At 52.5% G+C, this 140,656-nt stretch overlaps 3 protein-coding genes and 1 long non-coding RNA gene across 10 annotated transcripts; 2 read left to right on the forward strand and 2 right to left on the reverse strand.

Moving 5' to 3' along the window:
• Positions 1 to 2,609: 2,609 nt before the first annotated feature.
• CEBPB (CCAAT enhancer binding protein beta) lies at positions 2,610 to 4,556 on the reverse strand. Its single transcript, XM_047068464.1, has one exon. The coding sequence runs from the start codon at positions 4,264 to 4,266 to the stop codon at positions 3,226 to 3,228; it is 1,041 nt and encodes a 346-aa protein (XP_046924420.1). The 5' UTR covers positions 4,267 to 4,556; the 3' UTR covers positions 2,610 to 3,225.
• A 27,338-nt stretch (positions 4,557 to 31,894) lies between these two features.
• On the forward strand, positions 31,895 to 52,750 carry PEDS1 (plasmanylethanolamine desaturase 1). 2 transcript variants are annotated; one of them, XM_047067479.1, is made up of 6 exons: positions 31,895 to 32,097; positions 39,818 to 39,937; positions 46,433 to 46,524; positions 47,673 to 47,817; positions 49,129 to 49,341; positions 51,281 to 52,750. In XM_047067479.1, exons 1-6 carry the CDS (start codon positions 31,974 to 31,976, stop codon positions 51,400 to 51,402), a joined length of 816 nt encoding a protein of 271 aa, XP_046923435.1. In that variant the 5' UTR covers positions 31,895 to 31,973; the 3' UTR covers positions 51,403 to 52,750. The 2 variants fall into 2 exon arrangements, with proteins under 2 accessions (XP_046923435.1, XP_046923436.1); XM_047067480.1 differs by lacking the exon at positions 39,818 to 39,937.
• A 6,016-nt stretch (positions 52,751 to 58,766) lies between these two features.
• LOC124502887 (uncharacterized) lies at positions 58,767 to 62,760 on the reverse strand. Its single transcript, XR_006960082.1, has 2 exons — positions 62,105 to 62,760; positions 58,767 to 59,296 (listed from the first exon to the last, which is right to left on the reverse strand). It is a non-coding gene; the product is annotated as an uncharacterized LOC124502887 (long non-coding RNA).
• UBE2V1 (ubiquitin conjugating enzyme E2 V1) lies at positions 61,588 to 92,849 on the forward strand. Of its 6 annotated transcripts, none has more exons than XM_047067482.1 (4): positions 61,588 to 61,689; positions 80,532 to 80,680; positions 89,923 to 90,048; positions 91,258 to 92,849. In XM_047067482.1, exons 1-4 carry the CDS (start codon positions 61,668 to 61,670, stop codon positions 91,402 to 91,404), a joined length of 444 nt encoding a protein of 147 aa, XP_046923438.1. In that variant the 5' UTR covers positions 61,588 to 61,667; the 3' UTR covers positions 91,405 to 92,849. The 6 variants fall into 6 exon arrangements, with proteins under 6 accessions (XP_046923438.1, XP_046923437.1, XP_046923439.1 ...); XM_047067481.1 differs by lacking the exon at positions 61,588 to 61,689 and adding an exon at positions 61,968 to 62,116; XM_047067483.1 differs by lacking the exons at positions 61,588 to 61,689; positions 80,532 to 80,680 and adding an exon at positions 61,978 to 62,116.
• The last annotated feature ends 47,807 nt before the right edge of the window (positions 92,850 to 140,656 follow it).

Here is a 140,656-nt window from a genome sequence, read left to right on the forward strand (position 1 = left end):
CAGACAGAGGGATCCTTGCTGGTCCATAGGAGCCCGGGCCTTGGAGTGGTGCTTTACACATCGTAATCCCTGAACTCACACCCGCTGTTAGTATACCTCAAGACTCCTCTCTGGCCTCCTGGGTGCCACCCCCCCCCACCAGTGCCCCTTCCCCCAACCTACTCTGTTTCCTGACTTACGGATGGCCTCCTCCCTCCTCCCTGCAAGCCTTTAACCTTCCTAGCCTAGATCCATGGGGTGAGTGTCCCCCCACCTAAGAAGTCTCCCGGTCTTTTGGGCACAGCTCTGTCCACAGTGCTCCCACACCAGGCCACCCAGGCCACCAGCAGAGCCCTCAACCCGTTAACTTTTCCCCAACCTTCTTCAGGGGCAGTCAGATGGGCTCGGGGTCAAACCCCCTTTCTTTCGCTTCCAAATTGTGAAACTGTGTGCAAGTCACTTAATTCCAGCATGTGGGGTACCTGAACTTGGGACTGGGCAAGGAGTCATCCAGGCAGGGCCCAGGATTGGGGGCAGGCACTGGGATTACAAAACAGGCTCTTGACCCCAGGCTTTTCTGCAGAGACTTGAGGGTCAAAACCTAACTTTGGAACTGGCTTCGCCCCGTTCCACCTTAAGCACTAACCCCACTTCTGTGGGCCTCAGTTTACTTTTATAAAATGGGCATAACAGCTTCCATGGAGTGCTCATGTAGATTAAATCCGGATGGGAGTATGTAAAGGTCTGTGCTCAGTGCTGGCTCCAAGACGGCGCTCAGGAAAGGGGAGCTTGGGGGGGGGGTCACTGTGTGGCTAGGCTGCTCCCCTCTCACCTCCTCTGGGTGAGCAGCGGCCACCAGCCAACTCTCAGTGACAAAGAGGAGAGCAGGGATTGGGAAAATTCCTTCTTAAATCGTGACCTCCTCACCCACAGAAGGACTGAGCCACCTCCTTCCCTGGAGTCCAGCCCCCAGCCTTCACCCTTTACCAATGTGCTGTTGCTGGTACCTGACTGACTTCGAGGCTCCAGGGTCCCAACCAGCCATCTACCCACCCGGGACACCCAGGACAGGGAGACCTGCTAGGGGGTGGGGGGTGGGGGGAACTGATGGAGGCCCGGGACCAAAGTGAGATTATCTGTGCCCAGTGCCCCATACGGCCCTACTGCCAAAAACAAAAGAGGCCGGGTTGGGGTAGCCTGCCTTGACCCTCAGCTCCATGATGGTGGGAGCTGCCTGCCTCTATCCCCCATACCCAGGGTTCCCAGTGAGAAAGCACATCCAGGCCCCCAGAGGAAAAGGGAGGGGAAAAAGCATTTCCTCTTCTAAAACCGCCATACCAGCAGCTGCTCCCAGGCTGCCCCAGGCCCTTGGCAAACTAATCTATGAAGCTCCATTCTACCCCACCACTGAATTCCTAGCAGACGGGGTCCCCAAACCACTTTCTTACCCATAGGGATGAGACAAGAGGCTGCCCCACGGCTCTAAAAACAGGCTTTGTAGCAGTACCCACCTGTGCAAAGGTTGTTGGGAGGTTTACATGACGTGGGTCAGGTCCAGGATTTACTGGACACCCGACCCCTGGCAGGCATTCGCCACACTCTCGCTGTGCTGAAGACTGGCTGCCAAATGCCAGGAACCTCCCAGCAAAAAATAATAACGAGAGCAAACGCTTATATAACACCTCCTGCGTGCCAGGCACTGCGGGACGCTGAATGTGTATCCACACCGACCCCTCCGTGTCCAGCCTCGGCTCCCAGGAACGCTGTCCAGGGCTGGAAGGGCCGTGAGGGTGCAGTGCAGAGGGGTGGGAGGATGGCAGGGGGCAGGGAAGCAGAAGCCTTGCCAGGGGTCCCTTATGTCTCTGGAAATCAGGGACGGCGGTCCCAGGTTCAAACCGGGCGAGGCCACCGCGAGCAAGCAGGTGAAGCGGGGCCGTGGCGTCCACAGCTGGGCAGAGGACAAGCGGTAGACCCCCCACCCCGAGGAAGGGGAATGGAAACGTGGGAACCCTTCCCCCACCTTCCTCCACCTGGCCCAGCTTCTCCCCTCCGGCTGGCCAGGGACACACAAACACAAGCTCGCCCACACACCCAGGCTCCTCTTAAAATAAATATATACACACGCAAAGTATTTTTTAAACAGCCCGCCCATCTACACTTAGCGAAAGAATCTGCCCCAACTTGGGCTTAGCAGGACCAAGATCTGTACCCCCCTCCTCCTATGTAATCTGGCCTGCTGGCCTGATGCCCCAAACACTGTGCAGAGGTCACAGACCTGCAGGGCCTCTAAACCCAAGCCTGGCACTCAGGACCATAGCCGTCTCCCCAAGGAGGGTTCCCAGTCACTCCTCCCCAGCACCCAGGGGCGCTGAGTCACCCTGAAAGCCTGACCCAGCACTCCACCTCCCCCACCATCTCCAAGCACAGACCCTGAAGGTTGTAGCAGAGGAGGAAAAAAACAAACAGCTGTAACACCCCCACCCAACCACCATAGAAGCCAAAAATAACAGCAGCCCCCCAACACACAAGCCCCCACACCAGGAAAGCAAATATAATATCATATACACCAAAAATAAAGAAAAAATCAAAAGCCAACTACTGCCCCCAAAAGGCTTTTAACCATTCTCCAAAAAAAAAAAAAAAAGTTTATTAAAAGTGTTCTTAATGCTTGAAACGGAAAAGATTCCCAAATATACAGACTCCTCTTTTCTCATAGAAATAGATTATTTTTTATAATACAAAAAAAAAAAAAAAAAAAAGACCAAAAAACAACAACAACAACACAACATCAACAACCCCGTAGGAACATCTTTAAGCGATTACTCAGGGCCCGGCTGACAGTTACACGTGGGTTGCGTCAGTCCCGTGTACACACGCGTTCAGCCATGTTTAAACCGATTGCATCAACTTCGAAACCGGCCCGCCCGCCGGCGCCTGGAGAGGAGGCAGAGGGAGAGGCAGAGAGTTTATCATTCATCTGTACACATAGACATTTCTTCTTTAAATAACACCACGGGCGGGCGCCCCATCTGCATGTGCGGTTGGTTTGGACAAAAATATATATATATAATAAAATATTAAAATTACCGACGAGCTCCCCGCGCTGCCAAGTGCCCCAGTGCCAAAGTTTTGCCGGCGCCACCAGGGGCGGGGGCGGGAGCGCGGGCGCTTCCCGGAGTCTCGGCGGCCGCGGCGCGCCCAGCAGCGCGGAGGCCGGCCGGCAGGGGGCCGCGCGCGGGGGCCGCGCTAGCAGTGGCCGGAGGAGGCGAGCAGAGGCTCGGGCAGCTGCTTGAACAAGTTCCGCAGGGTGCTGAGCTCGCGCGACAGCTGTTCCACCTTCTTCTGAAGCCGCTCGTTCTCGGCCGTGAGCTCCAGGACCTTGTGCTGCGTCTCCAGGTTGCGCATCTTGGCCTTGTCGCGGCTCTTGCGCACCGCGATGTTGTTGCGCTCGCGCCGGATCTTGTACTCGTCGCTGTGCTTGTCCACGGTCTTCTTGGCCTTGCTCTTGACCTGCGAGGGCGCCGGCGCCGCCCCCGCATAGCAGGCGGCCGGGGGCGCCTTGGCGTCGGCGGGGCTCGGCGTGCCGGGCGGGCTGGACGAAGAGGACGTGGACAGGCTCCCACTGCTGCCGCTCGGCACCGCCTGGTAGCCGAGGTAGGCGCGCAGCGCGTACGGGAAGCCAGCCGCCATGCCTGAGGTACCGCCGCCCGGCGCTCCGGCCTCCTCCTTCCGCTTGCAGTCCGCGGGCTCGAAGCCCGGCTCCGCCTTGAGCTCGGCGGGCTGCGGTGGCGGCGGCGGGGGCGGCGGGTGCAGGGGCGCGAAGCAGCCGGGGTGCAGCGCGCCCTTGGCGGCCCCCAGGCGCCCCAGGCTCACGTAGCCGTACTCGGACGCCTTCTTGCAGTTCTTGCCCCCGTAGTCGTCGGAGAAGAGGTCGGAGAGGAAGTCGTGGTGCTGCCCGGAGGAGGCGGGCGCGGGGGCGGGCGCGGGCGGAGCCGCCTCGAAGGTGTCCGTGGCTGTGGCCGGCGCCGGGGCCTGCGGCGCGCCCAGCGGCTCCAGGTACGGACTGAAGTCGATGGCGCGCTCGTGGTCGCCGATGCTACCCAGCTCGCCGGCGGGGGGGCGCGGCCCGGGTCTGGCCGCGGGGGGCGCCGCGGGGGCCGCCTTGCCGCCGTACGCAGCAGCCAAGCAGTCCGCCTCGTAGTAGAAGTTGGCCACTTCCATGGATTTAAAGGCAGGCGGCGGCGGCAGGGGCAGACATGCTGGGTCCCAGGCCACCAGGCGTTGCATGAACGCGGGTGCCCGGGGAGGGGGCCTGGGGCTGCCCGCTCCGGCCGGCCCGCAGGTGGCGCGGCCTCCCGGCTCCGAACTGTCGCCGCTGTGTCGCTGCTGAAGCTGCTGCTGCTGCTGCCGCCGCCGCCGGGGTGGCCGCTACTAGTGCGGGGGCTGGCAGCTGGACCCTCGCGTGGGTCCTGTTCCCGGTCCCGTGCGCGGCTCTGACTCGCTAAAGTTTCTCCTGAGCCCGGTTATTTATAAGGCGGCCCATGGCAACGGCTGCGTCACGCTGGCAGCCGCCCCGGCCCCTCCCGCCGCCGCCGGGACGCGGTGTAGCTGCCCGAGACCCCCGGGAGGGCGCCGGCGGGGCACGACGGCCAGACCCAAGACCAGGAGTGCGCCCTCCGGGGTCCACCGGATCGGTGGGGGGCGGCCTTACGCCCCCTGCCCACCCCCACCCAGAGGCCCCGGGATTGGGAGCGAGAAGGGGAGGCGCGACCCCGCCCCCGGACCGCCCCCTCCGGGCTGGAGGCTGTACTGGAAAGGGTGGGGGGGTGGGGATCCGGGGAGGGGGCAACGCGCTCGCCTTCCCCCACCCAAAACACGGCCGCCGCCCGCCCCCTGCTGGAAGAGGCGGTGGCTTCAGGATCCGCGGCGCCCAGCCGGAACGCCTCAGAGGGGGCGCTCCCCAGGCCGGATCCTGGAGACCCCAACCCCCGGCTCTGGCTCCTGAAGAGGTGACCCATCTCCACCTCGGGTGCGGCCCCGCCCTAAACTTGCCCCCATCCATGGCTCTTGGAAGGAGGGGATTCCACGCTGGTGGAGACAACCCTCCTAAAGCCACCTCCAATACAAGGACCCTGGTCGGGGGAATGAGGGTCAGTTCTGCGGCGCACTCCACTGGGGCCTCTGCCGCGGTGGCCGCGCCCCTCCCCTAGCCCCGCCCACTAGACCTGCCGCCCCGTTAGAAGGCACCTGGGTCTTCTCTGGCCCCACCTGACCCTGACATGGGCCCAGGGAAGTGGAAGGGGGCAGGGGTGCTAGACTCTAACACACTTATGTGACCTTGGGCAAGTCACTTCACTTCAAGCTCCATCCATGAAGGTGTCGTTACAGTTATTATTATTAGTTGTATTGCTGTCTCCACCAGTCCCCCAAACACAAGGCTTACTTTTGAAGTCCACTCTGGGAGGCGCATTAGAAATAAGCCGCCCCCCTCCCAGGGTGCAAAGAAGGCAGAGGGGCCGGCATAGGACTCCCAAGGTCACATGGCCTCATGTCCCCCACTAGTCTCAGAAGCTTTTGTCAGGGTGCCCTAAGACCTATTTGCCAACCTGAGGCCAAAAAACATATTTCTGAGGCTAGGGGAGGTGGTTGGGGACGGAGGAGGTGTCAGGCCAAACCCCACGGGGAGCCACGGAGAGGGAAGGGACTTCCCCTATTGTCACCAAGTCCCTACTTTGTATTGAGGGTGGGCCTGGACCCGGGGTTCATTTTTCTCGCCCTGGCATGAGGACGATTTTGCTACTCCTGGTACACAGATGGGAAAACAGGCCATGGCCCATCCTGGATTTGAACAGTGGGCGGAGTGGGCTCAAGGGGCCCCTTGCCCTCTCCAGCCCCATTCCTAGGCCACTTGGGCGGCTCCTTGGGCTTACCCCTCTGCCACTCCTGGCCCAGGCCGCTCGGGCCACAGCTCCCAGCTTGCCTGGGGATAACCCCCGGCCCACTGACCCCAGCCCTGGCCCTGGCGGGGAAGGCAGGCGTTGCTCAACCTTCAGTGTTATCTGCTGAGCTGGGGTGACCTCCGCCCCAGAGAGCTGCAGAAATGACATCTCCAAGTGCCCTTGGGGGATGGGGGGCAGGGAAGAACAGGATGAAACACTGACCGGGCCTGCTGGCTTTCTGGGCCTTCCCAGCAGCCTCTGGGCCAGGGAGGGATCGAGGCCCCAGGGCCACTCAGTCAGGCCTTCCAAGCTGCAAAGTGGGACGCTCACACCACCTCCAAGAGGCCCTCCTGGCCCTGCCTGCTAGTGAATTGCCTTCCCAGCCTATCACCAGCTACCATTAATGACCCTCGGTGTCTAGTCCACCTCAGTCTCCCCTCTCCCCAGAAGACTGCCCACTCCATGAGGGCTGGCCCTTGAATACTGGAACTCCTGAGCCCAGCGTGATCAAAAGCTACCAGTGGTGAATGCATTTGCCATTCCCACTGGACCAAGAACACTGTTCTCCTAGCCCTGCCCAAGTCAATTCCTCAGGGCTCAGCCCAAAGGTTACCTCCAAGAAGTCCTCCCTAACCTCCCCATCAAAAGTCCCAAGCCCCCAGTCACTTCTTTTGCATCCCCCATATTCTCATTATAGTCAAAATGATCTCTTCTATGCAGCTGGGTTTCCGTCCCCACTGCCCCCTCCCCATGTCATCCCAACCAGGGTAGGGAATTGTGTTTCATTCACTGCTGGGCCCTCAGTGCCTAGAACAGTGCCTGACACACAGAAGATGCTCAATGAATGGAGGAAGCTGAGAAAGTGAGGTCACGCATTAGCTAGGCTATGTAACCTTAGGCAAGATGGCTTCCCTGTCTGAGCCTCAGCTCATCTCTGAGCCCACCTAGTTGCAGTGAGACCTGAGGGGAGGGGGGGGTCTGAAGCTAATTAGAGGATTTCCTATGTGTCTTTGAGCCAACTTTGCACTCTCTCTGTACCGCATTTATAGCTCTCTGCATGTAATAACTCATTTAATCCTGTTGATAATTTGTAGGAAGCAGATCCTTTTATTATCATCTTCAGTTTGCAAATGAGGAAACTGAGGCCAGGGTCACATCTAAGGGGTGGGAAGGACTAAAGTCTTTCCAGGCTCACCTTCCCCCTTGGGTTCGTCATAAATCGTGACAGGTCTGGTGACGTGAACGCCACTTTCCGAATGGGAAAACTGGGACCCAGAGAAGGGTGCCTTTGGCTTCCTGTGCTTCCCTGCCCCAGATTCCCCGCTCCCGTCTGACGGCGAAACGAGTGTCCATCCCAGAGCCACTTCAGGTGTGTGCACGGAGGCTGCATGCTCGGGTGACGTGAGTCCTTGTTTTTACAAGCCTCGTTGCTCAACAGGCCCTGCTGGCTGCTTCAGGGACTCTCAGCCTTCCCTCCAAGGAAGGGCTGATGGGCACAGAGCACACACAGTGGCACTGTGGCAGGGAGAGCCCAGGAGCCAGGTTCCGGCCAACGCCACCCACACTACCCTTTCTCCAGTTTACCGGCCCACCTAGATGTTTGCAGAAACCTGGGGTGAGGAAGGGTCTCAAACTGGCAGCAAAGAGCCAAAGGCAACCCACAGATGCGTTCAGTTTGACCCCCTGGCGTTCTGGCTTCGTTTGTTTGCTTCTTTTAATGTCTCTATTGCCAACATTTAAAAACCAGGAGACCTCACATCAAAATTCCAATTTCCAGCTTCTCTTTTAAAACCAGAATCTGTGGGCTGGGCCTGTGTGTGGCTGGAAGTGTTGGGCAGGAGCCAGGCGGGGGCCGTGGAGGAACAGGATCTTTCCTCCCCGGATACACACCCTCCTCTGCCCCCAAACTGCTTTCGAAATCCCTTCCCCCAGCCTGCAGCTTTTCCTCAGCCCCATTTTCAGGAGGAGAAAACCGAGGCAACTCGCCCAAAGGGAGTCCCAGGCTCGCCCCTTTGAGGGAGCATGGAGGCAGGTGTGTGCAGAGGGTAGAGAGAAAGAGGGACCATCAGAGATGGTCCCTGGAGCCAGTCTCTGGTGGATCTGGAGTGGGGGCCTGGGGGGGGGGCGGCGCTCAGGTTCCTGTTCTGTGCCCTCCTGGCCATGACACGGGTGTGTCCTCTCCGCCCCAGTCCCAGGCCTGCACGATGGGGTAATAATATCCCCCCTGTCCTGGGCGTGCTGGGCCAGCAGCTCCCCCTCCTACTAGCCCACCACGACACAGGCGAGTGCATCAGCCCTCCCCCGGCCCCCCAGAGGGCCTGACCCTGGTAAGCCACGGAAACTTCACACGCAGTGATCCCCACCCACACCACAGTGAACTGGTAAAACAGCCAAACCTAAAAGCCAGATTCCGGATTCCAGTGTCCGAGATTTTCTCCACTATGCCTCCTCTTGGAAGCTTCACTTTCCCCATCTCCCAAATGGGACCCAAATTAGATCCCTGAAGACTTCAAAGCCAAATATCCTGGGATCCAGAGTTTTTGGAGTCCTGGGAGGCGCTCAGGCCCGGCTCGTGAAACTTGCCTGTGCACATGCTGCCACCATGTGGCAGGCTCTGGGAATGCAGGAGTGGTTTATGTGAACCCTCTTGTTTTGGGATCTAGAAGTGGGCACTACGGATATGATAGGACACGGGAAGGCTAGTGAAAAGAATAAAAATGTCCCACGAACCAATGTCTACCGACAAAAGGTGCTCACTTTCACTTGATTTTCATCCAAACAATTTTTGGCACCGACTGTGGTTCAGGCCCTAGAAACATTCATGAACAAGACAGAGTGATTCCTGTTTTCATGGAGTTAACATTCCCCTTGGAAGATAACAAGATAAATGAGTAAAGCATGCAGTGTGCTAGATCCTGGCAAGCACCCTGGAGAAAAATACAACAGAGGAGGGGAATGAGGAGAGCTGGGGAGTTTGGATTTTAACTTTTTTTTTTAATTTTAGATTTTTAAAAAAAAATATTTATTTATTTTGAAGGGGGGGAGGGGCAGAGGGAGAGAGAGTCCCAAGCAGCCTCCATGCTGTCATGCAGAGCCCAACACAGTGCTTGATCTCACCAACCGCAAGATCATGGCCCAAACTGAAATCAAGAGTTGGACGCTCACCTGAGTGAGCCACGCCAGTGCCCCTGGATTTTCACCGTAGGTTAGAGTGGGCAGGGGAGGACACGCTGAGATGACACCCGATCAAAAACACGAATGCAGATAGCTGTGGAGACACTGGACCAGGCAAGGGGAACAGTAAGGCATATGTTACCGTAGGAGCATGCCTGGCCCATGGGGTTGCTGTGGGTAGAGCAGATGGACAATAGCAGGAAATTACCTCGGAAACAGTGGGGACCATTTCACGCAGGGCTTTATGGGGCACTGAATAGACGCTGGCTTTTACTCCGGGTCAGCGGGAGCCATGTAGAGTTCTGAGCAGAAGAGGGACAGGATCTGACTTTGGGTCTAACGGAATCCCTCTGGCTGCAAGCGGGGGGTGGACAGCGTTAGCAGTGAAGGCAGACGCGGGGAGCCCAGTGAGAAGCCGGCAGTTGATGGTAGACGCCACCAGGGTGGGGGCTGTGTACGTGGTGAGAAGGGTCAGATTCCGAATCTGTTCTGAGAGTAGAACATTCAGGGGACATCTGGGTGGATTGGTCGGTTGAGCATCGTATTTCAGCTCAGGTCATAATCTCACGGTTCATGAGTTCAAGCCCCACATCAGGCTCGCTGCTGTCAGAGCAGAGCCTGCTTTGGCTCCTCTGTCCCCGCCCCCCATCTCTCACTGCTCCTCCCCTACTCGCACTCTCTCTCTCAAAAATAAATAAACATTAAAAACAAATTTTTAAAAAGAAAGTAGCATCTTCAGGATTTGCTGATAGATCCAATTATAAAACAGCCACACTCCATATGGACCACTCCATGCCTTTTAAAGGGATAAAGTGTATGATGCCCACAGCACTGGCAACCAAAAGAAAGAAGGAGATAAATCAGACAATGTCCAAACTAGAAGCTTCCATGCAGCCCAGGACAAAATCACGAGAATGGCAAGTCAACCTAAGCAATGGGAGAAAATATTTGCAATATTTTGCAATATCAAGGAATGCATTCCAGCCGCAGCAGCCACCTGCAGCTCAACAACAGAAAAACAACCCAATTAAAAGTGGGGAACGGACTTGAAATAGACATACCTCCAAAGAAGAAACATGAATGGCTAACAAGAACATGAAAAGATGCTCAACATCCCTCACCATGAGGAAGATGCAAATCAACACCACAAGAGAACGCCTCGTGGCCAGTTGCACGGCTACTGTCAAGAAAAACAGGAAATAACAGGTGTTGGTGAAGGTGTGGAAAAATCGTACTGTTGGCGGGAATGTCAAATGGCACAGCCACTGTTGGAGAGTATGGTGGGTTCCCCAAAAAATTAAAAACAGAGCTACCGTATGATCCAGCACTCCCCTGTCTAGCACTATTAGGTACGTACCCAAAAGAAGTGAAAGCAAGGTTCTGATGATATATTTGCACACTCATGTTCATACCAGCATTATTCACAATCGCCAAAGGGTGGAAGCCATCCCAGTATCCATCGATGTGCAAATGGACAGACAAAACGTGGTCTATACGTACAACAATTATTTAGCCTGTGAAGGGAAGGAAAGTCTGGGGCGCCTGGGTGGCTCAGTCGGTTGAGCATTCCGACTTCGGCTCAGGTCACAATCTCACAGTTTGTGCGTCCGAGCCCCACGTCAGGCTCTGTGCTGACAGCTCAGAGCCTGGAGCCTGCTTCCGATTCCGGGTCTCCTCCTTTCTGTACCCCTCCCATGCTCATGCTCTGTCTCTCAATAATAAAAAAAAAAAAATGTAAAAAAAAAATTTAAAGGGAAGGAAAGTCTGATACGCTACAACGTGGGTGAACCTTGAGGACGTTATGCTAAGTGAAATAAACCAGTCACAAAAGGACAAATACTGGATGATTCCACTTAGAGAAGGTCCGTAGGGCAGTCAAAGTCATAGAGACGGGAGTGGTGACTGCCAGGGCCTGGGGAGAGAGGGGTGAGATGTTGTTTAATGGGGTCACAGTTTCAGTCTAAGATGATGAAAAGTACTGGGAGCACCTGGGGGCTCAGTTGGTTCAGCATCCGACTCCGTTTCGGCTCAGGTCATGATCTCACGGCTTGTGAGTTCAAAATGCAGAGCCTGCTTGGGATTCTGTCTCTTCCTCTCTCTCTGCCCCTCCCCCGCTCATGCTCTCTCTAAATAAATAAACAAACAAACCTAAAAAAAAGAAAAAGAAGAGTTTCTGGAGATGGATGGTATCGATGGCTGTCTCATGATATGAATATACTTAGTGGCCCTGAACTGTACCCTTAAAAATAATTAAGATGGGAGCACTGGGTGTTGTATGGAAACCAATTTGCCAATAAATTTCACATAAAAAACAATTAAGATGGGAAAAAATAAGACGGTAAATTTTATGTTATCTGAATTCTACCACAATTTTTTTTTTTTAAAGAAAAGGACAAGGTAGCCCTTCATATGTCAACATGGAAAGGTGCCCAGGGGCGCTCTGAGGTGGAAGGAGGATGTGCAGGGCAGGATCCCGGTAGGGTTGTGTTTGTCTTGAAAACATTTGCTAAAAAAAGCTAAAACTTTTTTTAATTACACATAGTGTAGATGGTGTGGGAAAACAAACCTTCTTACATATTTTTAGTGGCTGTGCAAAGTGGTAGAACCTCTCGTTGCAATTTGGTCCAGAAATGTCCTTGGGCCCAGAAATGCTGGGCGTTTACACCAGAGAGATACACCTGCACAGAGAAGGACAGACGTGGGAACAGCAAGCCCTTGGGAGACAGCGTCAATGGCCACCATTACCAGGAAATGCTATGCAGCTGCTAAAAAGGACGAGGGCGGGGGCGCCTGGGTGGCTCAGTCGGTCAAGCGTCCGACTTCGGCTCAGGTCATGATCTTGCGGTCCGTGAGTTCGAGCCCCACGTCGGGCTCTGTGCTGACAGCTCAGAGCCTGGAGTCTGCTTCGGACTCTGTGTCTCCCTCTCTCTCTGCCCCTCCCCCACTTGCACTCCGTGTGTGTGTGCCTCTCTCTCAAAAAATAAACATTAAAAAAATAAAAAATAAAAAAGGATGAGGGAGAGGCTCTAGACCAGCGCTCTCCCATAGAACTTTCTGGGATGACGGCAATGTTCTATATCTATACTGTGCTATATGGGAGCTACAAGCCACATATGGCCAGTGAGCACCTGAGGCTAATGTGATTGAGGATGGATGTTTTATTTTATTCAATTTTAATTAAGTTCAAATAGCCTCCTGCGGTTAGTGACTACTGCATTGAAAACACGCATCCAGAAACAAGATCCATCATTGAGAGGAGAAAAGCCAAGTGCAGGCCGGGCTGTGCAGTGTGTAAACCGCCCCATAAATGAGAGGCCATGTGGGGATTCACTCCGCCGTCTGTTTGAGGAGGTGGCCTCCCAGTGGAAGGGACATAAGAAACAGGCAACGGTGGCAGCCTGGGGTCCGGGCTGCTCTGAATATTGTTGTAGAATAACACACCCCAAAACTCAGTGGCTTACGGCAACCACCATTTGTGGGCTCACGGTCCCTTGGGTCAGAAATCCAGGCTGCTGTCTCTTGCTACAGTGCCGGCTGCTGGCTGGAGTGTCCCCACCCTCCCGTGGGTGACCCCTCGGCTAAGGGGGCCCCGGGGGGGCTGACGGTTGGCCGGAGCACGTGTCTGCCAGCTTTGTGCTTGGTCCTCGGTTCCCCGTGAGGTAGTCTCTCCCTCCCCACGTGATCTCCCCTGCACAGTAGCCGGCTTCCCCCAGAGCACAGAACTGGGAACTGTGAGGCCTCCTTAGGCTTCAGTCCATCATTCCTGGCACCTTCCAGGGGTAGGACTGCACAGAGGCACGCACAGCAGGAGGCGGGTTCCCTGGGAGCCTCAAAGGAAGTCTCCACAGGAAGAGGGGTGGGGGCTGAGGGGGGAGGTGGGGGGAAGACCTAACTTTAAATGTTTTTTTTTTTCTCATAACTTTAAAATGTTCACCATGGTGGGGGGCTGGGGGGAGATACCAGTGCAGCTCAGTAGGTTGAGCATCTGACTCTTGATTTCGGCTCAGGTCATAATCCCAGGGTTGTGGGATCAAGCCCCACGTTGGGCCCTGTGCGAGCGCGGAGCCTGCGTAGGATTCTCTCTCTCACTCTGCCCCTTTCCCCCACTCACGCACTCTCTCCCTCTCAAATAAAAGTTTTTTAATTTTTTTTTTTAATTTTTTTTTTCAACGTTTTTTATTTATTTTTGGGACAGAGCGAGACAGAGCATGAACGGGGGAGGGGCAGAGAGAGAGGGAGACACAGAATCGGAAGCAAGCTCCAGGCTCTGAGCCATCAGCCCAGAGCCCGACGCGGGGCTCGAACCCACGGACCGTGAGATCGTGACCTGGCTGAAGTCGGACACCCAACCGACTGCGCCACCCAGGCGCCCCAAAAGTTTTTTAATTTTTAAAAATTTAATGAAAAAAATGAAATGCTCATGGATAGCGTGTTGCCTTATTGAGTTTACAAAGCCATACAATTGCATGGGTCTGCCTCCATACCTTTGCCCACGCTGTTCCCTCTGCCTCGACACCCTTCCCTTCCACCTACAGATGAGATATGCCTGGAGAAACTTTCCCTGAATGCCCAAGTCAAATGACTCCCTGCTTCCTCTGCACTCCTCCCACCTGGTGCCTCTAGGATCTTATTCTGCCCCTACTGGCCTTAATCCCCCTCTTTTGGCAGCCTCTTGAGGTCAGCCCAATCTAGGTCATGTCTGAGCACACGTACACACACGCGCGCGCACACACACACACACTCTGAAATCATGCTGATGCTAAGTTGCTCTAAAGTGATTTGGGGACCCAACCCAGGAAAATACACACCTGGTCCACAATCTCCCCACCCCACGGGGCCTTTGCTAGCATCTGTGATTGCACTGTCCAGAATGGCCACCAGGTGGCAGTGGAGCCCAGCCTCCAACCTCCCCAGGCAGCTGTCGGAGCTGAAAAAGCACCTGTCGGTTGGGAAGGCCAGGACAGGGGGCCCCAAGCCCAGCTTTGAAGAGAAATTTCCCATCCTTATCTCCCACTCCCCTCCTCCTCAGCTTCAAAATTTGCTTCCCCCCAAGCAAAATGACTCTAATTAGAGGCGTACCAACCACCGATAGAGGCAGCAAGCTGGACGAATCTACATCTTGCACCCAGGAAAGATACCAGACATAAAAGAAAACACCCTGCACGGTTCCTTTTCTATGAAGCTCTAGAATAAGCAACATTAATCTATGGCGGAAAACATCAGAATGGCGGTTGCCTCAAACGGGGGAGCGGGCAGGCTTGAGTGGGGAAGTATGAGTGAGAGTCCTTCTTGGGGTGATGGTAAGCACTCTGTGTTAGTTTCCTGGAGCTGCCATAAGAACGAGGTGGGTTAAAACAACATACACGTGCAACATGCATGTTGGAGGCTGGAAACATTCTGGAGGTTGGAAATCTGACATCAAGGCCACACTGCTTCTGAAGGCTCTCGGGAAGAATCCTTCCTTGTCTCTTCTAGCTGATTGTGGTTACCAGTCCTGGCATTCCTGGGCTCTCCTGGACTCTCCAGGATCCCTCCGTCTCTGCCTCTGTCCTCGCGCGGCCTTCTTCCCCCTATGTGTGTCTGTATCCAAATCTCCTTCTCCTTTCTCTATAAAGACACCAGTCATTGGATTTGGGATCCACCCTAGTCCCAGATGATTTCATCTTAACTCCGTTACACCTGCAAGACCCTATTTCCAAATCGGGTTGCATCCACAAGTACCAAGAGTCAGGACCTGGGGCACCCGGGGGGCTCAGTCAGTTAAGCTTCCAACTCTGGATTTCAGCTCAGGTCATGATCTTGCAGTTCGTGACATCGGGCTCCGCTCTGGCAGTGTGGAGCCTGCTTGGGACTCTCTCTCTCTCTCTCTCTCTCTCTCTCTCAAAGTAAATAAATAAAATTAAAAAAAAAAAAAAAACAAGAGTCAGGACTTGAACATATCTTTTCGAGGGACTCGATTCAGCCCAGTTCATGTTCTTTATCTTGGAAAGAGTCTGGACAACACAGGCAGATGTACGTATCAAAAATAATCAAAACTCCACTAAGATTTGTGCATCTCACTGGATGTAAGTTTTACAGACAGAAACAGATATCGAGCTCCAACTAGTGATAGGCACCCTGCAGTGCTTAGGGGTGAGACACATTCGGTGTCTGCGACTCACTGCATTGAGTTGCCCTGGCTCTTTTAACTGCGAACAATTCCTCAGTCCCTCTCCTTCATGATCTTGACACTTTCAAAGAGGACAAACCAGTTATTTTGTGAGACTGTCCCTCGTGTGGCTCTCTCTGAAGTTTCCTCGCTGTCAGACTCAAGCTCTGCACTTGTCAGGACCCCCGCTGCTGGTGGCGTGTCTGTCCTCCTCGGTGCTTGCCATCATGGACACCTGAGAGCCACTTGCCCCCTTACTGGTCATGTCAATAGTGGTCACTTGGTCAAGTGGCTGTCTGCCAGTTTTCACCACTGGCAAGTTACCGTATTTTCTCTTTATAAGGAAAAGTATCTTGTGGGAAGATATTTTTATTTTTTATTTTTTTTATTTATTTTTTATTTTTTTTTAACGTTTATTTACTTGAGAGACAGAGCATGAACGGGGGAGGGTCAGAGAGAGATGGAGACACAGAATCGGAAGCAGGCTCCAGGCTCTGAGCTGTCAGCACAGAGCCCGACGCGGGGCTCGAACTCACGAACTGTGAGATCATGACGTGAGCCGAGACCCGACGCTTAACCGACTGAGCCACCCAGGCGCCCCGGGAAGATACTTTTAAACCATCTAAATATCGTTTTAATCTTCCAACGTTCACTAATTTTAACGTCACGTATGATGCTTGCCTCAGTCAATCTATTGCTACGTAATAAATGATCCCAAAACATAGCAGCTGAAGACAAAAATCATTCATTTTTTCACTGTTTTGGGGAGCTGAGAATTCAAGAGGAGTCTGACTGGAAGGTTCTGGCTCAGAGTCTCTCAGAAGCTTGCAGTCAAGATGTCAACTGGGTCTGGGGCTCTTGGGCGGCTCAGTCTGTTAAGCGTCCAACTTCAGCTCAGATCATGATCTCATGGTTTGTGAGTTCGAGCCTCTCATCAGGCTCTGTGCTGACAGCTCGGAGCCTGGAGCCTGCTTCAGATTCTGTGTCTCCCTCTCTCTGCCCCTCTTCCTGTTCATGACCTGTCTCTCTCTGTCTTTCAAAAATAAAATAAACATTAAAAAAAAAAGAAGATGTCAGCTGGGGCTGCAATTATCTGAAAGCTCAGCTGGGCTGGGGCATTGGTGGCCAGTGGGAATATAACATGTGAGTCAGACATGAGAACCACACACTTAACTTTTAGTTTTCCAGCAGCCATGGTTTTAAAAGTAGAAAAAGATATAGGTGACATTCATTTTTGTAATATATTTTATTTAACTCAATGTAACTAAAGTCACACTTCAACATGTTCTCAACTTGAAAAATTATTAACAACGTATTTGACATCTCTTTTTTTCATGATGTCTTTGAAATTCAGTGTATATTTCACACAGCATATTCCAGTTTGGATGCGGCCATAGCAAGTGCTTAACAGCCCCTGGTGGCTAGTGACTCGTGTGGGACAGTCAGTGTGGAGGCCCCTGCTTCCAAGGAGGCCCCTGCGTGAAAGCTGTTCATACAGTCCTGTTCATACAGGACTGTTAGCGGAGGCCTCAGTCCCCACCACATGGGACTGTTCATAAGGCTGCCTGAGTGTCCCCACGATATGGAAGCTGTCTTCACCTAGACAGAGTGATGGCGGAGAAAGGGCAAAGAGAAAGCACCCGCTTATTAATGACCTTGTTCTCCAACCCAGTATCACTTCTGCCATATTCTATCCATCAGAATCGAATCACTGAGGGGCGCCTGGGTGGCTCAGTTGGTTAAGCATCTGACTTCAGCTCAGGCCATAATCTCACAGTTCATAGGTTCAAGCCCCACATTGGGCTCTGTGCTGACAGCTCAGAGCCTGGAGCCTGCTTCGGATTCTGTGTCTCCCTCGGTCTCTGCCCCTCGCCCACTCATATTCTGTGTCTTTCTCAAAAATAAATAAACATTAAAAAAAAAAAGAATCATTGAATCCAGCCCCCACTCAAAGGGAAGTGAATTAGATTTCACCTCTTGAGGAGAAGAATGTCAAAGAATTGGTGGTCGTATCTTAAAATCACCATATTCCCATTTATTTGCTTATTCATTTATATCAAGATGGACCCATGGGTTTTATTTTATTTCAGGGGTTAAAAATCCATCACCACCATTACTTATGTCAGTGCTCAAAGTGACCCAGATTCGGCCACAGCCCAAGTCACTTTCTGCTGGCTCTTGTGTCTTGTCACCACGTCCCAGTCATTCTCTGGGCATTTACTTATTTCTGGCACAAGATGTTCAGGCTCACTTTCTACTTTTCTTACCCCCGCCCTGGTTCCTTTTGCTGGAGAATGAGATTTTGAAACCAAACTCTGGGCGCTTTTTTATTTTTGCCAATCTCTCAGGTGTAAAGTGATATTTCCTGGTTGTTTTCATTCTCATTTCCTATTACTAACTAGTTTGAGCCTGATTCATTTGCTGGTGTTTTTCCTCTTCTGTAAATTCCTGCTCACATCCATTGTCCCTTATCCTTTGGGGCCACTGTCTCTTCTGCTGTTGTGTATGTGCAAGCTTCCTGTGTATTCTAAGCACTGCAATTTTATTTTATTTTATTTATTGTATTGTATTATTTTACTTTATTTTACTTTACTATGTTATATTTTATTTATTTTATTTTATTTTATTTTATTTTATTTTATTTTATTTTATTTTATTTTATTTTATTTTTAGAGAGAGCACAAGCAAGGGAGTGGAGGGAGGAAGGAAGAGAGAGAATCTCAAGCAGGCTCCACATTGAGTGGAGCCCGATGCAGGGCTCGATCCCACAACCCTGGGATCATGACCTGAGCTGAAATCAAGAGTCAGATGCTCAACTTGCTGAACCACCCAGTCCTAAGCACTGCACTGAAATTTTTTTAAGTATTTTTTTTTAAGTTTATTCATTTACTTTAAGAGAGACAGAGACAGCGCGAGCAGAGGAGGGGCAGAGAGAGGGACAGAGACATAATCCCAAGCAGGCTCCGCACTGTCAGCGCAGAGCCCGATGCAGGGCTCAAACTCACGAACTGCGAGACCGTGACCTGAACCATAACCAAGAGTCGGACCATTAAGCAACTGCACCACCCAGGTGCCCCTAAGCACTGCAATTTTAAAATGTTTTTTTTTAACGTTTATTTATTTTTGAGACAGAGAGAGACAAAGCATGAACGGGGGAGGGTCAGAGAGAGGGAGACACAGAATCCGAAACAGGCTCCAGGCTCTGAGCTGTCAGCACAGAGCCCGACGCGGGGCTCGAACTCACGGACCGCGAGATCATGACCTGGGCCGAAGTTGGCCGCTTAACCGACTGAGCCACCCAGGCGCCCCTAAGCACTGCAATTTTAGACACTGCTGTGTGTTCACTCTCTGACCCCTGCCTGTTTACTCTGTCCATGGTACCCTTGGGCCAGAATTCCTCAATTTTGATGTAATCAGAGTAATTAAAAATATATATATATATATATTGCCTTTTATACACTTGTGGGGGTTTTGGTTGTGGTAAAACACATATAACATAAAAGTTACCATTTTAGTGGTTTTTAAGGGTACGATTCAGTGGCATTAACGACAATCACTGGGTTGGACAACCATCATCACCGTCTATCTCAGGAACTTTTTCATCCTCCCAGACGGAAACTCTGTCCTCCTCCCCAAGCCTCTGGAAACCTCTATCCTACTTTCCGTCTCTTTGAGTGTGGAACCACAATACTTGTCCTTTTGTGTCTGGCTTATTTCCCTTTGCTTAGTGTCTTCAAGGTTCATCCATGTTGGTGCCTGTGTCGGAAGTTCATTTCTTCTTAAGGCTGAATAATATTCCCTCCTTTGAATACAAACATTTGGCGCATCCATTCACCTGTGAGTGGATATTTGCATTGTTTTCCCCTTTGGGCTGTTGTGAATAACGCTACTATGAATGGAGATTCGAGCATCTGTTTGAGTTCATTTTTCAACTCGGGATTGGGGATCATATGGCAATTCTGTTTCGCTTTTTGAGAAGCCGCCAACCTGTTTTCCACACCAGCTGCCCTGTTTTGCATTCCCACCAGGCACTACAACAGGGTTCCGATTCCTGTACATCCTCACCAAGACGTAGTTTCGACGTTTTTTTTTTCTTTTTTACGAGAGCCATCCTAATGGGTGTGAAGTGTTATCCCATCGTGGCTTTGATTTGCATCTCCCTAATGATAATGAGCATCCTCTCGTGTGTACTCTGGCCATCTGAGTGTCTTTTTTGGTGAGATGTCTAATTAAGTTGTTTGGCCATTTCTGAATCAGATTCTTTATGCTTGTGCTTTTGAAATTAGCTTCATTTAAGAGGTCTTTTCTCACCTCTAGGCACAAAGTGATTTCTGACTACTCTTCTACTAATGAGAGGGCACTCTGGGGGTGAAATATATATCACATGCATCATTTCAATCATTTGTAAATGTACAATACAGGGGCATCGATTACATTCACAAGTCCTGTATCCATCACCACTATCAATACCCAAAACTTTTTCATCGTCCCCAACATAAACTCTGTCGCCATTAAACAATAACTCCCTGGGGCACCTGTGTCGCTCAGTCAGTCGAGCGTCTGACTTCAGTTCAGGCCATGATCTCATGGTTCGTGAGTTCGAGCCCCACATCAGGCTCCCTGCTGTCAGCACAGAGCCTACTTCAGATCCTCTGTCCCCCTCTCTCTGCTCCTCCCCCACTTAAGCTCTCCACAAAATAAATAAATGTTAAATAATAATAATAATAAATAAAACAAACAGTAGCTCCCCGTCCTCCCTCCCCCCTCCTGCTTCCGGCAGCTACCATCCAATTTTCTATCTGTATGAATCTATCTATTATTGTTCTTCTGAGTCTGGCTTGTTTCCCTTAGCATTACACTTTCAAGAACTCTCCATGCTGTAGCATGTGTTCAAATCTCATTCCTTTTTATGGCTAAATGACATTCCACTATGTGCTTATAACTGCTAATTTTATGATTTTCCCCTTCATGTTAAGACTTTTTTTTTTAATGTTTATTTTTATTTCTGAGAGAGAGACAGACAGAGCATGAACGGGGGAGGGTCAGAGAGAGGGAGACACAGAATCTGAAACAGGCTCCAGGCTCTGAGCTGTCAGCACAGAGCCCGACACGGGGCTCGAACTCACAGACCTCAAGATCATGACCTGAGCCGAAGTCGGCCACTTAACCGACTGAGCCACCCACGCGCCCCTAAGTTTATTTATTTTTTGAGAAAGACAGCACACGTTGGGGAAGGGCGGAGAGACGGAGGGACAGAGGATCCAAAGCGGGCTCCACACTGACAGCACAGAGCCCAATGCGGGGCTTGAACTCGCGAGCCGTGACATCAGGACCTGAGCCAAAGTCGGACGCTGAGCCACTCAGGTGCCCCACCTTCACATTAAGACTTTAATCCACGTTAAGAGTCTGCCTGTGTTTGCAACTGGGGGCCAGTTTCCCAACACCATCTTCTGAACCCTGTCTCCTTTCCTGGGCGGGCTGTGGGGTCACCTTTACCCACACACTTGGCTCTCAGGCAACCTCTGTCTGCTCCAGCCCACCGTGTTCCCTCGTTGGTCTGTTTCTCTGTGCGTCAGCACCCCACTGCTTTTATTATAATGGCGTGTGCCTTTTTCGACTGGCAGGGGAAGGCTCCTCCTTACTATTCTTTCTTAAGGTTGTGGCATCCACGCCACGTCTCATCAAATCCCCAGAACATCCCCGTGTCAACAGGTACAACCCTTTTTCCCACAAGCCAGTGAGGAACCAGGCTTCAGGGAGGCGAAGTGACCTGATGAGATTTACAGGGCCGACAAATGGCAGAGCTAGGACAAAACAAGGCGGGTCTGACTCTCCAGCTGCCCCCTGGTCCCCGCCGCCAGCTGCCTCTCCTATCTGTAGCCCACTGGGGTTTTATCCGCAAGAAGGAGGAAGGGGCTAAAAAAGAAACCACTGTGCATTTAAACAGAGAAACTTTCCAACAGGAAATTGCTTACGGAGGTGATGGAGGAGCCCAAAAGTCAAAAAAGAGACTGCGGAAAAGCTCAGAGATTCCTCGCAGAAGCCAGTGCCACCTCTAAGCTGGAGGGAGCAGGGGAGGAGGAAATGTTACGGCAGGACAGGGCCTTTGGCCCCTCAGAAAATTGGAAATGCATCCATATGATAGGACTATGAGCCACCATTAGTTGAGCATTTACTATGTGCCAGGGTTTTCCACTAGTATTTTACATGTACTCGATATACACAAAGTATGGCTCCTTCTGGCCTCCGCTCAAACCTCCTCAGAGATGCCCTATAATGCTGCCACCAACAAAGATCCATCTCCTGCTTTATTGTCCTTTATGGCATTATCAGTTTATCAGTAACTGAAATTATCCCATACGAGTGTTCGTCTATTATCTCCCCCGCCACCTGCCCCATCTCAAGACTGTAAGCCCCATGAGGGCAGGACTTGAGTCTTGGTGCATCTTAGCGCCCGGATGAGAGTCTCAATCAATCACCCAGATCATAGGTACTCTATGTTGCTTCGATAACTAATCTAAAGAATGCTCTCATGAAATCCTCACCAGACATCCATAAGGTGGGCACGAGGGTCCTCATTTTATAGAAGAAGAAACTGAGCCTCAGAGAAAGTCCCAAATTCGCCCAAGCTCACCTAGCTAGTAAGTAGCGAAGCTGAATTCGAAGCCAGGTCCGTTGCTCTCGACCTGAACACCTGCGCCCCCTTCTTGCCTTGGTGCCTTCCTTCCAAATCTCTCCTTGCTCTGTGGTTTCCCACACTACCCTCACCGCTACCCCCCAAACCTCTCTTGTCCTGGAAATTCCCAGGGCCTTGCTGAGCTGGGCTGCAGTAACACTTTGTGCCAGGAGGTGTCACCAGAGAAGTCTCGTGGCCACGGTCTGGGGTCCGCACCCCAGCGATGAACGTGCCATAGTTTAATCACTTTTAAGGATATTCCCAAGTTTTTCCTCCACAAACCAAGCGGCAGCTATATCCTAGCACCTGTGGTCACAGGCTAGGAGGGGAGGATTTCTCTGGGAATGGGTTTCTCGAAATGGAGTTGCAAAGATCAATGAACATCTTTAAACTGCATAGATTCCGTGAACGTGCGAAGCCTGGTTTTACAGCTGAAGAGTGTGGGGCCCAGAGAGGGCACACGGTTTACCCGAGGGCATACAGCAAGTTAGTACAAGAGCCAGGTCTGAAGCTGGTTCCTCCGGCCACAGATTCTGCCACCGCACTTGGATGGATGCTTCCACCTAGGCTCAAGTGCAGTCTTTGTGCACTTGTACATGCGTGCGGACCTGTATCTGACTGTTCCTTCTGTCGTCCAAGCCTCCATTCACTCACTTAACAAATACATTGGTGAGATACAGAATCAACACTGCCCACTCAAATAACAAGTGTCTCCCACACAAGCAAATAATTTATTTTCCTCTCTGATATTAATCTGAATGAAAGCAGTCCAGGGTTGGGTGATGCCTTTATGGTGTCAGGGACCCAGACTCTTTCCGTCTTACAGGTCTTCCATCTTAGACTGGCAGTTTCCATCTCATGGCCCAACGTGGCAGCTGTAGCGTTGCCATCACATCTACATTCCTGCCAGTGGGGAGTGGAGAAAAGGAAGTAGAAGCCAACATCTTTAAGGGCACAAACCAGAATGTTTTCTGCCATTTCCACTCTCATTCAATTGGCCAGACTGAGTCACATGTCCTACACTGCTGCAGAGGAGGCTGGAACAGCATTAGCTGGGCGGCTATGCTTTCTGCTAAAACTCGGGGTACTACAACCAATGAATACATTGGCCACTCCCTGCCACCCATACATTTTCTGAGCACCTACTATGTGTGAGAGAAGGTGCAGCAACCTAGAAAGAGTGCAGACCTGGGAATTTGATTCATCTTGGGTTGAACCCCAATTCTGCCTTTCCCAGCTGTGTGTCATGACCTCGCTGAGCCTTAGTTCGCTCGTTTAGAAAGTGGAGACAAGACAGTGCGTGTGCTCGTGCACTGCGAGAGCATGCGGAGTCAGCGTTGGGTCCAGGGTAGAGTTGGCATCAAAGAAATGGCACATGCTTCTACAAGAGTCAGACGCTGAGCCAGGTTCCTGGGCTGGGGGGGAGGGGGGTGGCGGGGAGAGGTGACTCAGCAGAGGCCCTGCCCTCGAGTCCTATGGGGAGACATTCCAATGCAGCCTCCTGTAAATAAAAGCTCAGAGACTGCTCAGCCCATAATCCCAACGCGTCCGTCACGCATGAGTCAGAAGCAGTTATGCCCTTAAGTCATAAAGTCGCAGCTGGACCCGAGATAACTGGCACCCTTCCAATCCCACCCCGGCCCCATTTTACAGAGGAGCAAACAGAGCTGACGGAAGAGCCGTGACCACAGCGTGACTACAGTTTGATTTTATCAGCCTCCCCCTGCTGGGATGTGTGGGTCAGTTCCAGTATGGAGCGATCGGAAAAAGACTTGGCTGGACCTCCTAAGCCCACAGGAGCGGGGTTTTCCAGACTGGCTGGGGAGAAACAGGATTGCCGGGGCGAAGCGTCGTCCCACCGGGTGCTCTGACCACAAGAAAGGGAGGTGTCTCTCTCCAATTTACTTACAGATCAGTTTCTCAACCTCAGCACTACGGACATTCGGGGCCAGAGAATTCTCTGTCCTGTGCGTGGCAAGAACATTAGCAGGGTCCCTGGCCTCTCTACTCATGAGACGGCAATAGCATATCACCACCCCCAGCTGTGACAACCACAAATGTCTCAAGATGTTGCCAAATGTCCCGTAGGGGTCAAAAGCGTCCCCAGTTGAAAACCACTGCTTGAGATAGACAGAGCCTGCAAGTAGGATGTTTAAGCACAGATTCTTTAAGCAGATTTATGGATGTTAGTGATTTTCTTCGCTGTGGGCAGGTGTATGTTTTTTCTCTTACGAAGGGGTACAATGGCCTTCGTAGTTATTAATGATTTCAGGCCATTATTGGTACAATTCGTGGCATTTGAATGTGGACAATAGAAATTATATTATAGGGGCGCCTGGGTGGCTCAGTCAGCTAAGCGTCCAACTTCGGCTCAGGTCACGATCTCATAGTTTGTGAGTTCAAGCCCCGCGTCAGGCTGTGTGCTGACAGCTCAGAGCCTGGAGCCTGTTTCGGATTCTGTGTCTCCCCCTCTCTCTCTTTCTGCCCCTCCCTGGCTCTCACTGTCTCTCTCAAAAATAAATAAACATTAAAAAAATTTTTTTGAGAAATTATATGACAATGTTGTGTGAACGTTAAATTTCCTGACTTTGAAACCTATTTCAAACCTGTGGCCATGTATGAGAATGTCCTTGTTCTTCAGAAATGCACTAGGGGTTGGGGCGCCTGGGTGGCGCAGTCGGTTAAGCGTCCTACTTCAGCCAGGTCATGATCTCGCGGTCCATGAGTTCGAGCCCCGCGTCGGGCTCTGGGCTGATGGCTCAGAGCCTGGAGCCTGTTTCCGATTCTGTGTCTCCCTCTCTCTCTGCCCCTCCCCCGTTCATGCTCTGTCTCTCTCTGTCCCAAAAATAAATAAACGTTGAAAAAAAATTAAAAAAAAAAAAAAAAAGAAATGCACTAGGGGTAAAAATCATCAGGTCTGTATCTGACTCTCAGATGGTTCAGAAAAATTACACACACAGAGAAAATGATAAATCAGGTGTAGCAAAATGTTGCAAATTGGGGGATCTGAGTGAAGGAGATATGGAAGCTCATTGAGCCATTCTTTTTATATATATATATTTATTTTTGAGAGAGAGAGAGAGAGGGAAGGAGCACGACCGGGAGAGGGGCAGAGAGAGAGGGAGACACAGAATCGGAAGCAGGCTCCAGGCTCCGAGCTGTCAGCACAGAGCCTGACATGGGGCTCGAACTCACAAACTGCGAGATCATGACCTGAGCTGGAGTCAGACTCTTCACTGACCCAGCCACCCAGGTGCCCCTTATTGCACTATTCTTGCAACTTCTCGGTAAAATTGAAATCATCTTAGAAATTATTTTGGAGGGATTTTGTAACAGTCACCTATGTCTTATTCTAGTTTTTAAAACACGGTTTTTTAATCTGTTACTAAGCACATTCCTACCTCAGGACCCTTGATCTTTCCAGGCCTGCTGCCCAGCATACACTCCCTCACCCTTTCTCCCTGGCGAAATCTTACTCGTCTTTGGGCAAGTGAAGTGTTCTGAGCCTCAATTTTCTTTTCTATAAAACTGGGCCAAAGAGCAAGTGTATCTAAAATACCCAGCACACAGGGACAGCCACCTGCAAACACCAGTCCCCCACACCTTTCTCCCCAGTCCCCCCCGATCTTGATCCCCCCACACTCTGCAAGTAAGAAAGAGGGTGTAAAATAGAAACAGAGGATGGCTTGGTCTCCTATAACTGCAAAGTCCAGAAGATGATCACGCGCAGTTCAGGTAAGGTTTGCTCTAGGCGGTTAATGCTAATAATAGCTAAAACTCAGTGAGTGCTTACAATGTGCCACTCTTCTAACCACAATATATTTAGCAGCTTATCTTCACAACAGCCCCATGAGGTAGCCATACTCTTATTATCCCTGTTTTCCACATTAGGAAACGACATCCCAAAAGAATAAAAACTTGCCGTGGTCACACAGCACACAAGTGGTGGGGCTCAGACTAGTCTGACTGACTAGAAAGGGAGATCCACTTTCAGGTAAGGCTTGATCCAGTCGCTTGAGGATCTCACCAAGGACCTGGTTTCCCTTGGTCTCTCCTCTTCGCCTTCTCCAGGGAACTCACCCCCGATTCTGATGAGACTTTTTTCCCTCGGGGGAAAAAAGCACCCGTGTCTCAATTCCATGCCAAGATCCTCAAATTCACTCTCATTGGGCCATCTGAAGTCACACACCTATTTCTGAACCAATCGCCATGCTCCAAGTCGCTGGACAATGTTGCTTGGCTTTTGTATTAAAGAGGTGGAGTCTGCTGAGAAAGCAGGCAAGAGAGATTCCTCCAAAAATTCAAGGTATTATTTCCCTGAAGGAGGGGGAATGGCTGTGGGCAACCAGAAACAGATGTCTGCATCCCCATGACTCACACATACAATAAAACACTGTAAAATGTAGAGGAGGAGGAGGAGGAGGAGGAGGAGGAGGAGGAGGAGGAGGAGGAAGGAGAATGCAGAATGCAGAATGGAGAATGGAGAAAGGAGGAAGGAGGAGGAGAGGAGGAGGCCTGGTTTGGGGACAGCTATGCTGTAGCCCAGGCATGCACCATCTGGCCAGCCTGGCCTGGCCGTGACCCTCCAGGGAAGGAGGCCTTCCTGTCCACACCCACACCCCGAAGTGGTGGCAGGGTCACAGGGCAGGCACACTCAGGATTTTGGAAGACAGCCTGCAGCACAACCAGGTCACTTCTGGGCTACTTCCTTCTGGGCAGGAGGCCCTGCTGGGAATAGGGAACATGTGAAGATGTTCCCACAGACTGACCTAGGGAACAAGCAGCCCCGGCTGGGCACACGTAGCCTCTAGGGATAGTGGGCAGGGATACCTGACGTCCTGAGAACACAGTGGCCCCTCTTGTCTCACAGCCAGGAAACGCTGAGGCCCTTGGTCCTTCCACCAGGCTATAACCGGGAGCTTCTAAAGTCCCTGTGGGCCCCAAGCCCACTTTTTCCTTTCTTTTTTTTTTTTTTAATGTTTATTCATTTTTTGAGAGACAGAGCGTGAGTGGGGGAGGGGTAGAGAGCGAGGGAGACATAGAATCCGAGGGATGCAAGCTCCAGGCTCCGAGCTGTCAGCACAAAGCTGACGTGGGGTTGGAACTCACGGACCGTGAGATCATGACCCGAGCCGAAGCCGGACGCCCGACCGACGGAGCCACCCAGGTGCCCTGAAGCCCACTTTTTCTTAACAGTCCACACATTCAATCATTAAAAACCCAGTAATGCTTCTTCCCGCCTCAGGGCTTTTGCACTGGCCGTTTGCTCTGTCTGGAACACTGTTCCCCTACAGTCTCACATGGCTCCTTCCATCCCCTCCCATAAGTCTGCTCACATATCACCTTCTCAGTGAGGCAGTCCCTGGCCACCTTCATCAACAACTCAACCTGCCCTCCAGCCTCCCAGCTTCAGATCCTCCTTATCCTGCTTTGTGTTGTGTTTGTTTGTTTGTTTTCCAAAGCAGCCATCACTTTCTGGCATGTCAGCAAGTTCATTACCTATTATTATCCATCACCCCCCACCACCACCTCCCCAGGTGTCGGCTCCAGGAGGCAGAGATTTTTGTCTTCTTTTATTCCTGCTGTTTCCCGTACCTAGAACAGGCCCTGCCTTGTAATATCTGCTCAATAAATATTTGCTGAATGAATAAATACATGAATAGCCAAAATTATAGTGAAGCTCATTTTTGCAGTCCATTTGTGTTGTTTGGAACCTATGTAAATGTGCATGAGGAACCTTAAACGTTCTCCTCAACATCAGGCGCTGTGCGTCACTGAGGAACGTCTCTTAGGAATGAGACTCCATTCCCCACGGGTCCACCAGCCTCCAGGACAGGGCTGGCTCGGAGCAGATGCTGAAAACGTTTAACCGGCAAATGTACCGTCAGGCAGATGACCAGGTGGGAGAAGGAAGTCAGTTGGCACGAGCCCCCATTACAGCCTCCCTGCCTCCAGCCCCCTCACCTCTGTGCACCCTTCTTACTCACTGCCCTTCCCTCTCGGTGCACCCCCACTCTAACCTGCCTCCTCTCGGCAGCTAGACGGATCCTCTCAAAGCACAAATTGGATCTTCAATTCTGGGGGGCTCCCTGCTGCCCTCGGAACAGCCTAGATTCCTCTGTAGGGCACCAAGCATGCCCAAGCCCCCATGGGACTTCCATTTTTCTACAACTTTCTTCTCATGTTCACTCCAGTCTCGCCGATTGTTTTTTCTTCAATTCAGTGAGTAAAACAACCTCTCGCCACCAGGGTGAGAGCACATGGCACGTGCTATTCCCTCTGTGTGGAGGACTCTCATGCCTCACTTGATTCCCTTTCCCCAGCGGGTTCTTACTTAACTTCAGATTTCAGCTGATTCCCCTCCTGCAGGAAGCCCTCCCTGATTTCTCCTCCTGAGGTAGATCACGACTACGTATGCATTCCCATAGTTCTCTCTCTGCCCCAGTCTTTCATTCATGCATTAATTCAACACTTATTTGGCCTAAATGGTGCATAATGATCTGGCTCTTTAATATCTCTCTGATCCCACCTTCCCCCTTTTTTCCTCTCACCCTCTGCTCCAGCTACATAAGGCTCCTTGCTATTGCTTGAGCACACCAAGCATGCTCCTGCCCCAGGGCCTCTGCACTTCTTTGGGTATCTTCATGCCAGTTCCTTCACTTCCTGCAGGTCTCTGCTTAACTGCTGCCTCCTCGGAAAGGCTCTGCCGACACCTTCCCCTCCCCATCTGCTGAAGCACTCCTCGTCATTCTCCGTCCATCCCTGTAGCCTGCGTCATTTCTCCACATCATTTGTCCCTACCGGAAATTAGATTATCTTTTTACCTGTTTATTGTCTGTCCCTCTTGCGACTCTGAGGGCAGGGGCCTCCCATGTCTTGTCTGCTGCTGAATTATCAGCATTTTACACAGTACCTGGCCCACAGCAATTCTTGGTAAAGATTTGGTGAGTGAATGAATGTGGCAATCCAGATCAGTATGACTCGGCACAAGCCATGGGGGGCTCCGTCCCCCGACACCGTGACACCTCGGGGGTGTCCATCTCGGGCAGCTTTGCAGCCTGAGTCTCAGAGCTAGGAGGAAGCGGAGAACATAGACCTAAAGGAAGAGAAGGGGCCAGCCACGTCCCTCTCCAGGGAGATCGTTCACTTGGAAGTAGGTACAGTGAGTGCAAAGGCCCTATGGCAGGATGACAGTAGGAGACATCAGGAGACAAGGCTGGAGAGTCAGCAGGGCCTTGAATGTCAGGTGAGGGTGTGGACCTCATCCCAACACTTTCATAGTCAAGTATAACACACAGGGGAAGTAATAAACATTTCTTCAGTGTCTCCTGCCTGTCAGTACCCTACCTCTCACTGTGTTCACTGTGAACCTTTCTAAAGCCTATGAAGCATTAGACTTCCATTTAATGAAGGAAAATGGACCTACATAGGCTCAGAAACACAGCTATGAGACTCCAAGTTTCTAAGGCTAGGCTCCTCCCATTGCCTTTGACCTTTGCCCCACCCACTCACCCCTGAGATTCCACCTCTTCCCTCCTTTCTGGCTTTGCTCTAATTGGTGACCAAAGGCACATGTCATTCTCCAGGCCAGAAAAACAACTTGACACCCATTCAACGTCTCCCCCGGAACACCCAACACCCATCGCATGTAATATATGCAAAACAGAACTCCCAGGTTCCCCACCCCCAGAGCTGATCTCCCCCAGCTCAGCCAGTGGCACCTCCGTCTCCCAAAGGCTCAGGCCAGGAACCTGAGCGTCATCCCTGACATCTCATCAACCAGCAAATGCTGGCCGCTCCACCTTCAAAATACATCCAGAATCAGCCACTTCTCCCAAGTCCATGATCACCCTGGTCTGACCATCCATCCATCCACTCCTACCTGGGCTATTTCAGCACCTGTCCCTGGTGTCCTGCCTCTGCACGGTCGCTGGGTCCATTCCTTGCGTGGAGCCAGGGAGACCCTGTTAAAAATATAAAGTCAAAGTCACCATGCAATTCTTTACCAGAGCTTCCCGACAGAACTATGACGGACATGTTCCACATCTGTACCGCCCAATACGTTTCCCACCTGCCACATGGGACTATTGAAATGGGCTCAGTCTAACTGAAGGGCTGAATTTTTTTTTTTAACGTTTATTTATTTTTGAGACAGAGAGAGACAGAGCATGAATGGGGGAGGGTCAGAGAGAGAGGGAGACACAGAATCCGAAACAGGCACCAGGCTCTGAGCTGTCAGCACAGAGCCCGACGCGGGGCTCGAACTCACGGACCGCACGGACCGTGCGATCATGACCTGAGCCGAAGTCGGACGCTTAACTGACTGAGCCACCCAGGCGCCCCTGAAGGGCTGAATTTTTAATTTTACTTACTTTAATAGTTGGCAAGGCTGTGGGAAAACAAGCATTCTTGAACACAGCTGTGAGAGTATAAATTAGGATGTGATTCTAATCCCAGTATCCACCTACCTAAGAATGGTTTGTCTCTATCTACCAAAATGACAAGGGCATGTAACAGTTATCACGGCAATCCCACTTCAAGAGTGTGTCTTTCCCATGCAAAAGTGACATTACATTTAAAAAATTTTACAACATCCAAAGACAGGAAACAACCGAAGTGCCTATTCAACAGACAACTAGTTACATGAATTATGTGGTCCAGCCACATAAGGGAATACGATGATGTTGTAAAAAAAAAAAAAAAGAAAAGAAAAAAAAAAGAAAGAAAGGAGGAAACAGGACACCTAGAGCAAAAACAAAGAAAAAATCCAGAAACTGGACTTCATCAAAAGCAAAAACAGTTTTGTGCACCAAAGGACACTATCCAAAAAGTGAAAACACAGCCAACAAAATGAGAAAATAGATTTGCAAATCATGTATCTGGTAAGAGGCTAGCGTCCAGAATGCATGAAGAACTCTTACAACTCAACCACAAAAAGACAAATCATCCCATTTTGAAACAGGCAAAGGTTTGAATAAATGCACTGGGCTGAGCCTTAATTCACTCGGCAAGTGTGAACTGAGCCTCTACCACGTGCCCTACGCTGATCCCGACATGGGGATTCAGCTGTGAACAAAGCAAGTCCGGGCCCTCAGGAACTGGTTTTCTGGTGAATGACACATGTTATGGCCCATGACAAGCGCTGTGAAGACAAAACATGATGATGTCACAGTGACTGGAGGAGGGGGCAACTTTGAGTAGGGAGGGCAAGAGGGGCGCCCCCGAGGAGGCAACATCATTGGTAATTAAGAGTAAATGAAAGGCTGTGGACTCGCTCCTGGGCCTGCGCCTAACAGATATTAAGCGCTCACCAAATCTTATAGTGACGCTTAGGGTCATTCTCCTCAGTTTACTGTCTTCTCCCTCGGGAGAACAAGAGGTCCTGGGGATGGGGCTCGACGTTTCTCCTCCCCGGGACGCTCAACAGCAGCTGGCACACAGTAGGTGTACGCAGGGTCCTCCTGACCTCCGCACGAGGTAGGGCTCGAGAAGCTAGCCCAGTGGGAATGGGCCTCAGCCCAGGAGTACGGTTCAAAGTGTCCACCAAGTGCTGGCTTTCTAGCCCCGGGCCGGCGCCCTCCACTCGCGCTCCCTGCACGCAGGAGGCGCTTGACAGTGCGTGCTGAAGAAACGCCCTTTTCTGGGTCCGGTGGCGCACGGCCTCGACCCATTGCACAGGCCGGCAAACCGAGCGAGAGATGGGCGGTGCCACGGGCGGCATTTCCGTGGGGGCAGGAACCGAGGCCCCCGCCGGGGGCGAACCGCGACGAGCTGGGACGCGCCGCCGCCCCACGCTTCCGTGCCCAGCTGCGCCCAGCTGCGCTCCTGCCCCCGGAGCGTCGCGGTTGGCTGCGGCTCGGAGGCCGCTGATTGGCCATCGCGGCCCCGGCGCGGTCCCCGATTGGCTGTGACGCGCGGCCGGGCGAGGCCCCCGCCGGCGCCGCCGCCGCGCCCGGCGCTGGGCGGTCATTGGGCGGCGTGATCTCGCCGCGGTTCCGCGGCCCTGCCGCCGCCGCCGCCGCTAGCTGAGCGCACCGGGCGGGCCGGGCGAGTGGCCATGGCGGGCGCCGAGGACGGGCCCGGTCAGCAGCCGGAGCTCGATGAGGACGAGGCGGCGTATTGCCGGCGCTGGGGCGCGCAGCACGCCGGGGCCCGCGAACTGGCCGCGCTCTACTCTCCAGGTAGGACCTCCGGGCCCCCCTCCGGGCCTGCAGTCACTAGCCCGGGCTACGGACAGCGATCCCGGGTTCCCTAGATGGGAACCCCAGCCTCAGGCCCCGATGCAGAACTCCAGCCTCTGCTTCTAAACTTGCAAATAGCGCCCCCAAGTCCGGGGACCCCACCCCAGCGCCCCTTCCAAGATCAAGCCACAGCCCCAGCCACGGGGCTTTCTAGATGAACGTACAGTGCCTATATCAAGGAACTGCCACATCAGCTCCCCGGGCCGCATACAGAGCTCCCATCGCACCCCTCGATCCGGATCCTAGCCTCAGAGCACCCGAGGCTGCAAAGAGCGCCCCAAGACTTAGTAAGGACCCCCATCCCAGGACCCTGTCCAAGCCAGACACAGCCCTTCAGCTGCATGCACTGCCCCCGGCCTCCTAAAAGTCACATCCCATTCCACGTTCCCTAGATCCGGAATGCACACGCTAGAGCCCTAGTTGTGCCCCAGCCAGGGCCCCGGGATGCAAACAGTGACCTCACCCCCCCCCCAAAATCTGGGCACATCAGCTTCTCTGCTCTAGAACCTCAGCGCATGGGGTCCAGGCTTCCTACCATCCCCGACGCCGCCCTTCCCCCAAGCTCTGTTCTAGTTATAGCTTCAGTGGCCACAGACCACCCCGCTCCCCCCCCCCCCACCTCCCGCAGAGAGGGGCCTCAGCCCTCGCTGTATTCCAGAATCCCAGGTGGTGAGGGCATGACAAATCTTCCAGTTTCAGCCCCTCCCCTGCGCAAGCCCCAAGTCCAGCCCTTGCTCCTTTTCCATTGCATATATTAGCCCCCTCCCTTTAGGACTTGGGGCTGGAGCCCTCCCTTTCCCCAAACCAGACCACAGTTTCCAGACCCTTGCCCCCCCATTCAGCCCTCAGACCAAGGTCCCTGGCTCCTTCCTACTGTGCCTGCCACTTAAATGCTCCAGTGAGCACCAGCTCCCCCACCCTTCTCGGACTTCCAGAAGAGCCCCGGGAATCTCATTGCCTGGGCACTCTGTCCCCAGGGGTTAAGGAAGTGCCATCAACTCCAGAGTCAGGTGACTAGGAGCCGCAGGAGGCCCCTCCGCCTGAATGTCGCCATCACACCAAGCTTTGTTTGTCAAACATTCTGACATCTTTCCTTTCGCCAGGGGACAGCCACCACGCACAGCCCTTGCCTGGCGTGGGCATGGGTCGACTACCACCTTTGGCTTTCTACTCTGACTGGCCTGGGTTTGCAGACCATCTCTGCCATCACTGGCTGTGTGACCTTGGGCCGTTGGCTTTCTTGTTGAGTCCTAGGTCACAGAGGCCTCTCTAGACTTGCAGTTCCATGCTCTGGGAGTGATTTTTTGGAACCTGACTTGGGCACCTGGTCCATGATGCCGCGGTTTCTTTAGCCTGTTCCTAGAGCGCCTAGCCTATGGACTTGAAACCGCCTGCACATCCTGGGACAGACTGGACGTGGCATCCTGGCTGCTTCTTTAGCTGTGTGACCTGGACCAAGCCACTTTCTCTCTCTGAGCCTCAGTTTCCTCACCTCTAAAAAATGGATACAAAGTAAAATTTATCTGTCACTTGGTGTTTGGGGAAGACAAAATGAGATCACCCACCTGTTGTTTGGTTTTTTTTTTAAGTTTATTTATTTATTTTGAGAGAGAGAGAGAACAGGTTGGGGAGAGGGAGAGAGAGAGAAGCCCAGGCAGGCTCTGCACTGTCAGCACAGAGCCCGACGCAGGGCTCAAACTCAGGAACTGTGAGATCATGACCGAGCTGAAGTCAGACGCTCAACCGACTGAGCCACCCAGGCTCCCTGAGATCAAACTTTGAGCAGCACCTGGCTTGCAGTGGGCACTCCCTATTGCTAACCCAGTAGTCTGGCCTTTCCTGTGAGTTTCGGAGTCAGCTGTCTCTCCTCTCTGGCCCTCAGACTCACCACGTGAGAATCGAGGGTAAGGATTTAAAGGCCTCCTCCTTTGGTGTCCAGCTCTCCCCACCTGAGTAAACCCTACCCACTTTCAACCAAATCATACCCCGGCATCCTGAGCTTCCCCAAGGGACTGCCGTTTGGGTCTGATTTCCCCAAATGCCCTTCCCCCTCCGAAGAACAGCCCCGGAGGGATCTGAGATTGCAGGCAGCCTCCGGGTGCCCCAAACCTTCAGTCAAGGCCTTACCTCCTCCTGACCTGGAGCGGGGAGGAAGCCAGGCAGTGAAGAGCAGAGGAGTGAGAGACTGATCAGACTGGTTTCTCCAAATTTCATAGGCCTCCACCTCCCTGTCCCTTTCCTGCGGGGCTTGGGGGAAGTACCTTGACCTCTCTGGACCTGACTTACAAAATGAGGGACCAGCCTCAACACATAGGGAGCATCTTTGTCCCAGTCCCTGTTCTAGGCCCCAGGGGCAAAGCAATGAACAAGACCGGGAAAAAAAAGGTGGCATTTTACTAAACCCAGTAAATAAGGAAAATAGCCCACTTGCCCAGTGGTGGCAAACATTATGGAGCAAATATAGAGCAGAAACGGGGGAAGTGAAATATTGGGGGCAATAACATTTCAGAGAGGGGGCAGTTAAGACTTCACTGAGTGAGTAATATTTGAACAGAGACCTGAAGATATTTGAGGAAGGATGGTCCAGATCAGGGACCCAGCAAGTGCAAAGGCCCTGAGGTGGGAGCACGCCTGGAGTGTTTGTGGGACTGCATGGTAGGAGTCCCATGGGCTGGAGCAAAATGAGCAAGGGGAGTGTAGGAGAAGCTTCTGGGTTCCAGGACTGAATTCTTGAGATTCCTGGGGACAGAAGTGGATTGGTACTGTGACAGTCGGCAGCCATGAGAAGGCAGTTGACATAGCTGACATTCTTGAGCACTGGCTGTGCTGGACATTTTCTTCACATGCTCATTTCACACTTACTACAACTGTCTGGGGCACACCCTCAGTACTAACCCCATTTTTCAGGGGAGGAAACCGAGGACCCCATCACCTCCTCACCGCCCACCCCCTAAAGGTGTTCTTCCTAATGCTTGTCCTGCTTGGGATTAGGCTTGCATTTGCCCCTAGCAGAGGGCCAGGTCAGCAAGCCCGGGGACGGCTTATGTTTGATTTGCCTGAAGTGCTGTCACTTCAGGGATACCGTGTCCCACTTGAAGACATTTCCGGAGGCTTAGCAAGAGTAGGGACTTGCCCGGAGCCCCATAGCCCGTTAGCAGCAGAACCAGAACACTGGTGGAAGAAGGGGGGTGTTCTAGGTTCCGTGTTCTTAATCTTCACTGTGGGAGTGAGCCAGCCCCGGGGTGGGTGTGCAGGAGGGGGACCAATGTTCCAGGTCAGTGGAACAGCATGCGTGCGGGGCCGCTGGCAGAGAGAGTGGGCCTAGTGTCCGCGGGGAGCTGTGAGTAGTCTAATCGAGGCGGCATTGGGTGGTGGGAGCAGCAGGGCCCAAGGAGGGAGGCAGCCTCAGCCGTACCCCGTGGGCCCCGAGGGTCTGGCCAGGGAGCTGAGGCCCGGGCCTGCGGATCCCAGGAGCCCCCTGCGCTCTGGGTTTGGGTTTTACGGCAGCAGCCTGCCCTGTGCTGGGATTTGTGAAGGACCTGGTGGGCTCGCAGGCCTCGTGGGCAAGCCCGCAGGTAAGGCAGGTGTCCAGCTTCCCGGCAGGTGCCAGCTGAAACCTGCCTATGTGTGTGCCACTTCTCAGGTGCCCCGGGCTCCAGAGGTTGATCCTGAGGGGTCACTGGAGCCAGCTGTTCAAGCCACCCTGGCTAAGTACAGGTGCCTGTGGCCCTGGGGGACACAAGGGTCTCTTAGCTTAGGGTCAGAGGAAAGATTCAGTCCCCCCACGTGGGCCTGACTGAAGCCAGAGACCTGGGGCCCTTTCCCTGGCCAGGCCTGGTCCCTGCCACCCTGGGCTGAGCTTTGTCTCTGTTTTCCTCTGTCTTGTTCTTTTTCTATTTCTTTGTCTCTCCCCTCTGGCCATGTTCTTTCTCTTTTTTTCTCTTTGTCTTCCCATAATCTCTCCGTGACTCTGTTTCTCTCTGTTTCTCATTTCTCTGTGTCTCTGATCCGTCTTCGGTCTCGTCTCTGTCTCTCTGTCCCTCTTCCTCTGCCTCTCTCTGGTCCCTCCCTGCCTTCTATCTCCTGTGCCCCCACCTCCCTGAGGCCAAGGGGCATCAGAAGTGCAGATTATTCAGGGCTTCTCTGACTGAAACTAGAAGAGTCGGGCCCGATGCCAAGCCCGTAGCTGCCGTGGCCTGCCCCCAGGAAAGCAAAGATGGCCGAGGCCTGGCGCCTGGCCTTCCCTGCTCCTCCCAAGCCCTACAGCCACCACACATAGGCCCAATCTCCTCCCCAGGCCAACAAGCACTCACTGCCATAACTCAGCCCAGATCATGGACCCTGGCCAGGCCAGAGGCTGGCTCAGGAAAACAAGGCCCAGCTCTCTGCCAGAGGTGGCCCAAGCTCTTATGTCCTGAGCAGAGCCCTTCTCTCCCTGGGCCTCAGTCTGCCCATCTGTAAAGTGACACCACTTAGACCACCTGACCCTATAGGCCCTGCCAGGCTGACGGTCCATGCTGTGACTTTGGAAAAGTCGTTTCATCACTCAGGCCTAGTTTCTCCCTGTGAAAGACAGGGCAAGTGGTCCCCAGCCCACAGTGTGTGGGAAGGGCTGGCTGAGCTCATCCTGACATTGTACCTGGCACGTAGTAGGTGCTCAATGAAGACTGCTTTTATGATAGATGTACTTCTTATGAATCAAAGTTGAAGCACTTGGTCTGCGAAGATCCCAGAAGCCAAAGATAGATGGGGTCTAGAAGGGAAAATATTCAGACTTCAGGGACGTTCTTGAAGGCATGGGAAGAGAGCTGGGCTGTCTTTAGAACATCCAAGCTAACATGTCCCGTTGACAAGCTCAGGATCCAAACCCAGCTCCTCATTTTCACCCACTGAGCCTCAGTTTCCTCGTCTGGGAACTGAAATCACATAGTTCCTTCCTGGAAGGACTGAGACTTGAACGAGAGAGAGACTGTCTCAGGCTCAATGCAGGTGACTGCAGGAAGCCACCCAATGTGAGGCCACAGGGAGGGAAGGAGACTGGGCTGAACCAGGAACCCCTGCCCCATCTGACGGGAGCAGCCGCTGCTGCTCAGGCCTGTGGTGCCCAGAGCCTTGTGTTCTCAAGGGAAGCAGGAAATTAGGAGTTTTATATGATTTATTTTTTTAATGTAGCTAGTTTTTTTTTTTTTTTTTCTTAACTGAGAGCTGGGTATGCTGGAGGGAGCTTCTCCCTGCAACATCCCTGATGTGGGCCACACCCGACCACCCCAGCTGTGCTAGGCCTCAGTGCGTATCAGCCACCGTTACTGTTATTTGATCACGTTGCTGTCCCTGCAGGCTGGGGGTCAGGCAGGTGGGTCGGCATTGAAGAATCATCTTCTCCTTACCCCTTCCACATGCCCCTCCGGACTTCTGCTTCTGAGTCCCAGGCCCTGGCCGCAAACAGGAACCAGAAAGGGGAAGGGCCAGCTGGGCCAGATGACAGTGACCCCAGGTAGGGGCTGCTGGGGCAACAGGGTCATGGGGCCCACGGGGAACAGTCCCTGACGAAGAAGTGGAATGCGAAGGGTTCTGGGCCCACTTCTGCTGCTGTGTGACTACCACTGGGGTCCTGCCCTCTCTGGACTTGAGTGTCCTCATCTGTACAAGTGGGGGCCAAGAGGATGCAACCCTGGGCGTGTTCCTTCTCCCCTCCGACCCTCGGTCTTTTCACGGGGCAAGGGGAGGGCAGCTGTTCTGATTTTGGCCCAGGGCACAGTGTGCTGTGTGTGGTACATCCTGGGTAAGGCCCTTCTCTCTCTCTGAGGGAGAATGGAATGCCTAACAGGAGCAATGGAATAGCTGATATTTCCTTCTAAGGTGCTTTGGTGACGAGCACCCAGAGACAAAGTCTGGCAGTTGTCCCCTAAGATGACGTATAGGAATTTGTTTATTTCACGGGCATTTATTGAGTGCCAACTGTGTGCCAGGGCCCTGGTGAGCAAGCCAGACATGGCCCTGGCCCTCCTGAATTCACATGCGGGTAGGGGAAGAGGGACGTCATTCGGGCAGTGACAGCCCCTCAGGATGGGCCCCGTGTTGGAGGAGTCCGAGAGTCAGAGGAAGCATCATGGATAGCCTCCTGGAGGTGGAGGTTCCGGGTTGAGATCTGCAGGAGCATTGCCAGAGTCGCTCCAGGTGAGGAGAGCAGACACAGGAGGATGCCTCTCTATCTGCCATGGCCCCCTTCAGTTGTTGACCACTCACAGGGGCCTGCCTGGCCATAGGATCCGAGTCTGTAACTGACTAGCTTTGCGGCCTCTGCTACTTCTCGGGGCCACTCTGACCCTCAGATCTCTCATCTGCAAAACGGCATCACCTCAGCAGGTACCTGGCATATAGCAACTGCTCGGTAGATGTTAAACACTAATGATAAGAAAATTATTGTCGTTAAGGAGCTTCCATGCCCTTGGGACCAGCTGCCTGGGAAAATAATATCCCCAGGGGACCTGCAACACATTCTGTGTCACCCACGCGATGTTTTCGTTTCCTTTTATTCATTTATTTTTTACTTTAATTTACAATTACAAAAAAAGATTTTTGGTGGAGGAGCACATTCACGAATATTAAATTCCGAGAGGAATAAGTGGAAGCCAGTCTTGACTAGACAGTTTCTTTCTTTTCTTTTCACACATAAATGGCTGCTTTTTTGCGCTTACCAGTAGGCCCTGGACATCTTCCCTGTCCACAGACAGCCGCCCAGACTTATTTTCTGGCTGCAGAGATGCCGTAGACCAAGTTCATTTGGCTGATCCCTCCGGTGTTGGACTGTTCAGACACCTCAGACGGAGCTGCAGTGAGTGAATCAGCTTGTCTGAGCTCACATGCCTTTTAAAAACACGCGGCAGGAAGTTTAAAAAGAGTTCGCACACCGCTTCTGATTCCTGGCTTCCCTTGGGTGTTAGAAAGTTCAGGCGTCCTGGGCCCACACTCCCACCTGGCAGTGGTCAGGCCGTTACCCCCCATGCCCACACTTGACAAAGGATCCATGGGCAGCCAGTATCCCACGGCCCCCACCCAGCCCACCTTACTGCCCCGCGTCACCTGCCTGGTGGCTGGAGGGCTTGGGAGCACCTCCTCTTTCCTGTGTTGTGCTCCCAGACCCCCTGCTCCTGGCAGGAGCCCTGCACGTGGTAACCAAGGCCCATTTCTCCTAAATTCCTGACTCATTGGAGCCTTGCTGGATGAAGGTTGCACAGGATCTGATCCTCTGGGATTAAAGACTCCACTTCCCAATGATTACCTATAAAAGGGGATAGGTGATGCCATGATGTCAGTTTGAAAAAGCTCATTAAAGCTCCCTCTGGGGCCTCCGGGGAGAGCCCACCAGGGCCCGGAGATGAGTTCTGGTCCTGTCTGCCAAAGAATCGGCCCTTCAAGGCAGGCTTCACGGGCCTGTACCTTGGGCAGACTCTCCCCCTACTCTGGCCTTCAGTGACATCGTCTGTGAAATGGGTGGGCGTTCTTCGTGGCAGTCCCTAAGTTCAGCCTGTGGTTAGCACTGTAGACTCCCTGAGCTCTGAAGAGCTCCTACGGGGTTCAGCTCTGCCTGGCTTTGGTCCTCGATCCCTCAGCCTCCCCCACCCGCCCCACACTCACCTCTGGCTTCCTCTCCCTGCAGGCAAGCGCTTCCAGGAGTGGTGCTGCGTGGTCTTGTGCTTCAGCCTCATTGCCCACAACTTGGTCCACCTTCTGCTGCTGGCCCGCTGGGAGCACACGCCCCTCGTCATGCTGGGTGTCAGTGAGTACCGATTGCCCCGCCGCCGGCCCCAGTTTCCCCAGGAGTCAGGGACCCACTCTGATGGCAGCTCGCATACATGTGTAATCGTGTGTGGCTGTGTGTGCTTGGGTGTGCACGTGCACTGTTGGACACACTCGTACCTCAGGGCCTTTGCACATGCTGTTCCTCTGCCTGGAACTCTCTTCCTTCAGACACCTACCTGGTTCACTTCCTCATCCAGGTCTCACAGGTCACCTCCTCGGGGAGGCTCTCCCTGATTATCCCTCAAAAGTAACAGCCCTGCCATACACCGTCACCTCAGCATACTGTGTTGTCCAGTACATTTGTTTGTTTAGTATCTGTCTCCCTTCACTCAAATCTCGCTCCCTGAAAGTAGCGATTCTTGTGTGCTCACTGTTGGGTCCCCAGCCCCAAGTGCGAGGCCTGGCACATGGTAGGTACTTGATAAATATTTATGGCATCAGGAGATGAATGAATGGGCAGGCTGTAACTTATAGCACATGCTGAGTGTTTCCCATTGGTCAGTCCTCCCCCATCCACAGCCTGGGAGGTGGATGCTACACTTGTTGTCATTTTCCAGATGAGCAAACTGAGGCTCAGAGAAGGGCCCGTCCAGCATCACACCTCAAGCCAGAAGCACAATAGAGCTCTCCATTCACCGTCTCCACTCCCAGGTCCTGAGGTGACTCCCTTCCTTCCTGCCTGCGCACCGGCCTCCCCTCTGCCCTTGAACTCAGGCGCTCATCCCCTCCCCTGCTCCGGGCTCCCAGGCTGAGGGGGGCGGCTGTGCCCTTGGTCTGTCCGCCCAGCCCTCCCTGCGTGTTCAGCTCCCACAATCTCATTAAAAGCACTCTGGCCGCCTAAGCCAATAGTGCTCAGGCTGGCTAATTGGGCCATCTGGGTCTGCGTTGGGGTGGGCACGTGGCGGGGGCGGGCCAGCTGGGGGAGAGGGAGTTAACCCCTCCGGTGCTGGGGAGCCTGGGCCCCGCCTCAGGAGCCACACCCGCCCCCCCTTACCCAGGGGTGAGAGGGACCGTGCACCTGCAGCCTCTCTGCCTCAGAGCCCTACATTCAGGGGCAGGAATGTGGCCAGCGTGAGCCCTGATGCCCCCTCTGGGGGTGGCTGCATGCAGGCGCTGGGTTCAAGTCCCAGCTCTACGGCCTTGTGGCTGTGTTGCCTCGGGGCTAGGGTTGTTGCATCTCTGAGCCTTGTTTCCACACCTGTAAGTCGAGGCTGCCTGTGGCACCTGCCTCCTCGGGCTGCTGTGAGGGCCTCACACAGGTGTGTAGCTGCTGAGAGGCCAGCGACTGAGCAGAGGTGGGAAGGAGACCCCACCCGACATAACCACTCGCGAGGGCTCAGACCACCGTGGTCTCTTTAGCAATGGATTCTTTCCCAAGTGTCCACTATGCACCAAGCTGCACGTGGAGTACTTTCAACTCTTGGTGTCGAGCCAGTGCGGAGGTTGGGACCGCCGTCCCCTGAGAGGCCGGGCACTTGCCGGCTGGCCCAGCAGAGTCCGGCATCACACATCCAGACGTGCCCAGCTCTAGAGCCACAGACTCCCCCAGCAGGGCCCGTAGGGCCTCCGGTTAGCACTGGGAGGAGAGTGTGTCTGAGCCCACGTCTGTGTTGTGTGAGGCAGAAGGATGGGTGTCCCAGGCCGTCGCCACCTTCCTTCCCTGGTTGGGATCAGAGCCTCCAGGCCCTGGCTCGGGAGCGCTCTGGCCGTCCGGTCACCGAATGTGACACCAGCTCCCCCATCCCACGCCTTGGCCTCTGAGCTGATGAGAATAGACCATCTCCTGATAGTGGTGTTTGCACAGTCCCTAATTGATTTAAGTAGCCACCCTGATTTGTGTGTTAACATGCAGGAGGCGAGGCACCGTGCCAGTCTGCGGAGCCTGCCTCTAGCCCAGCACTATCTCTCCAGAAGCCTGGTGCCCCTGGCAGGCCCTGGAAACCAGGGAAGGCGGAAACATGAAAAGGTGCCCAGTTGATAAACACAGACAGATGATGCAATGCTGGGAAGCAAAACCGAGATAAGAGAATAGCCAGGGAAGAGTTGAGAGGTCAGGGAAGGCCTTTCTGGAAAAATGATATCCGCACGCAGACCTGAAGGAGGTGAGGGAGGAGGCCAGGCAGATATCTTGGGGAGGGGCGGCAGGGAACAGCAGGTGCAAAGTCCCAGAGGCTGGGGTGCGCCCAGGGAACAGGCGGGAGGCCAGCGTGGCTGGGGAAAATTGATCAAAGGAAAGGTAGTTGCTGGCTCCTGAGAGAGGCAGGGTGCAGATTGCGCGGTGCCTTGGTCTGGACTTGGGGTTTAATTCTACAGGCCGTGCGGAGCCGCTGGGGAGTGTCCCGTAGGCAGCTGACATCAGCTGGGGCTGCAGGCGGGATGGATGGGGGCGGGGATGCTGGCCCACACCCGGTGAGGGCAGCGGCGGTGGTGCAGGATCCTCAAGTTCTCAGTGAGCTGTGCGAGGCGAGCGGCCAGAGCATCCTGTCACGCTGGCCGTGAGTGGTGACCCACGGGCTTTGATGGAAGGGATGGGCTTCCATCGGCAGAGGCCCGAAGAGGCGGCTTGAGACGAGATGCTCGAGCCGCCTGCCTGAGAGCCAGGGCAAGGTGCCGAGCAGGAAGTTGGAAATCCGAGTCTGGAGTCCAGGAAGGCGGCTACAGGTAGAAATCTGGGAGACCTCGCAGTAGAAGAGGTGTGTGAAGCCCAGAGGCCGGCAGAGAGCCCCCAGGGCTTCCATGCCGGGGGGAGGAGGAAGAGCCAGCCGGGGCGGCCAGAGGGGCTGCAGAGGCCAGGAGGGGAGAGTGTCTCCAGAAGACTTGAGGCTCAACTGAGAGCAGCCGCTGAGCAGTGCCAGCAGGACGGGGCAGCGAGGGGACCGCCGGATCTGGCCACATGGAGGTCGTTAGTGACCTTGACAGGGACAGCGTTGTCGTGAATGAAAGAGCGAACAAACGAACGGCCCTGGGAGCCTTGAGCTGTTAGCGGCACCCGGGGAAAACGGAGGAAAAGTGTGGGCGCCCACGAGTTGGCCCTTGAGGAGCTGAGTAAGAGTTTTCCGGCAGACGGAGCGGGGAGGGTGTTCCGGGCAAGGGAGCTCGGGGAGTGCAAAGACTGGTGATGAGGTCGGAGGGCCCACGGCCTCAGGTCAGGTGAGGAGTCTGTGCTGGACGATGGTAGAGGCGGGATTTCAGCAGTCCACCCTCGCGGTCCACCCTCGCGGTCTCCACACCAGGCCTTGAGGTGGGCAGCAGCTAAGAAGCCACAGCTGGGTAACCTGCGGCGAGGCGAAGGCCCCAAGGGACCCAAGGACTATCCCAAGGTCACCCGGTGAGTCAGGGTGGCCTGGGGTGACTCATCGCCTGTCCTGTACCCTGTGGTACCATGGGGTGCTAACCAGGCCAGAGCTGCCCTCACGATGAGCCAGCTCTAGCCACTGCCCCCTGCGCCAGGACAGAGAAGCTCTGTGTGCTTGCCTCTCCTGTCTCCACTAAAGCTCCCTGAGGCAGCAGGCCTGGAGGCCCAGAGTCACTGCTCTAGAAACCCCCACTCGCAGAGGCCTGGGGGTCACAGAGCCCAAGGAGCAAGTTGTTTCTTCTCGCCAAGAAATCGTTCCTGACATCTGTCCAAAGCACACATCCCTCCCTGCTCTGCAGCCTGAAAAGGCCAGGTCATTTGACAGATGATAAGACTGAGGCCTGGAGAGGGTGGTAACACCTAAACTACTAACTATAGCTACATTTGGGAGCGCCTACCATGTCCCAGGGACTCACTTGACACGTGTTAGCCCAGGTTATTAATCGATTGTACTTAAGTAAAGTTAAGTGCTATCATTAATGTTCCCATTTCCCAGACCTGGATGTGAACACAGCATCATTGTGAATGGCCCTTACGGTAGTCCCTGGCCGCCGGTCAGCAGCCCGGACTGCCCTTACCCTCTGAGTCTCATTCCTCTTCTGGCCTCTCCTCTGGAGAGTCGGGATGTGTTGGGGCCCAAAACTATGGACGTGAAATAAGATGATGCAGTTTTTCAGAAATAGACTTTATTTACTAGAACAAAAAAGAGTATAGAGAGTTACCGTAGGCTCCATGCACCCAGTTCCCCCTGTTGTTAACATCTTGTATTTTACATTAGTGTCATACATTTGTTACAATCAACATACCAATATGGATACATTATTACAAATTAAAGACCATGGTTTATTCAGATTTCCTTAGTTTCTACCTAATGTCCTTCTCCTGTGCCAGGGTCCTTTCGAGGATAACACTCACGTTAGTTATCGGGTTCCTTTAGGCTCCCTGTGGCTATGACAGTGTCTCAGACTTTCCTTGTTTTGGGGGACCTTGACAGTTTTGAGGAGCCCTGATATTTCTTTTAAAAAAAATTTTTTTAAGGTTTATTTTTGAGAGAGAGAGACAGAAAGACAGAGTGCGAGCAGGGGAGGGGCAGAGAGAGAGGGAGACAGAATCCGAAGCAGGCTCCAGGCTCCGAGCTGTCAGCACAGAGCCCGATGTGGGGCTCGAACTCACGAACCGTGAGATCATGACCTGAGCCGAAGTCGGACGCTCAGCTGACGGAGCCCCCCAGGTGCCCCGAGCCCTGATGTTTCACAGGATGCCTCGCTACAGGAATTTGTCTCATGCTTTTCTTAGACCACGTTGTATGTTTCTGGGAGGAGGAGCTGAGAGGCAAAGCACCATTTCCATCACATAGCCAGGGCATGTACTTGACCTTGACCACCTGGCCCGCGGAGTGTCAGGTTTCCCCACTCTGAAGTTACTCTCCTCCCGCTTCCCCACCGTATCCTCCCTGGAAGAAAGTCCCTGGGCACAGCCCGTATTTAAGGTATGAAGAGTTGTATGTTCCAATAATGCATGTCTAACACCTTTGACATAGTGCCTGGTGTAAAGGATGCACCCCATAAATGTTAACCACTGTCACAAACATTGTTTTTCTAATATTGTTTTTATTATTATCATTCTTTTCATCTGTAAGGATTAAATGCTTAGGATGATTAAGGAGATAAGATGTGTAACCGGCTTAGAACTGGCCTTGGTACAGTTTAGGGATTAAAAGAGATAAAACATTTAAGGGCCTGGCACAGGGCCTGGTACCTATAAGTGCTCAGTAAATGTTGAGTAAAAATAAATAAATAAATAGCTGGCATTTTTATGAAGAAATGATGGCATATGTCCACCTCCAGGTGTGGGTATGAATGTCCACAGCAGCTTGACTCCTAACAGCTTTATACTGATTAACTCAGGGAATATTTACTGAACCCCTAATAAGTGCCAGGGACTGGGAAGGAGACGGGAAATAGGAAACGCTGGAAGATGGGGGTGGTTATAATGTCAAACACTCAACGGATGTTTGAACAAAGACCGGGAGGGAGTGAAGGAGGGAATTGTGCTATACCCTGGGAAAGAATGTTCCAGGCGGAGGGAACAGTAAATGCAGAGAGAGACCCAGAGGCGTGTGAGGGTATGCAAGGGAAAGGGCGTCAGTAAGCCAGTAGGGTTGAGATGCAGCGAGCAGGGAGAGTGATGGGGCCAGCACTGGGATGTTACCTCGCCCAAGCAGTCAGCCACTCTGCCTCAGTTTCCCCGTGTGCAGGAGTGGTTGTGCATCCAGCTGTGTTAGATTGGGACCTCAAGGCAGGTTAAGAGCCCAGCTCTGCCACTTGCCCTCTTTGTGACCTTGGTCCAGTTAAACTTCTGTTCTCCAGGACTCTGTTTCCAGAGCGCTTGCCTGGCACTGAAGGTGCTCAATAAATGGCAGCCACTGTTTTTTGTAATCGTCATTCCCATCTATCTAAAGGAAACTGGGGCACAGAGAGGTTGAGTATCATGCCCAACGTCACACAGCTAGTGAGAGACAGCTGGGATTTCCTGATCTAACAGCTCTTAACCCCTATGTTATACCGAACCTTCAAGCAAGTGGATGGTGTTGGGGTCTTTGCAGGAACCGAGTCCAGTTCTGAACACATTGAGAACAAGGAAAAGGCTGCCAGAGGCCAAATTACCACATTTATTGTGATACAAGCTAGGTTGGGGGGGAAGGCATGGCTACTGCCTGCACCTGAGGGGATTCTGACGACAGACCCCAAAAGCACATTTCCATCTATTCACTGGCAGCACTGGAGCAGAGTGGGCCTCCCTCTGTGGAGTGATTGGGGCTCAGAGAGAAGGGCCCAGTCAGCTCCTGATAGGGAAAAGTCGAGCTGATCTGTGCCTGCCCCCTTGATTCCCTCCAGACTCCCCAAACAAATGAGTCCCCACATATCCCTGGGCAGAGCAAGTAAAGGGACAGGAGTGCTCTACCTGAGACTCCATTCACAGGGAGGAAAACATCCCAAGTAGAGAAGAGATACCACCCCCCGTAACGAGTGAGTGAGCAAGCAAGCAAGTGAATGAATGCGGGACTCCCTGATTTGGGGCAAATGGTCCCCTACCTCACCCACCTCTTGTCCACAGTTGCAGGCGCTCTCATTGCTGACTTCTTGTCTGGCTTGGTGCACTGGGGAGCTGACACTTGGGGCTCCGTGGAGCTGCCCATCGTGGGGAAGGTGAGTACCTTGACCCAGCCCGTCTCCTGCAGAAGCAGGTTGGGCTGTCTGATGCGGGGTGAGCCCCCTTCCTCTCCGAGCTTCCCGTTTCCCTGTTTGAAAGGCAGAAACCATCATTCCAGCCTGACCCCCTGCATCTCCTCGAGGACCAGAACAGACTAGAAATCCTGGGATTTCTGGAATTTTCTGGAAGCAAAAGCATCAAGCATGGGATAGAGAGCTTTGAACCCCTTGAATTTGGGGACCACGGCTCATTCTCCTTTGCCAGCCCTGTTGCACCTCACCATTGGTTCTAGTTGAACTTTTACCTTGTGCCACACTGTTTGGGTTGTCCGATACAAACAGCCTTAACCAAACAAAGCTACTGGTTCGCGTACCCGAAAATTTCAAGAGGAGAGCCAAGTGAAAGCGTGGCTGGGTCCAGTAGGATAGACAGACCATGCTCTCATGACTCCGTCTCTCTCTGTGTCTGTCCCTGCTTTCCTCTCTGTTGGCTTCCCTGTCACATAGGCTTTCCCTTCATCCTTCCAGCTCGGCCCCCTCAGTGGAAAGAGAACTCTCCTTTCCCACGGTTGCAGCCAAAGTCCCATAGCACGCTCCCATTGGCCCAGCTCAGGTCACGTGCCCATCCCTGTCACTGTGGCGGGCTAGCCGGGATGCTCTGATTGGCCAGGCCAGGGTCACGTGCTCACCTTTAGGTTCTGCCCCATCGGAACAGTATGTACCAACAGAAGAGGAAGAGGGGGAGGCTGTTACCAGAAAGAAGGGCTTGGACACTGGGAAGAAATAGACGGGTCTGCCTGCCACTGTGAGGGGTGTCCTCAACTGTATTAGAGTGGGGAAGAAGGGTGGAGGTGGTCTCCAACTCCCCTCACACCCCTGCTGGGGAGACTGAGGCCCAGAGTGGGGCGGTACCATGCCGCGGTCCCCACCTAGTCATTTTGACTGCCTTCTGTTAGAGCAGCTTAGAGCAGGACCCTGAAGGTTGGGGGGGCTCTGTAGCAGTATGATGGGGGGAGCATTCTGGCATCCTGAAGGCAAGGAGGTAAACCCGAGTCCAGCATGCGCAGCAAGTGGTGGAGAGAGGCCGGCCACCACAGGCTGACTGGTCGGACGTACCCCCTCTCCCACCCTCACCTCCACCCCAGGCTTTTATCCGACCCTTCCGCGAGCATCACATCGACCCCACAGCCATCACGCGACACGACTTCATCGAGACCAATGGGGACAACTGCCTGGTGACACTGCTGCCTCTGCTGAACATGGCCTACAAGTTCCGCACCCAGAGCCCAGGTGAGTGTGCCTGCCAGCTGCCAGGGGGCTGTGGGGACACAGTCCCCTCACTACCTTAAAAAACTTTTAGTTATCATCCTGTAAAATTGGCACATTTGACATAAAAATCTGTGCTTCCAGCTTCTCTTGAACAATCCAGTCCGGCCATCCTGGGCCCTTGTTCCCCTCTGGCTTCACTGGGAGGGAGCTGAGCTGCGGCCGCCCCCTTTACACAGTCCCCACTCCTCCCTGCTGTCCTATACCTGGACCAGCTTGCTCACCTGCATTACCTGCCTGGCCCTCAGGGCTTCTGGCTTGGCTGTCCTGGCTGAGTAGGGCCAACACGGGCAGTGAACTCAGGAAGTTCTGAGTTCTGATCTTTGCCCTATTTTAAGGAGGGAACCTGTCCCAAAGCAAGTCATTTCACCTGTCAGAGCCTCAGTTACATCATCTGCCAGGTGGGCAGAAGGCGGGGGAAGGGAGGTTGAATACTCCCGCCAGGCCGCGTCTTGTCCTAACAACTTGATACGTCGCTGGTCCTTGGAGCAGCCCCTTGGTGGGTAGAGGTGTGGGTGTCTGTGGTGTGGTGCCATGGTGCCCGCTCAGATCCTCCCCACGTGTGTACCCATCCCCCAGTTGCCACGAGCGGCGGCTGCTAACGGCTCCCAGCTGTCCCTTTTGGGAACCACCAGGGCGGGTCCTACGTCTCCCCTTGGGATAAACCTAAAGCCAAACGTAAAGGGACAGGAAAAGCCGACAGACCAGCCCTCTCACTTCTGGGTGGAACCAACTCTGTGGAGCCATTAACCCTCCAGAGCTGCCCCCAGGATCAGGCTGAGACAAGACTCCCCCAAACCCATCATTGTTTAGCTCACCCCCTGCTTTCCCCACTCCCTCAGATGATTTTCCGAACAGAAGATACTCTCCCCCCCCCCCCCCCCCCCGGTGAACCCTTGTCTCAGGCTCTGCCTTTGGGAACCTGGACAAAGACTTATTGCCATGTTAGTGATGATGAAGTTGAGACTCAAAGAGGCAGAATCGCTGGCCCAAGCTCATGTAGCCAAGAAATGTCAGAGCGCGGACCTGAACCCAGCTCTGCCTGACTCCGGAGCCCACACCCGTAACTATTTCTTGTGCTTCCTGCACGATCTGCCCACTGAGCAGAAGAGAAGCCTGAGGCCCAGAGGGGAGTCTGAACTTGCCTGAGACCATGGGGGAGGGTGGAAGGAGGCCAGGGAGCTGCCCAGGGGCGAGGAGCCAGGGCCAGGCTGGTGGTGGCCCTGCCCCCGTGACAGCCTCGACACCCTGTCCCCCCCCCCCCCCCCCCCGCAGAAGCGCTGGAGCAGCTGTACCCCTGGGAGTGCTTCGTCTTCTGCCTGACCATCTTCGGCACGTTCACCAACCAGATCCACAAGTGGTCGCACACGTACTTCGGGCTGCCACGCTGGGTCACCCTCCTGCAGGACTGGCACGTGATCCTGCCACGCAAACACCATCGCATCCACCACGTCTCACCCCACGAGACCTACTTCTGCATCACCACAGGTGCGGCTCCAGGGTGGCGTGGAAGACGCTGCCCTGCCCCCACCCCAGCTCTGCCTCTATCCTCAGGGTTAGGAGGGCAGAGGTCACAGGAGGAGGTCATATCATCCTTGCCCTGCAGGAACATGCTCTTACCTTCATGTGCCAAGCGTAGGTGCTGAGGACGCAGCAGCACGAGAGAGACCGCCTCCCCCACTCCCACCTCCTAGAGTCGTGATTTCAACCATCCATCCATCCAGCAGATATTTGTTGAGCACCTACTATGTGCCAAGCGCCGTCCTCGGCTGAGGCTCCAACACTGAAACAAACAGGCAAAAATCCCTGCCTCTATGGTATTCACATTCTAGTAGGGGACATTCCATTTAACCATGCTAACTGCTGGTAGGTGAGGAGAAGGAAATGGGGGACTTTACCCTTTAAATAAGGTGGTCAGTGCACCGAGGAGACAGTTGAGCTGAGGGAGAAAATAATGCAGATCTGGAGGAAGAACAGAGGGTGTAAAGTCCCCGAAGGAGGAACACACAGGCCTGCTTGGTTTGAGGAACAGCGAGGAGGTCAGTGTGGCTGGAGCAAAGGGCACTGGGGGCAGGGGGCAGGGGAGATGACAAATGCCCAGTCGTGAGGCGTGCCCTGGCGAAAGCGAAGCAGGGTGAAGCGCAGAGAAGGAGTAGGGAGGCCGGAGTGTAGCTGTTCATGGTAGGCGGTCAGAAATCTGGAAGAAGAAAAAAAAAGCGTGGGAGGGCCCTGCAGCTAAATAATGACAGAACAGTTCAGGCAAAGGGAGTAGGAAGTACAAAGACCCTGAGGCGGGAACACGCCTGGTGAGACCAAGGAACAGGAAGGAAACCCACCTGCCACCAGTAGTTACAGGACCAGTACCAAAGAAGTGAGGTGAGTTGAGCAGGTTTTCTGGGGTCAGCTGGCATCTTTCAAGATTAAGGGTGTCTGAGGTGCTGTCAGCACCTTGATGGCAAGTCAGGCTACAGCTTACGATCAGCTTTCCACTCTTCCGTGTGAATCTTTAGGAAGCAAGCCTCCCTGGATGTGCTTTGTTCTCACGCGCAGCGTGGGGCTGCAGCCGCCACCGTACATAGGACTGTCACGGGGCCAGGGCGTGAAGGGCGCTATGGCAGATGTGAAGTGCTTGGCACATAATAAGTACTCGACAAGTCACGGCTACTAGTCTCTGCGGGGAGAGCGGTGCGTTGTCTTTCTGGAGACAGAACTGAGAACCACAGAAAATATTCTTCGTACGTCTTAAGGTCATGTTCTTTGAGAGCAGGTGGAGGGGGTGGAATTGAGGCTGCCGAGATCAGTTAGCTGCTCAGCCAAGCCTAGGATCGGGCCTGGTTTGGCCACTCGCTAACGGGGAGACTCCTCTCTGAGCCCGTCTTCTCATGTGGAAAATGGGAGTATCTACGATTTGGGTAGGAGGCTATCATACAGATGAAATAAGATGGGAAGTAATATTTACTGAACATCTTTGTGCCAGTCACCATCCCAGACACTCGGGATCAACAGAGGGAGAACAGAGTTCTGCTCTTTGGAGCAGATGCTGTGGTTGGGAGTTGGGGAGAAAAACCAACACAAAACAGGGAGGTGGCCACAGGTTATCATAAAGGATATAAAGAAACAGAAGAGGGTGATGTGGTCAAGGAAGGCTTCCTGGAAGAAGTGGCAGTGCAGCCCAGTGATAAGAAATGCTGCCACTGTGCCTGGCATATAGTAAGCACTCGGTAAGAAAGTAAACGAATGAGGGGACAAAGGCATGTCTGAGCAGCCCTAAGCCCACTGGTGGGAGGTCCCCATCCCCTTGGTCAGCCCTTGTCCCTCTACAGACTCACTCCCTGTTGCTCCTGCCCCAGGCAAAGCCAACTTTGCTCCGTCTCCTCAACTGCTGCTCTCCCACTCAACGCCCTGGTGCCCTGTTTCCCCCCTGCAGGCTGGCTCAACTACCCTCTGGAGAAGATAGGCTTCTGGAGACGCCTAGAAGACCTCATCCAGGGCCTGACCGGCGAGAAGCCTCGGGCCGATGACATGAAATGGGCCCAGAAGATCAAATAACTACTCTGAGCCTGCCACCTTGTTGCCAACCCTCCCTAGCCCCCTAAACCGAAGCCATCTGCCAAATTCCAGCCTCCTCGTGCTGGCCCCTCCAGATGGAGAGGACGCCTCCTGGGCTGGGCCCGGGCACCCCCAGCCCACCCCTCGTGACACAGAATACTTGAGCCACTGATTTTTCATTTCCTTTTTTTCATTTTCTCTCCTTGGCCCCTCCCCAGCCACCTGAGCTGCTGTCTCCAAGCCTGACTCTGCAGAAAAAGGAGCCCCGCCCTGCCAGCTATTCTGTGGGTAGAGGAGAAGCTCACCCACTCCCTGCGCTCCTACAGCACCCCCACCCCCACCCCACTGGGCAGCCCTTCAGCGTGGCTGGCGTTGGGGCCACTGAGTCGTCTTATCTGTCTCTCGTTTGTCCCCAGTGGTCTAGGAGCCCCCAGGCACACCTAAGTGTCCCCGGAGCATTTGCCCTGCCATGGCCCTGTGAACTGACCCCGAAGACCTGGGTGGGGGGACAGCCCCAGGCACCACCTTCAGCCTAGCCTGTCCACCCAAGAATGGCAAAGTGAGCAAGGGTCTGAGGGCAGCAGGCCAGAAGAGGCAGGAATCCCCTGCCCAAGTCTGGAACCCCTTCTCCCCTGCCCGTCCCCCACCTGCCCATGTGATTCCAGCCAGAGCTGATACTTCTAATCAGAGGATGTCTTCACAGAGTGCAGCCCCTGCAATGGGTCTTGGTCATTTGGAAGGGGACACGGTGTCCCCTCTGGCTAGGGGAATGTCAGAGAAGGAAGAATTGGGCTGTTTTGTTTTGGTTTTTTTTTTTTTTTTTTAAAGGTGCTTGCTTGTTTAATGTAAATAATAGAAAGCCTTAATATCTTTTCTGTAACACGGAGTAATATTTTAATGTCACGTTTTGGATGTACATAATATATTTATAACAAAGCAGCAAGAGTCTACTTAACCTCGGCTGCCTCGTATTTCCTGGTTGGCTGGTGGGGGGGTGGTTAAGGATCCTGGAGAGTAAGACCCCACCTCTACCCCATTCCCAGCTCCCTTCCCCCAACCTTGGGCTCAGAATGGGAGTTTTTTCACCGGACACAGTGAATTAATGTTGCCATGTGCTCCAAACACGTTTGGAGGGGACCCATGATTGGGTGAGGAATGGCCTTGCAGGAAGTCATGATGATCGAGTAATGAAGGCTGATCCCTATTAGTGAATTCCTTCAGCAAATGTTATTGGCCTGGTGTGTGCCAGGCTCTGACCTGGACACTGGGACACAGCACTGAACAAACAGACAAGAACTTACCCCTGTGGAGTTGACCTCCTGAGAGACAATAAACATAAATAAATGCATATGTACATTCAGATGGTGATTTGTAAAGAAAATCAAACAATACTGAATCACATTGGAAAAGCAGGGTGGGGCTGCTTCGGCAGCATTGGTCAGGGAGGGTCTGAGGAAGTGACATCTGACCTGAGACCTGTAGGAGATTGAGCCAACTAGGGGAAGCGGTGGCAGACTGGACAGAAAGTGCAAAGGCCCCGAGGCAGGAACAAGTTTGAGGTTTTTAGGAAACAGTGGGACTGGACTGGAGTGAACAAGGGGAAAGTGGAAGATACGGTTGGAAAAATCAGGACTTGTTATATGGAGCCTCACCAGCTGAGGAAGTTGGGAGACACTGGACGTTTTAGATAAATATCTTGTTCAGTTACTCATTGAACAAGTAATTACAAGGCACCTCCCATGTGCTAGGCACTGAGATTCAGTAGTGAACATTACAATCAATATGTAGCCTGAGCTTCATAGTTTCTGCAATATTAGCAAAAAAAAAGATGTTAGGGACACAGAAATCGTAAAATACTCTTCAGAGTGGTCACAGATAAAGCTTTTTTTTTAATGTTTATTTATGAGAGAGAGAGCATGTGTAGGAGAGGGGCAGAGAGACAGAGACACAGAATCTGAAGCAGGCTCCAGGCTGCGAGCCGTCAGCACAGAGCCCGACGCGGAGCTCGAAACCCCGCCATGAGATCATGACCTGAGCCGAAGTTGGACGCTTGGCCAGCTGAGCCACCCAGGCGCCCCAGATAAAGCTTTGCCCTGAAAGTATGCCCACCACCAGACTTGATTTGTGACTGTCCGAGGGGATCCCAAAAGGAAGGGGAATTAGAGTTCAATTCATTAATGACAAAATAGCTTAAGTAAAAACAGCTAAAATCATTTTTATTAACTCCTATAATAACTGAAAAGTTGAGTTAATAACTGACTTAAGGTTTGGCAGGACCCAAGGGTTCACATGATTCACCAGACCTTGGTCAATCTACTTCCGTTTTTCTCTTGAGTTGAGACTTGAGATTGGACCAGCTCTGCAATCTCAGTGGAAAAGTTTCCCCGCCCAGTGGCCGCAGCAGAAGCCCAGGCCAGGCTCCCACTGGGACAGATTGTGTCTTGTGGTGGTACGTGGTTCTGATTGGCCAGGTTTGAAACAGGTTCACCCGGAATTGCAGGGATGGGAACAACACTTCCCAAGCCACAGGATGAGAGGAGGGAGATGGTTCCCAAAAGAAAAGGTAAGGTGTTATCAAAGGAGGTCTACAGTGGATGGGGCAGCCAGCCAAACTCTGGAGGGGTCAGATAAGCAGCCTTGGGGCTGCAAGAGTTGGTTTCCTGTTCACAAGCCCCGGTGGGGAGACTGTCCAGGCCTAACAACCTGTGTTAATTACCCTGGCCCAGCAAAAATACAGCCTAAGTCCAGAGAGGTAAACTGGCTTGCCCAAGACGGCACAGCTGCTAAGGCAGAGCCAGCTGCTCCTGAATCCCAGGGACTGGGAAAACACCTTCAGAACCAGAAGGAGTGTCCGGTCTGATTGTGTTGGGTCATTGTGAGATATGGGTGTTGCAAACAAGTGCCTGTGAGGGCTGGGCAGGGGGAAATGCTCATATCTGCTGAACATTTAACCACATGCCGGACTGCAGAGAGCTCCATACATCGGATCTGAGAGGTGAAGACACTTAGCCCCATTTGCAGATAAGGAAACTGAGGCACTGGGGTCAGGTAACAGGCCCACGGTCACATAGCTAGTAGGTGGCAGGGCTGGAATCCGAGCCCTGATGTGACCCGGAGCCCCTGTGCTTTCACACCTGCCTGTAGCCCCAGTGGAGGGATGGAAGTGAGGAGGCAGGTGGCAAGTGAGAAACGCGTCGAGAAAATAGCAACAGAGCAGGATGAGAAAGAGCAGCTGACACAGAGGGCTGGGATGCCCTGGAGACATCAGGCCCAGAGAGCAGCTGCTGCTCACACCAGCCGATTAAAGAGGAGCCAGAAATCCAGATTTTTAAAGATGTTGGCTCCATTTTTAAAACATACAGTAGACAAGGGCGCCAGGGTGGCTCAGCTGGTTAAGCCCTCAACCTCAGCTCAGGTCACGATCTCATGGCTGGTGAGTTCAAGCCCCGCATCAGGCTCTGTACTGACATCTCAGAGCCCGGAGCCTGCTTCTGATTCTGTGTCTCCCTCTCCCTCTGCCCCTCGCCCACTTGCACTCTGTCTCTGTCTCTCTCTCAAAAATACATATTAAAAAATATATATACAGTAGGCAAAATAAAACAGGTGTACGGGCTGACTTCTGCCCTCAGCTTCCCAGCTGGTGCGGGATGGCCTGCCTTTAGGTGGATTTGTGCTGCTATCTGGTGGCAGAGTGGGGCAGGTAGCAACGCAGGGCAAACGTGTATTTCCAGCTTGGCTGGGAATGCCCTGCATCCCCCTCTATGCTGGCTGCTTCTTCCAGGGGATCTTCGAGGGGCACCTGTCCCCAACTTTACCCCGCCCCCTTTTGATAAACCTAAATAATTTCAAGCTACCCTTTAAACTATTCTTTAATAGGTAATGCATGCGTAAGGTAAAGACTAAGAATCAAACAGAAGGATCTAGAGCAGGGGTCCACTGATGGCCACCCGTGAGCCAAAGCTGGCCCACTTGTTATTCTATGGCCCCAGGAGCATTTTTTTAAGTGGCTGGGGGACAAAAAAGAATATTTCCTAACACATCAAGTTCAAATTTCAGTGTGGCCGTAAAGTTTTACTGGCACGCAGCCACACCCATTCATTTGCACATTGCCTAATACAGCGGCAAAGTTGAGAGCCAAATGGCCCTCAAAACCTAAAATATTTACTTATGTGGCCCCTTACCAAAAAAAAAAAAAAAAAATCTACCAACTCCTGGTCTAGAGTGAAGAGTAACGTGTTCCCACTCATGTTTTTCCAAGCCCTCAGTTTCCCTCCCCAGAAGCCATACTTCAACAAGTCCCTCGCAAATCCCTTGAACAGGCAGAGAGGCGTGCCCGGCCCCTGCTTTCACACGATCAGTAGAATATTATACACACAGTTCGGCAGCTTACCTTTTTTCACTTAGCGTATTTGGGAGACAATGTTAGATCAATACTTCCTTCCTCTTTTTGACAGCTGTGTAGCATTCCAACTTCATATTGGACTTTCATGTTTTAACTCGCCTTTTGTTGCACGTTGAGGTTGTTTCCAGTCTTGGGTAATACAAGACTGCTGTTATGTGCAGGGGAGAACCTGAGTCTTTGCTCATCGGGGCCAGCAGACCCCTGAGGGGTTAATTCCTAGGAACCGAATGGTTGGGCCCCGGGTGTCTGTGTTACATTTGGATAGTTCAGGCCAAATTGCTTTCCAATTGCCCATCTAAACTCACAACTTTTGAGAGTGCCAGTTTCCCCACACCCTTGCCAACACAGTGTGTTATCAAGTGTTTTGTTCTTTGCCAATCTGATAGGTGGTTTTAATTTGCATTTCTCTTACTCTCTTTCATTGAATCTAAGAGATCATTGATTGTAAGATGCACCCTGATTCCACAGATGTGGGAATGTAATAATGTGCATCTCAGAATCATTGAAATATAGTATGTTGAATGACCGCGGGTATCTTACCTCATTTCCTTACTCTGTACATGTCCTTTTCCTATTTTTCTTGGGAGGCAGGGCAGTAGTGGTTAAGAGCTTGGGGTTCAAATCCGAGCTCTGCCACTTACAAGCTTGTAACTTTGGCCAAGTTACTAAACCTCTCTGTGTCTGTTTCCTCATCTGTAAGAAGAGATAACAGTACCTACCTTATAAGGTAGTTGTGAAGCTTAGATGAATTAATATATGCAAAATACTATGTTCCTGGAACGTAGTAAATGCTGCATAAATGTTCGCTATGATTAACATCTTTTCTTTTGGACTGTTTATCTTTTTTTTTTTTTTTTCCACAATGAGTTGCAAGGGCTCTTTATAATGTAGGGAAACTCACCCTTTGGTCCTACCCACCCCACCGCCCCAGACTTCTGGTTCTTATTTATTTTTCCCTGACCACAAAAGTAACATGATACAAAATTCAGACATTACAGAAATGAACTGTATAGGAAGAAGCCAACGGAAACAACTCAGATGTCCATCGAGAGGAGTGAGTAGATAAATTGTAGCATCCCCCTATCCACCCACTCCCATCCCTTTTGGGTTTTACATACTTCAGCAACTTCATCAAATGTTAAATAAAACATTTTCATGTTATGCTTCAGACACACCCCAGAGGGACATCATTCCATGTATGTGCCATGAAATGCCATTAGCAAGTGTGTTTCCCACACCCACTCAATCTCAGACCCCCTCCCCAGGCATTCTACTCTCTGTCTTCTGGGTGCCCACGATCCTTCCTGTGAACAATTTGTCAGCTTTACATTCTGTAGTTTGTATTATAAAAGCTGTAGCAGGAGGTTGGGGAGTTTTTTCTTAACTATAAATTGGAAATAGGATCATAAAATTATATAATGTTATCTATAAGCTGGCTACTCCAAGTGCGGTCTGCGCATCCCCTAGGGGCTTGTTAGAAATGCAGCATTTCAGCACAACCCCCACCCCCAAACACACATACAGAATCAGAATCTGCATTTTAACAAGACTCCTAGTGATTTGTGTGCACATTAGAGTTTTAAAAAGTATTGCTCGGGGGGCACCTGGGTGGTGCAGTCAGTTAGGCATCCGACTTCAGCTCAGGTCGTGATCTCACAGTTTGTGAGTTTCTGTGCTGCCTGCTCAGAGCCTGGAGCCTGTTTGGGATCCTGTGTGTGTTCTCTCTCTCCGCTCCTCCCCTGCTTGTGCGTACTCTCTCTCTCAAAAATAAGTAGACATTTAAAAAATATATTGTTCTAGGGGCGCCTGGGTGGCTCAGTCGGTTAAGTGGCCAACTTCGGCTCAGGTCATGGTCTAATGGTCCGTGAGTTCGAGCCCCGCGTCGGGCTCTGTGCTGACGGCTCAGAGCCTGGAGCCTGCTTCAGATTCTGTGTCTCCCTCTCTCTGACCCTCCCCTGTTCATGGTCTGTCTCTCCCTGCCTCAAAAATAAATAAAATGTTAAAAAAAAATAAAAAATATATTGTTCTAAAAAATAATACTGTAGGCTTCAGCAAGTATGCTGCATTTTTTACATTTTGAAATGTAAAAATGCAGGAGGCATTTTTTCTTAACTATACCTGTGAGGCACTCATGCCTTTCACATCACACAGATTCCCAAACTGCCCAGATGTTTTCCCACCTTCTTGAGAATAGTGTTTGAACGCTGGGGAACAGGCCACATGTGTCTCTTCACTGGAGCACTGTGCAGCCTCCTGTACCTACCAGGTATGCTTTTGACTGTAAATAGCGAAAACCTACCTTTAAGAGCAGCTTCAGCAATAAAGACACTTATCTCACATCTTACGAAATCTTAAGAAACCTGTAGGTAGACAGCCCCGGGATTCCTTCAGCAGCCCAACCACATCATCCGAGGTCCTAGCTCTTGCCATCTTCCTGTGCTAGCACCTTCTTTCTCTGTACACCTGTAATGTACCATAGACTTTGTGGCCTCTTGATCGCCACAGCCCCAACCATCAAAAAACCTCCTTTTATAGGATGGAAGAAAAGGGACAAAAAGCTTTCTCCTCAGTTATTCTTAAGGGAGGGAAACTTTCCAAACACGTCCCCTCCTCAACTCATTGGCGGGAAAGAACTAGGTGACCTGCGCACCCTGGGACCAATCACTGGCAAAAGGAAATGGTTGTGCCAGTGATTAGCTTGGATTCACACCTGGAACCGGACCTTCAGCCTCCTAAACAAAACCAGCTATGTGGGCACGAAGGGACATGGTGACTGAACGCAGTCAACGGAGTCCAACACACCCCCTCTCTGGCTCCCCGCCTCCAACCTTGCTGCCGCCCCATTCAATCTCCTCAAGGCCGCCAGGCTGCAATTGGTAAAAAATGCAACCCCGCCCACGCTTTCCTCCAAATCTCCCAAGCTCCCCGGAGGAAACGGCAGGTGCCCCAGGGTTCAGAGAACTGAATTCCAAACCTGATTTTATTCCTTCCTTGTTGTGGGATCCTGGGAAAGCATTCCTACGCTTCTGAGCCTCAGTTTCCTTATCTGACAAATAGAGATGATAAAAGCTTCTCTGCAAGGGTCATTGAGGATTAATAAGAAAAATAATAGCTAATACTTATACGGCACTCGCTCTGTGTCAAGGCCTTCTCTAAATTCTTTAGTTCCATTAACCATTTTAATTTTCCCAACAATCCGATAAACAGGACTCTTGTCCTGTAAACAGCTACCAGCTCCAGCGCAAGGCGGAGATGAGGCGCAGGCACCCGCCGAATCCGGCTCGGGGGACTGGCTGTGACTTCCGAAAGAGGGGATGGAGCTTCTCGGAGGGAGCTTCAGCGCCGAGGACCACAACTCCCGGCAGGCTCCGCGACGCCGCTGAACTACAATACCCAGCATGCCCCGGACCGTCGGGTTTAACCTATTCCTCCTGCAAGGTGTTCCGCACCGGAATTTTTGCTCTACTGTGACTTTTGCTTGCAGAAATTCCCCTAGAGAACCAAGGAATCTATGCGAGTAAACGTTTAGGAGCATCGTGGATAAATGGCTTGTGTTTTCATCCTCACTCCTTCACCTGTCAGCTCTGAGTCTGTTTTCTCATCTCTAAAATGGGGATGTCCCTAGAATTTGCTGCATCCAGTTGCTGAAAGGTTTAAAAACTGGAAATGACGGCTTGGTAAATATCAGCTAGCGTCCCCTCCTCCCTCTGTGCTAAAGAGTTTTATCAAAGCATTTCATCTCTACAGCAACCCTATGAGGTTGATACTATCAACCCCCCCCCCCCTTTTCAGAAGGGGGAACTGATGCCAAAAGAGATTCAAGTCTCTTTCCTAAAGTCACAAAGCAAAGGGAGTGGTGAAGGAAGACAGAAACCCAGAAATTTTCACTCCGGAGGTGAGTCCACTTTAGGAGCCCAAATGCTTCCCACTTGCTACTGAGGCTTTCCAATGACCCAGAGTCCAAGGCAAATATTTTCTGTGCTCTTCAAGATAAACTTGAATCACGTGATAAACGGGACACTCTCAAGGTGATTACCTGTTGCCAGGCTGGGAAGGAGACGCACGTGGCACTTTGAGAATCAATTATAGCTGAATCCGACCAGGTTGGAGAAATCAAGGAAAGTTTCCCTGAGGGGGTGATGCTGGATCTGAGAACTGAAGAGCGGAAGAGCGAGCTCAGGCAAAAGCCCTAAGGGTAGAGGGCACGTGTTGCAGAGGGCTTGAAAAAGGCCAGTGTTGCTGGAGAGGTAGAGGCAAGTCTCAGAGGTACAGGCTGTGTTAGGAGGGGGGAAAGAGGCACCCAGGGTGCAAATTTTAGGGAAGTATTCACTTGCAGGACAGTGCAGGGGCAGAAGTGAGACCTAAGACTAAAAGTCTCCTTAAATGAGGCTTAAGTGAAAGCTCTAGACATCTCACAGGTGTCTTACTGGTCCCGCCCTAGGCCTTTGGTTAGGGTGGCCATCCATCGTGGTTTGCCCAGAAGAGTCCTGTTGTCCTGGCACGATTATACCGGGCCTTCTTTGAATCTGACGTTCCTCTTGGAGGAGCATTCTATGGTCACGTGACTTGTAGAGCCTATCTTATCACAAGGAAATGGGGAGCCACTGAAAGATTTAACTGAAGGGCGTTTTGAGCAAATTCTGCCTGCCACACAGAGACTGGACCATGGGGGCAAGAATAAAGGGTGCTGAGGTCACCCAAGTGGGAGACAAGGACAGCCTACCCTAAGTAAGAGAAATAAATGGAGCCGAGAAATGCTTAGGAGGCACTGCTGTCAGAACCAGGTGATGCAATGGATGTGCTGGATGAGAGCTTCCCATTTCCTTGTTGCCTGTTCTGAAAGTCCCCGTCCTTCCTCTGCCAGGGTTAGCTGTGTTACCTTGAGGCAGTCCCTTTACCTCGCAGCTTGTTTGTACATCCGTTTCAGGGCTTCTAAGACCATTTACAATAAAGGAGCAGTCCCTTCTTGGATTTAATATATATTTGCAAACATGTGTCTGTAGGACCTTTGCACATGCTGCTCCCTACCTCCTAATCATTCAGTTTCAGTTTCAATGTGACCACTTTAGGAGGCCCCTCTGCTGCCCCGTCCCTGCTTTACTCTCCGTCCTATCATAGTTATATATTCTTTCCTATTTCTTTGTTAACTGGCTATCTCCGATTAAAATGTAAGCCCACAAGAGCAGACTTCAGGGGTATGTATCCATTCCCACAACCTAGCACAGCGCCTAGCACATAGTTGTTCTTAGTAAATATTTCTTTGGATGAATAAATGGATTGATAAGTGAATGAATGAATGAGTGAATGCTTTCCCTGACAACTTAATGCCCCCCAACGTTCTCTGGCCAGGGAGCATGGATCCTGGAAGCAAGACATTTCTGGCCTGGGTTCAAATTCAGACTTAGTCACTTAACTGCTAAATAGTGATAAATCGCTTAACCCTCCTCAGCTTCATTTTTCACATTAATCCCGACCTGGTAGAGATATTGCGAGGCTCCAGCTAGATAGGAAAACGCTCGCAGCGAAATAGGTAACTTTTTTTAAGCTTTCTTTTCTTCTGTATCTTTCATAATCGAGTCCTCCCAAGTCCGATCACCCCCGCCCTTCTCACCAAGCACCTCAATAACTCCCTCGCACCCGAGCCTGGAGGGACATGCACATTGCTGGGCCCTCCCGCACACAAATCCTGTTTCCTCCCTCTCTGAAAAGGCAGGGAAAAAACCTTCCCGGCAACGGGTCGCGCGGTCGGCGTAGCGGGCGTCAGCGGTGTCGTCTGCGCAGGCGCGGACGCCTGCGCAGAAGGGCCCGGGGAAACGGGTGGGGGGTGAAGAAGGGGCCGGCCTTCGAGCGACAGCGACGCAAGATGGCAGCCACCACGGGCTCGGGTGAGCTGGGGCGCCGGACCCGGCCTGCCGAGGGGGCGCGGGCTTGGGCCAGGGACTGGGGACCCGCAAAGGCCCTAGCAGCGGGACCAGGGCCTCTGCGCTGCCTCTGTCCGCTGGGCTCCGCGGCGGCGACCCTGGCGGCCAGAGTGGGGAGGAGGAGCAGGCGGTGGCCGGAAGCACGGGCGGGGGCCTGAGGGGCCTGTGGGCGGCGCGGCGGGGCTCACAGGCTTCCCCGGGCGGCGTGAGGGCCCTGTTGGGAGGAAGGACCCGGCCCCAAGGCAATGCTGAGCGGCCGGAGCTATCGAGGGGCGAGCCCAGAGGCACTCCTGAGGAGACGAGGCTGGCGGCTCTGGGGGAGATCCACGGGTCCCCTAGAGGATAAGGAAGCGCCCCTAAATGGATGAGAGTCCCTTACCGGGTGATGGAGGTCCGAGTGAGGGGGTAGCCATCCTTGGGATGTCCGTTTGGCGGGGACTTCAGAGAACCCCTTAGGATGGATGGAAGGAGAAAACGATCTCAAGGGGGTGACCGAGGATCCTCCATTGGTTAAGGGGACGGCTCCAGCGTTAGTTTGGGGGATGGGGTTAGCCGAGGAAATCTCTATGTCGCTTGGAAAGGGGGCGTCTTGGCGTGGCTGGTTTTGGCGGAGCGGGGGGGATTAAGGGCATCAGGACTGGCGAAGTGAGAAGGGAAAACGATCTCTCAGATTCCAAAGGGGAATGACCCCATCGTTATCAGGCTTTTCTTTGAGGAGACATGTTAGGTTTTAGGAGCCAAGCTCTGAGTGGGGCAGCGGTGGGAACTTTCGACATTGGGTGAATTGGAAGCCCTGGGGGTACCTGTTCGGTGCGGGAGGTCCACCGAGGGAAGCCACATGCAATGGTTGAGAGTGGGGGAAAGTTCAGAGATGTTTCTCTCCGAAAAGAAAAATCTCCTCTCTCGGGTGAGGGAAGCATACCCTAGTAGTGCCTGTTTTACGGAGACTGTCACTCCGTTCCACTCCTTTGGATGTTGGGAAAAGATAAGTGGGTTCAGCTCAGCAGTTCCCTATTGAGTGGATGGGTATGGGGAGAGGGACAAGTGAAATGAGAAGTCTGGGTGACTGGGGCAGGAAAGCTGAGCAGATCCCCATCTCCAGGATGCAGCAGAGGGAATAGGGGGGCTGTACTTTGGAGGAGGGGGAGTGCTCCCAGTCTCGTGTAGGTAGAGGGAAGCAGCATTTATTTTGAGACTGGATTCGCTGTTCTACACTCTTTAGATGGGCCAGAGGATCAGATCACGAAGAGTCCGTTTCCGAGTTAACGTTCCGCAAATGGGCATCAGGGGATGGACTCAGATGGCCTTCTTGAGGAGGTAGGGTGAGGATTAGCTGGGGGAGGTCCCCCAGAGACGCTGATAAGGTAAGAGAGAATCCAGAAGTGCAGGATTTGGGGGAAGACTCAGTGTCCCCCTTATGGAGAGGCGGCTGTACCTGTCGGCCAAGGAGGTCCTCTCAAATGCGGGGACAACGGGTGACCTCTGATGAAGCAGGCAGGGCCGCCAGCCCGGCTACTGAAATCCTCTGGCTAGTTAAGGCCACAGCATCAGCACTGTCAGGGGAGGTGACCTAAAGGGAACGGGGCGATGGGAGTCCCGTCTTTCCGGGGCGATGCGCCTCCAGTGTCCCAGGGAGCCATCCTTGTCTGTTGCAGTGGCCGTGGAGGGGATTGGCTGTAGGGGTTCAGACCGAAGTGACCTGTCACAAGCTGCCTTTTAAACTTAAAGCAGCAGTGGGGTCCTTTTAAGCAGTGGGGTCCTCCGGGGGGAGGGAGGAGACCACACATCCTTTTCCTGGAGTTTGGTTTCAGCTGGAATAGTGCTGAGTCAACTCGTCTTGCACGATACTGCCACAGAAGAGAGAGGCTGAGTCAGGCCAGCCTGCTGTGGGAAACTTCGCACCAGAATAGCACCCCTGTCAGGTTGCTAGGAAGTGGGGGGCACAGCGTGCCCGTGGCAGCCAGCGTTATGGTTGCGTTGCAGCTCGGCCCTGTGTGCAGGCACTTGAGATTGGCCACCTACAGTCCGGCTTAGCAGCTACTTGATTCTAACTTCTTGAGGCCCTGCCAGTTGATGATTGCTTCATAAATGCTACTGCAGTCAGATCAAACCTCATCGGCTGCTGTCCTAATGTCAAGAGCACTTGGCATGGTTTGGGTGACAAGGAGCAGGCTTCCAGGTGCTCCAACACAGGCTTCCCGAAAGTCCTTTGTCTGTTTATTCAACAGATGTTTATCGAGGGCCTGTTGTGTCCCATTGTGAACGGTGGGTGAGAGAGACACAGCCCCTGGCCTTCAGGAGCTTCCACTCTAGTCGGGAAGAAAGCCGCCAAAGGAGTAAATAACGATTAAGGCAGTTTCAGAAAGCAGTTGGCGCTACGAAGGAAATTGTGCGATGTGATCAAGAGCAGGTGGGGAGGTGATCTGGGAAGATGACATTTGAACGGTTAGAAGGGATGGCAGGAGCCAGCCCGACAGTGTGTATCGTAGGCAGGGGAGGCGGGGACAGTGAGTGCAAAGGCCTCATGGCAGGACCAAGCTCAGTGTCCTGAAAGAACAGATTGAAGGCCTTCCTGTGCAAGAGAGGCTTGCTAAGGAGATGAGTTGAAGAGCTCTAGCTTTGGATTTTGTTAAGTGTGAAGGAAAGCCATCGAGTGAGCGAGTGGTATGCATTAGGCCTTCAGTAACTGTTTGTTGAATGAATGAATGAATGAATGAACGAACGAGTCTTAAAAGGAAGGGAACAACACAATCTGGCCTGTGCAGAGTGCCGAGGGTAGAAGCAGAAGGGCCTTAGTTGGGTTAAACCAAAACGAATGTTCAGGCTTCTGCTCTCTAACCCTGAGAAGTCACTCAGGTTGGTCAGGGGCCCCGAGGCCTTCCTTAGGTTTAGAACCAGCCACCTGATTAACCTGTGCCCTCGTTGCCAGGAAACAGCTGGGAAGCCTGTGAGTTCCTGTAAAGGGCTGCCCTTCATTTTCTTTTGGTCCAACACCTTGGCATCTCCCTTGGTTCTGTGCTGCGTGAGTTCTGCATAGACCCTAGAGGGTGGTACTGTGAAAAGCCCCCGAGACTCCTTCAGGATGCCCGTGCTGTGGCGGGTGACTGCCTCTGCCGTGGCCAGGATTGCGGGACCTCAGGCCCTTGGCTGCCAGGTCCTTCGTCTCACCCAGCATCCCACGGGCTTCCCTGACAGTTGCCCAGCAAACCTGAGTGCCCCAAGAGTAACCCCTGATGGGGTGTGATTTTAAGTTTGCATTCGCTGGAGTGGCCTCCTCTACACATTCAGCATATGTGCAGACTTGACCGTGTGGGCAGTGGGGGCTCAGGAGCCCTCCGTTCCATTCAGGGGTGTTCCCAGAGAGCTGGAGATGGGAGATGAGAGCCTGTAGTCCGGGAAGTTGGGCTTGGTCCTGTGTGTCTCGCTGTGTGAACGTCTTGTGCCGCTTGTGGCCGCCTGCCTCTTGTACAGCGTGGGCCCTGCGTTCGGGAGAACCGCTCACCTGCCTCGCGCTCCGCTGGTGGAGGGGAAGCGCTGTGTTGGGCCAGTACGACCTGTTGCTCTCTTCAGGGATTCCCAAGGTTAATTGTGACGATTGTGATGTTCCCCTTCGTGGGAACTTTCGAACCGTGCTTTTCACTCCAGCACACGCTCTCTCTCCTGCCCCTTCCCTCTCACCTGAACTGTAGCTACAGTACTTTGATGAAGGTGGAATACAAAAGGTGAAGTCGGGAATCCTCTGTTTAATTCCGAAAGGCCCCAGTTGAAGGACGGAGCAGTGTATTTGGTGGAGTAAACGTTTAACACTAAAATACTTCAGAGTTTTCCGGGTAATTTGACTTCCCTGTTATGTCATCTCATGCAATGCTCCACAGCCTAATGGGCTAACCAGGGAAAGTGCTGTCCCCACGTCATTGCTGAGGGAGATTGGTGGCTGAGCGGTGGCACTGAGACTAGAGCCCCGGGGTTTTGCTCCACCGCCCTCCCCAACCCTCTCCAGTGCCTTAGCAAAGAAACGGAAAGGCCTGGAGTTGGGCGTATGCCCTTCCTAGGTCTTGGGGTGTTTCGTTGATCTTGGTGAGAGAAAGGGCTTTAAAGAGAAGGATCTGCAGCTGTAGCAGGGTCCCTTGTTACAGGAACCCTGGCCACTGTTCGTCCCATTCTGGGTAATGTGCTGTCCTGTGAGCGTGAAATCCACTTTTAAGGAAGTTCTTTCTTGTGCCTTATACTCGGTACCTCATACTCACTGGGCTTGGGGCCCCTCGTGTCACGTACGAAGCAGGACTTGTCTTCCATCACGTGCAGGCCCTTCAGACTTCTTTTGAAAGATTACTTCTGGGGCTGACTGTGTGCTAGACGCGGGTTTCAATTCAGTCAAATTAAATGATCTCAGTCCTCCCGGCAGAAATTTGAGACCCGTGTCTGTCCTGAAGGTGAGAAAATAGGCCCAGAGAGGGGAAAGGACTTGCCCGGGGCGCAGAGCCAGTGATGTGTAGAGCGAGGGTGCAGGGCCTGGGGCAGTTCTGCTCCAGGGCGCTTGCTCTCGGCCGTATTCTCATTCTTCCAGCCCCCTTTGCCTTCTCTCCAGCCAGGCATCTCACATTCCTTCAGCCCCTCGCAGGTCTGTTGACATTTCCGACTCGGCCAAGTGTCTTTCACGGGTGGATAGTCGAGGCCCTCAGGTAGGATTCTTTCCTCACACTTCCACCCACCCATCACAAGTCCAGGAGGTATAACCCAACGAGAGATGCCCGATCCTCCTCTCCATCTCTACTCTTGCCATTCTTGCCCAACCAGAACCATCTGTCTCTCCCCTGGAAGACTGCAGAAGCCAGCTTCCGGTCTTGCCCTTTTCCAGTCCGTTCTCTAGAGGAGGCGCATGAACTCTTGCAGACCGAAAGCGGAAACCGCCACTCCCCTGCAGAAAGCCCTCAGAATCAAATCACCCTGCGCTTAGAATCAAGTCATTCTCTTTTCTGAGGCGCAGACGGCCCTCTGTGATCTGGGTCTTGCCCACCCCCTGACCTCATGTGGTATCACGCACACCTCTGCTCTTCCTCCGACCCCTTTGGGAATGCTCTGCCCCCACATCTTCACATGATTGGCTGCTTCTTGTTCTTCCGGTCTCCTCTCTCCAGAAAGGCCATCCCTAACGACCCCCATTCGGTGTAGTCTTTTGAGTCATTATCACATGTCTCCTCTGTCCTAAAGCACTCACCTTGGGGCACCTGGGTGGCTCAGTGGGTTAAACATCCAACTTCGACTCAGGTCATGATCTTGTGGTTCGTGATTTCAAGCCTCACGTCGGGCTCTGTGCCGACAGCTCAGGGCCTGGAGCCTGCTTCGGATTCTGTGTCTCCCTCTCTCTCTGCCCCTCCCCTGCTCGTGCTCCTATGTCCTCGGCACCCAGCACAGTCCCTTTCCCTAACATAGTAGGTGCTCGGTAAATATTTGTTGACTGTTGCAGTGAATTAATCAAAGGTCTCACCTTGATGTGGCCAATACGTAAATTTGACAGATTTTGGAGGAACAGTGTGTCTGATAAGACAGAAGCAAAAGTGACTGACTCTTCAGCTTTTCAAAAAGAAAAGCCCTTGTCCTGATTAGTTGGTATTTCTAAAGGGACTTTAGCATAGACTTAACTCTGTCCTCTCCTTCCCTAACTGTCCCGACACATTCCCACATCTTATTCTTTGTCTCCACCCCTGTCAGAAAATCTGGTCCTTGTCCCTGGCCACCCTAGTGTCAGAGAAACACAAGGTCTCGTAATTTGTCAGCAGCTGTCGGTTGTCCCATTGTGTGGACTGTAAAGATAGATCGCCACTGTTTCTTCCCCTGGATTGGCAGTTCTTAAACTAGTGTGCATCCGCATCACCAGGATTGCTTGTTCAGTTGCTGGGCTCCACCCTTAGAGTCCCAGATCCAGGAGTTCTGTAGTGTGTTGTAGTGTTCTGGGATGGGGCTGCGAATTTACATTTCTAGTGGGTTCCCAGATGATGTGTAGGCTGCAGGGCTGGGGACCATACTCGGAGGACCATTGCTGTAGAGGAGAGAAAACACCTCCTCTGGGCAGGCACTAACTAGGGAGCCAGACTGCACTGGCCAGTTGCTCAGGAATAAAAGTTACCCGCTGCCAACTTTCTGTCTACTTTTCAGGAACATTGAAGCTGGTGCATCACCTTCCAGGCCTCCTTATTTTCCAAGACAGAAGCAGCACCAGACTCCTAGCTCAGTTCACTATCTTCTTAAAATAGGCAACCAAACCAGTTTTAACTGGCAACTTTCAGGAGAAACCTGTGAGGCTTGGTCAGGCCAGGGTTTTCCAAGATTGCATGTTGTATAATAGCAGCTGCTTGGTGGCCGTGATTTTCCCAAAAGATGTTTTAAAGGGCTTCAAATCCATTTCGTACCACAAATATTTTAATAGGTGGCTGTGTTTCATATTACTGCATTAAATGTTTTATTATGACGTGGTATAAAACCCTATCAAATATTCATGCTTTTTCAACCTGGTTGTCATATTTTCTTTGTAATATCCTGCAGCTGCTGACTTTTCAGTTTATATTTAGCCGGGAGAATAACTGGCTGACTTTCGATACTGACACAGATCCAGGAAAAATCCTTCTGGAAAGAATTCTGAAGTAACAGGAACAAATATTTTCTTTTTAAAAATCTTGGATTACTGTGGTATTTTAGCACCTTGGTGAAGTTATCTTAACATTTTCATGTTAACTTTTTAATAGTTTATTAAGATTAGTTAAGAGTTCATTTTTACATCCTCTGTATTGCCCCTTGAAGCTGTTTCTCCAGCTGTCTTTTGGTGTCAGATTCACACAGATATTAGGAATCTTAAGATTTAGGTTGATTCAGTAGATTAAAAAGCCATAGCAATTAAACATATATTAGAGCATTCTTAAGTTTTTCTGATCTGTTATGCTTCAGTTCTTCGACGTGTGTGGATTTAATTTTTAAATATATTCACTGAAGAAGCACCTGGGTGGCTCGTTCAGTTAAGTGTCCATCTGTTGGTTTTGGCTCAGGTGATGATCTCATAGTTCATGAGTTCAAGCCCTGCATCGGGCTTTGAGCTGACAGCACAGAGCCTGCTTGGGATCCTCTGTCTTCGTCTTTCTGTGCCCCTTCCCTGCTTGTGCTCTCTCTCAAACATAAGTAAACATTTAAATATATTCAGTGAGGGGCGCCTGGGTGGCGCAGTCGGTTAAGCGTCCGACTTCAGCCAGGTCACGATCTCGCGGTCCGTGAGTTCGAGCCCCGCGTCAGGCTCTGGGCTGATGGCTCAGAGCCTGGAGCCTGCTTCCGATTCGGTGTCTCCCTCTCTCTCTGCCCCTCCCCCGTTCATGCTCTGTCTCTCTCTGTCCCCAAAATAAATAAACATTAAAAAAAAAATTAAAAAAAAAAAAAATATATTCAGTGAAATCCTATGTTAAAATTAGGGTATCACGATTTTAAGCTTATACTCTCCATTTGGGATGGGATGAAGTCCTAACTTATGACTGGTGCACTCACAAGGTCTATAGGATCCATCCATCCATCCATTTATTTATTTATTTATTTATTTATTTATTTAATATTTTATTTTTAAGTAATCTCTACCCAACATGGGGCTCAAACTCACAGCCCCAGGATCAAGAGTCACATGGTTTACCGACTGAGCCAGTCAGGCACCCCTGAATTCCACCAATATTTGGATTTATATCCCTGGATAGGCCCTGAAGTTCTAGCACTAGGGCATAGTCAGGCCATTTGGAGTTGAGTGTGCTTGCTTTGTAGAAAATACTGATGTAATAACTTCACACACAGTTTCTATGGTTTAGAATATCAGTAACATGCTTTCATATATGTTTTCTGAAACAAAGTTCATTTTGTAGTGAAGAATCCTTTGACCTGTGTGGTTTGGGTAAAAAACCAGTTTTCCTTCATTTTAAAAAAATGTAGGTTTCCCTGAAAGTATCTATTATACTTGATTTAAAAAAGCTAGTTATCAATTTTTAATGATCTCAAAAGACGTTAGGTATCTCCGTTACGTGGTAGCAGTGTTCAGTGTCTTGGCCACATAGACCATGTTAGAGTTTATGGTGGGAAAGGAAGAGTTGGGTTGCGTGGGGGCTCAGTTGGTTGAGCGTCCACCTCTTGATTTTGGCTCAGGTCATGAACTCCCAGTTTGTGGGATCGAGCCCCACATCAGACTTTGCGCTGACAGTGCAGAGCCTGCTTGGGATTCCCTCTCCCTCTCCCTCTCTCTCTCCCTCCCTCCCTCCCTCTCTCTCTCTCTCTCTGCCCCTCCCCTGCTGACACTCTTCTTTCTCATAATAAATAAATAAACAAACAAACAAAAAGGGGAAGGAAGGGTTGGTGCTGTTTCTCCAATCAGGAAATGTTTATTAAGTACCATTATATGACAGGTAACATAACAGATTCAGGGGAGGCAGGGTTGAATGAGTCAGAGCTCTAACTCAAGAAGCTCCAAGAGTGAGTCAGACAATAAAAAGGAAATAAAATAAAATGTAAAGAAAAAGAAAAGGCCCGGCACAGACATTGTGTGAGGGTAAAGGTATGTGAGAGAGGGGTGCTTGACAAGACCTCTGTAGACTGCCTGGTTTTCTAATTTAAGATTCCTATTTCTTCTCAAGATCATTCAGAATTCAATGTGTAACTTTCCTTGGGCTACTGAAAATCCATACTCAGCCCCTTTGATAATCTTTATGATGTCAAGAATTTCTTTTAATAGTGCTATGAGTGTTTCTGTGCTGTATTTTCAGAAATAAACAGAGTTTCAGAGTTAGGATTTTGTGACATCGAACATTATTCATTCTGAAATAAGATCCCTTGCTAGCACCCAGCCACCCATTCATTCATTCAACAAGCATTTGAGTGCATACTCTGGCAAGGCACTCCTTGAGGGGTTGGAGGTTTGGCGTGAACCAAAGAGATGAAGCTTTGCTCTCGTGAAGCTTATTTTTGTTCAGATGGGGAGAGACAGTAAACCACTAATGAAGTAGAAATGAATATATTTAAAATGTCAAGTGGTAACAAGTGCTGTGAAGAAAAAAAAAGCAAGATGGGGCACCTGGGTAGCTCAGTCTGTTAAATGTCCCACTTTGGCGCAGGTCATCATCTCACAGCTCGTGAGTTCGAGCCCCACGTCAGGCTCTGTGCTGACAGCTCGGAGCCTGGAGCCTGCTCCGGATTCTGTGTCTCCCTCTCTCTCTGCCCCTCCCCCACTCACGCTCTGTCTCTGTCTCTCAAAAAATAAATAAACGTTAAAAATGATTTTTTTAAATAAAAGGCAAAATAAGGCAATGGAAGTGGCTGAGTGATGGAAGTGAACTTACTTTAAAAAGCTAACTGTGGGGGCGCCTGGGTGGCGCAGTCGGTTAGGCGTCCGACTTCAGCCAGGTCACGATCTCGCGGTCCGTGAGTTCGAGCCCCGCGTCGGGCTCTGGGCTGATGGCTCAGAGCCTGGAGCCTGTTTCCGATTCTGTGTCTCCCTCTCTCTCTGCCCCTCCCCCGTTCATGCTCTGTCTCTCTCTGTCCCAAAAATAAATAAACGTTGAAAAAAAAATTTTTTTTAAAAAATAAAAAGCTAACTGTGGAGACTAGACTGCAGGTACAGGCCAGGTAGGCTGAGCAACCAGTTAGGAAGCGGAGAGGGCATGGACTGCAGGGATCGTAGTGGAGATGGTGAAAATGGGCCACGTTTGGAATGCATCTGGAAATGGGTTGGGTATAGGGTGTAAGGGAAAGAGTTCTCATCTCGACTTCCAAGATTTTTGGCCAGAGCAATCTGGTAAATGTTTGTGCCACATACTGGGATTGAGGAGTGGGTAGTTTTTGTGTTTTTCGAGGAGTACAAGGCAAGTTCTGTTTGGAAGTGTTTTTAGAGTCTTAGTAGCCATCTAAACGGAGATGTCAGGGAGGCTGTTAATTGGAAATGTAAATTGGAAAGTCTCCAGCCTCTTTGGTCTGGGTAAGACCGCGTGGGGATGGCTAAGTAGAGTAGACGGAAAGGCAGAGGGCTACGGGCTCTGCTCTGAGGTCAGGCAGGCAGTATTCGGAGGTCAGGGAGGTCCAGCCAAGCAGCCAGGGAGGTAGGACGAGAACCTGAGGCCCAGGGAAGCCCAGGAGTTGCCACTGGAGCTCCAGGAAGTGGGGGTGGGAGCTGAAAATTTGGCCAGAGGGTGCTCCTGGTGCCCCTGACCAGAGTGGTTTCGGTGGGTGACTGGTGGAAAGGGCTGATTGGAGTAGGTGCAAGTAAGGTGAAGAATGGCAGACAGGGAATCAGGGCAGCCTTTTTGAGTTTTTTTGCTAAGAAGGAACAAAGAAATGTGATGGTAACTAGAAGGGATATGGAGTCAAGTGAGGGGGTTTGTTTTGTATTTTATGATCTGTGATACAATGTGCCAGTGACGGTGACTCGATAAAAAAATTACTCCGCCAGATACTACACACACTGCTTTACAGGTTTTATCTCATTGATTGTTCCTTGCCACCCATAGAGGCAGAGAGTGACGGCATCCCCGTTTTGCTAAGGCTCAAGGTAACTGGTAAAGTCGCACAGCTAAGGTTACGAGGAAGCTGTGGACTTGATCTGGACTTGATCCCAGATCTGTGCTCTTAATCCTCTGTGGAAAGATCGTAGAATTTTCTCTAGAGTACACTCTGATTCTTTTTTGTGGGAAATAACTTAACCATTGCTCTGACGAGCATTTAGAAAATAGAATGGTGGGGCGCCTGGATGGCTCAGTGGGTTAAGCATTTGACTTCAACTCAGGTCCTGATTATCTCATGGTTCCTGAGTTCAGGCCCCACGTCAGGCTGTCTGCTGTCAGCACAGAGTCTGCTTCGGGTCCAGTGTCCCCCTCTCAGTGCCCCTCCCCAGCTTGTGTGTGCTTTCTCTCTCAAAAATAAATAAAACATTAAAAAAAAAAAAAAAAGAATGGTATGGGGTGCCTAACTGATTCAGTCATTAGAGCATGCGACTCTTGATCTTGGGGTTGTAAATTTGAGCCCCACGTTGGGTGTAGAGATTGCTTAAAAACAAAATCTTTTTAAAAATAATAACAAATAGAATGATAGACCAGGTATTCTCATGATTGTATGTTTGTGACATCTAAAAATAATTTATGTCATTAATACCATGCGAGGAAGCATGGATGACTTAGTGCTTTTTTTTTTTAAGTTTATTTATTTATTAGAGAGAGAGAGAGAGAGAGAGAGAGAGAGCACACAAGTGGAGGGGGAGGGACAGAAGGGTAGACAGAGGATCCAAAGTGGGCTCCGTACTGGTTGCAGAGAACCCAGTGTGGGGCTCGAACCCACAAACTGCAAGATCATGACCTGAGCCAAAGTCGACTCTTAACCAACTGAGCCACCCAAGGCACCCTGTATTTATTTTTTTTTAATAGACTTTTTTTTTTTCAACGTTTATTTATTTTTGGGACAGAGAGAGACAGAGCATGAACAGGGGAGGGTATTTATTTTTTATAAAATGGGGTTTGCATACCTTTTTATTCTCTCCCCCACCCCAATTTTGGATTTATCAACAAGCTCTTATGCAAAGCCTGTTTTTATGTCACGTTGTAAAAATGGGAACTGCTGCCATACTCATGCAAATTGATATGCACTGCCTTAAATCTCTTAGCATTCCTCTGTTTCCCACCCCCTGGGCCTATAAGAAGTTGATTAGATGTTCTGTCCCAGTATTTGCTCCAAGCAGATGCTTCTGGCTCTGCATCCTGAGGTGAATGGTGGCACAGCCCTCACCTGGCCTCTGATCCTTCACAGCCCACCCTGAACATTACCCGGGAGATTTGCTTTATCTCTAGTCCTACTCAGAGTCTTGTAGCTCCCACCGGTGCTCCTGAGGATAAAGTCCAGTCCCTCTCCGTCCCACCTCTTTAGCTTTCGTCAAATTCAGAGGGGCCTAGGACCCCTCAGAGGTAAAACAGAACAAAACAACAAAACCATTGTTCTGTGATAGGTTATATTTCTGTCATCCAAAGTTTTGATGCTGTTCTGTTTCATTGAACTTTGTGTATATCTTGTTTCCATAGTGAGACTTTATACTCCAGTTGGGAGACTTCTGTTTTTCTTTCATAGTTGCTATAAAGGTCTAGCGTGGGATTGGATAAGTGTTGGATGTTATTGCACAGAAAGAAAGTTGTGTACATATATGTTAACTGACATTCATATATAAGGAAATTCTGACAAGCAGGTAAAAAGCCTGGAAAAGAGAGAGAGAGAGAATCCCAAGCAGGCCCTGCACCCTCCACGGCGCACAAACCGTGAGATCAGGACCTGAACCCAAGAATCGGATGAGTAACTGACTGAACCACCCAGACTCCCCCTAGCAAACTTTTAATTACAGTCCTGAGACGTGTGGATATTTTGCCTGAAGTGTGGAGTGAGCTCAGTTTTACGCATGTTAAACATGGTGAACCCCAAATGGTGCCTTACCAAGTAGAGTAGTAAACCAGCTAACCGGGTGCTAATCAGCCCCTTCTGTTTAAATATCAGAAAAACTAAATGAACCACTCCATAGTTTTATAATTTCCGATTTCTGCTAGCTGTCATTATTCCCCAAACTCTGCTTTTAGTCAGCTCTTGAGTGAACATAAAAGTTTATGTCTTAGTAAAATAAATTCAAGGTAACAGTGCTGTTTTAGAGCTATAGTTTGTGGACTTGAACTCTTCAATATTTAGCTAAATAAAGGTCAACAGAGTACTGCACCCGCTGATGCCAGATTCGCCCAGTGTTTATCAATCTCACCCTTCTGACAAAAGAAAAGGTTTAAAATATTCTCTAAGCTAAGTCTAGGATGTTAAAGATCAGAGACTTTTTTTAAGTTACTTATTATTTATTTTTGAGAAAGAGAGAGTGGGAGCAGGGAAGGGGCAGAGAGCAGGCTCCATGCTGTCAGTTTAAGAGCCCAAGCATCGCAGAGCCTGACGTGGGGCTCGAACTCCTGAAACTGTGAGATCATGACCTAAGCCGAAATCGAGAGTCGGACGGATGCTCAACTGATGGAGCCACCCAGGCGCCCCAGGATCAAAGAGGTTCTTGAGAACAATTAGGTGACCCCCAAATGTTGTAAAATGGTGGTCCATAAGCTGAATCGGACCGACAGATACTTGGCCAGAGCAAAGGGGTGACTGCGCCCTTTAGACAGACATGTATTTTCCAGCTCACCTGAGTTCTTAATACTCCCGTTTTAAGCCAGCCATTAAAGAGAATTTGTAAAGCCATACCACTCTTCTCACTAATTTTCTTTTGTTCTGTGGAAAGTGTAGTTCTTTCATAAGATATGTTATTTATCTCAACACGTGATGGTTTGTTGTGCTTAGTTGTAAATGAATTTTTAAAAATTTTTCAGTTTTATTTTTTTATAAGTTTGTTTATTTTGAGAGAGAGAGAGTGTGTGTAACTGGGGGAGGGGCAGAGAGAGACAGTCCCCAGCAGGCTTGGCGCTCGCTGTCAGAGCAATCCCACCAACCTGAGCAGAAATCAGGAGTCGGATGCTTAACTGACCTGAGCCACCAGGCACCCCTCTCAGTTGTAATTTCTAATTTGGCAAATATCAGTAGCTATAACCCACGTAAACAAAGGCTCTTTGAAGTCTTCAGTGATTTTTTTTTTTTTTGAACGTTTATTTATTTTTGGGACAGAGAGAGATAGAGCATGAACGGGGGAGGGGCAGAGAGAGAGGGAGACACACAGAATCGGAAACAGGCTCCAGGCTCTGAGCCATCAGCCCAGAGCCTGACGCGGGGCTCGAACTCACGGACCGCGAGATCGTGACCTGGCTGAAGTCGGACGCTTAACCGACTGCGCCACCCAGGCGCCCCCAGTCTTCAGTGATTTTTAAGAGAGTATATAAAGGGGTCTTGAGACCAGAAAAGTTTGTGAACTACTGTTCAAATGGAATGAATGCTTATTGTAATTAATCAGCATGTAGGGCAGTTTTCCCATGTTTATATGTATGTTCCAGCTCCCACTTGGAATGTTTTGTGACTACCTAAAACATACTGGCCAATATAAAGTTTCGGTTTTTTAAACTGTTTCTGATGCCTGATTTATAACTTGAAGCAAGTTGAATGATCCTATAATATCAGTACTGCAGTAACCACAAATTGCACCGTCCTGTGTGGTACTCCATTACTGTTCCAAATGCTAACCTGATTCCTTATTTGTTTGGTTCAATTGTGTATGCGGGCTTTAACTGAATTGTCTGATCCAGTAGAAAATGGCTGTTGGAAGTATAGGATTAACCAATATGATAGTTTTCCCTATTTCACAAGTAGATATCAAACATGCGAAAAATATAACTCGAATTCACTATCTGTTTGAAACTAATGTAATGAGCTTGCAATGTTTAGGAGTCCCTAATCAGACCTAGTTGTTAATGAAGGGGTAACGTTTCCAGCCATAAAGTTTTGCTAACATTTACAAGAGAAATAGTCATACCAGAAATAGTTAATCCAGCCTGATTTATTTATTTATTTTTAACCTTTATTTATTTTTTTTGAGACAGAGAGAGACAGAGCATGAACGGAGGAGGGTCAGAGAGAGGGAGACACAGAATCTGAAACAGGCTCCAGGCTCTGAGCTGTCAGCACAGAGCCCGACGCGGGGCTTGCTTGAACTCATGGACCGCGAGATCACACCCTGAGCCGAAGTCGGCCGCTTAACCGACTGAGCCACCCAGGCGCCCCTAACCCAGCCTGATTTAAATAACCGGACACAAGAAGGCACATTTTTCATCTTGCCAAAAAGAGCAACTTAAAATAGAGGTCACACGTGTAGCTTCCCTTCATTAATAGCTATGGAAGCTGTTGTACTTTGTCATTGTTCATTTGGCCTGAACAGGTTTTAATATTAAAAAAAAACATGGACTATTTACTTAAAATTACTCACTTAGGAAATACTATTAAATGGGATTGCTAGTCTCAGAGGATCCTTGTTCCTCATTGCAGTCAGGGGTCATATAACTTAAGCCCTGAGAAGTTAAGGGAGCTTGACGGATATCTGGAGAAAGATGTTCCAAGCAGAGGGAATAACAGATGCTGAAGCCCAGATGTAGAACCTTGTCTAGAGTTCCTTAAATGTTTTGTTTTGTATCAAGATCATGGTAGAAGAAATGGGGATGGTGATTAAAGAATACAGTCATCATGATGAATAAAGTAAAATGATTTAAAAAAAGAAAATCTAGAAAAGGAGGGGAGTCGCCCATAATCCTTGCACCTAAAGATAACCACTGTTACCATCTTGGTCTCTAACCTTTCCAACTTTCTTAAGCTTCTTAAAACGTTACTGAGCATCTGTATTAGTTTACTAGGGTTGCCAGAACAAAGTACCACAGACTGGATGGCTTACACAACAGGATTTAGCCCAGGAGGCTAGAAGTCCAAGATCAAGGTGTCAACAGGTCTCATTCTTCTGAGACCTCTCCCCTTGGCTTGCAGATGGCTGCCCTCCCGCTGTGTCCTCACAAGGTCTCTTCTCCATGCACTCGAGCATGCCTGTTTTCCTTTGTGTGTCTAAATTTCCTCCTCTTACTAGGATACCAGTCAGATTGGATTAGGGCTCATCCTAATGGACTTGTTTTAGTGTGTGTGTGTGTGTGTGTGTGTGTGTGTGTGTGTGTGTATATATTTTAAGAATTTTTGGGTTTGTTTTTGGGGGGGTTTTGGTTGTTTTTAGGAACTCCATACGCAGCAAGGGGCTCGAACTCACAACCCCAAGATCAGGAGTTACATGCTCTACCTTCTGGGCCAGACAGGTGCCCCAGTGGACCCATTTTAACTTAATCACCTCTTTGAAGGCCCTATAACCAAATACTGTCACACTCTGAGGTACTAGCGATCAGGGCTTCGACATACAAATTTGCAGGGACACAGTTCAGCCTACTACGCCATCTTTGATATTTGCCAATCTCCCTGACATGATTGTGTGTTCTTTTGGTATATTCATCGTCATTAGTGCAGGCTTGTAAATTAAACAGTAATAGCTGTAGTTCTACACAATGATTCCCCCTCCCCCCTCCACTGCCCAGCCAAAATAGTTAGTGAGGATTATTAAAGATTTAGATTTAGGGGCGCCTGGGTGGCTCAGTCGGTTAAGCGGCCGACTTCGGCTCAGGGCGTGATCTCGCGGTCCATGAGTTCAAGCAAGCCCTGCGTCGGGCTCTGTGCTGACAGCTCAGAGTCTGGAGCCTGCTTCAGATTCTGTGTCTCCCTCTTTCTGACGCTCCCCCATTCATGCTCTGTCTCTCTGTGTCTCAAAAATAAATAAACGTTAAAAAAAAATAAAAAAATAAAAGATTTAGATTTAACTCTCTCTGGATGAAAGACATTGCATTGTCTGGCTTTTTGCTTATAATGTCACAAACATCCTTTAATTTTGTGTTTGCTAGGGAACACAATCCAGTATAGCTGAATAATCCACTTGACTATGTGGATGGAAAACGCCAGTATTTTCCAAATGAGCCATTCAGCTGTGCTTTCAGGTTTATTCTGTTTCCTCTCAAATACCATCTGTGTTACTTAATATTACCTTCAGCCAGCTGAGTCTTCTGCTTACATTTACGTTAGAAGGAAATTGTTTTCACCATCATTGTACCTGGGAAGTTAGTATAACATGACTTGCCTTAAAGTATTCCTAAAAATCAACACGTGACAGGGCGCCTGGGTGGCTCAGTCAGTTAAGTCTCCCAAGTCCTGATTTCAGCTCAGGTCATGAGATCAAGCCCCTCACAGGGCTCTGTGCTGACAGCCTGCTTTGGATTCTCTCCCTCCCTTGCTCTCTCTCTCTCTCTCTCTCTCTCTCTCAAAATAAACAAACATTTAAAAAAGCGAGGTGGCCTGACTGCAAAGTGAGTGCTCACGTCTGTACCACCCAAAATCCTCTACCGCCCCTGGCAACTGCCTCCCACTTGCTCAGACAGAAGCCTGGGAGCCACCATCATCGGCTGCTCTTTCGTGCTTCTCAGGCAATCTGGCAGCAAATCTTACCAGCTTAGACCCCCCGCCCCCCCACATCTGGAATTGTGCTGCTTCTCGCTACCTTCACTGGCTCAAGCCGGTATTTTCCTTTGCCAGGGTAATTGCAGTAGGGCCCGGCTCCCTTCACTGTCTTCTGCACACGGCAGTCAGAGGAAGCCTATTTGAAAAAGCAAGTCAGGTCCTGTGCCCCCTGTGTTCAGAGTTCCAGTGGCTTCTCAGGCCAGTACTAGTTGGAGCCCTTAACCGTCTACTGCTTTTCCAAGTCACTGACTCAGATTTAGCTGAGTTGGAATCTTCGGCATTGCAGGCAAGATCCCACCTAAGGGTCTTAGCACTTGGCTGTTCCCTCTACTTGGAAGACTCTCCTCGGCTGTGCAGAGGTACTGCTCCTTCCCCTCGGCTCTTTAGCCATGACACCTGGTCGCAGTGAGGCTTTCCTTGATCCCCCGTTGAAAATCCTAGCTCCTCCCCCATTACTCCTGCTCCACACCACCACAGGCTGTCACGCTACGTGATATGTATTTTTGTTTTGTCATTATGTGGTTCCCACTAGAATGTAAGCTCCGTGGGGGCAGGCGTTTTTGTTTTGTTTACTGCTTGTTCCCCCCATTGCCTAGAAAAGTGCCTGGCCTCTAGCAGATGCTCAAGTATTTATTCCAGTTGAACCAATAGTAGCGGGAGTCCCACCTTGGGAAACACTGAGATATACTGGGAACACCTCCCAGTCTGGAGTCCCTCCAGTGGGCTTTTCTCCAGAGTTATGTGGTAAGTGCTGCTCAGTTACCTCTGGGAGTCTGGCCGGTTGGGGGCTCAGCATTTAAGGCAAATTTAAGGCAAGCTTGGAACTTGCCTGAATTTGAAGCTTTTTCCAGAGGTAATAGTTCAGATGCCAGGGAGAGAGGTAGGAGGAGAGAGAAGCCGGCAGGATCGGTTGGGAAGGCATCCCTGGGAGAGTTGCTTAGTGCCCAGGCACAGGAAGAAAATCGGTGTCCCTGCCCTCCCCCAACCTCGTCCCCCACCTGGCCCCAGTGCTTCGGCTCTGTTCCGGAAAACACCCAGAAATGGCCGAAGCCTCAGCCTGAACTCAGGTATAGTGGCTTGAAACTTATGGGATGGGTTTGTGTGGTTTCTTCCCGGAGCTACTTACCAGGCTTTGGGATTTTTGGAAACGAATCAGAGAACTAGCCACCCTCTTTGGGCTTTTTCACAAGAGAGAAACCATGGCTTGAATAATTGAAAATTTTATCCTTGGCGCCTTCAGGTGACTCTTAGCTGATCAAGAGGACACCGTTTTGATTTCATGCGGCCACGGCGGCTGTTCCTCCTGAGGTAGTTTGAGAGTCTGTTCCAACAAATGAGCACACCCTTAGCCTCAGAAATGCATGATAAGAGCAAAATGAAAGGAATAGCCTCTTCCCTTCCAAGGCGCTTCGTATTCATGATACTGATACTGATGGTTTTCAACTGTCGTGGACCCAAATTGATCAACATTTAGACACGTAAACTCTCGATGAAGTTTATCAAAGCTACGGAGGTGGGGGGTGGGGTGTCTCTCCAGGCTGGGTTCAGTCGTCGCTTCACCTGTAACAAAACCACGTGCCCCTTCCTGTGGTTACCCTGGTCGGTACCGGAAGCCCTGGGAACAAGTTTAAGGGACGACAACTTTCGGCCTTTTTTGCATGTTAGCATCTGTATTTCCACGGAGTAATAACGAGCAGCTAGATCTAGGCTTACAGGTTCCCCTGGAGTTGCTAGTATCTTGAATTTCTTTCCATTTATTTTAGGAGTAAAAGTCCCTCGCAATTTTCGACTGTTGGAAGAACTGGAAGAAGGCCAGAAAGGAGTAGGAGATGGCACAGTTAGCTGGGGTCTAGAAGATGACGAAGACATGACACTTACAAGATGGACAGGGATGATAATTGGGCCTCCAAGAGTAAGCGTCGAGCTACGGCTATAAATGTCAATGTCTTAAATTCACTGTGCCTCCTTTTAAGAAATATTAGCCTTATCACGGAAAAAGCTCACCAATGGTATATTTTCTGAAATGTGGCTATTCTTTTTTGACCAGTTTCAGTTTATATATTTGAACCTCCTCTGATGCTGTTTAATCCCTCCACATGGTAAGCAAAAACCTGTTTAGACTCCTAGTGTGAATTTACATGACAATGTAGACAGTGAGGTTTGAGGTAATTGCACCCTCAGATGTAGTTTCGAACAAACTCTGGGGCTTATCAGATAACAAGGCTCCAGATACAGCCAGGGTTCTGAGAAGACCCGATCGAAACGAACTTTGGCCTTCACAGTTGTGGTTTTCATTCACTGTGTCCCAGGTCGGGACCCGTGCACCCATATCTTAATTCATCGGGCTGTTCAGCAAAGGCTTCTTGCCTGCCTGGCTGGCTCTGGTCTGTTCCAGGCACTTTGAGACCCAGAGGCCTTTGTGAAGAAGACAGTGACAACGGGGATGAGAAAACTGACCTCTCCTTTAGAGTTTCCTGATTTGTGAGAGTTCCCAGGCTTCATAGTGCCAGCTGACTTTGTTTTAGCATACATAGTGAAACCCCCAAGAAATGTCATCTAACTGTCATGAGAACCTGTTGTTAGGTTCTCCTGTAGTTAGGTTCAGCCTCTGGTTGCATTTGTTTTACAGGTGAGGAAATAGAGAAATGAAGTTCCGCCCAGAGTCACGTAGCTGCTAATGCCCATAGGGGTCCTGGCTCCAGACTCTGTGTTCCTAACCACTGTGCTACATTGTCTCCCCACTGCTTAGATTGTGAGTTTTCCTCTGTTCCCATTTGAGAATCACCTGGGGTGTTAAGCAGTCAGCTAACGTAGGAGCGAAGAAATAGATTCCTGCAATGTGACACTTGGTGCAGACAATAGGAGATTCTGCCTGAATGGAGCAAGACCTTTCCTTCTGCTTGGGCTTCAAGATGCTGGCGCCCTCCTTCTTCTCACTGCTGCCCAGGCCCTCCACCAGCTCTGTGGGGAGTAGGAAGACACGTGGGATGTGGTCCCGGCTGGAACAAGGAAGAGGGCCATGCTCACTAAGTGTTAGGACCATCTGATGTTCATCTTGGACGGTCATAAACACTGATGGTGAATGGCTAGCTTTGCCGTTCAGCGTTACTTGTTGAGTCATTTTTGACCCTGTACTTTTGGTTTTTGGGGTTTTGAAAATCTATCCTATCCAATTTACTATTTTTACTCATTTGTTTATCTTCTTTTTTTAATCTCTGAAAACCAGGATTTATGGATCTATAAAATACTGGGGGAAACCTGATCTAGAAAGCTAGTTTCTTCATGGAAATCATTTCTCGTTGTCTCTGAGAGTCCACTGCGTGGTTGACAGCTTCCTTCACTACATCTCTTCTCTTCCTGAGAATGGGTTAGGTTTCTCGAGGATGAGAATTATTCTTCCCTCCCCCTTACTCTCCAGAGCACCTGGAGATGACTCAGAATCAAGTAGTTGTTCAATAGATTTATTAATCAACCGACTGATTTTTAGGTTCTAACAAATTAAGAATGAACCAATGTACAACATTGAGAATCTACTAAATACTGCTGAGTTACACAGTGAAACAATGAATGAACAAAATGAACCACCAAATCCCATTGAAAATATTCTGTTCTACCTACAACACCTTGGATGACCCTGAGTTTCACTTTAGTGATTTCCGTAGGGAGCTAACTTGCAGTGAGTGGCTGCGGTACGCACAGTGCCTGCCTTCGACACATTCTTTTTTCTTTTTTCTTTTTTCTTTTTTTTAATAACAGCTTTACTGAGGTAAAAATTCCTATATCCTAGGATTTGAAAACTGTAGAATACACCTTTAAACTGTACAGTTCAGTGGTTTTTATCATATTCAGAATTGTGCACCTGTCAGTAATTTCAGAACATTTCGTGACTCCGGAGAGAAACCTCCCCCATCAGCAGTCACTCCCATTCTGTCTCCCGTCCCCATCCCTCCCCTTTGACAGCCTTTCATTTACTTTTTGTCTCTGTGAATTTGTCTCTTCTGAACATTTCATATAAATGGAATTATACAATATGTGGTCTTTTGTGACGAGCTTTTATTTAGCATGTTTTCAAGGTTCATACGTGTTACAGCACTTACCAGTAGCTCATTCCTTCCTATGGCTGAATGACGTTCCATTTTGTGGATAGACCACATTTTCTTCACTCATTAATTGATTGACAGACATTTGAATTTTTTCCATATTTTGCCAATTATGAGCAATGCTGCTGTGAATTTTTGTGTATAGGTTTTTGTGTGGACATATGTTTTCATTTCTCTTGGGCATATACCTAGGAGTGGAACTGCCTGGATCATATGGTAACTTTATGTTGAACATTTTAAATAACTGTCAGACTGTTTTCCAAAGCGGCTGCACTGTTTTATATTCCCACCCAACAGTACACGAGGGTGTTGGTTTCTCCACACCCTCACCAACGCTTGTTATTGACTTTTTTTTTTTTTCTTTTTTTTATCCCTGTCGTTATGCTTGCCCTGGATCCCCAAGGTTAAAAGCAAAGTTGTAAAGGGAACTGTCTGCTTCTGGGTGCTTCCTATGACCAGTCTATTTTATGACTAGCATCCCTTATACAAGGGAGAAACTGTGACTTTGCAATATCAACATAGTTATTAGTATCTAAATAGAGCACTTGAGTAACTTATCTCCCTGTTGTATTTTTGCTGCTGTATGACTCAACAAGAAAATCTTCCATCAAAAGTGGTCCAGCAAAAAAAAAAAAAAAAAAAAAAAGTGATCCAGCAACTCTAGGAATTTACTCTGCTCTTTTTAATGTGTTGCCCAAAGGCCTCTATGTACAAAATTATTGAATGCAGCATTTTCAGTAGTAGCAAAATATTGGAAACCACCTCGGTGTCTTTCAGCAGACCATAGTATGTACTGTTGAGCTGTTGAAAAACAGGAGCCAGATTTATGTGTGCTCAACTGGAACGCTTTCCATGATATTTAAGGGCGAAAAGGAAGGTACAAGGCAGTATAGAATATGCTGCCACTGAGGAGGTGGGGGAGAGTAGGAGGTCGTACATATACCGTGTTTACAGTACTTTTGGAAGAACGTAAAAGAAATTGGTGACAGTGGTTGCCTTCTTCAAAAGAGATCTAGCTGGCTGGGGCCAGCGTGGAAAGGAGGCTTATTTTTTTTGCCATTTTCCTTTTTGTACTTTGAGTTGCTTTAAAGTTTCTCGTCCAAGTGCCATTTGCAAAATTCTGACATAATGTCCAACTGTCTCCAACAGAGAACAGGTTACAGAGTGGCCAGGTTACAGAGCAGTTTCTCAGCCTGAGCGCCGGATCCTTCTTTGTTGCGGGGCTGTCTTGTGCATTGTAGGGTCAGCAGCACCCCAGGTCTCTGCTCACTAGCAGAGTAGCACCTCTCTCCTCCAGTTGTGACAACCATTAATGTCTCCAGATGTTGGGGTGGGGGGCTGGGCAGAAATTGCCTGGGTTGAGAAACACTGTTATGCCTCTGGAGTTCTCCAAGATAATGTTTTTGTGCGTGGTTAGAGCCTGGGTGTGTGTTCATACACGTGGTTAGAGCCTGGGTGTGTGTTTATACACGTACTTCTCTAAAAGTCCCTACACATGCTTAAGAACGAAACATAATTACACAAGTGTGTGAACTAAAAGGAGACTGATCCTTTCCCCCATTTCATTATACTCCCCACAGACTGTGTGTGTTCCTACTGGCTTTTGCTTTTGGGTACACAAACATAAATGCATATCCTTTTTAATAAAAATGAGACCTTGCTCTACACAATGTTTTGCAGCTTCGTGTTTTTCACATAACAGATGGTGGAAGTCTTTCCATATCAGTGCATGTTGATCTGTCTCTTTTTAAAAAGCTTTATGTGACATGTATGATACGTGAATATATCCTCGTAAAAATTCTCAAACAATACAGAATATGTAAAGGAAGAAGTTTACTTTGTTCCCCTTAACTCTTTGTGTCAGGAAAAGAAAACCATGCTAGGTATTTCAAGAAAGCTAATTTAATAAAGGAAGGTGATCAAATTGGTGTTGGACTGCAAAAGCAGAAAAGGCACAGTGTGGGAGCACAGAGCTAATGCAGCAGGAAACAGTAACTTAGCCCTGGGGCCAGGAAGACTTGGGAGGCACGGGCCCATCAGAACCAAGCACCTGGAGGAGTGGTCCCAGGAGGCAGTGAAAATGCTTGGGGACATTAAAAGACGCTAGAAGTCACAGCAGCTCTCAATGCCACAATGAGGGGCTCATGTAGGCTGACATGGCAGGAAGAGAAATCTAATGGACAGGAACAAGTGCCTCCTTTCTCCTTTGTATTTTACATTAGATGATTGCGTGGTTAACTTGACAGTTTAGTCTTTAGGTTGAAGAATATTCAGGTCGTGCCGGCATTAAGTCAGAGAAAGGAATAATTAATGTCACCTGAAGATGGGTCCAGTGGCTTGCTCAGAAGGATACCCTGGTGGCCGGTGGGAAGAGGGAGAGGCTTGGTACGAAGGAAGGTTGTGTCTCATCACTGTCTGGAGGGGTGTTTTGCAGGTGCCGGTTTAAGCTCTAAGCCCACCTTTCTCAGCTCTGCTTTGAATACTGGGGCCAGGACTCTGCAAACTACATTTTTCCTTTGTCAGCTGGTGCTCTATTGGGTTCCTCCAATCAGGGACACAGGAGAGCGCCTGAAAGGCAAGAAGAAGGGCCTGTTCTGTCAGAGCCACTCTGGTAATGGCCCTTCATCCCAGCATCAGCAATGGGTCTCAGCCTCCATCCAACTCGAGGGGGCGCTCCCAGAGCTGGCCCACAGTGCCTCCTCAGAGGTCTGGGTTCAGCTCTGGAGACCTGTAACCCTGAGCCTCTAGGTCTGAAAAACTGGCTTATTCCCTCTGTTCCCCCAGCCAAGGGACACCACTGCTTTCTACCGGTTCCCTCTGTGTTAGCTCGGATCCCTTTCTGCCTTTTCAGTCCAGTGACACCTGTTTAACCACTTCCCTATATTAAATTCTCTGTTAAAGTACCTAATGCGGTATCTCCCTTCCTGGGCTGTCCCTACCTGCCATATCCCCGCTCTCCAGATTAACTGGGAGCAGCATTCAGTACCTCCCCTCTCACACCTCTTCCTGTGCATTTTCCTTCCCATCTTCAGAGCCACTCCATTAAGGATTTCTCACCTTTTAAAGGGCCCACCGCTCGTTCTCACGTAGCATGTGCCCACCTTGTGCATCACACATAACTTGTGTATACCTGCGTCAGATTTCAACTGAGGAGCAGTTGTCTGGTTGACCTGAATCACCTTTTTATATACTGAGATTTCGTCATTTTGCTTGTTTTTGCAATCAGTACCTTTTCCTTTTCTCATGTATCATACAGTTTAAAGATAAATTTTATTTCATAATACTTCTAGGCTTAAAGAAAAGGTGCAAAGGTAGTATGGAACGTTCCCATGTGTTCCCCTTCCCCCCCCCCCCCACCTTTCCCTGTTGTTAGCATCTTATGTTGGGATAGTACGTTTGTTACGACCAGTGATCCAGATACGGATGGCTTACTGTTAACCAAAGTCCATATTTTATTCAGGTGTTCTTAATTTTTACCTTGTGTCTATTTTCTGTTCCAGAATCCTATCCAAGATACCACATTATATTTTGTCATCCTGTCCCACAAGGGTGGCTGTGGCTGTGACAATTTCAGGTTTTTCTTGTTTCTGTTGCCCTTGACAGTTTTGGAGAATACTGGTCAGGTGTTTTGTAGAATGTCTGTATTGGAATTTATCTGATGTTTTTCATCATGATTAGGCTGGGATTATCTCCTGTATATAGTTTAGGCCCAGGAGAAGTTTGTAATCTCTAGGCTCTGGGCTCGTAGTGTCTAATGCATGAAACAACCCGTGTGCACATTCACATAGCCACACTTGGAGGGAGGTGTCTGCCTGCTTTTATAGGATGTACCTATTCTGCACCTTGATCTGTACCAAGAGCCACGTCTTGGCAGTCTTTGTCTGGCCTCAGTCTTTGAAAAGACGACAAGGTACCCGATTTTATGAATATGCCGAATTTGTTGAGTCAGTCCCTTGCAGATGGACATTTTGATTGTTTACAGTTATTTTTGCTGTTGCAGACAGTGTTCCACATTTTTGTGCATAAGTATGAGTCTGCCTGTAGGAAATACCTAGAAATGGCTTTGCTGGTTTGAGCTTGCGTGTTTCTCATTCTGATAGGCACTACCAAATTGCCCCATGAAGCTCAAGCCATGTCAACAAGGTGGAAAGCGTTTCATGATCAAACGATGAATCTGGAACAGTGTTCCTCACAGAGGTACCATGTTCTAGCACCTCTTGGGGCACATTTCCTTTCTTCAGTGAAACCTTTAGCAGGTCCCTGGAGCACTAGTAAACAGAACAAAAGAAGAAAACCAGAACCCTGTTTTCTACAAAAGTCTTGCTTTGGGCTTTTTAATGACCCTTCCGGTGTCTCTGTGTTCACTTGACTTGAGGCATTTTTTTCGTGGGTTTCAGTGAAATTGCCAGTTGAATGTCAATGGTCAGAAATTTAGTATTTCTTTTTTGCTTTCTAGGAAGTTCGTCACAGAATGCCTATTTTTAAATTAGACTTCATAGTGTCAAGAGTTATGAGATTTAATGTATGGAATAATCAGAAACCTGTTACCAAGCTGTCCACCTTCTTAACCATTTTGATGCTGTTGTTAATAGAATGATTAGTAAAAGTTTATCAAGGCTAATAAGCCGTAAAACGTTCTCACAGGTGAATAAGTTGATGCATCAGAAACTCCAAAATGTAGATCCAATATTTTAAAAAGACTCACTTTGATAATTACCACAAGCCCATGCCCCCAGGGACTATTCTGTATAAGAGATTCTGTCTTTCAATTGTGTGACAAACCATTGAGCATGAATGCTGGACACATCCAGAGATGAACTTGGGCTCATACAGTTAACAGATGTTGCTGATGGAGACCATGCTAGATGCTAAGGATAGACCTTTTATCGTATTTTCCATAAGTCCCTTTGGCTTCCTTCTTGTGTTTACTGATTTTTTTTTTTTTTTAACTTGTAAAGAGCAATATTCAAGTCCAGGAACATTTGAGTACCAATTCAGTTGAGACCCCTGTCCTTCTTGTTCTGAGTTTATCGAAGACGGTCTGACATGAGACTTCAGATGGGGAGTCAGGAAGACTTCTGAGAGGAAGGTGCCCTTGAGCCAAAGAGCTAGGATGGACGCAGAGGCGCAACCAGTTTCGGGGCCCCAAGGTGGAGAGAAGTTGGGGCTAGACGGGGCGAAGAATAAAAAGAGAGGAAGGCAGGGGTGCACAGCAGGGTCTGACCCAGGAACATGGGCTTCCTTCTCGGGTCACTAGCAGCCACTGGAGGGGTTAGGCCAGCCGGGCCACTTCTTGCTTTTGGAAGGTCAGTCAGGCTGCTATGTGGAGAGCAGATTGTAGGGGGAGCAAGAGAGCAGAGACCAGGGGTGCTTGAGAGGAGGTGCGTGGTGGAGGGAAGCAGGTGGGTGTGGAATCTCTCTTGGAGGTGGAAGCTGAGACTTTCTTGTGATTGGAAGGTAAGGGGTAAGAGAAAAGGGAATTCTAGGTGGCTGCCAGGTTTTGCTTTATCTAATGGCTAGATGGTGGTGCCACGTACAAGGGAAGAAGAGGGGAAGAGCAGGTTGAGTGAGGGTAGGTGGAAATCCAGAATTGAGTTTAGGTTTGTCACAGTTTGGAGTCCCTGTTACATGGATGTGTAAGGTTCCTGTGGGGATATTATGAATGCCTTCTTTTTTTTTTTTTTTTTTTTAATGTTTATTTTTGAGACAGAGAGAGACAGAGCACAAGCAGGGGAGGGAGAGAGAGAGGAGACACAGAATCTGAAGCAGCTCCAGGCTCTGAGCTGTCAGCACAGAGCCCGACGTGGGGCTCAAACCCACCAACCGTTGAGACCATGCCCGGAGCTTAACTGACGGAGCCACCCAGGCACCCCACATGAATGCCTTCTGAATTTTAAAACATGTTCGAGTTTTTTGTCAGGGATTGATCACTGTTTAGACATAATGTTTTCAAGGATTTAAATCACGTCTTCTGTAATTTGTTTCCCCCAAGACAGCTAGATGTCGCTGTTTACACAGGAGCCGTTACTGGTGCAGCAGGCACTGGGGAGGGGAACACTGGTGCCTGCGAGGGGGACCTATTGGAGGGTGGATGGCCTCTGCCTTCAAGGGGGCCAATATTATGGAGAGGCATCACCTTTCACGGTGGTGTTCAGACAAGTAAATGATAACACTGGGACTTCATAAACGAACAGAAAGCTGGGACTAGCTTGTCCTGTGTGACATTTGACCAGGTGATGTTTGAACTGGGTCTCCGTGGATGTGTGGCAGCTCAGGTGGGGGCAGGGCGCTCTAGGCAGACGGAACAGCCTGCCAGCAGCAGTGCAGCGAGGAGTCCATCGGCCTGGGGGGTCGGACTTTGCCGTGTTTTTCTACAGAACCCCCGTTGGCATTTGAAGGACAGGTTTTTCCTCCGCGGGCCTGGTATCTTTAGCCTCCCGCCTCACCCACTAAATGCCTGTAATCTCTCAGGTCAGTGTCACGCCTGCAGGGAGAGGCGGCACCTAGCAGTTGAGCTCCCTCGTGTGGCACCCAACCCCAGACGGATGATGGAGCGGGGAAGCAGCTCTCGCATCTGCATCCACGCCCTCTGACTTTGCCTTAATGTTGAAGCGAAGAGCTGCCTCTTCTCTGCTCTGCACATAGTGGCATCTGATGCATTGGCTGATGTCCCTGGCGTGAGCAGACGTTTAGTGTTGCTTCCCGGAGTAAAGAATACTCCTTACGCACCATTCCCAGAGCATGGGACAGATCTGCAAGGTAGAGAAATTAATAGAAAAACCAGTCCATCTGATCGGACTTAATACTAACTCAAAATTTCAATGATACTGTTTTAAATTGTCTGTCTTTTTATTCCCCCCCCAGAGACCAGAGTTCATATACACTAGTGTGGAGACTAGTTACTACTAACTTGACAAGTAACAAGTAGCCTGTGTATAAAGAAAGCAGATGCACCAGTTCTGCAGTCAGGAATAAATGGGGTTTCAAAAGATCTGCCTTTTTGAATTCATGGTTTGTAATTGCCTGATGTCTCTGTACCTTTTTTTTTTTCCAGACAATTTATGAAAACCGAATATACAGCCTTAAAATAGAATGTGGACCTAAATACCCAGAAGCACCCCCCTTTGTAAGATTTGTAACAAAAATTAATATGAATGGAGTTAATAGTTCTAATGGAGTGGTAAGTTGTTTTTCCTGCCCATACTTGTTTGGGTTGAGAAATGCTTTGTGTTTACCATCAGGGACACTTTGGCCCTCATTCCGTGTATTCCTTGGTTCTTTGATGATGAAATGCGTTGCAGTATGAACATATGCGGACTTGGGGCGAAGGCCTGTTCCCCAGCTGTATTTAAATCATCACTCATACGACACTTACTCTGGGCCAGCACCGTGCAGGTCACTTGGAGATATCGGCTCATTCTATTCATGAGGTAGAGATGAGGAAACCAAGGCCCAGAGATGCAAAATCTTATCCAGGATCATACTTTTACTTCCTGAGCCTTATTTGTGGTACATAGCATTTTTTTCTGTTTAACGGCCTCGTTTTATACTTATTTTTACTACCATATACGGAAAGCCAGTGTCACTTGTCGTAAGAAGGCAGTAACAGCAACAGTACAGTAAATGCTGCAAAATCAAAGTGATGTTAATCCATTCTTCCTCCGTGTGTTTCTTGCCAAAGGCTTTGCACCTTTGAGACCTGCTCTCGTTCAAAGGGAAAATCAGCAAGGGTTGAAGGGTTTTACACCTTAACATCATGTGAACTAAGCCTTTGTTTTGAGGTACTCAGAAGACTTGAAAGCAGACTGGGAAGAGACGAGCCTTGTTGCTGTGTGTTCAGGGTTTAAGGTCATATCTGAGTTCCACCTGAAGTCCAGAACCCGGAACTCTACCCACACTTTTGAAAATTTCCTCTGGGAATTGCGAGCATAACTTGAGAGTGTGACTCTGGGGCAGTCCTTGTCACGAGAGCATGGACCTGGGCCACCACCTGCCTTGGCTGTCCTACTGCCCTGTGCGTCGTTATCGTCCACCAGGGTGTAGACTTGAGACAGGACAGGCTGTGAGCAGTGGCAGCAGCCAGACCAAGAGAAGAGGCCACCGTTCTAGAGCCAGTTGGGTTGAGTCTCGCCGAGTGTGTGAGCCATTTCTCTAAAGGTGGCTCTACTTATCCGTAAGACTTCCTTCTCCCAAACAGAGACACAAACAGAAAAACAGACTGACTGGAGGGAGGGGATCGTGCAGGGGCTCTGCGTGTCGGGTCTCATTGTGTGACTGGCATGTTCAGCTTGAAAAGTGCATTTCACTCGTGTCGGTAGCTTAGCTCCAGCATGTAGCGATTCATTTGTTTGAGAGCCTGACGGTAGTTTTTTCGTTTGCCTTTTTGTAGGTGGACCCAAGAGCCATATCAGTGCTAGCAAAATGGCAGAATTCATATAGCATCAAAGTCGTCCTGCAAGAGCTCCGGCGCCTAATGATGTCTAAAGAAAACATGAAACTCCCTCAGCCGCCCGAAGGACAGTGTTACAGCAATTAATCAAAAAGAAAAACCACAGGCCCTCCCCTACCCCCCTCCCATTCGATTTAAGCAGTCTTCATTTTCCACAGTAGTAAATTTTCTAGATACGTCTTGTAGACCTCAAAGTACTGGAAAGGAAGCTCCCATTCAAAGGCAATTTATCTTAAGATACTGTAAACGATACTAATTTTTTTGTTCATTTAAAATATATAAGTTGTGCTATAACAAATCATCCTGTCAAGTGTAACCACTGTCCACATAGTTGAACTTCTGGGATCAAGAAAGTATATTTAAATTGGTTCCCATCATAACTGGTGGGGCACATCTAACTCAACTGTGAAAAGACACATCACACAATCACCTTGCTGCTGATTACATGGCCTGGGGTCTCTGCCTTCTCCCCTTCTCCTCCCCTGCCTCCCTGCCTGCCTCCCTCCCTCCCTCCCTCCCTGCAACAGCCCTCCAGCTTGGGGTGGCTTGCTAGAGTAGGTGTGAAGGTTTCAGGTCACAGCCTGTGGGACTACTGCTGGGTGCGTGGGGGTGCTCCAGCTGCACCCCTGCTTTTTTTAAGTCTTAAATGATGCCCCCCCACCACCACACACCCCCCCCCCCCAAGCCATTGTCCCTTCTTCACTTTCCACCACCACCCTTGGCCGAAGCATAGATTGTAACCCCCTCTGCTCCCCTCTGAAATTGGCCTTTGGTGAGGAATTCAGGGCTCTCCCCATATCTTCTCCCCCACCTTAATCGAGGGGTGCTGCTTTTTCCTTCCTCCTCCTCAACTCCCTTTTTGTACCATCACCACCCAACACTTTCCACAATACTTCCTTGCTTTGGCCAGAAGCCATCAGGTAAGGTTGGAAAGAGTCTCTGACTTCCCTCGTTTAGTTTTGGAACCACATTTACTCACTCTCCACCAGCCTGGGAATGAATATTGGGTCCTCAGCCCTGCCACCCTCTGCTGTCATCGTCAGCTGATGCGGTTTTTTTAGCTCAGGTTTTGATAAAGTGAAAAGAACAGTCACCAGGGGTACTCACACCTGCCAGCTCTCAAAGTTCTTGGTGGTTAAACTTGGAGAAAGGCCACAGAAGACACTTGTAAGCACACACGATCCCTCTGAATGAATTTTCTTTTCCTGTAATTGCTTTTGCTTTTAAAAATTGAAGAAGTTTTACACAGGGTTCTCATGTGGTCATCTTGCAATCCGTTTGGGTCTAGTTTGGAATGTGGCAACTGGAACAAAAAGAACCTTGAATTCGGTGCATACTTTGGTTTTGGTGCTGCTGTTTCTCACGGTCCTCAGCAGGGATTGAGAAAGAACTCGGTGTGCACAGCAGATCCCCGAAATTGGCGGGCTTGACTTCCTGGCAAATTGCTGCGTTTTTCCACTTTTCTGTTCAGGACCACTAAATGCTGAGATGTGGATGCATACCGAAATAAAAGCGATTCATTGTGTTCTAAAGTTTTTTTTTTTTTTTTTTATTTAGTGTTTGTGTAAAACCACCTTTTGAAGCAGCAACTATCAAGTCTGAAAAGCAATCGATGTTTCCATTAATCTTTTTCTGGGGGAAACCTTAGTTCTAAGGATTTAACATCCTGTAAGTAAAGTTTAACATAACAGTATTCCATAAGCAGCCTTTTTATTGTCAGACCATTGCCTGATTTTAATATAATAAAAAAAAAAAAGTGTGCGTTAATATTTAAGAAGCTGTGCCCTTCTTCCTCTTGGCTTGTAATTTAGGAACGATTTAATGTCTTGGATGCTTTGGGATTCAAATTGATGTTCCCAAAGCGGGGGTCGGCAAACCTTCTTCCACCGAGGGCCTAAGTCAGTAAATCCTTGGGCGGCTTTGTGGGCCAAGAGGCAAAATGGAAGGAAGACCCTATGTAAGTGTTTTATTCGTATAGTGAGAGAAAACAGATTCCCACAAAATTTTTTTATTGATGAAATTCAATATCTAACAATTGAGTACAATCCTTTTTGTAATGTTACAAGTCTGATGAAAAAAATGGAATTCTTTTTTGGGGGGGATAACGTTTTGCTTCATGAGAATTCAGAGATAGTATTCCTGATTATCAGGGAAGTTGTGAAAATCCTCCTTCACCCAGGGGCTGTACAAAAACAGGCAGTGGGCCGGGTTTGGCCCGTGGTCCACAGTTTGCCAACCCCTGTCCTAGAGGATTGTAGTGAATAAGGGGGGGGGGGGGTGCTCTCCTTTAAGTAGCTTTGTTAAGTCCCTTGTAGTGCGTACTTACTGGCTGGATTTAGTCTATTGGGAAGGGGAAAATGGGACCTTCACATGGATTTCTGGTGCGTGAGACCAGAATTTTGTTTGACAGTGGAAACGTGTCTGCGGCTGTTTTTATCCAGGATTTGAACTTCCTGCTGCGGTCCCAATGCCAGCAGGCACGACTGGAGTGCCCTGTGGCAGGGGCCGGGCCGTTCTCTTGTGGCTGCTAGGGCCAGCTCAGATGTCAGAGCCTCATCCTCCAGAAAGCACAGCCCGAATTCCTGCCAGATGGTCCCTGGGAGTCCTGTGGAGTGAACCACTGCCTTTCAGCTCCCCTGAAGGGAGTTTGCCGGGACCCGTGTGGGTTCTTTGCCCTCCGTCCTCAGTTCCCCTGAGGGAGGAAAAGGACGGGAGGTTCTAAACTTACTTCACAGTGCTGCTGGGAAACCCCAAGGCAGATTCGGGGCCGAATCTAAAGGTGACGGCTCCCATGTGCTGTGTGACCTCCAGAAGGAGGAGCCATCGGAGATGCTGGAGCGTGCACCTTTTACCTTCTTAGCGGGCTAACAAAACTGACCTCAGAGCTTTGGAAGTTCGGCTCGAGTCTCGTGGTAACTGTTTGAGTCTGATCTGCAGTTATGTGCCACGGTCATGTGCTCTGCTCTTCCTTGTTGCCGGCGGGTTTACAGGTGGTCTGCAGGTCGGGCCTAGATTTAGGGCAGGGAAGACGCGCTTGTCTGGGGGCCTAGTGTGCCGCTTCACCGGGTGGCCTGCTCGGACCTGCCGGGTCTTTGCTCTCGAAAGAAAGAAGATGCATCTATTATTTTTCACTGGGTAGAACCGCGGGGTCCGGGGGTGCACGGAGGTCTGCACGGCGACCTGACAGAGTGGACGAGAAAGCACACCCTCTAATGCACCCAGAGCAAACCTGCGGTGGGTCTCCAGGACCCCGGGACCTTTGACCACGATCTTGGAGTGAGGGCAGGGCCCTTGTGTGTCTTTTCCTGTCGAGGAAGTTCTGGAGCCCTTCAGGTGGGGGCAGGTCAACGGCACGGACAGGCTCCGCGGTCTGCCGTTGTGTCCACCCCGGCTGTCGGGGCTCCCGGCTCCGCCTCTTGCCCTCCCGTACTCTTCCCCTGCGTCCCAGGAGCCCGTGGACGCTAAGCCACGTCCCCCTTCCTTGCTTGTGTCTGCTCCACACTCCTCATCAGAACCCCGGGCGCGATGGCTTGCCATTAGGGCTGTCCCCTTCCTTCCTCAGCCGAGGAGGAAATTCTAAGGAAGGGCAGCTTGTGAAAGCGTGTCTTTCCAGGGTGAGTCCCAATCCGCCGGGGCGGGGGCTGGACGGGCCACAGAGCTCTGAGCTGTGCGCGTGATAACTGAACATACCCCGAAGGCTTTCTTGTGGGGATCACAGGAGGCTACCTGCCCTTGCTTGTAGTCCGAGCCTCCACTGGCTGGCGGGAGGTGACCTTGGAAGAGGGGAGGCCTAGTGCCGGAGCTAGCCTCACTGCTGCTGCCGGACTTCCCACCGTGAACAAGAAGGCACGGGCCACACGTCGGAGTTTGGGGGTGGGTGAGTATGGAGGTGCTGCCCAGTGCTCGGGATGTGGGCTCAGCGAACGCCAGCTCTTTGATTTGTAAGAGAAGCTGTGAATGCAGATTTTTAGGTGGAATCCACTTCACTCCCCGCGTAGAACAGAGACCTTCACAGCTTGTGGGCCACAGCAGAGAGCTCTGTGGACAGACGGCTCTGTCACCAGCTGCACCTTGGCCCTCCCCTGGTTGTTATCACGGTGGCCTTTGGCCCCTGGGAGGCTTGTGGTCCTGGAAGCCCCGCCCACGGGCATACTGTGGGTCCTCAGAGCATGGGCAGCACCACCCGTAGCACAGGTGGAAGCTTCTAAGAAGCCGAGAGTTGCTGCAGAATTCACGAAAAACAGACCCGTGTTTCACGGAGTCCAATGCAGTCCCACTGTGAGACGTGCCATCGTTTTTATGTACCACGAAGACAAAAATGCTGTCGCTGTTAAATGTAAGACACTACTGATTACAAGGAACGTCCCAATTCCACAAATGTTAAGATGTGAAGGTGTCCATATGGTCACTTGCGGCAAGGACAGAGGCGGTGGCCTCACTGGTGGTGACGGACAGTCGCCACATCGCACCCCCCGCTGAAAACACTGATGTGCAAACCTACGACGGGCCAACCCGAACCAGAGACCCCATCTCTGCCTTTACTAAATACAGAACACACGGACCTAGGAAGCACTTCCAACAGCAGAAAGGGAGTAGAGCGGAAGGTGAAGTTCTCTCTGGCCACTGAGCCATCGTCTCCGGGCCAGCACCTGCATCGTGGGCCCTTCAGATCCGGTCGAAACCAGGCCTCCCTCCACTCCCCTACCTCCTTCCCACCATTTGTTTTTTAACACAACCGGGAACGTGGCCTCCACTTTGCTCTCCCCCTGCAGGTTTTTCTTCCTAAACGGGACCTGCCGAGGTCCCTGGGGAGGAGCCGTGTGCTTCTGAACAGCCGCTGAGCACCCAGTAGGCGGTGGACCCCCACCCCGCTCCCCCGGCCCTGAGGGGCACCCAGGCGGTCTCTGACGTTTTGCAGCCCTCACCAGCCTTAGGGTGCGTGTGGGTGTGCGTGCACACATCTGGAGAGTCAAGTCCCGGGAGTGGGCTTCTTCATCCAAGGACGTGGGCACTTAGGGTCATTTTCAAGTTGCCTGCCAAGGGGATAGCGTCTCACCCTCCCATCGGCAATGTAGGACGGGTCTCTTCCCCTCCCTGTCCCTCTGATCTTACCTCTCTGCCCGCCCATCTTTGAGCTGAGTTGGCTATTCCACAGTCTCGTGCGTTTTCTTAGGTGAGAGGCTGGGTCCTCTCAAGTTGAAAAGTCGTGTTTTTCCCTCCCAACCGTGACCTCTTTGTTAGTTTTCCCTACCAGTTTGTAAGAGTGCCTTACATAGAAGAGTTCTCGCTGTCTGAGACGGACATTTGACGCATACACGGACGGGTCTGGTGTTCTTGGCAGGGTTAGCTGATGGGAGGCCACCTCCACCAGCCATCGAGGGCCCTGCGGTACAAGTAGCTCAAATTGGAAACCTTCGCTTGTGGTCAGCCGGGGACGTTTTCAGTCCCTCCTCAAGGCCTGTCCGCCTCAGGGTCCTGTAAATGAATAGGGGTGAAGACAGGCCCACAGAGCGGCTTTCTGACACCACCCATGGTTTGCTGCGTGACACGGGTGTGTGTCCTGATGTGTCCTGATGTGTCCTGCCCCCGGCAGTGCTTGGAAGGGCACAGACTTCGTGCCGATGGGTGGGTGCACTAAGAAACTTCTTGCTTCCAGAAGCCGGTTCTCACATCCACCAGTACCTTCCCAGCCCAAGTCGCCATCACCTCCCTGGGTCCCCCCCTCCCGCCCCCCAGCCCCCACAGGCCATTCCCCACACAGAAACTCAGCCTAGAATGCTCGTCATGCTCTTCTCTGTGTGGCTGGCTCTCCATTGCCAGGATAGCGGCTCGTTTATATCCTCCCAAGAGAGGCTTTCCCACTCCCTGTCCTCCTTTGGGCACAGCACCCACTTGTGTTTTGTTCTGGGCAGTTACTGACATCTAACAATATCTTCAGTTATTCTTTTTTCCCTCCTTGGAGCGGACCTCGTGCAGGTGAGGGCCTCATCCTGTTTATCCCATGCTGTGCCCCCCATACCAAAAAGCAACACGCCAAAGCTGAAACCCGTTAAAAGAGCACATGAGTTACTCCCCAGGGCTGGCTGGGCCTGGGCCTTCCTCTCCCGGCCATGGACAGTGATAAGGGAAGGGCCTCGATGGTCCGTGAGGCCTTGGGCTGCCCCTCCATGAACTCACGGGGTGATGTTTGGACAGCCGGGTGGATGGGTGAGTTGGTGGAGGGACTGGCTGAGTTTGGTTCTGGGGGAAGCTTGTAAGTGGTTGTGTGGATGCAAGGACAAGCATAGGAGTGAGGAGAGGTGAGATCTTCACGTAATGTATCCCACGACCCCAGCGACGAACCCCCGGGGTCAGGTGGGCCAACCCCAGCTCATCCGTCTACCTGCTGTGTGGCCCTGGGCAGCCTCCTTAACCTCTCTCTGTCTACTTCACAGGGTTATTCTAAGGATTACTGGAGGTTTTACGTGTTGTGGGATTCTCACAGTCCTCAACACACAGCAAACCCTCAGGAAACGTTAGCTCCTGAACGCTGAGCAGAACAGGAAAGAAACTTCCCAGGTCTGCGGACATTTGGAACGAGTTCCGGCTCAGAGCTACGCACCCGGCATCGGCCAGCAGAGGGCGCCCGCGCGCTGCAGACCGAGGCGCGGGCTCTGGGGCCACACCTCCGGTCCCAGCCAGGCCCCCGCCTTGACAGATGTGGCCTCTGGGCAGGGAGGGACCACTTCAGAGCAGGGCTCTCAGGAGCCTGCGTGCATTTGGCGAAGGGGGACTTGCAGGAAACACGGGGGGGAGGGGGGTGCAACCTCCCCGCCCCGCCCCCATACCCGGAGAGCTCTACCCCAGCTACACCCTTGCTGCCTCTGGCTTCAGGGGTCGCAAACCCAAATGCTTCAAAGGCTTGATGGGGGCCACTGCGAACTGGAAAACTGACCTATTCAGCTCTGGAATATGGACTCAGGGTGGCCACATCTTTTGATTTTTCAAAAGAGAAGCCAGACATCAGTATTTAGTAAAGAACCTCAATTTTTATGGTGGCAATGGATTAAAGGCTTTTTTTTTTTTTTTACTTTTAACCACCAGTTGCCACCTCTGAGCCACCTTGTATCTTTGTTAAGTTTATTTTTGAGAGAGAGAGAAAGCTTGAGTGTGAGTGGGGATGGGGCAGAGAGAGAGGGAGAGAGACCGAATTCCAAGCAGGTTCCTCACTGTCAGCACAGAGCCTGATGCGGGGCTCGACCCCGAGAACCATGAGCTCATGACCTGAGCCGAAATCAAGAGTCTGACGCTTAACCGACTGAGCCCCCCAGGCGCCCCCGAGCTACCTTTTAATGCTGCCTTGAGATAAAACCACGTCCCTCCGTTTCCTCACCTGCCCACCAGCCGCCCTCCTTCTGGCTTCAGTTTGCTGGTCACCCCCGCTCTGGGTTCGGTTAGGAGCCACACCCCATCCCTGAGCTTTCCCAGTAGAGCTTTCATTCACTGGTTCATTCCTTCGTTTGTTCCTTCGACAAGCGACAAGCGACAAGCATTAACTGCATGCTTTCTACCTGCTGCCTGCTGTGCTGGGGACACAGCAGGGAACAAAACAACTCCTGCCTTCGTGGAGCTGCGGACTGAATAAGGGAGACAGACCACAGATAAGGTCATTTTCGAAACATTAAACACAAGTAAAGGAACAGGATGGGAGGGCAGCACTGAGCAGGGAGGGCCTCTCTGAGGAGGTGATTGTAAGTGTGTGGAGGAACTGCTGTGCCCAGAGCCTGGCAGGGTGGACAGTTCCAGGTAAAAGAAACAGCAAGAGCAAAGGCCCTGGGGTGGGAAGATGCAAACGTCCACGGTGCCTGGCCCAGCGCAGGCATTCTGTGAACAGATGAACAAGGAGACACAGGGATGTGCTGTGCCGGGTCCCGTGCTGGGCACAGGGGAGGGCGATGACTGATGAAGAATGAATGAATGAATGAATGAACGAACGAACAGACCCAGGGCTTGCTGGGGCCTGCTGCTCCTGCCCTGGATTCATTAGCTCTGTCCCAGGCCTTTCCCTCACATGCGCTGGCCTCATATGCAGCCCGGCTGGGAAGGATTTTCCATTTCTAAGGGCCCTTGCACAGCCCCAAGACATCCCCCACATCTGCCCTGAGCCCCCTTTTCTATGTTCTAGAAACAGGCTCAGAGTCCGCATGGGCTTGTCAAGGGGTATGGGGTGCCAGTAGTGGGCAGGAGGTTCCGAGAGCATCAGGCCGTTCCTCAGAGAAAGGCAGTGACCTGGGGCCACAGAAGCCCTCACCCCCACCCTTGTCCTGCGTTGAAGTCCAGCCTGGATGAAATGAGATCTTTCCTAAAAGGCAGCACGTTGGCGCATCCACTCATGAGTGAGGCCTAGAGAGAGGACAGGTCTGTCTGACACTGGTTCATTCAACAGATGTTGGGAGGGCTTCTGCGCCAGGCCTTGGGGTTGCAGGACAGGCAGGATAGGGCAGAGAAGCCCCTTGCCCTCACCCAGCTGTCGTTCCAGGCACGGGAGACGTGGGAAATAATGAGTCTATAAGACAATTTAACTACTGGATCGGGGCGGTAAAAACAGCACAGTGAGCTGATGTGAGACGAGAAAGGGTGTGGGGAGAAGATCTCTAAGGAGGTGACATCTGAGCTGAGTGCAGGTTAGGGAAGGAATTGGCAGAGGGAGCTGAGGGTGCCAATGTCCTGAGGCTGGCATGAGTTCGGTGGGATGACAGACCGGCAAGGAAGCCAGTGCGCCTGGAACAGAGTGTGAGAGGATGTGGGTGGTAGGAGTGGGGTTGAGGCAGACCCTGCGGGCCCTCGAGGACCTGTGAGAGCAAGAACGGGGTGGCCTCGCGAGGTGATGTGAGGATAAATGAGACAGTACAGAAAAGGGTCTGGAACACAATACCTCAATCATCCTCCCCAGGTCTGGGCCTCGGGACCATTCTAGGAAAGGCCATGAGGTCTTTCGGGCCCTATCTGTGGCTTATAGGGTCAGTAACCCCCTCTGTGCGCCCAGGTGCCCCCACCAAGGCCTGGGGGATGAGAGTGAACACCGCCTGTCGTGAGGTGGTCCCCGAGCTGCGCGCCAGTCTATAGCAGTGGCCTCCCCTCCCCAGGACCTGCCCCTTGGTGGCCACATCCCAGCCATTCACAACTTGGGGGCACCTCCCCCGGCCTGGTCCAAGTGCCAGCCATCCTGGGTCACCCTGACCTGACCGTTTGACCTCGCTGAGCCTCAGGCAGGGCCGCCACCTGCCCCAGCCAGGCCTGCCTCTCGCCTCCTCACCCCACCCCCACAGCGGTTCTGGCGCCCAAGCCATGGGTTCCTTGGAATGTGATTATTTTTCTTCCCAGATAATTCAGGCCAGAAGACTGGGCCGGCCACTTCCGGCCACACTGACCCCACTGCCTTCCTGATCTTTCTTTCCACTAACTTGACACTGTGGTCAGAGGCCTAAAGCCAGACCCAGAAGCCCCCTTGCCTCCCCTTCTTGCCTGGCCCCTGATCAGCACCCAGCTCTGGGAATCTGACTAAACACCAGGACCCTCAGCTGCCCCTTTCCCACAAACCCCAACTGAGAACATGCTGACCCAGCCATGGCATCCAGCAAGTATTATACTCTACGGTTTATAGAGCGATTCCAAATCATAGAGCTCCCCAGGGCTCCCCAGATAACCCACAGATGTGTCAGCATCCACACCTCCAGATTCATTCATTTAACAAGTATTTAATGAGCACCTACTGGGTGCCAGGCTCTGCCCCAGGCCCGGGGGATATAGCAGAGAACAAAACAGGCAGAAACACTTGTCTTCATAAAACTGACATTCTGGGGGGTGGGGGGTGACCACGGAGGGGGGTACAGGAAGAAAAAATAAGTAAAAACTCAATTATGTAGCATATTGGTTGGCAATAGATGCTATGGTGGAAAATAAAGCAGGGTAGGCAGATGGGGGTGATTGGCGTGGGGCAGGAAAGGCCTGCTATTTGACAAGGTGGCATTTGGACAAAGACCCGAATAAGACGAGGGAGTGAGTCATGTGGATCCTGGGGGTGGGGGGGCGGAGAGGAATGTTCTAGGTAGAGGAAACAGCCAGTGCAAAGGCCCTGAGGCAGGAGCATGTCTGATTTGTTGCAGGAACAGCCAGGAGGCCGGTGTGGCTGGAGCAGAGTGAACGAGGAAGATAAGGGAGAAGATGAGGCCCGACTGACAAGGGACACATCATGCAGGGCCTTGTAAAGATTTGCCTTTTTTCTCTGAGGGAGACAGAGACCGTGCAAAGGAGGAACAGGATGTGACTCGGGTTTTCTCAGTCCTAGCTGCATGCAGAGGACAGACCATGGGGGTGAGGGTGGAAGCAGGAGACGCGGAGGTGACAGAGACGGACCAGGGTGCGGAGGGAGGAGAGGACGGGGCTGCCGCAGGTGTTCCCAGGACACCGGGTAAGAAGTGACTGGACGGCGGACGCCATGCTTCACTGGTTCAAGACGGACATTGTTCCACACTGTGTGCACCTCTCCAGTCGATTTCCATGGCCTCTCGGATTCACGGAAACCAGACTGTTGGGGTAGTGGAGCACCTGGGGTGGGTGCGGGGGTCGGGGAGGGGAGGAGCAGAGACCCCCCCAGCTCTGGACCCAGTCCAGGGAGGCCGGTGTTGACTTCTCCTGCCCCGGGGGAGGCTCGGAGGAGCCAGTTTGGGGGGGGCCATTCAGCACTGGGTATATTCCACTGCGTGCGATGCCAGACGGAGGGGTCAAGGAGGCTGGCGGGTCCAGAGCCGAGGGAAGAGCTGGGACTGGGGACAGATGCCAGGGCTGAGGACAGACGGCTGCAGTGGCCCGTGTCTGAGCTTCCCAGAGGCAGCATGGATGAAAAGAAACAGGGAGGCCCGTACAGCCCTCTGCTACTCATGCTTTCGAATTAGGAAAAGGTCTCCTTCCTATAGGCACAGCCACCTGGGCCGGTGGTCTGGGAGTCGACAGCCTCTGCCTCTCCCTGTGGGTGCAGCCCTGCACTGGTCGCTGCACCCCAGGCCCCACTCAGCCCTCTGCTCCATGACCTTGGGGTCTTCCTGTGTTAACAGGATAAAACTGAGGCCCAGAAAGGCTGAGTGACTGGCCCGAGATCACACAGCTCTGAGCCACAGTGAGATTCACTCTAACCAGTGTGGCCTTGAACCAGTCATGCTGCCATAATTACCTGCCCCCCACCCCCCTCCCCATGACTGTCAGCTCCTTGACCAGCCTGGTGAGGTCAGTTTATTCAGCGCTGACTGAATAAATCCTGGTGCCTGAAATACATCACACCCCCCATATCACTTTTCTTCCCCACCATCCTGTGATGTCGGTGCCCCCATTCTACAGATGAGGAAACTGAGACTCAGAGAAGTTAAGTCACTAGTGTAGTGTGGCCCACCAGACCTGGGATCTGAACCCAAACTGTCTTCGTCCAGAGCTTTCCCTCTTTGCCCCCAGTGGGGCAGGGGAGCCAGGTAACCCAGGGACTAAGGATAACAATCAAACCTTAAGAGCCACCTTCTGCAAGCTGGGCACGTTACAAAACTGTCTTCCCCCAGCCCTAAGAGGCAGGGACTACTTATCAAGCCCATTTTATGGAAGGAGAAATGGAGCCCTAAAGGGAGTCCATTGGCCCCTAGAGCTCCTGCTGCCCCCTCTGACCCCAACTTTCCCAAAGGCCCGGAGGTGGTGAGAGGCCAGCCATGCTGGGTGACCTCGAGCAGTTTGCTGGCCCCTGAGCCTTGGTCCCCTCAGCCTGACCACAGATTGTGACTCAGAGCCCTGAGTCCCCCCCCACACACACACCCACCACCACCGAGAATTCAGCCCCAGGAGGGATACTCCAAACCCCCGCTCACCCCCAGCCCGGGGCCAGATCCCCTGGGCCGGTGCCCCGTGACACGGTCACCCGAGGCCAGCACTTCCTACGAAATCACAGATACGTGCCAGAAGAGGGACCCCCGCCTCGGGGCCCTGAACCACGCCCGGGGAGCCCGACCCCCGCCAACCAGCCAGGGCTGAACCTGCACGCGCCGTGCAAGCTCTGCTCCGCTAAATCACAGAACTGGGCACCGGGCACTTGGTTCAGTGAAGCACCTCCGAGTTCCTGGAAACAGCACAGCCCCATGCTGGTGGGGGCAGGGGGAGGGGCCCAGAGAGGGGCACCAGTGGCCCAAAGACGCCCAGCTGGCAAGTGGCTGATGGGTGCCCCTGGAGGGCCCGGGAGACGGGTACAGGGGGTCCTTGAATCTGGGGGGCACCTGAGACTGTGCACGTGTCGAGAAGCTGTACAACGTAGCGAGTGGGTAAACGTGGGCTCCGAAGCAGTTAGCCGGGGTCCTAACCCCAGGCCCCTGACATCCTTCTCTGTGAGTTTGGACAAGCCACCCGACCTCTGAGCCTTGAGTGTCCTGGTCTGTGAAATGGTCATGATGACGGACCCTTAGTGTGGGTTTCGCAGCGTGAGGAAGCCATCAGTCCCGGGCCTCCCTCGGCACTCGGCTCAGGGGCTTTCGCGCTGCAGAAGTTCAGGTGGCCACTGACAGGGATAGTGGGTACAGGGCCACTTCCTCAGGGCCCCAGGGCACCTCCACCCTCCCTCCCTAATTTCCTTCTTGGCTCAGCACATCTTGATTTCTTCTCCCCACTCTGGGGCCCTGGGATCGATCAGAGGGGGTCCAGACAAGGGGATGCCCGAAGGAGCAGCGAGGGCCTGACCCAGAGCTCCTGGAGTGACACACCCTAGATATGGAGCCACACCTGGGTTCCAGAGGTTTGGGCCTGGGATTTTGCAGCCCTGGTCCCTCCCTGAGCCTCAGTTTCCCCATCTCCGCAATAGCAAGAATGGTGCGTCCTTGTCGACCGTGAATTGGCCTGGAGAGTGAGATTAGGCTGGGGTCCTGTGGCAGAGAAAGGGGGGACCTCTGGATGTCCAGAGTGGCCAGGAGAGACCCACGCCCCCTGTCGCACACCACATGGGGTGTGGAGCCAGCGAGGCAGGCGCCCCACCCCCACCCCCACCCCAGGCATAGTCACCGTGGCTCCTAAGAGAACTCCCAGTGAAAGGCCAAACACCCCCAAAAACCCACCCCCCCACCATCCCTCCACCCCAGAATCCGGGCGGCTCTTTGCTGCACCTCACAGAGGCTCTAGGAGTGTGTGGGTTGAAAACCTAGCTTTTGAACTTTTGGTTTGCTCAGCACAGCAAGATGCCCACGGCCAAGGCCAGCGGGCAGGCCCAGCCCCCGACTCAAGTTCACGGGTGCCAGAGCACCCCACTATTCATACGCCATCCCACTCTCTCGCCTCAGCCCCCACCCCAAGAAGATGGATTTGTCAAAGCCAAGTGCACGTGTGATTGCCACCCAGCTGTATTTTTATGGGCAAATGTAGGACTCACCTAAAATGTTCTTTTTTTTTTTTTTAAACGTTTATTTATTTTTGAGACAGAGAGAGACAGAGCATGAACGGGGGAGGGGCAGAGAGAGAGGGAGACACAGAATCGGAAGCAGGCTCCAGGCTCTGAGCCATCAGCCCAGAGCCCGAAGCGGGGCTCAAAGTCACGGACCGCGAGATCGTGACCTGAGCTGAAGTCGGACGCTTAACCGACTGAGCCACCCAGGCGCCCCTACTTTTTTAAGTGTGTCTGTGCACGTGTATGTGTAGACAGGGAGGAAATCCAGAAGGAAACCCTCCAACATTTCACACCCTTACTCCAGCCCTTGTCAGCCAGGGGCTGCCCCCTCCCTGGGACACTTGGCCTTGCCTGGAGACATTTTCAGTTGTCACAAGTCAGGGGTGCTACTGGCAGCTGGTGGGTAGGGCCCTGGGGGGCAGCTAACGACCCTGCACCGGGCAGCCCCACCACGGAGGATGGTCCAACTCAGAATGTCGAAGGTACAAGGTGGAGAAGCCACGCCCTGGCCTGCGGGAACGTGGGCGGCTTTTCTGTCCCCCACTGGGGTCCTCAGAAGAGAAGTGATCAGGAGGACAGACGGACGATGCAGCCAGACCGCTGGGCTTTTACATCGCGGCCCGGGGCCCCCCCCCACAGCTGTGCACCCCCCGGACAAGAGTCCTTCCTCTCTGGTCACCAGCTGTGGCCTGGGGGTGTGCACGATGCCCCCCCTCCCCGTCGTGGGGGGAGGATTTGGTGGGATGATGTCTGTGGAGGTCTTGAAGCATAGTAGGCCCTGGCTAGATTCAGGAGAAGCTCACATCTGTGTCGTTAGGAAAAACGACAGTAACAATGTCGGTGCCCGAGAGCCAACCATGCCCAGGGACTGGGCTAGTGCATCACACAAAATCACTCAGGTTACCCTCAGCGCAACCCTTTGAGGAAGAGATTATTATTATCTCCTATTTGGCGGGTGAGGAAATTGAGGCACAGAAAGGTTGGGCAGGTCGCCTGACGTCACACAGCAAGTAAGTGGCAGAGGAGGGATTACAATTCTTGTTTCAGGGCCCAGCTGCTGGCTCCCTTTCCTGCCTCTAACACCAGAAAAAAGGGCGGTTGTCAGTTGAGTCTCCCCAACTGTCTCCTCTAAACCTGGGTACCATTAAGTCTTTGTTGGAATCCAGATCATTGCTAAAACGACAGATGTCCCCTGGTACCTAGCCACTATCCTCCTGCCAGGAGCCCCCGTTTACATGGTTCCCGGAGAGAGGCCAAGACCGCTGGGGATTTCACAGCCCCTCCTGCCCCAAGCCAACTTCAAAACCCTCGGTGTCTTCAGCTCTGCTTTGATTTCAGGCATTTTATGGGCAAGAAATCCAAGCCTTGGTCCTTCTAAAGATATTGGGCTCCTTGGGGGTGGAGGTGGCTTTGTGGGGCCACTGGACAGGCCACAGGCCAGTGACCGAGGCTTTGAAAGGATCTGAGGCCGGGAAGGTCTAACACCCTTTAGGATCCAGGGCTATGTCCCGGGAGAGCAGGACCCCAAGCCCACTCTCGTAGAAACACCTACCGGCCAGGTGCTCCGCCAGCCCAGGACCAGCTTCTTCTCATCCACTCTCCACCACGGCTTTCTCGAAGCCGGGCGACATTCTTCCCATTACAAATGGGGAAACTGAGACTCAGAGAGGAGCGACCCTCCCCCCATCGCTCAGCACAGAGCCCGGATTCAGGCTTTTCCCCCTTTATCCCGCTGCCTCCTGACCTTCAGAGTGACCGGCAGGAGAACTAAGGGAGGACAGGTGGAGAAAATCCCCCCGACGGCCTGGCCCTGGGCTCTAACTGAAGGTGAGGAGAGTCACTTGGGGGGACACTTCGAGGAGCATTCATATTTGAGGATAAGCACTCGCTGCAGTGTATCTGAAGGGCCTCAGGAGGGGCGAGGTCCCCAGAAGCTGGGCGTCCACGCTGGGTGTGGACACGGGCTTCTGGGGACGGGGGAGGGCGGGCGATGTCTACACAACCCGATTTCCTAGTCACCTCGGGAGCTCCTTACACCCACCCCCCCCCCCACACACACTGGACGGCCTCCAGCCTCCCCAGCCCCACAGCCCGAGCGGGCACCCCAGAATACAAGCCCAGTCACAGGGGACGAGGGCAGTCGCCTCGCCACACCCAAGTGGCCCTGGACGGCCACCAGAGCCGCTTTTGGTTTATTCCTTCACTCACCTGTTCACCCACACGAGCAAAACTTACGAGCGTCTGGCGGATGCTCGAACAAAGTGCCACGAATTTGGTGGCTGAAAACAAGCGTATTCGCCCACAGTTCTGGACAATTGGGAAACCAAGGTCAGCAGAGCCAGAACCCCTCCAAGGCTCCGGGACACAGAACCCGTGCCTGTCCGGGCACCGGTGGGCTCCCAGAGTTTCCTGGCTGATCGACACATCACTCCAGTCTCTGCCTTCGTCCCCACGTGACCTTCATCCGTGTGTCTGTGTGTCCTCTCCTGTCCTCACACGGACGCCGGTCATTGAGGTAGGGCCCACCTCTGATCCAGGAGGGTCTCATCTCAAGGTCTTTAAACTAATGACCTCTGCAAAGACCGATGTCCAGATAAAACCACATTCTGGACTCCTGGAAAGACAGGAGTTTTGGTGACTGCTGTGAGCTCTGGGCCCTGGGGACAGACAGGTGGATGAGACAGAGGGCTGTGACCTCGCAGAGTTCCAGCACAAGAGTGCGCCGGGGAGACAGAAAGAGACAATCACAGGGACGAGGGCTGCAGGAAGCTCCCCCCAGAAACGCTGGCTCGGGGACATGCTGCAAAGGCTGGGCCTGGGTACACGACATCAGCACCCCAGCCTCCGGCCGGCTGCCTCCCACAGGGCCCTTCCTGCCCGCACATCCTGGGGCCTCAGCTCAGAGCTCGTTTCCTCCAGGAAGCCTCTCCCCAGGTGCCCCCTCTGGGCTCCGAGGCCTCCTGAACTTCCTCCCAGCATCGGTAGGTGGTAGGGTTGTATTTTTTCTTACTTGGGAATGCTTTACTTCTTTCCAAAAGGATTGCTTTCTGTTAAAGAAAATTAATTAAAAGCGTCAACAGAAAAGTGCACTGTCTTCCTCCCTAAATCCACTGTGTGGAATTTCTCCCTCTTGGCAGGTAGGCAGGTACCTTCAGTTTAGTCACCGGTACCCAGTAGATGCTCCGTAAATTTTGTAGAGCTAGGGCCTCAGGACAGGGAGATGGTTGAGTCACCACCCCCGGCCCCCAGGAAGTCACTGAGGTACGATCTCTGTGCTGCCCAGTCCAAGGCAGGGCATACAGTTGGTGCTCCATAAATGTTGGGGATGACTCAGGAGTTGCCCTTGGAGTCCCCTCCCATCTTTGCTGCCGTCTCTGGTGAGAGAAGCCCTTGGTCAACTCAGGGTGGGACCTGGTGAGGTGGGCCCCGGGGGGCCAGAGGCACAGCTGCTGGGAGGGCCTCCGGGAGGCTGCCAGGTGTAGGAATTCCAGCCCGGTGGCCCTGGGGACCTGCTCTTCCCTCTGGGCCTCCGCTCCAGGGGCCAACTTTCAGCACCTGGATCTTCCGTCCCCAACCGCTGCCCAGACATCAGGACTTTGGAGCGTCCACTGCCGATCTATTAGCACTTATAGAGTACCTACTGTGTGCCGGGGGCTGCTTTGCATAAGACCAGCCGTCTCCCTCCCTCATGGAGCTGGTGTCCTGGATGGGGAGAGGGGCAGACGAGTCAGTAAGACTTCAGGGCCGAGTGTCAGGGAGAAAGAGGGCAGAAAGGTTGAGGGAGTGGCAGATATTAAATTATATTAAATATTAAACAGGTCAGGGAGGCCTCCCAGAGGAAGTGACACTTGACAGGGACAGTGATGGACGGCAGGAGGCTCTGAAGGAGGAGCCCATGTGCCGGAGCCCAGGGAGGGAGGGCGGGGAGGCAATGGGGCACGTCCTGCAGGGCGCTGTGGCCACTGTGAGACTTGGCTGTCTCCTGTGTGAGGTGGGAGCCGTGGAAGGTCTGAGCACCGGACAGACAGGACGTGACTCGGTTACATAGGGTTCTCAGCCTCGGTGCTATTGACCTTGGAGCTGGATCATTCTCTGGGCACTGCAGGATGTTTAGCAGGGGCCTCCACCCACCAGATGCCAGTAGCACACCCCTCTGCCAGTTGTGACAACCTAAAACGTCCCCAGAATTGCCACATGGCCCCGGCGCTGGGGCTTTGCAAAATGGCCCTGTTAACCTGTAAGGGACTGTGGGGGAGCTAGTCTGGAAGCAGGGAGACCAGTGAGGAGGGGACTGCGAGTCCAGCCAGAGAGGCTGGTGGTGGGCGGTGGGGAGGGTGAAGGCCTTGTTTTCTAACTTTGTGATCTGTATTTTCTCAAGTTTCTGCCACGGACACGTTTCTCTTTTGCAATCAGGAAGAAACGAAAGCAAGAAAGAAGTGTTTTGGCTTTTTGCGTTTTGTTTTTTTAGGAGAGACTCAGGTGAAGCATTTCTGCTCACCCTTAAGAACAGCTGACTGTGTCTGTGCCTCAGTTTCCTCGTGGGTGAGGCACGGCTGGTGGGACGCTACAGGACACAGGCCTCCCACAGGGCACGGCGGCGATGGCTCTCAGAAGAGTAAATGCAGTCACCTGCAGTTCTAAGAGCTGATCGTCCAGAAAATACTCCCGAGCCCCCAAACACAAGCACAGGGGGTGTCCCCGCAGCAGGGTCTGTGGGAGTGAAGACGGGCCACAACCCGATGGAATACTACACAGCCGTGAAAAAGCACAAGGCTGCAGGAAGCCTCGCGCACCTACTGTTAAGAGAAAACCGCCAGGCACCCAGCAGTGTATATATTTCAATGCTATTTGCAAAACAAAAACAAAAATAGGAAAGAGAATGTGTGCGGACCTGGGCGTGGGTTCTGGGGCACCCCCTGGAAGGTATGGGTAGGGCTGGGTTCTGGGGCACCCCCTGGAAGGTATGGGTAGGGCTGAGGGGTGGGAGCAGGAGGAAGTCTCCGTTTGCTCCCCTTTCCTCCACTTATTATTAGGTACTGAGACAAACCAGTTCCGGCCAACAAAGAAAATATGAAGAATGACACCCCCATCTCCAACCCAAGAGAGAAAACCCCGTGGAGAGAACGGAGCCCCCCCTCGTCACTCACCCCCCACCCCCACCCCCCAAGGAATCGCCATTCCCGAATCCGCGGCGTATCCTTCCCACACGTGGCTTCTCTCTGGTCACTCGCTGAGCACCCCGTGAGTCTTCCCGAGTTTTGCCCCTTTTTTTTATGCTGGGTGGGTCACCTTTGCCCCCCATCAGGGATGCGGAAGCTTACGCGAAAAAGAAGTCTTCTTGGCTCGTCGCCCCTCCGGGTGGCTCCTGGAGCTTCGGTTTCCCGGAAGGGGGGGGGCTGCACCCCTCGCCCCCCCGCCCCCCCCCCCCCCCGGGTCCGGGTGGCCGGGCGGCGGCGGAGCGGAGCGAGACCCGGGCGCAAAAGCCCGCGTGCGGCTCGCCTGGCTTCTGCAGGCCCGGGGCTCGGAGCCAGCAGGCTGGAGCCAGGCGGCCTCCCGGGCCCTCCTCGCAGCCGCTTTTGATAAAGCCCCTCTGTGCGTGGGGTGGGGGGGCCCGGCCGGCTGGAGCCAGCGCACATCTGGAGGCCAGCACAGGCCCGGGGCGGCCGGCGCGGCTGACAGCGGCGCCACCCTGAGCCACACGCCCGGCCCTGGGTAAACACGCCCGCGCCCACCCAGCGGCTCACCTTTCGCCCACAAGGCTGCCTTTCTTCTCGGACCCGGGCCGAGGCCGCCGCGAACATTCCTCCCGGTTCAGGGCAGAACGGGCTGCTGACCTCGCGGCTGGGCCGAGATCCGAATCCCGGCGCTGGGCGTCGCCGGGCTGGGGGAGGGGGGGCGCGGCGGGGGGCGGGGGGGGTGGCGAGGAGAAGCACCTACTACCTGCCAGGGGGCCCAACTCGCTCCGGGCACCCCCCCCCCCGCGCTGTCTTGGGAGTGGGGACATGGGGTTAAGAGTGTGTGCTCTGGGGCTCAACGTCCGGGGTTCGCAGCCCAACTCAGCTGTGTGACCTTGAGCGAGGCTCTCAACCTCTCTGAGCCTCTTTTCCTCATCTGTAAAATGGGAATGATAGCGCCCCCCCGCAGCTGATGTGAATATTAAAGTGACCGCAAGTTCATTGCTCCAAAGAGTGCCTGGCCTGTCTGTAAGTGCTGGATAGCCTGACGGCTCGGTCCCTCGTTCAACAAAGCCGCATCGGGGGCACAAGGGGAGGATCGGGAGAGACAGGGGCTCAGCTGTCGGGGCTCTTGCTCAGCTGAGCAGGGAGGGATGACCACCAGGAGAACACCCCCCCCACACACACACACCGGCTTGTCCTGCAGCCTCCTCCCCTGGGACGAGGCTACTGCCCAGCCCGGGCTCCAGGTGGGTGTGGGAGCAGGTGGTCAGGCCAGGGCTCCACACCCCTTTTCTGGGGGATCACAACCCAGAACCAACCCGGGGCAACAGCCGGCCTGGGTCCTCACCACCTGTCCACGATGTGGGCTCTCGGAGCAGCCACCAGGTCTCCGGACTTCGGGCCACGTGCCGTGTGACCGGGAGAAGCAGCCCCTGTGCGCGCCGGGCTCTACCCTCCCCTGGCAGTGAGGCCCCCGGCATGTCCTGCCGCCTCCGTGACTTCCGTGTCTTCATTTACAGGGGGAGAAGGTGGAGGCAACAGCACAGGTTCCAGTGGTGCCATGGTGTTGGAGAGACTCTGCAAGAGGCCATGGGAAGGGCACGGCGCTTGGCACAAGAGAGAGGCCTGAGTGGAAGTCACGGCAGCTTCCTGGAGGAGGCTGTGCTCTCAGGTGGGAGGAGAAGCAGGGACCAAAGGCGTATCGGGGAGAGAGGAAAGGAGACTGAGCACCTGCTACGTATACAGCCAGCACACCACCCGGCAGTTCGCGTGAGCCATATCGCCGACTCTTCCGGCCACCTGCCGAAGGCTGTACTACAGCCATACCCATTTTACAGATGAAGAAACTAAGGCCCAGAGAGCCAAAATAGTTCACTTGTTCAGGGAGTAAACTCCAGAGCCGGAACTCGAACGCAGGAGGCAATCATGCCTCCTTGTCTCCTTCTTCCCACCCTCTCTCCTTCCATCTCTCGTGCCCTCTCTTCCTTCCTTGGGTTTTTACTGTGTCCCCTTTGTGTGCTGGGTTCACGGAGACCGAGCAAACCCAGCGCCAACCCTCAGGAGCCCCTTCCTCTGTCTACCACCAACCTTGTACCGTCCTTGACCCTTCTGGGCCTCAGTTTCTCTCCTCTGGGCAATGGGTTCCATCTTTGCAGCCCCTTCTGGCCCTTGTGTCCCCGACTCAGATGAGCGGCAGCCAAGGCCGGCTGGTTGGGGCCTCTCTGCCCCAGCAAGACGGGGTGGGGGTCCTCCACCTGCTGCCACCCCCCCCAAGTCCCCCGTGAACCTGCTCGCCAGGCTGGAGCCAGCCACCATCTGGAGCAACGGGCTGTTTATGGAGCCAGGCGGCGGCGGCCCTGGCCCTGACCCGGCCAATCTGGAAGCGATTAGCAGCCTGGGCTGGGGAGCATTTGGAGTTCTCATCAGTCGGTCGGGACCCCCCCCCAGCCCCCACACCCCGCACCACCCGGAGCCGAAGCTGCTCTGGGGGTCTCCAAGGAGCCCCTTTTCTTGCAGGGCACTGCAGCTCGGACCTGCTCCAAGGCCTACAGCTCTGAAAACCAGCAGCGGAGGCGGCGAGACTGGGCCACACACAGGCCAGGATGTGGGGGCGGGCTGGGGAGGGTGGGGGTGGGGGATCCGGGGCCTTCCCGGAGGAAACCTCTTGCAGAATTGCTTTTTGGTGTTTGGTTTTGAATGTACATACGAGGACATAGGAGAAACACACACACACACACACACCTCTCAGAGAGCACAGAGGGTGGAAAAGGTGTGGAGTGAAAAGTCCGGGTCCCTATCCCCCCCTCCTCCGGGGCCTCCACTCCCTCCGACCGGAGAATTCAACGATGCCAGTATCTTGGTTCCCCCACGATGCTGCAAGCGTCTGTACACAGTCTCTACTCATTCCTCTTGACCATTTTTTTTTTACAGGCAGCAGCCCACTTTGCATTCTGTCCCACCCCTTCTTTTCCCTCCCTTGGATTAATCCATATTTCTAGCACGACCACCGCTAAGCGTCATAATGTTAATAATGCCACTAGAGGCTGCAAACGTTTCTGAAGTGCTTACTTACTATGTGGTGGACACAGTTTCTGGATGCTGTGCATGGATTAGTTAACCAGTCATAAGGTTGAAGTGATCCTACTGGGAGGCTGTATTATTCTCAGCATCTCTATGTTGTAGATGGGGAAACTGAGGCACAGAGCAACAAGGCACCTGCCTCGCTCCACAGCAGTGGCTGGCAGAGCTGGGATTTAGGCCCAGGCTGACAGGCTCCCAAGTCTGTGCTCCAAACCTCTGTACCATTTTGCCTCTCCCAAGCCTCCAGAATATTCTGTCTGGTGAATTTGAGGAGGCTTCGGGTGATGCATCACTGGGTTGTTTCCGTCTTGGGCTGGTGCCAGCCGTTCCGTGAACACTGTGGCAGGACGTCATGCTGCACGGGGTTGCGGGGGGGTCCTTTCCCTAAAGGGCCTGGCCAGTCACAGGGGGTAGCAGTCGGAGGGCCGAGGGCCGTTGCCCAACTGTCTTCGTGGTGGAGGTGCGCTGACGCCTGATCCGGTCCCCTGGGAGGACGGAGAAAGCCTCGGCAGCAGCCGCGTCCCGGGCCCGTTTCCAGGGAGACTCAGGTCCAGGCCAGCACATCCAGGGTTTCCAGCTCCTTGGTCTGTCCTAAGCCTGCCTGTCTGCTCTCCTCTGATGGGCAGACGGGACTCCAGTCTCCCTTCTGCTCTTCCCTCCTCCAGCCTCACCCCTCCGGTTTGGGCTCCGTGCTGCAGCCAGAGCAAACCTTGTAAAACCTAAATCAAGCCAGGCCTCTCCCAGCTCACCACCCACCTCTCAGGATAGGGTCCAACCCCCTCCATCCAGGCCAAGCCACAGACAGGTCCCCAAATTGCCGTGCCCACCTCACCCTTTGCACGGTCCATCCGTCGGAACACCCTCCACACCCTGCATCTGGCTTCTTCTCACCCTTCCGGTCTGAGCCCACAGCCTCCCCCAAACCCCCAGACTGGGTTAAGCAGTTGTCTCCCCCGGTTCCCCCGGAACTGGCCCCAGGGAATCTTTGCTTGGATCACACTGTTGTCTGATGACTGTGTCCCATGACAGAATGGCAGCTCCAGGAAGACAAAGTTTTTTGCCTGTCTTACACGTTTCGGTATCCCCAGATCCTAGAGCAGAGCCTGGAACACAGTAGGTGCACAAAAAGAAATTGTTGAGTGCATGCATGCGGAAGTGAATGTATGAATGAATAAATGAGTGAATGAGTCGGTGGAAAGCCTGGTTCTGCTGGCATAATGTGGGGGCAGTGGGGTCCTGCAGGAGCCCTGGGGCAGGAGGAAAAGAGGGTACAGCCGGGAGAGGAGGAAACAAAGAGTTTATAAAGCACCCACTGCGCACCAGGCACTTTCTCATTCCTGCCCATCCACAAACCTATCCTGGGGGGTCTCCAGACGCCGGGCTGGGAGCTAGGGTGACAGCAAAGAACAAGGCAGGCGGGAACCCCGGGCTTTCCCAGCTGGTGGGGGAGGCACAGCCAACAGGAAGGGGAGCGGAATGAACCCGAATTCGTGCCTCAGCACCGCACAACCCCACTCTGCAGCCGGGAGACAGCTTGTTTGAAAGCTGCATCCTTGGGGGGGGGGGGCCTGACTGGCTCAGGGGGTTGAGCGTCTGACTCTCGATTTCGGCTCACGTCGCGATCTCGCAGTTTGGTTCGTGAGTTCCAGCCCCGCAGTCTCTGAGCTGACAGCCCAGAGCCTGCTTGGGATTCTCTCTCCCTCTCTCTGCCCCGCCTCTGCTTGCACGCGCACGCACGCGCTCTCTCTCTCTTTCTAGTTCAAAAAAAAAAAAAAAAAAACAACAAAGGTTCCATTCTTGACACACCTGATGTCTCCTTGCCCCTGTTCTGGGTGTTCAAGCACAGTAACTGGCCTACTATGCACCGGGCCTCGTCCACGCAGTTTACACAGCTCTGAGGGAGGAATTTTATTGCTCCCAAGACACAGATGAGGCACCCGGGGCCCAGAGAGGCCAAGTGCCTTGCCCAGGGACACACAGAGTAAACCCAGGGAAGTAACATGAAATCACACAGAAGGTCATGGACCCCAGACTCAGGACACCAAATTCCTTCCTCTGGAAGGAGGGCAGGGCACGCATAGGGTCTTCCACAGTCTCCGCCTCGTTTTCTTCCTCTCTTGGAGTGGGAACGTGGACGCTCGGGCATGTTGAAAATGGTCCGTCACAGCAAGTAGCCAGGTAGCCGCGACGTACAGAGTGACTAACGGTGGACGCCAGGCAGGCTTTGACCCAGCTCTGCGTGACTCGGGCCTGAGGCCCGCCTGGGGGTGGAGGCCCCGCCCCGCCCGCCCCCCACGCCCCTCCCGGCTCTCAGTGACGCGGCTGTGGTGACATTTGGCAACCCTGGCTGCCCACAGTTACGACAGCCCCACATCTGCCCGCTGGGGGCAGGGACTCAGGGCCCGCGTCTGCCTCTGCCGGCTGCCGCCTCCTCCGGGCAGCCCGCGGAGTAGCCCAGACACCCTCCCTGCTGCCCCTCCGGCTTTCCCTTTGCCCATAGCGCTTTTTACCACCCGACATCACAACTGTTTGCAGTGACCAGAAAGCGCCTCGAGGGCAGGAATCGTGTCTGTGTTGGTCATGCTCTGTCCCCAGACTAGTGAGCAGGTGGCACTCAATGAGCATTTGCTGAATGAACAAATGAAAAGCAAGATACGTGAATCCTCCCTCCTTCTCTCCCTTCCTTCCTTCCTTCCTTCCTTCCTTCCTTCCTTCCTTCCTCCTTCCTCCTTCCCTCCCTCCCTGCTTCCCTCCCTCCCTCCTTTCCTCCCTCTCTCTCTCCCTCCCCTCCTTCCTTCCTTCATCCTTCCTTCCTCCTTCCTCCTTCCCTCCCTCCCTCCCTGCTTCCCTCCCTCCTTTCCTCCCTCTCTCTCTCCCTTCCTTCCTTCCTTCCTTCCCTCTGCAGATACTAATTAAGCACCTGCTATGGGCCAGGCCCTGCAGGGGACACAACAGTGCAGGGAACAGGCAGAGATCCCCGTCCTCAGGATGTGGATGTTCTAGAGGACGCAGCTTGTCAGTGACGCAGTCATCCTGCACATGAAGTGCGTGGAGAAGGAGGAGACACGTTCCTGGGGCCATGGGCACCTGCAGTGGGGAGGCAGGTGTCTCCCTGATGCGGGGCCCCTGCAGGGCTCGTTCACACATAGACAGTGCACCTACTCAGCGCCAGGTAAAGCCCGGAGAACAGTGGGAGTGAGTAGGGAACAGGTTACAGGAGAGGAAGCCCTCAGGCGCTGAGCAAGAGTGTCGGGGCCTGACCTTGCCCTCCCAGCCCGGAAGGGTCCGGAGGAAGTGACGCCTGAGCGGCGGCTGAGGAGGAATCTTCCCTCGGGGGCAGGAGCTGGTGCAGAGGCAGGAAGGCTGCCACACCCCTGGGAAGCTGGCAGCTCTGCCCAGCAATACCCCGCCCCCCCCCTCACTTTCTCCTTTGTGCAAATGAAGTGGTGCCCCCACCCCCCACTGGCCCCAGCAGGGATGCTAGAAGGTTCTCTGGGAGACTTTTAGGGGCAGAGCAAGGCACTTGGTTATTTTTTTTTTATGTTTATTTATTCTTGAGAGAGAGAGAGAGACACAGAATCGGAAGCAGGCTCCAGGCTCTGAGCCATCAGCACAGAGCCCGATGCGGGGCTTGAACCCACGAACTGTGAGATCATGACCTGAGCCGAAGTCGGTCCCTTGACCGACTGAGCCGCCCAGGCGCCCCTGCAAGGCACTTGATTTAAATCCTGCGAGTGGGTTGCTTTTTCCGTCCTCCCCGCTAGGCTGTGAGCCCAATGGGAGAGGGCCGAGCACAGCCTGCACATAGTAGGTGCTCAGGGCGTGTCTGTGGATTAAATGAGCCCGCAAGTCTCAGTTTCCTCATCCGTGTGATGGAGATAACGTTGGTGTGGCCGTGGGGTAGGAGCAAACCGCTCATCACACTTGGGGGTTGTCTCCTCTCCCTGCCTCCCGATGGTAAGTCAGGCCTCTGTGGACCCCTAGAGTCCTGGTGAAAGACCCTCTCTGGGGCTGGGGCAGAAGGACCGGAGAGGGTGGACTGCACAGTCCTCTAGCTCCAGACTTTGAGGCGGGACCCTGAGGTGCCTAGAAGGAAATGACAAGCAGCCTCATTTACAATGGAAGGAAACTGAGGTACGGGAACCACAATAATAAACTCTGATGCTTACGGAGTCCCCACTCCAAGCCAGGTGCTCTGTGCAAAGCCCTCTGCTCCAAGTTTTGTCACCCAGTGCTTTCAACAACCTCGTTGTAGGAAGTGAATACTATGACCGATATTTTACCCATGGGGAAATGAAGCCTTGGGGAGGTAAGTCAAGACCACACCACCAGATAACAGGGCACCTGGGGTGGGAATGCAGATCTGCTCCAGAACCCAGAGTCATAAACCTGGCACTTCCTGTGGGGAAGCGGGGGTGGGAGGGAAGGGATGAGGGGCTCCGGGAGAGACGAAAATAAGCCCTTATCTGGGGACACCGAGGGTCATGGAATAAATACTTGCAAGAATGTGGGGTCCTGGGGCGTCTGGCAGCTCGGTTGGTACAGCATGTGACTCTTGATCTCAGGGTTGTGAGTTCGAGCCCCACGTTAGGTATAGAGTGTACTTTAAAAAAAAATTTCTTTTTAAAGAAATAAAAAAGAATGAGTTGTTGGAGGACCCCCAGTCTCCAGCTCACCCCAGGACCAGAATGTACTCTGCCTCACCTCACTCATTCATTCATTCATTCATAGTCAGTCAACAGAAAACAGAAGAGAGGAAGAAATGAGACCAAACGTATCCATGTAAAAAATAAACATAAATGGGTTGAATGGGTCTATTAAAAAGCAAAGACTCTTGGGCACCTGGGTGGCTCAGTCATTAAGCATCTGACTTCCACTCAGGTCATGATCTCAGGGTTTGTGAGTTCAAGTTCCACATTGGGTGAGCACACACCCTGCTTCGGGTGAACACAAGCCCGGCTTCTCTCTCTCTCTCTCTCTCTCTCTCTTTCCTCCCATCCCTCCCCCCACTCTCTCCCCCTTCTGGGATTCTCTCCTCTCTACCTCTCACTCACTTGCACCCTCTCTGTCAAAAAAAAAAAAAAAAAAAAAAAAACCACAAAACAAAGACTCTCATATTATGCTAAGTGAAATAAGTCAGTCAGAGGAAGACAAATATCATAAGAATTCACTCATGTGGAATTTAAGAACCAAAACAGATGAACATAGGGGAAAGGAAGGAAAAATAAGGTAAAAACAGAGGGAGGCAAACCATAAGAGACTCTTCAATACAGAGAACAAACTGAGGGTTGCTGGAGGGGAGGTGGGTGGGGGGATGGGCTAAATGGGGGATGGGCATTAAGGAGGGCGCTTGTTGGGACGAGCACTGAGTGTTATATGTAAGTGAGGAATCACTGGGTTCTACTCCTGAATCCAATACATACACTGTATGCCAACGAACTTGAATTCAAATAAAAACAAACAAACAAACAAACAAACAAGGACTCTTACATTAGATCAGAAATCAAAATTCATTCATTTATTTATGGGACAAATATTTATTAAATGCCTAAACTATTCTAGGTCTTGTTTTAGATTCCAATGATAGAATCTAAAAATAAAATTTCTGTTAAAGAAGGGAAAACATGGGGAAAAGGAATCCGGGAAGAGAGACCTGTAGGTGCAAAGGCCCTGAGGCAGGAGTGAGCTCGGAGCAACAGAGAAGCAGAAGCGGCTGGTGAGGTTGGAGAACAGCACTCGTGAGCGAGCAAGGCTGGGGTGCGGCAGGAAAGGCCCCGGGGCCGGGTACCCGAGAGCGTAAGAAAGGGCAGAGGCTGCGGCCAGCGGGCCAGCACCGGGGAGGGTTGAGATGCACAACAGCCGGGTCCTGTTTACATAGAGCAGAGGGTCAGTGACCAGCAACACTAGCTGGACTCTTGACCCTTTCCAGCCAGGGGCCCTTCCTGCCCTGAATGGAGCCACGAGGGTCCAGCACAACCTCTGCTCGGGGAAGAAGACTTACCACCTATTGGGTGCCAGGCTCTGCCATTGGTGGTTTACGTGCTTAATTCGCTCCTAAGTCCGGCCATCAGGTCAGTTTTCTCCCCATCTTGCAGAAGAGAAAACTGAGCCTCAGAGAGGTAGAGTGACCTGCCTGAGGCCACACAGTGAGTGGCAGGGCCAGGGTGTGAACTCGGGGGGGTCTGACACTATCACATGCTGTCTTGACATTGCACAGCTGCTTCCCAGGAAATGGCAGCGGGGAGCCCTCCACTGGCTGTGTCCTTGTGTGGGTCCCCTGACCTTTACTGCCTCAGTTCCCCATCGGGGAAACTACGTCAGGTCCGTGTCAGGACTTTGATGACTCCCTCCCTCAGGGCAGCGGAGTTTCCAAAGTGCTGAACTGGCATCCCCCATTCTGCCTCACGATGACTCCACTTGACAGAAGAGGAAACTGAGGCTCAGAGGGGGAAGTGACTCTCCAAGGTCATGACCTCGTGCTTCCCTGAGGGTCTGGGACTTTGTCTGAGTCCACTCACTGGATGGTAAGAAGGGGCCGCCCAAGGCTGCAGAGACTTTGGGGTGGGGGGGGTGGGGGTGGGCGGGGACAAAGATACACAGTCAATGAGGGAGAGGAGGCCTGGAAGCCAGGACTCGAACCCCCAGCCTCTGCCCCCCACGGCATCCTTGGCCCCTCAGTCCCAGTTATCGCCTGAGAGCAGAGAGGGGCCACGGGAAGTCTCCCCACATCTTCTCACTCAGGTCATGCCCTAAGTCCTGCCCAAAGAAACAGGAAATGCCAGGCAGTCCCCCACCCCCACCAGGGCTGTGGGAAGGCTCTGCCTGGGATTCTGGTGCTTCGGCACTAGCCCAGCCTTGGTGGGGTTCTAGGCCCTATCAGGGCCGGCATGACCTTGGACAAGACCCTTCCCCTCTTGGGGCCTCAGTTTTCCCCTCTGTAGTCACAGGTTCTGAGTCAGAATTCTGCTGTCATCTGGCTGTGTGACCTCAGGCAGGTGGCTGTCCTCCTCTGAAGTCCAGCTCCGTCTTCTGGGGGACATGCTCCCCCAACAGAACCCTTATTGCCCAGGCAGGGGCGTGATGGGGAAGGCTGGCCCTCAGAAAGATTCCTGGGGCCCTCTGGGAAAGATGTCCCGGCTTCCGTGGACTCAGGACCGGTCCAGGCACCTCCCTGCACCTCACTTTCCCAGTCTGTAAAAGAGGCAGAGCTGGGACACTGGCTGAGTTGCAAGGATTGAATGACAGAAGGAATCGGGAGGCAGGCAGCAGCGGGAGAAGGGGGAGTGTGGAGTGGATTCAAGAGAGGTACCGATAAGGGCTTCTGGGGGCCTGGAGAAGGTGGCCTCCTCGTTGCTCTTTTTTCCTGGTGATAAAAGGCAGGCCAGGATAGGCCAGGTGGGACAAGGGGGCAGGACTGGGCCCCATCTCTTGGGGGCTTGCAGACCACTCCCAGGGGACAGAGTGGGGAGAAGAAATAGGTCTGGGGCAGGGGTGCAGGTGGCTCTGTGCCTCCCCCTGGTCCTTCCAGGCAGAAAGAGGGTGCCTTCAGGTGCCAGGCCTTCTGTGAGTAGTCCCAGACCCTGGCTCCAGATCGCAGCAAGCTGTGATTCCATGGAGTCAGGAGGGGCTGGCAGCTCAGAGAGGCACAGCGGCATGCCTGACGTCACACAGCCCGAGTTGCCACTACCTCTCTCCAGCCTCCTTCCCCCGCCCCACCCCCGCCCCGAGACAGTGACAGTCCCAAGCGTGAATGGGAAGGAAGCCACCTGCCAGTTCCATGCTGGGGGATGAGGGGGTGGAGAGGAGGGACAGCATGAGCCCCAGACCCTTCAGAGACTTGGGGAAACCAAGGTTCCAGGGAGGGTCATCTGGCTTTGAGGCACCAAATGTGCAATGGGCTTCTGTAGGTGGGCCTGCCCACCTCCCAGTGCCAGGCATGTCCTGGGACAGAAGAACTTGGGAAATGAGTTCAAGCTGCCTCATTCCATCTTACTACAGACACTAAGCTGCTTCTCGGAAGCTTGGTCTCTTTGCTGTAAAATACAATAGAAGAAGGTAACGGTGAGAGATCCTGGATGTAAAGCCAGTATCTGGAACACAGCTCAGTAAGCCAGGCTTGTTCTTATAGCTGATGTTATTAGAGACCTGTTATTTAATCCCTCTGAGCCTCGGTGTCCTCATCTGTGAAATGGGTACAACAGTCCCCTCTACAGAGAGTCCCCCTGAGGATTCCAAGAGTATCCATATAAAGCACTTACTATGTGCCTGGCTTTTTTCTTCCGTTTCCATTCCAACACCCACCACGGTGCCTGGCACATAGTAGGTACTCGATATGTCTTAGCTGAGGTTATTACTGTTATTATGGCCCTCATTTCCCCCCTCTCCAGCTGTCTGAGTTCTTGGGCAACTCACCAACTCACCACCTTGCTCAATTTCACTTTCCTGCTTCATATATTGTAATAACAATAGCACCTACTTCTCGGAGCTGGGTGAGGATCCATTCACACATTCCACAAATGCTTATTAAGCACCTACTGGTTTAGGGTACAACTAGGAACAAAGCAGAAAACAAAAACCAAAAACGGCCCTGTCCTTAGGAAGCTGATGTCTGTGGAGGGGAGACAGGGTGCATCTGTATTTATAAAGCATGTTAGAACTGGAAAGAGCAGGGAAAGGCAGTCCTATCAAGGGGGTTTTTGGTGGAAGGGAGAGTGTGTCGTAGCTTTACGTGGTGTGGCTGGGTCTGAGAGCGTGACGGGGAGCGGTGGAGAGCGGGGTGGGGGGATGGCCGTATTGGGCCTGCGGTCCTGGAGCCCCAGTACCCCGGGGCCCCAAGGAAGGCCTGGGAAGCACCGTGTGATTCATCAAGGGCCTTGGGCTTTGGGTTTTGGCCTAGACAAGCCTCCGCTTGGCCTGGAAATCCTCACCTCTGGGGCCTCTCCTTGCCCAGACCTGCGCAGAAGGAACAGTTGAGGTGCCTGGACCCTGGCCGGCTCTATAAACCTCTGCCAATCCTGCTGTCTGGGACATGACTTCTCCACCAGGATGCCTGAGGATTTTTACCATTATTTTAGCTATAATTATAAATTATATAATAAAACTCCACAGTCTAAGGATTTTGCATTAGATACTATCATTAGCTACATCTGAGAGCTGAGGATAGTCTGGCGGCAAGTGGGGGGTGGGGGGTGGGGGTTACTGCCTGAGGTCACACAGTGGCAGAACTGGGATTTGAACTCCCAGACTTGCGGTTCCAGAGGCCAAGCTCTTGTCAAAGCTGGAGAATGAAACAGGCTGTCCAGAGGTTCCACTCAGCCCCATTGTGGGGAAACTGAGGCACGGGCAGGCTCAGGGAACTGCCCCCAGCCACACAGAGACCCACAAAGCAAGTCCAAGAGGCCCCTTCCCAGGAGCTAGGGGGCTCTGGGCCCTGCAGGAAGTGGCCAGGGCTAGGACAGGCTGCTTTGATCTGCTTTATGAGCCGTGGCTGTTTATGGAGGCCCAGGCCCCCGCCCCCTGCCACCCGGGACTGGGTCTCGTCACCAGCACTCGGGATATTAGCAGTCCTGGGAGAGTCTGCTGGCCAGGGTCTTGGCCCCATTTCCTCCAGCCTGGCCCTTGCCCTGCCCCCTGGCCTCAGCCCTTGGGAACAGGGCAGAGGGTCCCCCCCGGGCCAGATGCCCTCACAGAGGGGCCTCCTTGTACCTCCTCTGCAAACGCGGAGCCAGCTTGGGCCCACCTCAGGGCCTTTGCTCTCGCTATGCCGGCTGCCTGGAGCCCGCTCCCCAGCTCTGCCAGTGCTACACTGTGGCTCCTTCTCAGGTCGCTCTGCGCCGCCTCAGGCCTCCCTGACCTTCCCGGCGAAAGCAGCTCCCACCCTTGTCGCCCTCCCGCACCTCAACTTAATTCTTCATCACCTGTATCACTGTCTGGAATTTTGTTGCTCATTCTTTTTCCTGTGGATTTTCTGCCTTCTTCCTGGCACATCCCTCACTCGTCCTACTCGCTCCTGTGTCCCCAGTGCCTAGCATGGTTCTAGCACACAGTAGGTGCCCAATCAATGTTTCTTGAGTGAAAGAAGATTTCAAAGAAATCTTCAAAAGAAATTTTATCATTTCTAAGAATCTTTGTTGGAGGGGTGAACCGTGGGCAGCTGGAGCCCCCAAAGCATTTCTCAGGGCCCCCAACCCCCATGCCTCACACGTGCTTGGGAAATTCACAGAGGGGAGTTTCAGCCCCATTTTGTGGATGGGGAAACTGAGGCTCGAAGAAATGATGTGACTTGCCCAGTGTCCCCAGCCTGAAGGAATAGGGCTGGGATTCTATCCCAGGTCCCTCTACCCCAGACCCCATGGTCTCCGCTCCCCCTCCCCCTCCCCACCACAACCCCCATGCCCCCTCCCACCTTTCACCTCCCCGCCCTCCCGGCCCTCTCCACCCCCCACCCCCCCTCACCCAGGGCTTGGCGCATGCCTGTGATGGTTCCTGACAAGAAGCAGCTGGGGACAGGTGTCTGACCAGCCAGGCCGGTTCCAGGGCATGTTTGGGGGGGCACTCCCCGCCCCACCCCTCCCTCCCACCGGGTAATGCTGAGGGATGACAGTGGACACCTGCTCCCACACCTGCCCCTGCCCCCTCACCCTCATTCAGACCCTGCGAGTCCCCACCCACCACCCACAAGGCCACAATGGATGGCTTGTCCTCAGAGACCCTCAGAATGCCTCCTCCCCACCCCCTCAGCTCCCCGCCTGTGTTCTGTGACCTGGGGCAGGTGCACCCTGCTTTGGCCCGGGGAGGCAGCAGGCAGGAGTTTTCATCCTTCTCCATAGACACCATTGGCTGCTGCCTCCCCACTCACCCTGGCCAGCTGGGGAACCTCGGGGCACAGGGGCGGGGGGAGGGGAGAGCATGCGGGCACCTGCTGGGGGCAGGCTGGTTCTGGTTTTTACAGAATTCACTAGGCTTCCCAGCAACCCTGGAGGCAGTCCCTGTGGTCATTACCTTATCCTAGCTGAGGCAATGGAGGCCCAGGGACAGAGAGGGCAGGGCATTGGCCCAAGGTCACATAGCAGGCAGAACCAGAATCCACGTGTGTTTTTTTCCCCTATTCCTTCAACTTGTCCTGCCTTGGGCCATCAATGTCACCGTAGCCTTTGCTAAAACCTAGCATGCACCAGGCATTCAGCCAGGCCCAGATTCATTGAAAATACTTGTACAGTAGCTAGGGATTTACCAAGCAAATCATTTCATTGTCAAACCAACCCATGAGGTCGTCACCCAGAGTATGCCCCTTGCACAGACGAGGGAACAGGTGCAGAGAGAAGTGACTTGTCTGAGGACTCAGAGACAGGTCAGGGCTTTTGTAATTTATTCAACAAATATTTATTGAGCACCTACTGTGTGCAGGCCAAAATAGATGGGCAGGGATCGAAACAGACACACTCAGCTTTTATGGTCTTTACAGCCCCGTGGGAGAGACAGACATGGAACCATTCAAGAAGTGATATACACTAAGCTTTGCAGACGGGCCTGGGTCTGGGTTGTCTCTTGCTAGCTGCGTGACTTTGGGCAAATTACTTAACCTCTCTCTGCCTGTTTCTTCGTTGTGTAAAATGGGAGGTGATGGTAACACGTACCTCATAGGGTTGTTTACAGTTCTTAGGGAAATTGCTCTCTCAAGCTATTGTTTTCTGTTCCTTCATTTTACAAAACTTTATTGAGTGCCTACTGTGTACCAGGCTCTAGTCTGGAAGCTTAGGACACAGAGTGACCGAGATGATACAGCTACCGCCCTGTTGGGGACTCTGGGTGGAGCCCAAGTGTCCTGACTCCCAGGCCAGGCAGCCACAGAACTGCATCCAGCCCCATTCCTCCTCCAGGAAGCCTTCCATAATGACCCTGCCCTGCGGGAACTCTGGGACTCTATAGGCTGACTGACACTGACACTCTCCATCTGGGTGCCCCGAGACACTCGCCCGGAGCTGGCACCCATCACAGGATGGAGGGAAAGTTTAGGCACTGGCAGGATGTTTTATCCATTAAAGTCCTGGCAGACGCCAGGAGACGGGCGGGGTGGAGGTGTGGGTGAGAAATGACTTTTGCAGGCAGGACAGTGCCTCCTTTGCTGTCCAGGTCTGGCTTTTCCCCGGAGTCCCAGCTCCCTACCGTGTGTCCTCCCTCAGCCCAGGCCACAGGAAAACTGAATGCAGAGAGGCCTGGGACTTCTCTAGGGCATCCAGTAAGCATCTAGCCTCCGCCAGCAGGCAGAGACCGCAAACTGGGGGCCCTCAGACCAAGCCAGGCCCACAGAGGGACAGAGGAGTCGTTTTGGCCCCACAGGGTCTAAAACACAGGAATTCCTTGCCCACAGATTTCCATCAGTACCCAGACTTCCTGTTTTCCCACGGAGATGGCCCTTTCCCACATGACAATGAACCCCGTCCACCACAGTCCCCACCAAACCCTACTGCCCCATTCTTTGCTCATTTAAGTACCTGCCTAACATCTGCAGGCAAGTGAAGTCATCTGACCCTTGCTTAAAGCAAGGGAAAGAAGAACAAACAGTGAAATTGTAGGCAGGGGTCAGTGGAAAAAGGATTTGGGCTCCCCAAAGCAGCCCCTGGAGGCACCAGAATTTGCAGCCCCTGCTGGGAAGGAACAGCCCTCTGACCTTTCCTGGAGCTGCTGACCCCCGGGCCTTTCTCTAGCCAGGACCCTACAGGCGAGTACGTGCATGGCCTGAGGCCTCTTCCAAGTGGATTTGTGAGCTCATTCACAAATGTGTTCACCGGCGTGTGTTTGCGGGCACAGAAAACCTTTGGCGGCCTCAAATCTTGGATCTACCATTCCCTGGCTGTGTGGCCCTGGGCAAGGGCCTCACCCTCTCTGGGCCCAGTTTTCTTGTCCGTAAAATGAACCTAGGGCTGGTGCCAGAGAAGAGGGAAGAGGGCTTTACAATTTGATGTAAAGCCAAGTGAGGAGCCCGAGGACCGGAGAGGTGGGGCCCATGGCCCAGAGCCACTGGCCAGGAGGGGAAGAAGGATTCGAACCCAGGCCTCCTGGCTCCTGGGGCCACGTGCCGACTCCCCCAACACACGGAGAATGCTGCTCTTAGCACAGTTACCACTCGTCCCGTTTCATGGTTGATATCGAGTGTGAGGGGCACACCCTGTCCTTGGGGCTTCCTGAGTTCACCGGGGCTCAGCGTGCGTGTGTGAGTGGCAGACCGGGCCTTGCGTGCACATACCCGTGCATGCGTGTCCGTGTGTATGTTGTGGCTGTGTGTGTCTGTGATCGCACACACACGTCTCTCTGTGCCTACATACGTCCGCCCCTGAGCGCACGCTTACCCTTCCGGCCAGGCACGTGTTACCTGTGCACGCATACTCCCGTGCTCCCGCGTGACCTAAGTGCATGTAGGTGCCCCCACCACGTGTGCACGAATCCACGTCTGCCCTGGGGGCTTCTGACCCCACGGGGACCCTGCAGGGCCTCTAAAGAATAGTGAGCTGAACCCCCACCCTCCTTCCACACCAGACCCTCCTGCTCCCGTGGGCTGCGCTCGTGGCTGGGACCCAGCCCCCTACATGCGTCCGGGCACCTGACAGAAACACCAGGCATAAAACACACAGGTAGCTGCACGTATACGATCACGCAAAACCCAGACATGCTGCATGGCACACGCCCACAAGCACCTACAAACACAGAAGCACAAACAGCCCCACAGCGGACACCCAGCACAGAGCCACAGACGGACGACGGAAGTACCCAGGGACACGCACCCCCAGGCCCCCACATCACAGACACATGCTCGCACGCGTACCTGCCATTCAAAGCCACCCCGGCCGGCCGGCACCGCGACGTCCACCTCGGATGATGACCAGCCTGCCCGTGTGACATCACCTCCCGTCCCTCCCTGCCCTCCACTCGGCCGGCAGGGTTCACACCTAACAACGGCATAAACCTGTCAGCACGCGTGATGACCGGCCCCAGTGGGATGCATTGAGAGGGCCGGTCTAGACCAACAACCAGGAACAAAGCCTGGCTCTGCCCATCCCGCCTCTGACTTCCCCGTACCTCCCCTTCCCCATCTGTGAAATGGGAGCAGTAACAGATGTAAGAATCAATGAGCTAGTCCAATAAAGCTCAGCAGGCATTACTAGTAGGAGCAGGTGTGATTTCCCTCCCCAGAGGCAGCCGGTGTTTCGTTTTCTCACCAGGCTTTCTGGGATCCTCCACCTGGGCTTTCTCTGCTGGATTTCTAGCTCCCTGTGGGCAGCGACGGTGTCTGTCTTGTTCCTCACTGTTCCAGCTCCGTAGATGTTGGTGGAACGAATGAACACGTGAATGAAAGCATGAAGGAATGAGTGGGCCAGTCCCAGGCCCTATTACAGCCGGCCCAGCTCCAGAAGGCAGTGAGAAGACCATTTGGCAAGATCAAGCCCTACCCAGGGAAGGCCTGGACCCAAATGCTTGCAGATTCATTTCAGGTGGTGGGGTTTGCTGCTCTATGTGGTGTAAAGGCCACAACATTCTCAGAAATCCTTAAGTTGCTCAAAATACACTAAAGACCAGCCCCTTGTCCCCCTTGGGATCTGCTCTAGCCACACTGGCCTCCTGGCTGTTCTTTGAACACATCAGGCACATTCCTGCCTCAGGGCCTTTGCACTCGCTGTTCCCTCTGCCCGGAATGCTATTCCTGACCCTCAGATAACTGCACGGCCCCATTTCCCCATCTGTGCAATGGGGACCATAACGGCTGTGTCAAGGAGGAATGAGCTAGTTCTGAAAAGGCTCAGGAAAGGGACGGGCTCTCACTGCTCATTGCTAGCATTAGGTCGGTGTTATTTCCTTCCCCAGAGGGAATAACTCCTGCTTTCTGTCTCTGCTCAAACGTCACTTTCGCAGTGAGGCCACTCCTGACCCCACTCCACCCACCGCTGAAAGTAGCCCACCCCTCCCCTTGCAGCTCTATTCTGGGTCTCTGGCCACTTTTCTTCTCCACAACTCTCACCGCTACCTGGTGGTGTTCTTTTCTTTGTTGCCAGTCTCCCTGTGAATCCCCTGGGGCACGGAAACTGCTTTCTGCCAAGTTGTAATTCTAGCACCTAGAACACTGCCAGGCACAGAACAGGTTCTCAATAAATACCTGTTGAATGAATACATAAAGAGACACAATAGAAGAGAAAGGAATGGAAGGCTCTAGAACAGACCAGAACACATGACAGAACAGGAACAGCGCAGTGGACTGGACATGACACACCATGGCAACCCAACACGACCCAGCAAAGCCAGGATGAGCCTCAAGGCCTCAAAACCTGGTGGAACAGCCAAGAACCCCCTCCTAAAACTATGATCCAGAACCCCGGGGGCACCATCGGGGGCAAGCGGCTGAGAGCTACATTTGGACTTTCTTTGGCGGGGAGGGGGGGGGGTCTTCCCATGCCACCTCCCTCCAGCTACCCTAGTCTGAGGGCTTTTCCACCCACATGGTCTCTGTTCCTGTCCAGCCGGACAGGTCAGGGGTGGTTTCTGGTCTGGGCACTGGGGCACTGGCTCCTGTCTGGGGTGATTCCTGCTGAGTCACTGGCTAGGCTCTCAGGATCCCATGGGTCTAATCGTGCAGGGGGTGAGGGACGATGGCCAGAAGGATGAGACACTACGTCTATGTGAGTGGTGGGTGCCTTCTCCCCCTCACTGGTGGCTTCTGTTTCACCTCTCCCCGCTGCATGGCCCTGGAAGGACCCAGCCCCCACCCAGGCCTGACCAAGGCCCTGGCTAGCCTGCCGGTTAAGAAAGAGGAGAAGAGAAGACTTACGGACCCCCCCCCCCGCAAGAGAGCCTCCACAGGGGACCTGGAAGGTCTGACCTTCAGGCCTGACCTTGGAAGCCTTCATTCACTTGTGGGGTGGGGTCCTGGCCCAAGGCTTGGGCCTCATGTCAGGGTGGGGGGCAAAGTAGGGGCATCCTGCCTGTCTGCCGGGAGGGTTGGAAGGTCCTGATTCCAATCCGAGCGTTGTCTCTCCCTAGCCCTCACCCCGATCCGTCACTGCGATAGGTCAGCTCCCCCCCTAAATCTATCTAGAATCTGACCCTGTCTCACCACCTCCATTGCCCCTCTGCTCAGGACCCTCCAGGGGCTCACAGAACAAAAGCCAGGGGCTCTGAGAACAAAAGCCAAATCCTCACTGTGGCCTGCCCAATCTGCCCATCCCCTTCCCTCAATGACTTTATCTTGTCTCACCTACTCTGCTCCAGCCATACCGGTTTCCTTGTTGTTCCTTGAATATGCCCACCGTATTCCTGCCTCAGGACCTTTGCATTTGCTGTTCCCTCTGCCTGAAACTCCTTTTCCCAAATATTCACATGGCCCCCTCCTCACTGCCTTCAAATCTTCACTCGGCATCACTTCCGGAGACGTCTTCCTTCAACCCCTACCCAACATGAAGACCAGTCTCTCTGGGGTTCCGACTCCCCCACCTGTGCTTGATTCTTCCCCCCTAACCCTTACCACCACACATTGTGCTACAATGTGCTTGTCTAGCTCCCTTGGTACAATGACAGCAACACAAGCGCAGGGAGACTGTCTGCTCTGTTCACTGTTTTATCCCATGTGCCCAGAGCAAGGTCTGGCCCACAGTAGGTGCTCAATATATTTGGGGCAGATAAATGAATGAATGGTTGAGCTGGAGAAATTGGGAAGGGGAGTGAGAAGAGCACATTTTAAAGCACAGGTGTTCAGGGAGAGCCACTCTGAGGAGGTGACATTTAAGCTGGAGCCTGAGGCTGAAAAAGAGCTAATCCCCCAAGGGTTCAAGGAGGCGAAAATAGCAAGTGCAAAGGCCCTGAGGCTGGAACCTAATCAACAAACTCAAGACACAGAAAGAGGATCATGAAGCTGAGTGTAACATGTGTGTATATGGAGGGCAGAGGGCAATTAGGAGATTTTGGGGGATTGCTGTTGCTGCCTGAAACCCAGGGGGTGCAAGGATCCCATGCTGACTCCCCAAGACGCCCTTGGTATCTGACTTGCTCCTGACTGATGGTTTTCTGTCTGTCCCACCCAACAACAGCCACAATTGGGATCTCAGCTCTCCACCCACTGCCCCCCCCCTCCATTCCTCCCCCCGTCTCCACCCGCCTCCCCCTTTCCCGCCTGGTGCTTGGCAGAACGGGAAACTGTGACTCAGGAGTCTGGAAGACAAGGGGCCTCCCTCCCCCTCCCTCCCCCTTGCCTCTCTCCACATCCGGGCAGGCGTCTGGGCGGGTGGCCGGGCAGGAGCCAGCCTTGGCTGACACCACCGAGGGCCCTCCCACCTGACGTTTAACTGGGCTCAGGCCAAGGGTGTCCGCCCCTCGGCAGGACAGACTCGCCATGTGAATTTCTACCGGCAGCCGCAGTGGGAATACGCAGCCCTCCAGCCGTGTGATCATCCCCACCTGAGAAGCTGCCACACTTGCCCAGGTCACACAGCAGGCCTGGCGCCCTGGAGTTACAGTGCCGGTGGTGGAAATGCCCGGTTGGCAAGTCGAAGGCAGCAGGCTGGGTGGAGCCCAGCCTTCTTCACCAGTGTAGACAGACCACACGCCTCCCCAGTCACCTCCCAGGCTGGAGGGACCCCGTGCTGCTGACCCGGCCTCGAATCCCAACACCCCCCCCCCACTTCAGAGCTGGGGTCTCCCTTCTCTCGCTTAACCCCCCAACCACACACACACTCACCAAGAAATAACTTGACTCAAGAGTCCAGGAAGGAAAACACCCAGCAAGTGGGACACAGGACACTTCCTGGGGTGCCTTTACCCCCCTCCCCATTTCCTCCACCAGCAAACCTCCTGCCCATCAGCCAGTGACCTCAGCCAGACAGGGTCACCTGGTTTTGCAGAGCATGAAACAACCTTTTCCTGGCCTTCCCTGAGGAAGGTCCGTGGTGGTTCAGGGTCTGGGCTTCGACTGGGTCCTGACTTGTCTGGGTTCAAATCCCAGCTCAGCCACTTCTTAGGTGTTCAGTCCTGGGCGGCTGCCTTCACCTCTCTGGGCCTCAGTTTCTCCATCTGAATAGTGGGGCTTATCACACCTTCCAGTGCTGTTTTGCACGTTGAAGGAGCCGGTGCACACAGCAAGTAAGTGCTCCGTAACTGTCCCCGTGGTTCTCCACAAATGCAGGCCTGAGTCTGTGCCGAGTTGAGCAAAGAGGCTTGGGCGCCCCACCCTGTGCCCACATTGAAAGCTCATCTGTGAAACTCCTCAGTCACCCTGTCCCTCCCGTTAGTTACATGTCCAAGTTAGATTTTTATTCTCTGGCGTCCACTTAACAAGCCATAGTTATTATTATTTCTGGCCTAAAATACAGTGTGGTTTGGGGAAATTAATGGACCCAGGCTACTTTCCCTTCTGATGAGGTGGCATCCCTAGCATTTCTGGGAAACTCTGCACTGTTTTCCCATCCAAAGTATTCCCGTGTCATTATGGACATGGGACTTTGAGGTGGATGCCACTTCTACGCCCGGGCTGCCCACCCCTTCCAGGCCCGGGCCCTGTTGCCCCCACAAGCCCTCCTGGAGAGGAGATTCTGGGGGCCCCTGACTCCCTGCTGTCCCCCCAGCCCCACCTAAGCCAAGAGCAAGTGATCTCACTGCTGGAAACACCTCTTCCCCTTGTGTTCAAAAAACGTAGTAACAGCAGTCGTAATGATGACGGGAAAGCAAGCTTCTCGTTTCATCCTTATAACTACCATTGAAGGATGTGTCTCTCCTTAGCACCATTTAATGGGGAAACAGAGGCTCAGGGAGGTGAAGCGGTTTGCCTACAAGTCACACAGGCAGGAAGGAGCGAGGGGGACTGAAACCCAAGCAAGTCTGACGGAGAAACGCTGGCTTTTACCTTTTTCCTCAGCTTCCTCCATACATGGATGGAAGACAGCCTTGTTCTCACTCTTCCCCTCTCTCCCATTTCAGCCTGGGCTCAAGGGGGTTCAGAATCCAACAAATCCAGGTTCATCACTTCTCACCAGTGGGACCTTGGTTCGTGAATTCCACTTTCTGAGCCTCAGTGTCCCTATCTGCAGAATGGGGGCATTGCAGAGCTCCCTCCATGAGCCGCTGGTGAGAATTCGCCAAGGTTGTGGACGCTTTGCAAAGTGCTCAGCTGGCGTCTCCTCGATAAATTAAACAGAGTCACCACGTGACCCAGCGACTCCTCTCTCTGTGCTACACTCAGAAGAACTGAAAACGGGATTCAAATAAGAATCTGTACATACAAGTTCACAGCACCACTCGCAACAGGCAAAAAGTGGGAACAAATCTCCATCACCTGATGAAGGAATAACAAAAAATGCGGTATATCCATACAATAGACTATTCTCGGGCAATCAGAAGGACTGGGGCACCGATACGTGCCTGCAAAAAAGCCAGACACAAAAAGCCACACGCTGTGTGATTCCACTAACGTGAAACACCCAGAGAAGACAAATCCGTAGAGACAGAAAGTAGGTTAGTGGTTTCCAGAGGCTCGAAGGAGGGGGGTGGATTGGGGAGTGACTGTCTAATGGGCACAGAGCTTCCTTTAAGAATGATGGAAATGTTCTGGAAACTGGATTGTGGCGGTGGTTGCACAACGTTGTGAATGTACTAAATGCCACTGAATTGCACACTTCAAAACGGTAAATTTTATGTGTATTTTACCATAATTCTAAAAAGTGCTTAGCACAGTGCCTGGCAGACAGCAAGCATCCAAAGAAAGTTAGCCACGATTATTAACATTATTTCAGGACAATTTCGTTGCGCTCAGGGCTTGGATTCCAGAGTTGGCTCGCGAGGCCAAAATCGAGTCAAAACCACAATCCACAAAACACAGGACCTATTTTCCCTGCCGTCCATCGACGGCACCCATGCTTGGGTCCCTGTGGCCACATTTTCCGTGCCACATGGCAGCCAGGAGGTGACTCTGGGTACCTCTGGCCAGCTGACGTTGTAATTATGGAGAAAGAAAGACAATACGTCCCATGCACCCAATACACAGAGACTAGGATGCCACATAGCCATGAGCATGAGGAAGAACGGAAAGGGGGCTAGTTCAGTCAGGGTCGTCAGGGAAGCTCCCTTGGAGGAGGTGACTCACAGAACCAAGAGGGTCTCCAGCTGTGACCCGCACGCACAGACCGCATGATTCGCACACAGCCTCCTCAGCCCCACCGGACTCTCCCTGATTCACCGAATCCCAGCAACACCCTCTCTCACTGTCCTTCAGCTTGCTCTGTCCCCAGGGCCTTTGCACTTGCTGATACTATGCCTGGAGCACTTTCCCCATATCTGTCCCAGAAGACCAGCTTCTCTCCTGCCTCCATTTGGGTCTGTTCTCACACGACCTTGACCTCTTCAGGGAGGCCTTCCTGGACTGCCCTGTCCTTGGGGGCCCCTGAAATCATGTTCCATCACCACCCCCTGCTTTATCTCCATCCTAATACGTTTCCCACTTGAAATCATCTTTACAAGTCTGTTATCTGTCTCCCCTGCTGAACCGTCAGCTCCATGAGAACGAGGCTTTTTGTCTGTCTTGTTTTCTGGTGTAGCCCCCTGTCTGTGCCCCATGCCTAGAATCATGCCTGGCAAATAGTAAGTGCTCAAGAAATACCTATGGGAGGAAAGCACAAAAACATGAATGAGTGAATGTGTGAGGGAGTGAATGAACGAACGCCTCTTTGTAGAGGGGATGGGGCTCAGCCCAGAAGGGGGCCAAGAATTCTCCAAGGGGCATGCAGCTGGCCCAGGGAGGGCTCAACCCAGGCCACACCCAGGACATCTGTGAGGGGCTTGTTGGAGAGCCCAAGCTAGCCCTGGTGACCACAAGCCCATCTGTTTCCCTCCCTCTGGATGTCCCCTCTGCTCACACATCTTGGGGGTCCTGCCCACCCAGCTCCCCAGCCCACATCCTGCTTGTCACAGCCTCCGGCACTGGGTGACCCACAGGGGCTTCCCCAGCAGGTGGCGGCTGGGGCAGCGGGAAAGTGCGAGGGCGCTGCCTGGCCGGCCCTGTACCCTCGAAACTGCCATCTGGGAATTGAGCAGAGGGTGAGAGTCCCCACGTCAGCGGGCCTCTGCCAAAGGCTCTCACTCAGCAAGTGCGGCCCCGCCCTCTGTCGGGACGCCCAGCCGGAGGGACCGTGGGCAGGTGGAGACACCCCTCCGAGTCTCCATTTCCTCGGGGGTAAACACGGGTGATCATTCTCGCCCCAACGGGACGATGTGAGAAAGAAATGGGGCAGCATGAGCAAAACGCCTCCCACGGGCCTGCCATGGGATATACTTACCACTAATAGATGTTACACAGGATGTGCTTCTACCAAAGGCTTAATTTGTTGCTTATCTCAAATTCAAACTGAACTGGGCATCCTGGGTCTTTTACTGTTGTTGATTTTGCTTTTGTGTTTGCTAAATCTCTCCGTTGTGGTCAAACACCTGGCTCAGAAGTACCTGCCTCCGAGAACATTCGTGCTCCTGTCTCAGGCTCGGGCCGTTCAGGGAAGCCGGGGCTTGCAGAGGGAAGTGACTCACCCAAGGCCCTCCGGGCCTCTTGCCTCTGAGGCCAGGCCCGTCCTCATTCCCAGGAGGCTCCTGCCCTGCGTACAATAATAAAACCCAGCCCAGTGACACGCGTGGCCCCTCGGAATCTCAGAACAGCCCCGCCACGCCAGGGCAGCTGCCCCTCGTGGTGCCAGCGAGGAAACCGAGGCTCAGAAAGGCGATGTGACCAACCTAAGCGGACAGTGACACTTCCTGGACGCTGCCCCTCAGCCTGGGGCAGAGCCGGAGGCCCGAGGCCTGGAGCTGGCAGAGCTCCAGGCTCGGCTGTGACTGGCGAGTCCCACGGCCCCGGGCCGGCCCTCCCAGCCACTGCTGGACAAGGACCCAACGAGGAGTTACTCAGCCCCAGCTTAACTTCGTGAAGGAAATGCCTCCCCTTGGCAGTCTTCCCACGATCCCCAGCTCTACGGCCGGGAACTACCACCCCCAAGGCCTGCTCACCTCCCGGCAGCCGCGGCAGATGTGGAAACCCAGGCTTGGCTCTGAGCTGGCAGACGGTGGGTGGTGGGCGGGGCTTGTGCCAGACACGCTCGGCCGCGGCAGCCAGCTTGCATTTCATTCGGTCATTCGACAAACATCCACGGAGGTCTATCCTGGGCCGGGCACTGGGCCCCTTTCTTGCGCTGGTCGCGGGGAAAAGCGGATCAGGGGAGGAGTATTTAAAAAGTCCAACACAGGGGCGCCGGGGTGGCTCAGTCGGTTGAGCGTCCGACTTCGGCTCAGGTCGTGATCTTGCAGTCCATGAGTTCGAGCCCCGCGTCGGGCTCTGGGCTCACAGCTTGGAGCCCGGAGCCTGCTTGGGATTCTGTGTCTCCCTCTCTCTCTGCCCCGGCGGCCCAGGTCGGTTAAGCCGCCCCATTGGTTTTCTTTTCTAAAAAAGTAATAACAGTACCCGCCTCATGGGGTCCTGAGGATTTACCACGTTTTTCCATGTGAAGAGCACACACAGAGCCTGGTACCTACTGACAGCCTAACACATACTGAGAACTTTGCTTTTGAATCTCCTTTTCTCGGCTGAGCAAACCAAGCCTCGGAGAAATTATGACACCTGCCCAGCATGAAAAACTGCTTAAGGTGGAACTTGAGTCCAAATGTCCAATAGACTGAGTGGTCCCCTTCTTCAGGAACCCTGCTCTCACTCAGTCTATTCCAACTCCAAGGGGTCCAGCTCCCCAGCCCCTGCCCTGCTCCTGGCCCAACTTTTAATCTCAGTCTTTAAGGCCCTACAAGGACACCCTCATGCAGCGTCCAACAGATCACCTGTGTCCGAATCTCCTCTGGGTGTTGCCTCCATCGGCCCCATCCCCAGTGTACAAACACACCTGTGTCCATGCAGGGCCCAGGGGTCTGTATTTTAATAAGTGTTGCTGACGGTTGCTGCGCTGGGGCCTAATGCAGCCACTTAGGCCGGGAGCAGGGCTGAGATGGAGGTTGTCCAGGCAAGGTAAGAGTGCAACCCAGGGGTGAGGTGGGCTGGGCAAGCAATATTTTATTTCAAACAGGAGGGAGAGGGGAGGGAGAGGGAAGAAGAAAGAAAGGGGCGTCTAGGTGGCTCAGGTCTGACTTCAGCTCAGGTCATGATCTCGTGGTCCATGAGTTTGAGCCCCACGACAGGCTCTGTGCTGACAGCTCAGAGCCTGGAGCCTGCTTCAGATTCTGTGTCTCCTTCTCTCTCTACCCCTCCCCCACTCGCTCGCTCGCTCTCTCTCTCTCTCTCTCTCTCTGTCTCTCAAAAATACATAAACATTAAAAAAGAAAGAAAGAGATGAAGAGAGAAAGTAAAGAAAGGAAAGGAAAGGAAAGGAAAGGAAAGGAAAAAGGGAAAGAAAGAGAGAGAAGAAAGAAAGAAAGAAAGAAAGAAAGAAAGAAGAGAGAGAAGAAAGAAGAGAGAGAAGAAAGGAAAGAAAGAAGAAAAAAGAAAGAAAGCGAAAGGGAGAGAAGAAAGGAAAAAAAGAAAGAAAGGGAAAGAAAGAAAGAAAGAAAGAAAGAGAAAGAAAGAAAGAAAGAAAAAGAAAGGGAAAGAAAGAGAGAAGAAAGAAAGAAAGAAAGAAAGAAAGAAAGAAAGAAAAAGGGAAAGAAAGAGAGAAGAAAGAAAGAAAGAAAGAAAGAAAGAAAGAAAGAAAGAAAGAAAGAAAAAGGAAGAAAGACAGAAAAAAAATTCTCATCTGGCAGAAGCTTGCCCAAACTGAGTTTGGGGCCAGACCACAGGGCTCTCATTTCTCCCCTGATTTTTCTGCCCGAGGCAGGAAACAGTCTCCCTTGGGATAATCAGAAATAGCTAAGTTCAAACAGTAGGCTGGGTGAGAGGACTCTAGGCTGGGGGAGGGATTTACACCAAAGGGCTCTGTGGAACTTAGAGGGTCAGGGCAGAGCCGTTAGAGCCGGTCGGCCTGGGTTCAAATCCCTGCTCTGCCTCTTCCTGGCTGTGTGACCTTGAATTTGGCCTCAGTTTCTCAGCCACAAAGCAGGAACCATAATGGTTCCAGGCATGGCTGCATCTAGGTATTCAGATGCCATCAGGACTTGGTTCCTGTCCATTTTTGCTGGCTCCTCTCTGTCAAACTCCACACTCATTAAGGCCAGATGAACTCCACACTCCAGGCTTCCACCCAACCAGCAATCCCAGCAGAAAGAAAGTGCTTCATTCCTCTTGGCTCCAGCTAAAATCCCAGGCCAGTCTCTCATTGGCTGAGAAGATGCGGTGCTCTAATTGGTCAGTGCTGGGTCACATCCCCGCTCCCCAGAATGGCATTGGCTCCACCCAGAAACCCTGGACTGAGGATCAGAGGAGGGGAGTGGGTGCTGATTAGGAACCAACACCAGATTCCCCTACAGGGGCTCATAATGGATACGAATTCTTTTTTTTTTTTTTTTTAACATTTATTTATTTATTTATTTATTTATTTATTTATTTATTTTCAAGAGACAGAGACACAGCACAAGCCAGAGAGGTGCAGAGAGACAGGGAGACACAGAATCCGAAGCAGGCTTCATCCAGGCTCCGAGCTGCCAGCACAGAGCCCGACACGGGGCTCGAACCCATGAACTGTGAGATCATGACCTGAGCCGAAGTCGTACACCCAACCGACTGAGCCCCTCAGGTGCCCCTGCGTATGAATTCTAACTGGAGAGGAGGAGTGCATACCTGTTGAGTGCTCAGCCTGTGCCATTTTTTAATGTATGTGCTCCAGGTAAGTTTCCTGACTGGCTGAAGTTCACAACTAGCACTTAATGCAAAGCTGTGCCACGCAGCTCCGGGGCCCCGAGCCCGGCCGGGGCAGCGTGGGGCTGGCTACAGTGGTGAGCACGCTGCCCAGATTTACCCACAATCTTCCCGACCGTATGAAAGGAGACAAGTGCCATTTTGATTACCTCAATTTTACAGAGGAGAAACGGACGCGCAGAGAGTCCTGACTTGCCTGAGGCCACACAGCCAAGAAGGAGGAGGGCAGGGATCCGAACCCAGGCCAGTCTGGTTGCAGAGCCCACCTCTGAACCCCTCTCTAGTGCCGCGCACGCGGTCAAGGCTAGCTGTCACGACTGTTACTGTCGCCCTTACTGCTGGGATCTGCCCAGCTGTCTGGAGTGAAGGCTCTACCCTGAGTTGGGAAGCAGAGTGGCCCCAACCTTCCCAGGATCCCGTCCCAAATGGCCACCCTTTGTGACCCTGCTGGAGAAACTGAGGCATATAGGGTATGTGCAGGCCCAAGGCTGCACAGCCCGGGGATCAGCCATGGCTTCTCAGGGGAGCGTCCTCACCCAGCTGGCATCTCCTGGACCACCCCTCAACACACACACACACACACACACACACACACACACACACACCCCTGGGGGGGGGGCGGGGCTGCTCTCCGCAGGCTCCATGCTGGCTGCAGGACATTTGTTACTCTGTCAGTTCCAGCCCCCACCCTGATGGGGGGCCAGCAGGCAGGGGGCTTCCTGGCGGCTCCGGGAGGGAGGAATGCGCCCCCACCCCCAGCCCCATATGGCCTCCATCCCGGCCCATCTGCTTCCCATTGCCTGACGCGGCCACTGCGGGGCCGACGGAGCCCGCCCGCAGGGGTGTGAAGTTTATGTGGCCAGGCCCGGAGCCGGCGGTGACAGGGCCACACACGCTCACACAGACACACATCGGGCACCCCCCACCAGCCCTGGAGTGAGCGTGCATACACAAGCCACCCTCCCATCTGCCCCCAGATACACTCATGTCCTCACCTCACGCCAGCACCGAACCCCGACATCGGCATGCCCCCCCCAACCAAATCCTGACACACACATACACACACACACACACACACACTCCAATCCACTCCCAGAACGGACCCCACACACATAAGTACGCCCACGTACAAATATATATACAGACTCACACATCCAATCACGCTGGATTCCTCCACCCACACGCAAACCCCCACAAATACACATTCACACCACACACACGAACACGCACGCACACATATACGCACCCCTGCCCCCACCCAGATGACACAGTGATTTACACACCGGCCCAGGTCCCGGAGAGGCCATCGCGAACAGAACGGATGCTCCCCTCTCTCAGCCCCGTTCCCGCCCCCAACCTCTCCCACAGCCCCCAAACCCGGGAGCTGCTCTCCAGGGCCCAGACCCCCGTGCCAGGCATCTGACGCTGGCTTTCTTGCCCCACCCTCCTTCCCCCCTGGAGGCCGAAGCAAAAGGTTGAGGAGCCCTGGGGCCCGGCAGTCACTGCTGAGTTCGGACTCAGACCCAAGGGACTCTGCATCTGGTACCTTCTTTAGGATACCTGAGGTGTCCCCTCCTGACTCACCTGGGCTCCTGGCCACCTAGACTATCCTGGAGAGACGCTGTCACTCACCACCATGGGGCAATTCAGGGACCCATGAACTTGGACTGGGGAAGAAAGGTACATGTTGATTTTCGCTAACCTCCAACTGAAATTTGGCATGTCCCTTCCTTATGGGCAGACATGGGAAACGAACCACCGCAGCGGTAGCTGGACCGTGGCTTTGTCAGTCGGGAATCACGGGCACTTCCCAACTTTACGGGGTCCCTCTTCCCAGCTTCAAAATGACCGCAGTTAGGCCTGCCACCAGATCTCGTCATTAAATGCATTAACAAAATAGCACAGCAGGCACTGTATGAAGCATTTGGCTATTAAATACCTAAATAAACCTAGTTCAATGTCACTGGTGTTTCTTTTTAATTCTATACACTTTATAAATTTAAATCTAGATTTATAAACATAAAAGGGGGTCCACAGCACACAAGCAGATAAGAGCCCCTCAACTAAACTCAGGTACCATATTATTTCGTACTTTTACTATTATGGTGCCTTTTTTAGGACACAGTGAGGTTGGGTAGCTTGCCCGGGATCACACAGCTCCAAATGGCTGGGCAGGGATTTGAACCCAGGCAGGCTGGTTCACCCTCGCGCTCTATGCTATCCTGTCTGTGGAAACCCAGGGCCCATGCCCCGCCCCATGGGAAAGAGGATCCCAGGGTCTAGGAGGCCCCACCATATACACCACCCAGCAGGGCAACCCCGAGGACCTCCAGACCAGCCCAAGGCGGATCCACCCGGCTGCCCCAGCCAGAAGGGAGCCGGGCTGCATTTACAACGTGTGAGATTTCTCACCAGTGGCAGTGACAGGCAGAGCAGGCCGCTAGCTCCCAGGCTCGCCTGTCCTGCTGGGGCTGCTGCAACATGTCGAAAGTGAGCTTCCCTCTGTGGGGCCCCAGGAGGCAGGAACAGCCAGTGGGCCCTAGAGCTCTCTGTCCCCTGTCCCTCTATTCACCTGATCTTCTGTCTGCCTGTCCGTAGCTCAGGAAACTGTCCCCTGTGAGCCAGAACTGGAATCACCAGACACAAAGGGGAGCCTCTCTTTGTTCACCATTGCCTGGCTCTGTCCATTCATTCATTCATTCATTCCTCAATCATTTATTGAGCACCTACTGTGTGCCAGGCTGGGTGCAGAGGCTACAGCTGTGAACAAAATCCCCATCCTCATCAGAAGTGGAGGATGCAGGTGAAACACGTGAACAAAAAAGCATATAAATGTAA

Source organism: Lynx rufus, unplaced genomic scaffold (assembly GCF_022079265.1).
Source record: "Lynx rufus isolate CCGP_SWC_20201006 ecotype Redwood Valley unplaced genomic scaffold, mLynRuf1.p SCAF_8, whole genome shotgun sequence".
NCBI lineage: Eukaryota > Metazoa > Chordata > Mammalia > Carnivora > Felidae > Lynx > Lynx rufus.

Excerpts from the sequence above, each read along its gene's own strand:
- UBE2V1 (XM_047067481.1), top strand. The coding sequence starts at position 62,086 with ATGGATGAGAGTCCCTTACCGGGTGATGGAG. Across the intron at positions 80,681-89,922 it reads TGATAATTGGGCCTCCAAGA|ACAATTTATGAAAACCGAAT; the intron begins GTAAGCGTCGAG and ends TTTTTTTTCCAG. Across the intron at positions 90,049-91,257 it reads TTAATAGTTCTAATGGAGTG|GTGGACCCAAGAGCCATATC; the intron begins GTAAGTTGTTTT and ends GCCTTTTTGTAG.
- CEBPB (XM_047068464.1), bottom strand. The coding sequence starts at position 4,266 with ATGCAACGCCTGGTGGCCTGGGACCCAGCATGTCTGCCCCTGCCGCCG.
- PEDS1 (XM_047067479.1), top strand. The coding sequence starts at position 31,974 with ATGGCGGGCGCCGAGGACGGGCCCGGTCAGCAGCCGGAGCTCGATGAG. Across the intron at positions 32,098-39,817 it reads GGCCGCGCTCTACTCTCCAG|GCAAGCGCTTCCAGGAGTGG; the intron begins GTAGGACCTCCG and ends CTCTCCCTGCAG. Across the intron at positions 47,818-49,128 it reads GTTCCGCACCCAGAGCCCAG|AAGCGCTGGAGCAGCTGTAC; the intron begins GTGAGTGTGCCT and ends CCCCCCCCGCAG.